General features: G+C 40.8%; 2 protein-coding genes and 1 non-coding gene across 5 annotated transcripts; 2 read left to right on the forward strand and 1 right to left on the reverse strand.

Annotated features, from left to right (window-relative positions):
• Nucleotides 1-1,153: 1,153 nt before the first annotated feature.
• Nucleotides 1,154-19,819, reverse strand: LOC136114655 (activated RNA polymerase II transcriptional coactivator p15-like). 3 transcript variants are annotated; one of them, XM_065860086.1, is made up of 5 exons: nucleotides 19,785-19,819; nucleotides 17,866-17,938; nucleotides 16,229-16,348; nucleotides 5,613-5,721; nucleotides 1,154-3,191 (listed from the first exon to the last, which is right to left on the reverse strand). In XM_065860086.1, the coding sequence occupies exons 2-5, from the start codon at nucleotides 17,935-17,937 to the stop codon at nucleotides 3,112-3,114; spliced, it is 381 nt and encodes a 126-aa protein (XP_065716158.1). In that variant the 5' UTR covers nucleotide 17,938; nucleotides 19,785-19,819; the 3' UTR covers nucleotides 1,154-3,111. The 3 variants fall into 3 exon arrangements, with proteins under 3 accessions (XP_065716158.1, XP_065716161.1, XP_065716162.1); XM_065860089.2 differs by lacking the exon at nucleotides 19,785-19,819 and adding an exon at nucleotides 19,650-19,726; XM_065860090.2 differs by lacking the exon at nucleotides 19,785-19,819 and adding an exon at nucleotides 18,492-19,620.
• Nucleotides 19,820-43,454: 23,635 nt separating this feature from the next.
• LOC136114599 (zinc finger RNA-binding protein-like) lies at nucleotides 43,455-114,370 on the forward strand. Its single transcript, XM_065859984.2, has 20 exons — nucleotides 43,455-43,653; nucleotides 47,719-47,803; nucleotides 64,973-65,255; nucleotides 67,691-67,835; nucleotides 74,297-74,515; nucleotides 75,808-76,052; nucleotides 77,026-77,217; nucleotides 78,534-78,834; nucleotides 80,701-80,888; nucleotides 83,316-83,435; nucleotides 91,128-91,273; nucleotides 91,666-91,828; nucleotides 93,447-93,652; nucleotides 93,895-94,045; nucleotides 95,534-95,675; nucleotides 101,864-101,961; nucleotides 102,772-102,867; nucleotides 110,949-111,060; nucleotides 111,172-111,269; nucleotides 112,038-114,370. Exons 1-20 carry the CDS (start codon nucleotides 43,617-43,619, stop codon nucleotides 112,215-112,217), a joined length of 3,207 nt encoding a protein of 1,068 aa, XP_065716056.1. The 5' UTR covers nucleotides 43,455-43,616; the 3' UTR covers nucleotides 112,218-114,370.
• Nucleotides 62,199-62,335, forward strand: LOC136114693 (small nucleolar RNA SNORA66). Its single transcript, XR_010653136.1, has one exon. It is a non-coding gene; the product is annotated as a small nucleolar RNA SNORA66 (small nucleolar RNA).
• Nucleotides 114,371-144,179: the final 29,809 nt, after the last annotated feature.

Consider the following 144,179-nt stretch of genomic DNA (forward strand, 5'->3'; position numbering starts at 1 on the left):
CTGCTTTTTTTTAACTTCAACATTAACATTTCTACATAAGAGCAACATTGTACATGGCAATTTGATTTGGCACACATATGGTACTTTGGCAGCTCTAACTGATGTATTTTTCCTCCTTAGCTCCATAGTAGGTTTAATTTATAAAACATATTGCTAATATGCCCGGCATAAAAATCAAGAATCAAATGCATTTCTTTTGCCACTTCAGTGAGAGAGGGAAGAGTGGTTTTATCTCATATTATACAGCCTTTTCATACATGCAGTTTTCTTCCATGGACACTTCTACATGTACCCTAAGTACCATTTTGTCTGCAAGAAAATAATCTTTATTCGAGAAATATCTGAATTTTCTTCTCAAATTAGAAAGACCACACCCATAGACAATTACATGACAAATCACTACCAACTATTTCTTTCAATATAACATTGAATGTATCAATTTTTTTATCAAGTAACCAGCAGAGTCATCTGAGATGCAATGAATTCCCTCACAATTAAACATGTCCCATTTTGAGTTCATTTGTGAAACTACTTTACTAGTCTGTAGGACAGTCATGTAAACATTAAGACTGGCTCAGGTAAAATATATATTTTATCATTATTACAGTCATTAATATAACTGGCAGATGGAAAACTATTTTTAAACACAAGTAAAATCAAACTGCCCCAAGTTTTCTCAAGTAAAATGGGATAAACAGTTCCAATAATTATCACCACAAATTCAGCAAGGGTGTTATCTATCTATAAGAGGAACTAATAGTTCTTGATTAACAAATACTAATTTATTTAAACATCTCTACCACCTGTTTCCACAAGAGAACTAATCACTATATTAAAACTTTTTCACTTACTCCCCCAAAATGAATGAATTTGATTTTCTACTTTCCTGAACACAATTATATTGTACTCTGATACACAACTGCCATCCAATGACCTACTATCACAGTGGTCTAAGTGAGGACAATGTTCCTTATATTATGATGACTTTAAAGTAGCCACATGAAAGTTTTGAGGTCAAGTGGGTAAAATCTGGTTGCAAAATTTCAGATTTAAAGAAAAAAAATCATATATACATACTGAGAAAAAAAAAAAGCAAAATCACACAACAAAAAACAACACATAACACATCTGAAAGCTGTTGATAGTGATCGGAAGCAATTTATTTCATTCATTTATTTCATTTGTTCAAATATCCCTACATGCCATTAAGAGTCACTCAAAAAAGAATGTTGTACCCCAAAATGAAGCTGCTACCACAAAACATCTTCACCTTTTTATCACCTTCATCAGTTCTTAAAAACTCAGATTTCCTGAGCTATACAAAACCAGATCTTTATTTGTAATATCAACAATGAATAAATTAAAAAGCAGGTGGAGGTATCTGACATAATACCTAAATTAAATAATATATATTTAATTTTATGAAGTCACCCTTCCTCATCTTTCAACATCCATTTGTATTCAATTATAAACTCTGCAGCACAGGAACAGCCTGTGTATGGCACTTAGTAGAACAGGACTTCAATGCATGTCTGTGATAAAAAGAATTCTATTAAGATATTCCAAAATTAAACAAATAGTAAATCGTGTTTATGTATACAAAATTTAAAAAATATATTAAATTTAACATCAAAGGGGAAAATTACAGCCAAACCAATAAGTTGTACATTCACTACATAGTCTTGAAATGTCAATTTTCATTAAGTTAATTCAGTTAATCAAAGGAAGAAGATGAAACAAGTCAGAAAAATACTCAGTTCTCTAGTTCCACAAACATACATTTCTTCGCTGTAGTTATTATGTGTCAGCTAACTTTCTGTACTGGTGTGCCCCTTATCTCTTCAAGTTCTACTCAAACATATTCTCCCTTCTTCATTCCATAGTTTGTGACACCTACCAAGAAGCCCTTCAACTAGGGCACATCTAAAATAGCTTCCACTGGACAGAAGCTTCTCTTATCAGAGTAGTACACTGTTAGACAAGTGAAGTGCACTAGAGTCATGATCCAATATGTACCAGTGCTCCATTGTAAGCACTAAGTATCTTCTGTACAAAAGATGGAACAGTTGTGTGCATGTAAGCCACACAAGGCAAGCCAAGCTAAATGGTTTGGGCAGGCAGTGTGGATAGGGCAGAAGCATGATAGCCAGATGTTTTGGCTGAAACAATTTTAACCCTGTTTGACTGTTTAACCTGTGTTACAGCCTAGTTTAAGCATCATTGTTTACACAATACTCTCAAACGAACAAAAGCCCTACAAAAACAGGTTGCCTGTTCTTTTATGTAGACTAACAGTATGTGTTCTAGAACAAATTTAATGCAAAGCTTGAAAAGGGTACCTAACCAATAACCACATTTGGAACTTTTAAATACTATCTTACCCTGAGGTATGTCTATTACTGTAGAAGTTTATGTATCACATTCTAGAGTCCAAGAATAAAGGCTACTTGTATTTTCTAAGTCAAGCAAGCTATAGAAAAACATGAAAAAATACTGCAGCTTGTGTTCAAGTGTTATTGTTTAGCATAACACCATGCAAATAATGCAAAAAAAATTCTGTATACTCAGGACTGTTTACATCTGAATAAATATGGTAAATTAGCAAATACAGTATTTAAAATTAACTACAAAAATGTGTTTTACTAGGTATTCACTGTTTGTATCAAGTCTTAAAAGTAGAAAGATGTCAGAGCAATACCAAAGAGTATGATATAAAAGAAAAAAAAAAAAGACACATTCTAATAAATCTCCTCAGAAAACAAATTCATATTAATGGTTAACTAAACTGAAACTAAAACAAAGACTAAAGTTATTAGGCAGCCTTATCAGCAAACACTTTCAATCAAAAGACCATAAACACCTATGCTTTACATATTATTTATTTTATACCATGAGGTGAAAGCAGCACATTTCCTTTTAGTAAAGTATAAACAAATAGCCTCAACTCAGAATACACTTTTAATGCACATTAAAAAAAGTATTAATATTACAAATAGTTTTGCAACCCAAATACATAATAGCTTGGAAATCAATATTTTAGAAAACAAAAGCCAATGTAAAAAGACCACTTAAAACAACTAAAATGATAAAGGTTTCTGTGTGGCTATGTATTTACAGTTTTCTTACTGCATCATCAATATCAGAAATCTGTTCCTTCAGCTGGTTCCACTGTTCTGGATTTAAAGAAATACCTGAAACACATTGAAAATAAATACTTAGGACAATAAGAAAATTGCTGTGCAGGATCTTGCATAATTACTGTCAAGGCTGGTTTCATACACAAAGTCTATGTCACAACTATTAATGCTTAGTCTACCTCAAGTGCAACAACCATCTCTGTTACAAAGTTCAACTACTCATTTGGAACACTTCAGTTTAACTTTAGACCTTAGCTTATATCTGGACAAGTTAAATTTACAAAGAAAACAAGTGCAGTATAAAAAATACATTCACGAGTGTTAAGCTAAACACAGGAAGTGAAATATAACTCTGGTCTTGATAGAAGGCATCACAAAAGAAATGTAGGAAATCAATCACATTCCTGTTGGCTCCTAAAAGCCATACCTCTGTGGACTGAACTTCTATGCACTTTTAAAGTACAATAATTCTGTTTTTTTTTTTTTCCTCTTCTTTAATAAAGCACTGTGAATAATATATACCATAAATAACATTTTAAAGAAACTCTATTCCACTCCCTAGCACTCACAAAACCAACATGGAAGTTCTTTCTTCACGTCAAGTTCACTATAGCTTCTAGTGACATTCAATCAATAATTATTCAGTGCCTCACAACCCATCTCCTCAGTTCTAAATTTGTACTTCCTCAAGTCTAGGCACATGTTTCCTTTGTGCTTTAGTCTTCTTATTCTTCCCCTAAAATCTCTATGCCAACTCTATGCAAGTACAGACTCACAGGCCTACCTCATACTCTCTCCAGCAAGGCTCTTCTACTATTTACCCCCACTCTCCCCCCTCAGTGATCAGGCTTCCTTCATTGCTTTCTCCCTGTAGGTAGACTGGGACCTGAAAACAGGTGAAATTTTCAATTCTATTTTTGGGGCTCATCACTTTTTTCCTTCTACCATTACTGTCCTATCAGAGCACCACTTATCAGAGCAGTGAGCAGTCTGCACAGAGCTATTCTAAGCAGTTTTCCACCAGTCTTTATAGGGCAGGTTTCTTTTGAAAAGAGACCAGGTGTTATGACCATTATTAGGGGACTCAATATCAAGATACCCCTGAACAATATATCAGATAAACTGCATGCAATTCAGACCTGCTGTTGGAAACAATCTGACACAACAATTCTAAATGGTTGAATTTTTTTCATATATATTTCATTACACAATTTCAACAGTTCATACTGGTTTTAGGATAGCTACATAATGGGTTCATAAGTGCATTGATGGAACATTAGACTCACATGCTCACTCAGATTATTATTAATTTTATCCTAATAAAATTCAGATCCCTTTTGCCACATTGATAAACATTTCTATCTACATCATGTAATTTTTGTCACTTAGCATACCCATCAAGTTTCATTGTAGTTTACCATTTAAACTGCATATACTTTTGATTTCTACCTCAAAATACAGCAGTTTAAAAGTCCTCAGAACTTGGAACAATCTTTTTTGTTAAGTAGCAGCAACACATCCAAACCAAGAAATCTTCCTGTACAGTACCAGTACACCTGTTCTTACAAACCTATTCTCAATGGTTAACAGTTTTTGAAAACATTTCTCAAGCTTTCCAAACATCTATTTGCTCCTGGACACACTAGGACAACATAACAAACCTTATGCTGATCCTACATTAAATGTCTTCAATCTCCAGGACAGGATATTTCATACTTAACTCTTTCCTTGGCACAATATAAATGAAAAAATGATAAGCTAGCTTTTCTAACAGAAGCAACATGAAATTAAAGAAAGTACTATTACTGAAACTATCCTCACATCCTCATCTTGCAGATGGCAAAGTTCTGAAAATGGTTCAGTGAAGGTATGTCATAAAAAGTAGGCATGGGAGTAGCAATTAAAGGTACAATGGCTTATGCTGTGTTGCAATTAGAAGCACAGTACCAAAACTTGAACACCTGAGGTATTTTCACCTGAACTAAAGTCTTGAAATATTGTTTACAAAAGTAGTCACATTAAATATTTTAATTATTTAATCTAAAAATTGACAGAAATTGATCATTGTTTTAAAGAAATTAACATCTTATTACAAATGAATAACAAATCTTTTCAGTGACTTTTTAAGTAAAAAGTCCAGTTTTAATAAAAGCAAAAAAAAGGAGTTGATTAAGTTAATCAATGCATGGTTATGTATATAACTCTCATACCAAATTTGCTTGTATTTGATGCCTTGTTTTCCATAAATCATGGGGGAGCTATTTAGGAAAACAGACTCGACCAACGAAATCACTTTGCTTTTGTTTATAATCCACAGATAAGACTAATCATTTGTTAAAATATAAATTATTAAAAAAAGTAAAAATATTACTCAAAATACCATGTAGTAAGAAAGTATAAAAATCTAATACACAAAGTTCTCCAGCAAACTGCAGACAATGTTTTAATACAAAATAACATGAAGCAGAACAATACCTTTTCTGCCAGGCTTCATTTCACCTTCTTGATCCATCCAATATTCTCGAATATCAATTAAGACTTTCCCTTTAAAGTCACGAACACTTACATACCTCATTTTGCCAATCTGTCAAAACACATAAGGATATCTTTTAGTATTTTACATATTACTGCATTCACTTTTCCCAGCAGTATCAGACTTGGACATGTGACACTGCACACTGCAGCTTATTTTAGACACCAGAGAAACAACTAGATCAAGACCTTAATCCAGAGTAGTCAGCAGGCAAATAAGTAATGACAATATAAACAGATGAACTTAAAAAACAGTTGAGCATTCAATGCTCAATGCAAAAGTGGCTCTCCTAGAATAAAAATACCTATATTCTTAATAATCTTATCTCTTACAAAACCCACTAATTTACTGTATTCTGAAATTAAATTTTGCCTTTATTATAATCATCTTTGTTAGTAGCAGTTGTAAACAGGGAAGGGGGAGCTCTACTCCCAAATCTTAGTCCATTCCATATGTACAGATATCAAATTACATATTCACATGAGATAAGCACAATTTCAAGAGGTTGTTGTTTTTCTCTCCCCCCTCTTTTTCTTTTTTTAAACACAGATGGAAATGAAAGTAAGCTACCAACTGTCCCATGCCTGCTCCCAAATTCTCATGACACTTCATTGGAACTGTGGTTAAAAGACTATCACACTGTACCAGATGTTCCAAAAAAAACACATCCAAATCCCTTAAGTTTACCAGCATGTAGCACAGTATGAAATTACTTTAGAATTTCATAATTTCACACCACAGTGGCTTAACTTTTTTCTTAGGACAAGAAAAAAAAAAAGGGGGGTGGGAAGAAGGGAAGAGAGACAACAGGCACACTGACAATTACACATTGCACTACATATTTAGGTTTTATTATTTTTTTCCAAATTTGATAAACTATTCATTCACATAAGTTCAAAGTCAAATGTGATTTTGAGAATCAGAAATTAGATAATAAAACCACAATCAAATACAATTCATGTAAGAAATTATTAATATTCTATATGCACCTTCTGGATACATTTTATGAAGAAAGAACACATTATAAAGTAAGCAATTTTAAAAAGAGTATTCCTTCCTGAGAAAACATTAGTTTTAGTTTTCAACTTGCATAATTTATGCATCTTGCACATAATTTAACAGAGGGCCAAACACATCTTACCAGCATTAAGTATGAACGGAAAGCATGAACAACTCTCCAATCAACTAAAATCATACACATAAGTTCGAGTTATAAAAGTTATTTCACAATATATATATATACAAGTACGCTTTATGATTGCTTAAAGTAATTTTTCTTCTTATGCAGATCATGCTAAGTTAACTCTAAAATTTATTTTATAACAATTAGAACATCTTTAGATACCATAAGCCTGAAGCAGTTGTTTTTCTACTTCAAAGCATCCTTTAAAATGAACAAGTTTATAAGATTGATTTGTGATCGATTTACTAAATATTTTTACAGCACTACAAATTTAACATTCAAAAATAAGGTAGATGAGTTCTTTCAGACTGAACTTGGTACCACACCCAAGTTCATTAGCACTGCTGGCAAAGGATACCATAAAAAGACTATACGAACATTTATTGGTTTTACCCTGCAACACTTCAGTGACTTTTAAGATCACCTCTAAAGCCAGATCCAAATAGTAGTACTCCATAACATTTTTTTCAAGGTCTATCAAAGAATATTAGCGCATTGCCAAGCAATTCCAGATTTGCTCTAAGAAATAAAATCTGATACAATTATAACAGATTATAGCTGCAAATGCAGTTTAAAGGGTTTAGAATTTCACTATTAAAGACTACTGTCCTGGTTTTATTAAAAACAAGACCAGTTTGTCTTTTAGTGAATTTTCCTTTCAGCTAAGTTCTTAGTAACTGCACTTTTCTGATTTTGGCTACATGTTTTGGTAGACATAGCAATGGAATGCAAGGTCGCTCATAAGAATGCACATCCCGTATTTGCAAGGAGGGGCGAAAAGAACAGGTGACCGAAACTGACCAACTAAGTATTCTATCCCATCCACATCATACATCATATAAAGGTGGGAGATCACGAGGGTCTCGCTCTCTTCGACTATGGCCAGCACCTGGGGAGGACCCTGCCTGCCGTCCCTGCAATCTGAGGCCTAGTGACAGACCCTGCATCCCTGAATCCAGTTCCGGTTTGCTGCAGAGTCCAACTCAGGACTTCTGGGTGCCTGCCCTGCAGCTGCTGGAGTAGTGCTGAGCTGCGCCAGGAAATTGAAGATTTGTTTTGTATATTTTGTATTATTTTCTCTATTTTATTAGTAGCATTAGTAAAACATTTTAACTTTTTCCTACTTGCTAGTCCTCTCTCTCTCTTTGCCCTCCTTTTGCCTTTCCTTAGTGTGGAGGGGGGAGATGGGGGGGGGGGAAGGGGAGGGGGTTAACAAAGCATCTGCCACAGTTTATTGTCACCCTGCATTAAACAGTGACAACTACATGTCCTATAGGGTTGGTGCAAAAGTAATTGCAGTTTAGGACCATGAATTTCAAATCATCATATCTAGGCTCAAACACATCTTTATTAATCAAAATCAGGACCATTACAGTCAACACAGTTTTGCCAATGAAAAAAAAGTTTGTTTATTCCTGTACCGTAAAAATCTGTGCTTTGGGATTCAATGAACTCTTAGAAAGCATTTTCTGCATCCTGCTGATTGTGGAAGCATTTTCCCTACAAAAAGTTGTCGAGATGCTTGAAGAAGTAGTAGTCGGTTGGCGAGAGGTCAGGTGAATATGGCAGATGAGGCCAGATGAGTAGTTACATTTATACAGTCCTAAAATTCCATTCGGCTCTTTGAAGGCAACCGTGAGGCTGATGTGGTCCCCGGTGAAAATGAGTTTGACATCCCTGCTGTAGTGGATCAGAGTGGCAGCAGACCACCAAACAGTAACTGTGACCTTTTTTTGGTGCAAATTTGGCTTTGGGAAGTGCTTTGGAGGTTTTTCTTGGTCCAACCACTGAGCTGCTCATCATCGGTTGTCGTATAAAATCCACTTCTCATCACACGTCACAATCCGATTGAGAAATGGTTCATTGTTGTTGCGTAGAATAAGAGAAGACAACACTTCAAAACAATGAATTTTTTAAAAATTTTCAGTCAGCTCCTGAGGCACCCACTTATCGAACTTTTTCACCTTTCCAATTTGCTTCAAACGCCAGACAACCCTTCTTCGGCAACTTCTCGTAGTTATAAGAGGATCAGCTTCAACAATGATTGCTCTCAATTGGTCGTTGTCAAATCCAATGACTGGCCACTACACTCCTCTCATCTTCAAGGCTCTTGTCTCCTTTGCAAAACTTCTTAAACCACCACTGCACTGTATGTTTGTTAGCAGTTCCTGGGCCAAATGCGTTGTTGATATTGCACATTGTCTCCACTGCTTTACGACTTATTTTGAACTCAAATAAGAAAAATCGCTCAAATTTGCTTTTTGTCTAACATAATTTCCATAGTCTTAAATAAATATAAAATAAACAGCAAGTAATAAGTCAGTAGCAAAACAAAAAACAAAAAACCAAAACACACACACACAAAAAAAAAAAACAACACAAAAAAAGCGAGAAAAGCACATTAAAATGATGTATAACATAACCACATTTCGTTAAGAATATATTCCAGTAAATGGCAAATTTCAAAAATGCAAAAACTGCAGTTCCTTTTGCACCAACCTAATAGTTTAACTACAGTAAGGCAAGAGGCAATAATACAAAGTACACATAATTTACTCAGTAAGTCTACCTTAAATGTAAACAGTTCCATATGAAAATACTGAAATTAAGTTACACCACTGTCTAGATTTCAGCTGAATGCTCACATTAAATTTCAAATGTTTAGTTGAACTCTGTGCAGCAAAACAGTTGCCACTGCTAAAAGCTTTAAATAGGCTTCTAAAGTACAGTTTAAAATCCTCAAGAAAAACCTAGATTTATTTAAGTAAATTGATGTTTCTTGAGGTTCAGTTACCTGCAATTCTGGTATTGAGTCATTTCTGAACAATTCTTTGTTCAGGCAGCAGCTGATAGTCCTAGGACAATTTCACTGATATAAGACACCTTTGTATCTCTGTAACCACATTAGTGTTCCAAGGGCTGTATTGATTTATAGCAGTATATTTACTGTAGTTCAAGCTTCAAAGACAAGTTCATATGCTTTTTATTAAATGTCACAGCTCCTAAGATATACTATTCTATTGAATTAAATAAATCAGAAAACATTAAAAACATTATTTCCAGAGTTCCATTTTTTAGAATAAAATGCACTGAACTGTGTCTAGGTTTATTTCACAGTTATGCAACTGACTTCCTGTAAGAGTTTCAGCAACCAACTTCTTCACCATTTTCCCTCTTATTTCCAGTTTGCCTTGATTAAACTGTACACAGCATTAGAAAAAGCACAATAAGCTAATATAAACTCCTAGAATACAGAGTCCTGCAAACAGCTGAGATCTGCAACACAGCAAATTGGTTTAGCATATTAATTCTGAAACTCAGATGGTCACCGATGCATTTCACAATTAATCACCTTCCAGAACATCACAAACTTAAATATTTATCTACTTTCAGGAGCCTATGATAGGTAAAGATGTTACACTGGGAAACTGAAGAACTTATTTCTCACAAGTCAAAAAACATTTGACTGGAAAACGGGAAAGGGAAAATCAGGAAAGGGGAGGTACAACAGGCAAACTGCTTTTGAAGTAACAATTTCTGTGAAATGCCCGATTACAACATGTGGTTGCTCTTTGGACAGTCATTAATGCTGTATCCTGACAGCATTAACAAACCTTACTCAAATCAGGCATAGATACATGACAGGATTTGTCAAACCTACCAAAGCACGTGATGCAGAACTCACGTTGGCTGGAAGTGACAGAAATCAAATCTATCAACATTAAACCCTTCCACATTAACATGAATAATGCTTGTCCTTAGGGCCTTTAGTAATACATGACAAATGGGAGCAAGATAAATTTCTGCACCTGAACCCAAATCCTTTAACAAATTCCAAAGTATACTAGGCTACCTATAAAACCTAAAAAGACCAAGACACGTAAATAAATAAAATACACTTTGTCTCTTATACTGAATTAATTCCCTTCTATTTATAAGTATCCTGTTCTTCATAATTAGTTTTTTTTTTTAAATAATAAAAATAAGACAGCAGTCACAATGAACTCAATATTAAGGGAAGCTGTATACTTTATGAACACAGCCAGAAGGTGTAGAACATCAAACCACCAAGTTTCACATCATTTGCTGCCACTCCCACACACAATATGGATGTCACAGGACTTCTAACTATCCTATGAATGCTTTACAGCCTGATTTCCATCAATTGAAACCACACTTGTAAGTTAAACTGCAAAGTCACTTGCACAGAGATCATTTTACTCCCATGGGGAAGCAGAAAGTAGTTTCCAGAATTACTAATAGTTCTAGAACAAACAAAACCATACATCAAAAATTAACACACAAATAGATCTTCTAGCATGCTCTCCTGGGTAGGGGGGAGAGAGGGGAAATATCCTCAGACCTACAGTGCTATTTCTACACTGAAACAGCTGCATCTTAGTTAACATACATAAGCTGATGTAGCATGAAAAAAAAGCTTTCCATAACACAATAAGCAATCTAAAAATAACGTTTGTTGTCAAGTAAATAAAAGGCAGGCAGAGACTGAAGAACACTGATAGTTTATGTCAAGGTGATATCAGAATATTTTTTCTCTATTATAATCAACACTGGAAGAATCCTGCTCTTATCAAACACAGTCAACACTCTCAAGGGCAGAGACCCTGCAGAGGGATCTGGACAAATTGGAGAACTGGGCAACCACCAACTGCATGAAGTTCAACAAGGGCAAGTGCCAGATTTTGCACCTGGGACATGGCAACCCTGGCTATACAGACAAACTGGGGGACAAGATGCTGGAAAGCAGCTCTGCAGAGATGGATCTGGGGCTTCTGGTCAATGTCAAGTCGAACATGAGCCAACAGTGTGCCCTGGTAGCCAAGAGGGCCAACTATGTCCTGGGGTGCAGCAAGTACAGTATTGCCAGCCGCTTGAAGGAGGTGATTGTCCCACTCTGCTCTGCAGTGGTGCAGCCTCACCTGGAGCATTGTGTGCAGTTCTGGGTGCCACAATATAAAAAAGATATTAAGCTACTGGAGAGTGTCCAGAAGAGGGCTACAAAATTGGTTAAGGGTTTGGAGAAGCAGCCACATGAGGAGCAGCTTAAATCACTTGGTTTGTTCAGCCTGGAGCAGACTAAGAGGAGACCTCATCACAGTTACAGCTTCCTCACAAGGGGAGGAGTAAGGGTAAGCACCAAACTCTTCTCTTTAGTGACCAATGACAGAACCTGAGGGAATGGCAGGAAGATGTGCCAGGGGAGGATCAGGTTGGACATTAGGAAAAGGTTCTTCACCCAGAGGGTGCTGGAGCACTAGAACAGGCTCCCCAGGGAGATGTCACAGCCCCAAGCCTGACAGCGTTCAAGAAGAGACTGGACCACACCATCAGACACATGGTGTGAACTATGAGAGTTGTCATATGCAGGGACAGGAGTTGGACTGCAAATTTGACTTTTGCTTTTATTCAAAAGGTGGGGGTTTTTTTATTTTTTGGGTGTGTTTTTGCTTTGTTGGGGGGGGGGGGGGGGGGCAGGGGGGGTGTTGGGTTTCAGGTGGCTTTTTCGTTGTTTTTGTTTCAGGAAAACATTACAAATTTAAACCATTTTCCCCAAGGCTGGAATTTCTGAACCTATTACAAACACCGCATAAAGCCTATATGCAAGTTTTTTCAGTTCTAACTGCAGTTCACTTCATTAGGTGTAGAAGATACTATCTCATTTTTCCTACATGGATCAAAGCATGCCTCAACAAAACTAAAAATATTCTTCCTTCAATTGGCCAGGCATTGATGCCCAGCATCTTAAACTGAAGCTCTCCCTCCAACTATACACAAGAGAAAGTTGCAGGAGCGCATGCACACACACCCCATCCAACCAAGTCTGGAGCTTTCAATAGGGCAGTTGATGGCTCTTCAGTACCTTTTGTGCTCCTTGTGCACCTTGGTCCTAGTGCAAGACAGTCACATCCCCCCAGGCAAAGTGACTCCTCACATTCACCTCCCCCTGACTAAGGGAGCAAGAGGTGAACTGACCCTCAGTCAATAGACAGGGTCATCAGCTAAAGAGGTGCTCAGGTACAGAGAAGCTGAGAAGCTTCTGGACCATGCTCATAATGACCACAGCTCAGATTCAACTAGGGCATAAATGGAGCCTGCTGGAAACCCCTTTTGAGTTGGTCTTCCTCAGAGCAGTGGGTATGCAGTCAAAGACTCTCCTCCTTAGACTGGCCATCTAAGGAACACTCCTTGGAGACTGAGACATCTTGCTGACCTGGTAAGCAGTCTGGATACCCTTAAGAGTCCTCACTTTGACACAGAGTAGGAAGATGTGCATTTTGAATCATCACTCTAGAGTTTCGGGATCTGATACCCTTGAGTTTGAGTCAGCTGTGTAGTAACTAACTCCTAACCAGTATCCAAACACCTGTTTTCTAATGTTGTTGGAACACTGAATAATTTTGGATAAACCCTGTTTCTAGTTGCTTTTCTGCTGAACAGCTCTGGAAAGAACAAAGTCTGTTTGGAGCTTATTGTCTGCCTAAATGGACTTTTGGTGGTGCCTCCATGACAATACCTTAAAAATAACTATCAGTGAAGCAGGTCTTTTTTCCTCTAGTGTTTTTTTTGTTTTGGTTTTTTTTCTTTTTTTTTTTTTTTTTTAGCATATTACATTGCACAGCTACAGCCCTAAACCATTCATTTTGCCTTACTCACTGTTGGGACCATCTTATTAGGTATCTCTCCCATACCCTTTCACACAGAATCAACATTACATATCAGAAAAGGCTTTCAGTTACAGAACTACAGAATGGTTTGAGTTGGAAGGGTCCTCTGGAGATCATCTAGTCCAACCCACCTGCTAAAGCAGGTTCACCTAGAGCAGATTGCACAGGAATGCATCCAGGCGGGTCTTGAACATCTCCAGAGAAGGAGACTCCACAACCTCTCTGGGCAGCCTGCTCCAGTGCTCTGTCATCCTCAAAGTTTCTCCTCATAGTCAGATGGAACCTCCTATGCTTGAGTCACAGTATCACAGTATGTTTGGGATTGGAAGGGTGTGCCTGTTATCCCTCAGCCTATCATTGAGCACCACTGAAAAGAGTCTGGTCCCGTCCTCTTGACACCCACCCTTGAGATATTTATAAGCATAAATAAGAAGCCCTCTCAAGCCTTCTCTTCTCCAGGCCGAACAGACACAGCTCTCTGTCTCTCTTCATAAGAAAGGTGCTCTAGGCCCCTAATCATCTTTATAGCCCACCACTAGACTCCCTTTGGTAATTCCTTGTCCTTCTTAAACTGGGCAGCCTAGAACTGGACACAGTACTCCAGATGTGGCCTCACCAGGGCAGAGTAGAGGGGGAAGATAACCTGCCTTGACCTGCTGGCCACACTTTTCCTGATGCACCACAGGATTCCATTTGCCTTCTTGGCCATAAGGGCATATGTCTGGTTCATGGTCAACCTGTTGTCCACCAGAACTCCCAAGTTTCAAGCAGGTCCACCCCTAACCTGTACTGGTGCCTGGGGTTATTCCTACCCAGAGGCAGGACCCTACACTTGCCCTTATTGAATTCCATCAGGTTCTTCTCTGCCCAGTCCTCCAGCCTGTCCAGGTCTCGCTGAATGGCAGCACAGCCTTCTGGTGTGTCAGCCCTTGCTCCCTGTTTTGCATCATCAGCAAACTTGCTGAGGGTGCACTCAGTCTCTTCATCCAGGTCGTTGATGATCAGGTTGAACATGACTTGACCTAGTACTGACCCCTGAGGAACCCCACTAACTACAGGCCTCCAACCAGACTCCGCACCATTGATCCCAACCCTCTGAGCTCTGCCATCCAGCCAGTTCTCAATGCATCTCACTGTGCATTCATCCAGCCCACACTTCTTGAGCTGATCTATGAGGATGTTATGAGAGACAGTGTCAAAAGCTTTGCTGAAGGTAGACAATGTCCACCGCTCTCCCCTTGCCTACCCATCTAGTCATACCATCTTAGAAGGCTATCAGGTTGGTCAAACATTATTTCCCTTTGGTGAACCCATGCTGACTACTCCTGATAACCTTCTATTTCCTCCACATGCTTGGAGATGATGTCCAGAATGAGCTGTTGCATCATCTTTCCAGGGATGGAGGTGAGGCTGACTGGCCTGTAGTGTTCTGAGTCGTTCTTCTTGCCCTTTTTGAAGACTGGAGTGATGTTGACTTTCCTCCAGTCCTCAGGCACCTCTCCTGTTCTCCAAGACCTTTCAAAGATGACAGAGAGTGACTTCGCAATAACATCTGCCAACTCTCTCAGCACTCGTGGGTGCATCCCATCGGGGCCCATGGATTTGTGGATGTCCAGTTTGTGTAAACAATCTCTAGCCTGATTCTCCTCAACCAAGGGAAAGTCTTCCTTTCTCCAGACTTTATCTTCTGTCTCTAGGGTCTGGGATTCCTGAGGGCCAGTCTTAGCAGTAAAGACAGAAGCAAAGAAGGCATTCGGTAACTCTGCCTCGTCTGTATCCTCTGTCACCAGGACACCCTCCTCATTCAGCTGCAGACCTACATTTTCTCTAACCTTCCTTTTGCTGTTGATATACTTGAAGAAGCCCTTCTTATTGCCTTTGACATCCCTGGCCAGATTTGCTTTAACAAACTTAAGAATAAAAATCTCTAAGAATTTAAATTCCTTTCCTATCCCCTGCCCCTTTCAAGCCAGCTAGTCACAGATATAAGTCTTGATCCATGCTTCCAAAATAGGTAATTCCAAGCTATGTATGGTCTTGTACAGCTTTTAGCACACATTGCTACTGCCTCTGCTAACCCCAGGAACTGCAGTACCCTGAACTCATAAATGTTTCTTGCTACTGAAAAAATGTAAATTCATCCCATCTTAAGAATAAGGACAATATCAAAACTGCACTTTTTTGGATGTTTCCCAAGAAAAACCTGCATCATAAAGGAACAAACAAAATTTATTCCAAGACACTGTCTTATAAGACAAAAGCCAAGATACCCTTGACCTAGTTAAATAGGAACGAAGAGACCATAATTTGGTTTCCAAGAACCTTTATTTCAAGAGCCCTGTTTAAAAAAGACATTTCCATGTAGAGACTGTCCTAATCTAACATTTATAGTATACTCATGGCAAGTGTTGTATTTATAGACAAAATGACTACTCAGAGAATTACCATGTGCAAAGACACAAGGGTTAGAATCAATTGCTACAACTCAGATTCTTTTACTCTAGTGAAATTTGAAAACACATTTTCTGAACAACTCACCTGCATATTAGCATCGTAATCCCCTTCAGCCAAGGCCTTCAGGAGACCAAGCACAATGCTATCAAGATATTCAGATCGCCTCATAAAATTTATACTGAATATGATGTAAATGGTTACCCTAACCAGACTATAATAACATTATCAATTTTACCTGAAACATATTCTCATCTCTGTTACCGCTTTGCTTAGACGAAGCTGCACCTTTTGAACTTTCACCAGTCTTTTGTTTCTTTACAGGCTTTTCTGGAGCTGCTTGCTTTTTCCGCTTTGCCTGAGAGCAAGATTAAAAAAAGAAATGCATGAATTACAAGTTACAAAACGTTTACGTTAGAGGTCACAAAATACTACTATGCGATACACATTATCACCTTCCTTCTGTAAGGCAAGAATACAATACTGTACATTTAGACTGGAATTTAAAAAAAAATATATATTTTCAAATAAGCCTATTTCTGTTCCTAGCAAAGTTTACCATAATACATTGTCTTTAAAAAGAACCTAATTAGATCAAAATACATTTCAAAAAGACTACTCTTTTTGCACAGTAATATTGTCAGTTCAGTAGTTTTAATTAAAATTTTAAGTCTGATGGAAGTTTCACCTTCCTTTCCACTGAGTACAATGAAAAATGCAGGACAGCTAACAACTCTTCTAAAAAAGAAAAAAATATAGATGAGAGAATGAAGGATCTGGAAATCAAATCCAACAGAGGAGGCTTTGGGGGTTTTTTGTTTGCTTTGCTGTTTAGCCTCATCCGTTAGAACTATATCGTAGATAACCTCTTTTTTTAAATACAAACAACTCCAACAAATAAGGGAGGCTGCCACGGGGAGGGTGGGGAGGAAGGGGGTGTCTTTTCAGGAATACATTTCCCTAACAACAAGAATAAATAAAGTAAAATAAAAAAAAAAAAAAAAAAAATCAACTGACTATTTTCTCTTATATAAAGATTTGACAAAAACACCTAATTTGTTAAGTGAAATCAAGTCACATTTGAACCAATTCAGTCAAGTAAATCAAGTCTCTTCACATACTGCACTCAGAGACCTGATATCTACATTACCACCTACCATTTCTTAAAAAAAATAAATTCACTACTGTTTTCAGTTTGTTCATAATGACTAGTACATTTATACAAAATTATAAATTAAATAAATATTAAAAATGAGAACACTAGTTTTACACATTTAACACAGTTAACATTAAAATTATAACTTCAAAGACATTCAAGTTGGTTCAGTTTTTAAGTGAGAAACTAGCAGATGGTATTACAGTAAATATAAGTATGTGAAACAGAGAAAAAGAACAGGTGAACAATATAAGCAAGAGGCACATGGATGACAGAGCAATAGGAGGTTTTTGTTTTGGACTTGCAAGTAATCCAGATACCAAAATGAAGGGAGGCTGGGGGGAGTGTCCTTAAAATTAGTCCAAATTCTTGCCAGCATGGGCAGCTTATAAAGAAGCCTTCTATCACTTGCCACAAAGCAGCAAAGAATCCCAGGAAGCTTGTGGCTAGATATATCATACAGAAAATCCCGAAGAAAGCAAAATGCAATTTAAGAAAAAGGTTTACTGCAAAGCTAAAAACATCCACCCAAATCCTAATCTTGGGTGGTTGGGGAGAGCGTTTTGTTTTCTTGCTTTGGGGTTGGGGGGGGGGGGTAAATGTCTGATAAATCATATGAAATGACATGGATTTTGTGACATAATGTTCACCTAATTCCTTAATCCCAGCGTGAAATATAAGAGTTAATAGAGTAGTTATAAACTACATATCATGTTCACCTTTTTGTCAACTTCACTATCTGAATCACTGGCAGATGAGCTTGAAGACACAAGTTCCTTTGATTTAGGCATTCTAGGAAGACAAATATAACATAAGAACACTACACAATGGATATGTCCCATTATGGCTAGAAATACATCTTCAAACCTGTTTGTAAAGTCTCATTCAAAACGCTGCCTTTCCATATAAGCTTTATTTCATGTTGTAGATGTGATCTCAAACACCCTTCACTCTTATATCCCTTCCCCTTTTTGTTGGAACTGCCTTATATGTGTTTTAGATTCTGAACTGTTTACAAAGGAACAATTTTTCACCAGTTTCACATACCCCTGGGTATGGCAGAAACCATAATGTAAAAAATACAATACAATACTGTCCTCCAGTTGAATTCTCAATATTATATTAGTAAATATAGATAATTCTGGAGCCTTAATCTTTTATATTCATGCAAATTCAACTAGGTGAAATGCCTATGTAAGCAACAGCTGCATAATTGTCATATATGTAGCTAAAGTTCCCATCAATAATACAGAAGTCTGAAAAAGCATCTCACCATGAACTACAGTATTGCAATTAATATTTCCACTACAGCTTTACCACATCAGTCACTAGTCTATTTATTTACCATGCAAGTGGATATTCAACTTTCCTTGAATGCATGCTGCCAGGTGTGCTTCCACATCTTTAGTATGCAAACATGTGCAGCTGTACATCTTGCCTGCTACTAGAAACTCCTTGTAACAAATAAATAGCTTATTTCTGCTTTCAGAATAAAAATAAGCACCAGAGGGAGAAACTATAAAATAAACTACAGCTAATAAAGGTTAATAAAAGATTAAAGAAGCATACTACAGGAAAGAAAAAACAACAATTTTTAAACTGGCAAAGGAAAAAACAGAGTCTGAATAATGCTAATGGATCAATGTGGTTCTAAAGCAGGGCAAATTCTGTCGTAATTGTTTGGAGCACAACGACAGAAGCTGTAGTACTGAAAATGAAACAGGGTCTGGGAAGCACACAAGCCATACTGCAAGATGGAGGCAGAGGTGAGCTGGAACAGGACAATGCAAAAATAAACACAGCAATAACATGAAATCGGGAAGCCAAACAAGAAAAGTCTGATATACGGGGCACGTAGGCACCAGCAGAGAATAACCCCAGAGCCCGCATCAGAATGAGGGAATAACAATATGGAGGAAGGTGGGGGCGGACACCAGAAAAAATTAAAAAAAATAAAAAAAAAATAGGGGGTGGTGGGTGCTCCTCAGGAGAAGATGGCAAGCAAAGTATAAGGAGATACTGAAACACCAGGGAGAGCGAGGGCGGAACGAGACTGGCCAAGCGATGACAAGGGAAAGGAAAATGAGAAAGACAAGCGAGTACAAGCTAGAAACGCCAGGTAGGCGGATCCCAGCCGCCATTTTCTTCCCCTCTTCCTCTTTTCTACGGCTCGCGTTGCCCCCCAAGAGAAAAGAACAAGAACCCGATAGGGGGATGCGGGCAAGGACGCCCAGGTTCTCCTGGAACAACAAGAGGGGTGCAGGTCACTAACAACGAAGAGAAAAGGCAACACACACACACACACAAAGGGTCGGGGGTCGTCAGCGAGCAGGGTTAGATCCCGGCGTGCGGGGAACAGAGCTTGGCGGTTCCATTTTCTCCCTCGCTCAAATCCTTTTCCCCCCCGTGGCAGTGGCTCTTCCTCCCACTCCAGGCCCCTTTCACAGCGGAGCGTTCCTCCCACAGGGCACAGCGGGCACTCGAGGAAAACGGAAAGCCTCACCACACGGTTAGCCAGTGCGCCTCTCCTGCACCAGGCTGGGAGGTGCGGAGCCCTAGACAACTAGGAAGTAGATTGAGAGCATGAAGAAAATGACAGCGACCCCCACAGGACACAAGGGGAAACCCAAATACTCACATCCTCCCCTGCACGCGGCTCCTTTACACTACGAGAGGAAACAGAAGTGACGCATCGCAGAATCCGCGCCCTTACCCTGCAACACGTGGGAGGGGGCGGGGGAGATGTTTAAAGAGGACGCGTCCTTTTTTTACTCATTCCTACCTCCTCAGTCCCGGCTGGGGTGCCAGAAAAAAAAAAAAAAAAAAGGGGGGGCTAGTCTCCGCATCACGCCAATCGAGGCAATCGAGGAAAGGTTGTCAGCAACACCTGGAACGGTCCATTCCACTTTTCTTCCAGGAGTTGACCTGAAAAAGCTTTAACATAAACCCAATCTCCTGTCTTAAAAGAGTGAATTGGTTGGTCTAACCCTCTGGCTCTAGTTTCAAGCACTTGCTTGGATATTTTATTTAACTGTCTACTTAAAGCTATCATGTACTGACATAAATATGTTTCTCCTAGTTGATTTAAATCTTCTCCCTGGTATTTAGCATAATAGGGCCTACCATAAATAATTTCAAAAGAACTTAAATTTTCCTTGGCCCGAGGCTTGACTCTAATTCTGAGTAATGCTAAATATAATGCCTGATTCCACTTCAAATTCGTTTCTTGACAGATTTTACTTAATTGCTGTTTAATCATATGATTCATTTTCTCTACCTGCCCACTTGCTTGAGGCCAGTAGGGAATATGCAATTGCCAATCAATCCCTAATGCTTTACTGACTTGCTGCATTACTTGTGCAACAAAATGTGGCCCTCTATCCGAGGACATCACAGCAGGCACCCCAAATCAAGGTATGATTTCATTTAATGAGGCTTTAGTTACTTCTCTGGCTTTATTAGTTCAGCAGGGGAATGCTTCTGGCCAACCTGAGAAGGGATCTGTTAATACCAGCAAATACCAATACCCCCCCTTTCTAGGGAGTTCAGAAAAATCTATTTGCCAGTGTTGTCCTGGCACATTTCCCTTCCCAATTGTTCCTATCTGTGCCCTATTCACAGTATTTGGATTATTTTTCAGACATATCTGACATTGCTGGGTCACTTGTTTCACAGTAGTATGCAAATTTACTCCCACAATTCTTTTAATCAAATCTTGGTAAAGAACATCACCTCCCCAATGAGTTTTGTTGTGTTCTCCTAATACCACTCCCCATAACACATTGCGAGGTACCACTATTCTCCCATCAGCGGTGACAGCCTGTTTGGACCCTGGTTCTAATTTGGCTTGTAAATCTTCTATTAATTTCTTATCCTCTTTCTTGTAGTTTACTGATGTTGGTTCAAGGAGACAGCCATCTGGGATCAGAGACATCACTTTTGTATCTGTCTCTGTCCTTTCGGCTGCTTGTTTTGCAGTAGCAGGAAAACACAAAGTTAATCCCAGAAATTAAAAGTTCACTCTTTTAATTAGTTCTTGGAAATAGCCTGTTTCATGTTATTATCTTGCTAAACAAAAAGAAAAATAGAAAAATATGCAATTCTGGCTACATGCCTGGCCTTTGAAAAATAAAACTATGGTTATTTACACAGAATCAAAGCCCAGTAAATCACATGTATGTAAATATAGTAATCACCAGCACTGTGCAAATATCAAACTTGTCAAGCCACATAATTGTGGAAGATGAACAGATGATGTTTTAATACTTAATGCTTAACTAAAAAACAAAACAAAACACCACTATTCCACACTATATAGTCACCACATATAGAATATTAATTAGAGAAAACATAGCTGTTTTCTTCAAGACTTGTACTAACTTTTCATATTAGAACAGTAATGGCAGTTCAGGTCTTTGTAATCCCTATCCGCTTTGCTTTTTTATAGGTCAATACCTGGTACACAAAGAATGCTAATATTTTAGGAGCATCACATTCAAATCAACAATTTTTAATGCATTTTTAATAAAATCCTTCAGCCTTGAAAAATAATCAAAATCATTAAAAGAGAATTTTCTAATAGATCTTAATGAGTTAATCTCTCCCACTGGAAGTGTTTCCTCCAAAGTAAGCACCAAGTTTATTTTTACAGCTGAATTACCAAATAACAGGTTAGTGGGGGAAGGGAGTGTTTACTAGGAGTGGGGATGTCATGTTATGTTTTTCTGTAATGATGAGTTTCTTTTAAGAATTATTCTCGTAGTTGAGTTTGAAAAGAAGAAAGAAGATACTAAGAAAAGATGTTGGCTTTAGAAACGTGGGGAAGAAGCCTTAATTTTCCAAGGTAAATTTCTTATGTTACCTTCTGAGTGAGTCATCTATTCACCCAAAGGTTATAGTTCACTTTCTGAGCTCTTATATAGATTTTTGTAATGGGTTTGTTCCCTCATCAGACACTTTCCTTCTGTAGCTGCCTTCTGGTTACATTAGTAATAGTTTGCATTAACACTTGCATAATTTTGCATTATGCTTGAGTGTTGGGGCATTGGATTTTGTTATTTCATGGTTTGTTTGTTTTGGGGGAGTTTATTGTGGTGGGTTTTTTTTCCTGCTGCAATTTGGTATTATAAACACTGATAACTTCTATATATGATTAAATAAATTATTTTATTAACACTTCTGTTGATATGGTCACTGCTCACTCTAAACTCCATTGTTAAAGGGTAACACTTTTTTGCTTTAATCACTTAAAACCTTTGTGAAAACATCTGGTCTTTTTATTCACTGCTTAAAAATGTAATTTCACTTTAAAATAAGAAGGTTATAAGTGAATGGATGTCTTGTCTCTGTGTAGCTATGTGAAATAATTTCCAGGTGAGAAGACAGCATCAGATTCCTTATACTGATTTTTAAAAACTCTTCCTATCTAGGGCTTTTACAAAGAGAGCATTAAGTATTAAACTACTATTTCAGGAAACAAAAGTGCAGCTTTTGTTAAGGTGTTCTGTACTTACTGTGTAGGAAACTGTTAATTCCCTGGTGCTCACACAAAGGTCAACTGAGAGTCAGGTTTTTAAATAAACTGGAAGGTTGCCTCTAAGAAATCTTGTCTACAGCTACAAGCTATGTTTGCTCAGTTTTAGTGATTGATAGACAAGGTACAAAAGATTTAGAGTTTTCCTCATGTTTTCAACTACAGTCCTGCAGTCCTGTAGTAGCAGCTGAGATGGGCATCTTGGACATAAAAGTAAAGTATTAGGATTGATGACACTACATCTTCTTTGGTGCTTTCCTCTTCTCACCATATTTTGGAGATCTCAGTTCATACTCATAAAATGAAGGTCAAGGATCTGTTTCTCTGAATGCTAGCTTGCCATTTTTGTCTGTAATAATTTAATGAACATTTCTCTAAAGCTTTTCTACCTTTTCTCTCTACCACATGATTTGCACTTCATCACTCCATATATTTTCACAGAATCACAGAATGGTTGGGGTTGGAAGGGTCCTCTGGAGATCATCTAGTCCAACCCACCTGCCAAAGCAGGTTCACCTAGAGCAGATCGCACAGGAGTGTGTCCAGGTGAGTTCTGAATGTCTCCAGAGAAGGAGAATCCACAACCTCTCTGGGCAGCCTGCTCCAGTCCTTTGTCACCCTCACTGAGAAGAAGTTTCTCCTCATATTCAGATGGAACCTCCATAAAGCCTATATGCAAGATTTTTCAGTTCTAACTGCAGTTCACTTCATTAGGTGTAGAAGATACTATCTCATTTTTCCTACATGGATCAAAGCATGCCTCAACAAAACTAAAAATATTCTTCCTTCAATTGGCCAGGCATTGATGCCCAGCATCTTAAACTGAAGCTCTCCCTCCAACTATACACAAGAGAAAGTTGCAGGAGCGCATGCACACACACCCCATCCAACCAAGTCTGGAGCTTTCAATAGGGCAGTTGATGGCTCTTCAGTACCTTTTGTGCTCCTTGTGCACCTTGGTCCTAGTGCAAGACAGTCACATCCCCCCAGGCAAAGTGACTCCTCACATTCACCTCTCCCTGACTAAGGGAGCAAGAGGTGAACTGACCCTCAGTCAATAGACAGGGTCATCAGCTAAAGAGGTGCTCAGGTACAGAGAAGCTGAGAAGCTTCTGGACCATGCTCATAATGACCACAGCTCAGATTCAACTAGGGCATAAATGGAGCCTGCTGGAAACCCCTTTTGAGTTGGTCTTCCTCAGAGCAGTGGGTATGCAGTCAAAGACTCTCCTCCTTAGACTGGCCATCTAAGGAACACTCCTTGGAGACTGAGACATCTTGCTGACCTGGTAAGCAGTCTGGATACCCTTAAGAGTCCTCACTTTGACACAGAGTAGGAAGATGTGCATTTTGAATCATCACTCTAGAGTTTCGGGATCTGATACCCTTGAGTTTGAGTCAGCTGTGTAGTAACTAACTCCTAACCAGTATCCAAACACCTGTTTTCTAATGTTGTTGGAACACTGAATAATTTTGGATAAACCCTGTTTCTAGTTGCTTTTCTGCTGAACAGCTCTGGAAAGAACAAAGTCTGTTTGGAGCTTATTGTCTGCCTAAATGGACTTTTGGTGGTGCCTCCATGACAATACCTTAAAAATAACTATCAGTGAAGCAGGTCTTTTTTCCTCTAGTGTTTTTTTTGTTTTGGTTTTTTTTCTTTTTTTTTTTTTTTTTTAGCATATTACATTGCACAGCTACAGCCCTAAACCATTCATTTTGCCTTACTCACTGTTGGGACCATCTTATTAGGTATCTCTCCCATACCCTTTCACACAGAATCAACATTACATATCAGAAAAGGCTTTCAGTTACAGAACTACAGAATGGTTTGAGTTGGAAGGGTCCTCTGGAGATCATCTAGTCCAACCCACCTGCTAAAGCAGGTTCACCTAGAGCAGATTGCACAGGAATGCATCCAGGCGGGTCTTGAACATCTCCAGAGAAGGAGACTCCACAACCTCTCTGGGCAGCCTGCTCCAGTGCTCTGTCATCCTCAAAGTTTCTCCTCATAGTCAGATGGAACCTCCTATGCTTGAGTCACAGTATCACAGTATGTTTGGGATTGGAAGGGTGTGCCTGTTATCCCTCAGCCTATCATTGAGCACCACTGAAAAGAGTCTGGTCCCGTCCTCTTGACACCCACCCTTGAGATATTTATAAGCATAAATAAGAAGCCCTCTCAAGCCTTCTCTTCTCCAGGCCGAACAGACACAGCTCTCTGTCTCTCTTCATAAGAAAGGTGCTCTAGGCCCCTAATCATCTTTATAGCCCACCACTAGACTCCCTTTGGTAATTCCTTGTCCTTCTTAAACTGGGCAGCCTAGAACTGGACACAGTACTCCAGATGTGGCCTCACCAGGGCAGAGTAGAGGGGGAAGATAACCTGCCTTGACCTGCTGGCCACACTTTTCCTGATGCACCACAGGATTCCATTTGCCTTCTTGGCCATAAGGGCATATGTCTGGTTCATGGTCAACCTGTTGTCCACCAGAACTCCCAAGTTTCAAGCAGGTCCACCCCTAACCTGTACTGGTGCCTGGGGTTATTCCTACCCAGAGGCAGGACCCTACACTTGCCCTTATTGAATTCCATCAGGTTCTTCTCTGCCCAGTCCTCCAGCCTGTCCAGGTCTCGCTGAATGGCAGCACAGCCTTCTGGTGTGTCAGCCCTTGCTCCCTGTTTTGCATCATCAGCAAACTTGCTGAGGGTGCACTCAGTCTCTTCATCCAGGTCGTTGATGATCAGGTTGAACATGACTTGACCTAGTACTGACCCCTGAGGAACCCCACTAACTACAGGCCTCCAACCAGACTCCGCACCATTGATCCCAACCCTCTGAGCTCTGCCATCCAGCCAGTTCTCAATGCATCTCACTGTGCATTCATCCAGCCCACACTTCTTGAGCTGATCTATGAGGATGTTATGAGAGACAGTGTCAAAAGCTTTGCTGAAGGTAGACAATGTCCACCGCTCTCCCCTTGCCTACCCATCTAGTCATACCATCTTAGAAGGCTATCAGGTTGGTCAAACATTATTTCCCTTTGGTGAACCCATGCTGACTACTCCTGATAACCTTCTATTTCCTCCACATGCTTGGAGATGATGTCCAGAATGAGCTGTTGCATCATCTTTCCAGGGATGGAGGTGAGGCTGACTGGCCTGTAGTGTTCTGAGTCGTTCTTCTTGCCCTTTTTGAAGACTGGAGTGATGTTGACTTTCCTCCAGTCCTCAGGCACCTCTCCTGTTCTCCAAGACCTTTCAAAGATGACAGAGAGTGACTTCGCAATAACATCTGCCAACTCTCTCAGCACTCGTGGGTGCATCCCATCAGGGCCCATGGATTTGTGGATGTCCAGTTTGTGTAAACAATCTCTAGCCTGATTCTCCTCAACCAAGGGAAAGTCTTCCTTTCTCCAGACTTTATCTTCTGTCTCTAGGGTCTGGGATTCCTGAGGGCCAGTCTTAGCAGTAAAGACAGAAGCAAAGAAGGCATTCGGTAACTCTGCCTTGTCTGTATCCTCTGTCACCAGGGCACCCACCTCATTCACCAGGAGACCTACTGTCGTGGAGGCACCCCGAAGTTAGTTTAGACGGACAACAGGGTCCAAAACAAACTTTTATTTGGTAAAGAAAGTGCAGCAGATTAACTGGTGGAAGATGGGGTTTTAGTTCCCCAATAGTGACATAAATACAGGTTCGAGTATCAGTCGAGGTAATTATTAAAGGTGCAGCAAATAATAACAATGGAGAGGCAAGTTTTAAAGTACGTATTATGTGTTTCTGTGTATTGCCTCTGAAAATCAAGGAGCTTGTCAGGAATGTGAGTTAATTGTTTTACTGGTTGTTGTTTGAATTGTTTCTTTGTGGTATAAGTACACCATAAAACTTTCTCCCCACTTTTCCCACTCGCACTGCAAGCAGCCCTGTGCTTCCTCTCCCTCCCTCTTCTCATGGTTTTTACTTACGAGATGGGGTCGGAAATGACTGTTTTCAGTTGTGTTCCTAAGAAATCGGTATTGGGAGGTGTTTTAAAACATAGGACAGTACTTGGAAATATGAGGAAGGAAGATCTTGTGAAATATTATGATCAGTGGTGGCTGCTGTGTAAGTTAGATGAATGGGAAAAGTGGCTGGAGGATAGAACCTTGAAGTATTGCAATTAATTAATTAATTACTTGTTGCAATTAATGTTGTTTTTAAGGCGAGAAGAGCAGGGCAAAATAAATGTCTACAAGAGATGATTAGATCATTACAGACAGTTTTACAGGTGGAAGGGTTTGAACTTCAACAAGCTGACAGAGAATTAACTGATAACACACAGGTCATAGAAAACTTGCTGAAGTCTGCAAGATGTTTTCCTCATTAACGTGTTTTCTTTGTGGGTATCTGTTTAAGCATGTTGCAGTTTTAGTAAGTCTTTGTCGTGCGGTACATTAAGTTCACAGACTGTTAAATAATGAGAATCCATGGACTCAAAATGTACATTTTATGATAATACAGAAGACCATGAGTAATTTAGTTCTTTACTGTGTGAATGTGATGGTAAAATTGTGTGTAGTATCTGTTATTTTTCTTTCTAGCATGCTAGCTTTATTCCGGCATTCAGACTTGCGCAACTCTGTGATAGGCTGTGTCTCATCTTGGTGTACTAAATTTGGCTCTTTTGTATGCACACCAAGTAAAGAATCCTGGTTTTGGGATAACAGTTGTAGCACGCCAGATGAGACACTAATAAAAGCCTTGCACAGTCCAGCTTGCTGCGGTGGCGGGGGGGCAGGTGCCGATTGGGCTTCAGCACGCACTGACCTGTTTTGTCAGGGAGACCCAGCGGTGCCTCCACCTGGCTGAGCCGTAAGCAGTTCAAAGGTACAATGCAAAAATCGAGATATTGTCTTGAATAAGTGTAATTGTGATCCATTTGCATATTTGAACTTGGTATTTGGTTTTCATATCTGATCTTAGTATTTTAGTTTGCATATTTATATATTTGGTACCAAAATAATTTTATTTGGGGAGATAACTGCAAAATGGGAACCAGTTCCGCTGCTAAAATACCACCTTGCTCCCCCTTAGGATGCATCCTTACACATTAGAGTAACATTTGGGGAAATATTCTGATAAAGAAAGCTTGAAATGATACTGTACTCGAATGTGGCTTAAATGTGGAATTCTGGGTTTTAGTGCTGTATTGCAATTAATGTTCTGCAGAACTTTGGAAAAAATTGTGTGAAGTATGGTACTGTAAGTTAATTTGCTAATTTTGAGACTACAAAAGAATTTAAATTGTTAAACTCTGATTCACATTGGAAAAACAAAGAAACAAACAAGCAAAGAAAACAGACACACACACAAAAAACAAACAAACAAACAAAAAAAAAAAACCAAAAAACCAAAACCAGAAACAAAACAAACCATAAATGCTATGATGGATGTGAACTTGGTATTGTATGAGGTTGTATTTAAAAGTTGCTAGAATATGAACTGATTTGGATCTAGGAAAATGGAATAATGTATTGATGTGTAATATGCTGTTTTTTGACATCTGTACATTGCAAAAGGTAAATGGAGCTAAGGAATGTAACTATTGCTGAGCTTCTTGGAATTGCATATAAAGTGTATTATGGTTGGAATGAAATGGGAAAACAAAAAAGCAAAATAACCCAGGCCTGTGTTGTACAGTTTGAATATAAATTTCAGGACTGTGTCAAGCTGCAAGATAAACTTAGCTCATTGTAACCGAGGAGTTTGCCAGAGCCTCACGCTTCGTACCAGCAGCTACGCCACCTGCGTGGCCTTGGCTATAACTAAACTGCAGCAAGAAGACAAAAAAAAAAAAAAAAAAAACGGAAAAAACCTGTTTTCCTGCTGCTAAGCGGAGAAAGGGGGGCTTTATTCCCCCTGCTCTGTCTTTTTTTTTTTTCCTGAAGTGTTGTCATCCATCCTTGTTGTGACACTGCGTTGCTTCTTGGCTTTGAATTAGGGGTTGTAGGTGCTGTTTCTTTTTGCTTCCGTCTTGTTTCCTAGGTTTTGGCACATCTGGGGAGAGAGCTCATAATTGTACCTCCTTGCTGAAGTCAGTCTTTTCACACTGGTCAGCTTTGGGGAAGTCAGAGTGCTGAGTGCTTCTCTGGGTCAGACTGGTACTAATTTGGGTGTGGAGTGGAGCCACGTTGGTTTGATGTGGAGTTCGAAATAATTTGTTTTCATGCTGAGCTGGAGATCCTGCCATCTCAGATGGGGGCGAGAGGGAGGTTTTATTGCCCCTCGCACCCCCCACCCCCCACCCAGCAAAGTTACGGCTAAAGAACTGTAATACTGCATGAAGGAGTCTGAGGGTGAAATTTAAAGGCATCACCAGTGGATCCATAGTTCTAATGAAGCTGGGAAATTAAAGCAAAAATGTTTATTAATAGACTTATTCTGTGGTAACTGGTTGTAAGAGACTTCTTAGTAAATTCACCATGCTAGTTTTTGAGGTAATGGGAAATAAATAAAGAAAGAAAGGCCATTTTCTGAAACCAATGGAATGCCAAATTTGGACCAAATTTTAACAGATGAATTCTTGTAGTTGCCAGAAAGCCCTATACCTCTCTTGGGTCAAAGTTTATTAAGTAAATTGTAAGCTCAAATAATGTTTTCTGAGAATTCTGTTTAGTTGCATGTCCTACAAGAAGCTGCTTGGATGGTGCAGATCTGCTTGCAATGAGGAACCTCCAAGGAAATTTCGAATGCTGTATTATCACTAGTATTAACAGTCAATGTTTTGATAAAGCAAACACTACACGGATAGAACTGAAACAGGACTTCGATCCGGTAAAGGAAAACAATATATATATATATATATATATGTATATATGTATTTGGTACCAAATATAAATATGCAAAATAAAATACTGAGCTCAGATATGGAAACCAAATACCAAGTTCAAATATGCAGACAGATCAGAGTTACACTTATTCAAGACAATATCTAGATTTTAGCATTGCACTTCTGAACCACTTACTGCTCAGCCAGGTAGCGGTGCTGCTGGGTCTCCCTGACAAAACAGGTCAGTGCGCACTGGAGCCCAATCGGCGCCCACCCCCCCGCTGCAGCAGCAAGCTGGACCGGGCAAGGCTTTCAATAGTGTCTCATCTGGTGTGCTACAACTGTTATCCCAAAACCAGGGTTCTTTAATTGGTGTGCATACACAAGAGCCAAATTTAGTACATAGTGATGAAACACAGCCCATCACAGAGTTGTGCAAGTCTGAATGCCGGAATAAAGCTAGCATGCTAGAAGGAAAAATAACAGCTGCTACACACAAAATTTTACCATCACATTCACGCAGTAAAGAACTAAATTACTCATGATCTTCTGTATTATCACAAAACGCACATTTTGAGTCTCATTCTCATTATTTAACAGTCTGTGAAATCACTGGACCACACAACAAAGGCCTACTAAAACTGCAACTTGCTTAAACAGATACCCACAAAGAAAACAGGTTAATGAAGAAAGCATCTTGCAGACTTCAGCAAGTTTACTGTGACCTGTGTGTTATCAGTTAACTCTCTCCCAGCTTGTTGAAGTGCAAACCGTTCTGCCTGTAAAACTGTCTGAAATGATTTAATGATCTCTTGTAGGGATTTATTTTTGTCCTGCTCTTCTCGCTTTAGAAACAACAAAGAGTTATACTTCAAGGTTCTATTCTCCGGACACTTTTCCCAATCATCAAACTTACACAGCAGTCACCATTGATCGTAATATTTCACAAGATCTTCCTTCCTCATATTTCCAAGTGCTTTCCTATGTTCTAAAACACCTCCCAGTACCGATTTCTTAGGAACACAACTGAAAACAGTCATTTCTGACCCCATCTCGTAAGTAGAAACCATGAGAAGAGGGAGGGAGGGAGGGGGGGAAAGCACAGGGCTGCTTGCAGTGCGAGTGGGAAAAGTGGGGAGAAGGTTTTACGGTGTACTTATACCACAAAGAAACAATTCTAACAACAACCAGTAAAACAATTAACTCACAGTCCTGACAAGGTGCTTGATTTTCAGAGAGGCAACACACAGAAACACATAATATGTACTGTAAAACTCGCAGATAACATGTTGATAGCAAACATTAGCATTCTCTACTGCGAATTTCAACACTAGTGCTTCCTTAGCTTCTAAGTTTTCAACCTGCTTATTGATGGCCTCTTGAAGATGGTCAATAAATTGCATTGGGACCCTGATTAATAGTTGCAAATGATTTGGCTGCTTTGTCGGTTTCAGGCACCTTTATCATAGCTTGATATGTGAGGTCTCTTGACTGCCTCAGGATTTCAGGAATTTATTGTGCCTGTAGTTGTGGTATGCCAATTAGTGTCTGTTCCAAGAGTTGGGGGGTAAATCCCAGCTTTTTGGTAAGTTCGGTTTACGCTCTGAAACTCTACCCCCACCCTCAGGAATTTGCTCTGCAGCAGCGTGGGAGGGGGGCGGGGGCAGGCTGGGGGGGACCCAAATTTATAGAAATTATGTTATTTGGCTCAGTCTGGCTCACCAAGGGAGGATCCTCCCCACCTAAATCTCCAGGCAAGGGGGGACAGGAAAAAAAAAAAGAGTCCACTTTTTCCTTCTGCGACTGATAGTGGCGGGGCAGAAGGTTGAACTGTGATTAATGGCGGTGATGCAGACGGCGGAACCGCGACTGATGATGGTGGAGCAGACGTTTGAGCCGTGATTGATGACAGCGGAGCAGTCGGTTGAACGCACTGCTCTGACCGGTGCTCCGGGGGCCCCCCCCGAGATCGTATATAACCCAACGCTGTTTTTTCATGTGAGTCTTTCATAGCTTTTATCTGATCTTGGGGCCACACATATGTATACGACTCTTTCATAATTTTTGTCTGATCTCGGGGCCACACGTACGCTCCTCCTCTATTCCTTTTAACTTTCCAAGAAAGTGTCGCGGATCCTTATCCGTATCAGGTAATATGGACTTGGGCGGTGTTGACGAATCTTTAGTAACAGGGGAGGTTGGAGTAGTACTTAATCTCGCCTTTTCCTCTGAATCTGGCCCAGGAGAGCCAGGAAGACCATCCCTCCCCGCTGTCTCTGCATGTTCCCGTTGCTCTTTTCATCCTCTCAAAGTCTCTAGCAACAAGTGACATGTTGTTAACAGTTCAGTTGTTTCTTTGCATCTTTCACTAGTGCTTTGCCCCATAGTAACACAGTCCTTCCTTCATAAAGTCAGTTCCAGAGGACTAATACCCTGCTTCTTCAGAAGCAACTTTCATGTAGATAATATAATACCCTTTTCTTTAGATAAGTTCCACCCCCCCTGTTCCCGGTAGCTCACCAACTCTTAGTGTGGTGTCTTTTCAACGATCCGGATCTTCGGCAGCTCTCCTCGGCTGCTCTATCAGCTGTACCGGGCTCCGTCTCCACAGCTCTTCTTTGGCTGTCACAGCTTCACGCTGTCTCCTCTTCATGCGAGATCCTCTTCAGGCAGGATCACGTCGGGGTCACCATATGTCTTGGTTGAGACGGACAAATGACATGGACCAAGTTCTTCCAGGATGAAAGTAGTAGATGTCATTTATTGCCACAAGTGCATTTTTATACAGTTTTACCAATTCATGTGTCTCTTCACTATTGGTTACAAGTTACAGCAGTAACATCTCATTGGCTAATTTTGCTATCATCAGTGTTACTCTTCTACTCCCTTCTCTCTCACGGGTACATCCTAAACATCTCCGGATACTCCTTTACTCACGGGTAGGCCTTCATATCTTCAAGGCTAATTTCTGTTCCCATGCCCTCCGTCAGGGAATCCACGGACCCACCATAGTCCCCCACAATAGGCCATGATCCTTTTGTTATATATGTACCATTTGTGAAATTTAATTTTGATTTTTTATTTGCAATCTATGTCCTTGTAAATTGCACTAGCCAATTTTCTTAACAGCACAGCTTTTGGCATGCATAAATGTAAATTGCTGCAGAACTTGCAAGTCTTTAACATCAGGTCGCAGACCATACTTGTATCTGGTCTGATCCTACATACTTGCACAGTTTTTGTTGATGGTTCTGGGAAGTCTCATAAAGCTGTAGTGGTCTGACATGAAGATAACAATTGGCATCATTCTGTAAAAAATTATTGAAGGTTCAAGCCAATTAGCAGAACTTGGCGCAGCTTTACATTACTCTAGAACTTTTTAAGGAGGAACCTCTAAATTTGATTTGTGATTCTGAGTACGTAGTCAAGGTCCAATGCACACATCTGATTCTGAAATGTTTTTTGCAAAAATAAAAACAGGGAGAAGTAGGGGAAACACCACAAAACTCATTGTCAAAAGCATTTTAAGTGATGAATCACTTATATCTAAGTGGTGCAGCCCAAATTCCCCCTGTGGTGAAACACTTTACAAGTATGACCCAAAACATGCTAAATCAGAAAGAACCTACATTAATTATGGTCAAATCACTAGTTAATGGTCAATGGGAAGGGCCACATCAATTGATAACCTGGGGGAGAGGTTATGCTCGTGTTGTTATAGAACAAGGTTCGCAGTGGGTGTCTGCATGTTGTGTCAGACCGTTCCTGAAGAAGGTCAAAACAACAGTTGAAGAAGCAGAAGCGGCACTTGGTGGTGACACCGATTTGCTACCTAACATTCAGCTAGACAACAACAACGAGGGATAATCCACAATTGAGTAGTCCCAACCCTTTGGGACAACGTAACATAGCCTCTCTGATCATCTGTACAGCGTGTCAATGATGTTGTGGGTATTACTTTGTGTAGTAAGCATCGTTGGACATAAGCAATGCTTTTTGGCTTCCCTCTCAACCAAAGACTAATATTTGAATTGCTTTAGCCAACATGAAAGGTCTATGGCTAGTTGAAAAACAAAAAGGGGGAATTGAGGAGTATCTTACAAACAATCATCCTGAGTTACTGGAATGACCTTGACCAAAATACAATGAGAAACCAGAATGTTTTGTACAAGAAAAGATATTTACAATGTGTTACCAAACTGCCAGAGTGCGTGAAAGATTAAGTAGACCAATCGTAAGATAACTTAGAGCATGTGAACAGCTGGCATAAACCAATTAAAACAGAAAGTTAAACACACGTACAACAGCTACTAACTGTAAATGTAAGTGCCTTGCGGAAATAAAAGGACTCTTGGTTCACCCACACTGAGAGTCTGTGCCGTTAATTCCTCATACCTCCAATGCAAATCAGAGCTTAACTGAAATTCTTTTCTGGTCTCAAAATGATTAGATAACAATAAGAGCAAATTAACGTACAGTACCATACTTCATCCTATTTTTTCCAAAGTTCTGCAGAACAACATTAATTGCAATACAACACTATAACTCAGACCACAAAGTTACTCTAATGTGTAAGGATGCATCCTAAGGGGAAGCAAGGTGGCATTTTAGAAGCGGAACTGGTTCCCATTTTATAATTATCTCCCCAAACAAAATTCTTTTGGTACCAAATATAAATATGCAAACTAAAATACTGAGATCAGATATGAAAACCAAATACCAAGTTCAAATATGCAAATGGATCACAATTACACTTATTCAAGACAATATCTCGATTTTTGCATTGCACCTTTGAACTGCTTACGGCTCAGCCAGGTGGAGGCACCGCTGGGTCTCCCTGACAAAACAGGTCAGTGCGTGCTGAAGCCCAATCAGCACCTGTCCCCCCCACTGCCCTAGCAAGTTGGACTGGACAAGGCTTTTATTAGTGTCTCATCTGGTGTGCTACAACTGTTATCCCAAAACCAGGATTCTTTACTTGGTGTGCATACAAAAGAGCCAAATTTAGTACACCAAGATGAGACACAGCCTATCACAGAGTTGCGCAAGTCTGAATGCCGGAGTAAAGCTAGCATGCTAGAAAGAAAAGTAACAGCTATTACACAAAAAAATTTATCATCACATTCACACAGTAAAGAACTAAATTACTCATGGTCTTCTGTATTATCACAAAATGTACATTTTGAGTCCCTGGATTCTCATTATTTAAGAGTCTGTGAACTTACTGTACCATATAACAGGCAAAGACTTATTAAAACTGTAATATGCTTAAACAGATACCTGCAAAGAAAACACGTTAACAAGGAAAACATCTATGACTGCTGTGTTATCAGTTACTTTTTTTTTGCTCTTTTCGCTTTTAAAACAACATTAATTGTAACAAAGTGTTATACTTCAAGGTTCTGTTCTCCAGCTCATATTTTCAAGTGCTTTCCTATATTCTAGAACACCTCCCATTACCGATTCCTTAGGAACATGACTGAAAACAGTCATTTCCAACCCCATCTCATAAGTAAAAACCTTGAGAAGAGGGAGGGGGGGGGGAAGCAGAGAGCTGCTTGCAGCACAATTGGGAAAAGTAGGGAGAAGGTTTACAGTGCACTTACACAATCAATACCACAAAGAAACAACTGTAACAACAACCAGGAAAACAATTAACTCACATTCCTGACAAGCTGCTTGATTTTCAGAGAGGCAATACACAGCAACACATAATATGCACTATAAAACTCACAGATAACACGTTGATAGTAAACATTAGCATTCTCTACTGCTAATTTCAACACCAGTGCTTCCTTAGCTTCTAAGTTTTCAACCTGCTTATTGATGGTCTCTTGAAGACGGTCAATAAACTGCATGTAATTCTCATTGGGACCCTGTTTAATAGTCGTAAATGATTTGGCTGCTCTATCGGTTTCAGGCACCTTTATCATAGCCTGATATGCAAGGTCTGCTGACTGCCTCAGGATTTCAGGAGCTAACTGCAGATGTAATTTTGGTGTGACGATTAGTGTCTCTTCCAAGAGTTGGGGGATACCCGCCCCTTTCAACAAATCCCCATCGTTTCATAATAAATGATCTAGAGCTGTTGCATTGCATAGGTCTAATTTTGCTTGAGTCTTCCATTGTTTTTATCTGATCTAGGGGCAACACGTACACATACTCCTTTTCCTTTTAACTTTTTCAGAGAATGCTGCGGACCCGCATCCTCATTCAAGTCATCAGATAACACAAACTTGAACGGTGCTGGATAAACATTAGTAACAGGGGGGTTTGGAACAGTGCACATTTTCATTTTTTCTTCCAAAACTAGCACAGGGAAGCCATCCCCCTCCACTGTCTTTGCCTGTTCCTGTTGCTCTCTTAATCTTCCTAAAGTCTCTAGCAACATGTGGCATGTCGTTAAAAGTTCAGTTGTTTCTTTGGATCCTTGGGTAGTGCTATGCCCCATAGTAACATCTTTTGTAAAGTCAAATTCAGAAGGCTAATGCCTCTCTTCTTGAGAAGCATCTTCCATATAAATAATATAATACCCTCTTCTTTAGAGAGGTTCCCTCCCATGTTCCCGGTGGCTCACCTAACACTCAGGTGTCGGTGACTCTTCAGTGATCCGGATCTATGGCAGCTCTCCCCACTGCTCTCTCAGCTACACTGGGCTCTGTCTCCACGGCTCAACAACAGCCATCACAGCTCTTCTGCTGTCCTCTTTTTCATGCAATATCACGTTAGCGTGTTCGAATCTGTCCTGGTTTTGTTAAAAACAAGTTTCTCTTTTAGTGAATTTGCCTGTCAGCTAAAGCCTTCATGTTAGCTGCATTTTCCTGGAGAACCCAACACATGTTTTGGTTAAACCTAGCAATGGAATGCAAACTTATTGATAAGCACGGATGGACATCTCGCGAGAGGGGCAACGAGAAAACTGATGACCGAGAGACTGACCAATGGTGTATAACATTCCATTCACGTGAATACTTCATATAAAAGTGGGAGATCACGAGGATCTCGGCCCTTTTTTCCCTTTTTTTCCCTTTTTTCCTCATGGCTGACATTAGGAGAGGACCTTGCTGGTCGTCCCTGCGAACTGAGGCCTAGTGAGAGACTGAATCCAGCTCCGGTTGGCTACAGAGTCTAATCCAGGACTTTGGGTGCTGACTCTGCAGTTGCTGAGACTTACAAGATTGGTTTTGTATATTTTGTATTATTTTCTCTATTCTTATTAGTAGCATTAGTAAAACATATTTAACTTTTCCAACTCTCTTCTCTCTGTCCTTCTTTCCCTCCCGATCGCCTGTCCTGAGTGGGAAGCAGGGAGAGGGAGGGGCAAAAGGGGGAAGTGGGGGGGAGAGGAGGTTAACAATACATCTGCCAGGGTTTGATTGTCACCCCGCAATCTTAACCCTCGACAGAATCACATCGGGGTCACCATATGTTGCGATTGAGACGGACAAACGACATAGATCAAGTTCTTCTTATGTACAAACAGCAGTCTCCATTTATTGCCACAAACACTTTTTTATATATTCTTTATCAGCTCATGTGTCTTTTTGCTTTGGTTACAGGCTGCAATAGTTACATATCATTGGCTAATTTTGCTGTCGTCAATGTTACTCTTTTACTCCCTTCTTTCTCATGGGTACACCTTAATATCTCTGGATACGCTTTTATTCCCTTCTTTCTCACGGGTGTGCCTTAATATCTTCAAGTTCAATCTCTGTTCCCTCTGTCAGGGAATCCACGTGCGAGGGCGAAAACTTATGGACTCCACACAATTCAATATGAATTCAAGCGAAGCCATTTGTTACAGAGACAAGCCTCCTTATATATGCAGTTATTTCCTGATCACGCGTCCACGCTCCAAGCGTGCATTAGCTGATTGGATATTGTCCATGTTCTTGGGCTGTCCACGCGCCCGAGTCTCACTGCTAATAGGTCCGTTGATTTACACCACATTGGGGCCTTGTTATTTCGGAGTTGCTTCTCTCCCACGGCAGGTCCTGTTCCCAGGCTTGAAATTCCGGGCTGGTTCAGTAACAAATCTCCATCTAACAGCAACCCCTCCACAACCCAGCCGCAAGAAAATCCCTCAAATCTCGCACACCCAATAGCTGCTTTCTTCACAGAAAGGCACTTTGACAACTTCTTTGCCTCAGTCTTCACTGGCAAGCTCTCTTCCCACACTCCTCAAGTGGAAAATGAACTGCAAGACAGAGACTGGGGGAGCAAAGTCCCTCCTACTGTGAGGATCAGGTTTGTGACCACTTGAAGAACCTGAACATGCATAAGTCTATGGGACCTGATGAGATGCATCCCAGAGTCCTGAGGGAATTGCCTGATGTAGTTGCTATGACACTCTCCATGATATTTGAGAAATCAGATGAAGACCCTGGTGACTGCAGGACCTGGACAGGCTGGAGAGTTGGGCGGGGAATAACCTGATGAAAATTAACAAGGGCAAGTGTAGAGTCCTGCATCTGGGCAGGAACAACCCCAGGTTCCAGTATAAGTTGGGAAATTACATATTAGAGAGCAGTGTAGGGGAAAGGGACCTGGGGGTCCTGGTGGACAGCAGGATGACCATGAGCCAGCACTGTGCCCTTGTGGCCAGGAAGGCCAATGGCATCCTCGGGTGTATTACAAGGGGGGTGGTTAGTAGATCGAGAGAGGTTCTCCTTCCCCTCTACTCCACCCTGGTGAGACCCCATCTGGAATATTGTGTCCAGTTCTGGGCCCCTCAGTTCAAGAAGGACAGGGAACTGCTGGAGAGGGTCCAGCATAGGGCAACAAAGATGATTAAGGGAGTGGAGCATCTCCCTTATGAAGAAAGGCTGAGGGAGCTGGGTCTCTTTAGTTTGGAGAAGAGGAGACTGAGGGGTGACCTTATTAATGTTTATAAGTATATAAAGGGTGAGTGCCACGAGGATGGAGCCAGGCTCTTCTCAGTGGTAAACAATGATAGGACAAGGAGTAATGGGATCAAGCTGGAACACAAGAGGTTCCACTTAAATTTGAGAAGAAACTTCTTCTCAGTGAGGGTGACAGAGCACTGGAACAGGCTGCCCAGGGAGGTTGTGGAGTCTCCTTCCCTGGAGACATTCAAAGCCCGCCTGGACATGTTCCTGTGCGACCTCACCTAGGCGTTCCTGCTCCAGCAGGGGGATTGGACTAGATGATCTTTCGAGGTCCCTTCCAATCCCAAAAATACTGTGATACTGTGATACTGTGATACTGTGATACTGTGATACTGTGACTGGCGAAAGGGAAACACCCATTGTTAAAAAACATAGAAAGAAGGACCCTGGGAACTACCGACCTGTCAGCCTCACCTCTGTTCCTGGGAAGACCATGGAACAGAATCTCCTAGAAGCTATGCTAAGGCACATGGAGGACAGAGGGGTGACTTAAGAACAGCCAGCATGGCTTCACCAAGGGCAAGTCCTGCCTGACCAACCTAGTGGCCTTCTACAATGGAGTATCTACATCAGTGGACAAAGGAAGGACTATGGATTTCATCTATCTGGACTTCTGTAAAGCCTTTGATGTGGTCTCCCACAACATCCTTCTTTCTGTAAACTGGAGAGATATGGATTTGATGAGTAGTGGTCAATGGCATGTCTGGATGGACACCAGTGACAAGTGGTGTCCCTCAGGGCTCTGTATTTGGACCAGTACTATTTAATATCTTCATCAATTACATAGGGGGATCGAGTGCACCCTCATCAAGTTTGCAGATGACACCAAGCTGAGTGGTGAAGTTGACACACCTGAGGGACAGGATGCCATCCAGAGGGACCTGGATAAACCCGAGAAGGGGTCCCATGCGATCCTCATGAGGTTCAACAAGGCCAAGTGCAAGGTCTTGCACCTGGGTTGGGGCAACCCCTGGTATCAATACACTCTGGGGGATGAAGGGATTGAGAGCAGCCCTGCCGAGAAGGACTCTGGGGGTACTGGTGAATGAGAGATTGAACATGAGCCAGCAATGTGCACTTGCAGCCCAGAAGGCAAATCATATATTGGGCTGCACCAAAAGGAGCATGACCAGCAGGTCAAGGGAGATGATTCTGCCCCTCTGCTCTGGTGAGACCCCCACCTGGAGTACTGCATTCAGCTCTGGAACCCTCAGTACAGGAAAGACATGGACGTGTTGGAGAGGGTCCAGAGGAGGCTACCAAGATGATCAGAGGGCTGGAACACCTCTCCTGTGAGGACAGGCTGAGAGAGTTGGGGTTGTTCAGCCTAGAGAAGAGAAGGCTCTGGGGAGACCTTATTGTGGCCGTTCAGTACTTAAAAGGGGCCTGTAAGAAAGATGGCGACAGACTTTTTAGCAGGGCATGTTATGACAGGACAAGGGGTAATGGTTTTTAACTACAATAGGGAAGATTCAGGCTAGACATGAGAAATATTTTTTTTTTATGATGAGGGTGGTAAAATACTGGAACACACTGCCCAGAGATGTGGTAGATGCCCCATCCCTGGAAACATTTAAGGCCAGGCTGGAAGAGGCTCTGAGCAACCTGCTCTAGTTGAAGATGTCCCTGCTCATTGCAGGGCGGTTGGACTAGTTGACCTTTGAAGGTCCCTTCCAACCCAAACTATTCTATGATTCTATGACTGAAAGTGCACCAAAGAACTTGGAAACATTCCTTTTCCAATGCAGGATCCTTTTCCTATTGTGTTTGATTAGGATAAGAAAGAACAAGAGGTACAGTACTATTTAGTTCCTATGCAAAGCTAATAATAATCACCAATAAATTATGTTCAGGGAATTGGCAAGGATGTTTGACCTCTTAAGTTCTTATACTTCATATGCAGCTGTGTGATGGGTTTGACCTTGGCTGGCCACCAGGTGCCCACCAAGCCACTCTATCACTTCCCTTACTCACCTGGACAGGGGAGAGACAATAATGACAAAAAACTTGTGAGATAAGGACAGGGAGATCAGTAAGCAATTGCCATCACAGGTAAAACAGACTTGACTTGGGGAAATTAATTTATTACCAGTTAATAATAGAGGAGGGTAATGAGAAATAAGAACAAATTGTAAAACACCTTCCCCCACCCCTCCCTTCTTCCTGGGCTCAACTTCACTCACAATTTTTCTCCCACTCAGTGGCACAGGATGATGGGGAATGGGGGTTGCATTTGTTTTGTCACATGTTGTCTCTGCTGCTCCTTCCTTCTCATGCCAGCTGGCACTGGCTCTGTTGGACATGGGGTAGCATCTGGCATTGTCTCACAGAAGCCTCCACTGCAGTGCCTCCCCTACCAAAACCTTGTCACATAAATCCGATACAAGCTGCAATAATGTAAGCTTTAGATGATAAATGACTTTCCTCTTCTTGTTTGTTTTATAGGCAAAAGTATCTTTGTTGAAGTCATATTGACTAATATGTTTGCTTATACTGTGAGATAAGGGAAACCCTTGCTTTTGTGAGGACTGTGGGAGATCCCAAGCCAGGGAGGTTTTGAATAGGTGTGGCTTATGGAAAACAAATACTTCTAAAATTATCACTTTTTAATTCATCCAGAAGGAATTTTTATGAGTTTAGACTATTAGAAAAGTGCACATCATAGTGAGGACAAAGTACACAAATGAGATGCAAGTATTTAAGGATTTAAGTTTTGATTTTTTTTCCAGAGCTTTGAGAAGCATCTGCTGCTCAGAGGGAAAGTAGAACAGGGTCACTGGGAACAGATGCAAATTCAGTCACTTTGAACGGAAGGTTACTGCACTGACTGTAATATACTGCCCAACAGTTTTTAGGAGCAATCTGATGGACTGCTAGTTCCTAGAAACTTCAGATAAATGGGCCCTGTACGGGTGAGGCTTTATCTCACATGTATAATAAACACATAGGAACTATTGCACAATTTTTGGACAAATGTCAGCTGTGGTGCCTTGGGGACAGGTCAGACAATGTGCACGTGGCTTTAGCTAGACAACAGCTGCATTGCTCTTCAGATGTGTGGTGGCGGTGGTGTACTCTGGGGCCCAGGTAAATCAAAACTTCTTGTAAGGTTAAACAAGTCATAGATCTTGCTGTGAACTCTGCACATGTGCACTAGCTGCAGGTGCTACCTTCTAGCTCTGTGGCCTTGCAAGAGTGCTAAGTACCTGCTGCATATGTCAGTTGTGTGGGAAAGCTGGTAAATATTGACATGTGCAGTACCTACATGGGGACAAACACCAGTATGTGGCAAGGGCAGTAGTGACCTATTTAACGTAGATTTCTGTTACTTGAGCTACCTACTGTGGTGCTTTGTGCCTTTGCAGGCAAGAATGAGAAACAGACCCTATCTTTGCAATATGAGTCTATGGTTACAGGTGTGGTATGACTGTAGGTGTAGAATATGGGATAATGGAAGGAAGAAGTGATGTCTTGATTCTTAAAAAAATTGACTTCTTATTTAGACTTTAAGGATTTGTATTGTGTAGAAATACTTGCTATGCATGCATAAGTAAAGTGCAACTTCCCTTACAAAGATAACAGGAAGACAAATGAGAAACTTAAGGATTTAGTGACCAATAAATCCTTCAAGAGGAACAGAAAAGACTGATGAGAGAGGACTATTCTGCCCCAGAAAGAATTAACAAGCAGGATGATGACTAAGAAGTATGAAGTCAGCAGAAATTGGCAATAACTAGGGTAAAGATGGAAGGGGGATATCACAACCTCTGACTCAAAAAGACACCCCCTACTCAGAAGAGCCCACTACTCACTGAGCATGTGTGGAAGAATAAAAGCAGACTGTACTTCTAAATCAAAGCAAGAAAAGTTTAGACTAATGAATACTGAGTAGGCATAAATATATATAAGATGTTAGGAGCAGCTAAAAGTTGAAGTGTATAAATATGTTATGCAGCTTACCTCTGGTGTGCTAGCTTTGTGAAGGATTGCCTAGCACCCTTTCCTGCATAGAACTGTAAATAAAGCAAATACCTGAACCCTAAGAATGAATGTGAAATAAATAACTTAAGCTATTTCTATAGATAAACAACGTTTAATCCAATTCCTTGTATTCCTTAAACACGTGTTCATTAGAGCATAAGCAAAACAGCGCTGGGTGCACGGGGGATTCGCTCCGCCCAACACGCACACCTTCTAACAATAAGAGGTGTGCTTAAATACAGTAAGGTATTACATATTCATAATAACCCCAGGAACTCCTATACATATTCATAACCTTTCCCTGCTTCTTATTAAAATGAGTCTCAGATAACCATTTCCATAGTCTCCTCCTTGACCCTTCCCTGTTGCGCCTGCGCAGTGTCACTTGGTGATTTTGAAGAGGGATCTTTGAGGGTCTTTGGATGAAGGCTCCTTCTGCTTCATCACAGTGAACTTTTTACCTTTGGCTCATTATGATGAATTGGCTGGAACCCAAGCTGCCAAGTCGACCGAAATCACACTGGTGCCCCCTTTTTGCTGTAAATCTTGGCTATCTTGTCTCCTCAAGGTTACAGATGGTGCTCTAAAACTTCTTATCTTGGCATTCAAGGAGGTTCTGTTTTTTTCTTAACACAACTGGTTACATACAGCTCTAAACTAGATATTCATTATGTGGCTTAAAGTGTTAGTTTGTTAGTAGGCCCTTATTATGTGGTTGGTTAACCCTTAACCACCTTTTAACTTAACCACCTTTTCCTTTTTCCAGGTTCAGAACCAGTGCCTCATTTGGTTATATCTGTAAACATTAAACATTTCAGCACAAATCACAACTGCATTTCTCACAAATGAGTCTGTATACTAAGTAACAATCCCACCTTTAGGACAACAGAAGGGGGCAGGCAGACAGCATGTGCAGTAATCCTACGAAAACAGCTCTCCCCCACACCTAGGCCTCAGAAAGGGAGACTACATCCCGCACATAAAGATTCGTGTATCAAGGGTAACTACAGTTCCCGCAGCACTAAACGCGCTCTTTTGTGGGCGTGGGGGAAGGGGCGTAGTCATGGGGCAGACTACAACTCCCGGCGGTCGCTCAAATGTCGTGCGTGTGTGCACAGCCCTGGCCCGGCCGTATTTCACTGTAGTTGCCGTAGGTGTGTGTACGGAAGGGAGCGAGCGCACACGGCGGAGAGAAAAGGGTGAAAATTCAGCTGCTGTTATTGCTGTCAGCTTGGCCTCATGATTCCTATATGCCCGGTAGTTTCGTTCACCTATGGTAAGTAATAGTGCTCAGCGTTTGTGTGTGTCTGTGCGTGCGAAGAGAAGAGAAGAGAAGAGAAGAGAAGAGAAGAGAAGAGAAGAGAAGAGAAGAGAAGAGAAGAGAAGAGAAGAGAAGAGAAGAGGGAAGGGGGAGAGAAGAGAAGAGGGAAGGGGGAGAGAAGAGGGAAGGGAGAGAGGCAGGAAGGAGAGAGGGAGAGAGAGAGAGAGAGAGGCAGGAAGGGGGGGGGAGAGAGAGAGGGAGGAGGAGGGGGGGAGAGAGAGAGAGGGAGGAGGGAGGGGGAGAGAGAGAGAGGGAGGAGGAGGGGGGAGAGAGAGAGAGGGGGAGGAGGAGGGGGGAGAGAGAGAGAGGGAGGAGGAGGGAGGGGAGGGGGGAGAGAGAGAGGGGAAGGGGGGGAGAGGGGAAGGGGGGGAGGGGGGGGAGAGGGGGAGAGGGAGGGGGGAGGAAGGGAGGGGGGAGAGAGGGAGGAGGAAGGGGGGGGAGAGAGGGAGGAGGAAGGGGGGGGAGAGAGGGAGGAGGAAGGGGGGGGAGAGAGGGAGGAGGAGGGGGGGAGAGAGGGAGGAAGAGGGAGGGGGAGGGAGGAAGGGGGGGGGAGAGGGGGAGGAGGAAGGGGGGGAGAGGGGGAGGAGGAAGGGGGGGAGGAGGGAGGGGGGGGGAGAGGGGGAGGAGGAAGGGGGGGAGAGGGGGAGGAGGAAGGGGGGGGAGAGGGGGAGGAGGAAGGGGGGGGGAGAGGGGGAGGAGGAAGGGGGGGGAGAGGGGGAGGAGGAAGGGGGGGGAGAGGGGGAGGAGGAAGGGGGGAGAGGGGGAGGAGGAAGGGGGGGGGAGAGAGAGAGGGGGAGGAGGAGAGGGGGGAGAGAGAGAGAGGGGGAGGAGGAAGGGGGGGGAGAGAGAGAGAGGGGGAGGAGGAAGGGGGGGGGAGAGAGAGAGAGGGGGGGAGGAGGAAGGGGGGGGAGAGAGAGAGAGGGGGAGGAGGAAGGGGGGGAGAGAGGGGGAGGAGGAAGGGGGGGAGAGGGGGAGGAGGAAGGGGGGAAGAGGGGGAGGAGGAAGGGGGGGGAGAGAGAGAGGGGAGGAGGAAGGGGGGGAGAGAGAGAGAGGGGGAGGAGGAAGGGGGGGAGAGAGAGAGAGGGGGAGGAGGAAGGGGGGGGAGAGAGAGAGGGGGGGGAGGAAGGGGGGGGGGGAGAGAGAGAGGGGGAGGAGGAAGGGGGGAGAGAGAGAGAGAGGGGGAGGAGGAAAGGGGGGGAGAGAGAGAGAGGGGGAGGAGGAAGGGGGGGGAGAGAGGGAGGAGGAAGGGGGGGAGAGAGAGGGAGGAGGAAGGGGGGGAGAGAGAGGGAGGAGGAAGGGGGGGGAGAGAGAGGGAGGAGGAGGGGGGGAGGGGGAGAGGAGGAGGAAGGGGGGGGAGAGAGAGGGAGGAGGAAGGGGGGGAGAGAGAGGGAGGAGGAAGGGGGGGGGGAGAGAGGGAGGAGGAAGGGGGGGGGAGAGAGGGAGGAGGAAGGGGGGGGAGAGAGAGGGAGGAGGAAGGGGGGGGAGAGAGGGGGGGGGAGAGGGAGAGGGGGAGAGGGAGAGGGGGAGAGAGAGAGAGGGGGAGGAGGAAGGGGGGAGAGAGAGAGGAGGGGGAGGAGGAAGGGGGGGAGAGAGAGAGAGGGGGAGGAGGAAGGGGGGGGAGAGAGAGAGAGGGGGAGGAGGAGAAGGGGGGGAGAGAGAGAGAGGGGGAGGAGGAAGGGGGGGGAGAGAGAGAGGGGGAGGAGGAGGGGGGGGGAGAGAGAGAGAGGGGGAGGAGGAAGGGGGGGAGAGAGAGAGAGGGGGAGGAGGAAGGGGGGGGAGAGAGAGAGAGGGGGAGGAGGAAGGGGGGGGAGAGAGAGAGAGGGGGAGGAGGAGGGGGGGGGAGAGAGAGGGGGAGGAGGAAGGGGGGGGGAGAGAGAGAGGGGGAGGAGGAAGGGGGGGGAGAGAGAGAGGGGGAGGAGGAGGAGGGGGGGGGAGAGAGAGAGGGGGAGGAGGAAGGGGGGGAGAGAGGAGAGGGGGAGGAGGAGGGGGGGGAGAGAGGGAGGAGGAAGGGGGGGGAGAGAGAGAGGAGGAGGAGGGGGGGGGAGAGAGGGAGGAGGAAGGGGGGGGAGAGGGGGAGGAGGAAGGGGGGGGGAGAGGGGGAGGAGGAAGGGGGGGGAGAGGGGGAGGAGGAAGGGGGGGAGAGGGGGAGGAGGAGGGGGGGGAGAGGGGAGAGGGGAGGAGGGGGGGGGAGAGAGGGGGGGAGAGGGAGAGGGGGGAGAGGGAGAGGGGGGAGAGAGAGAGAGGGGGAGGAGGAAGGGGGGGGAGAGAGAGAGAGGGGGAGGAAGGGAGGGGGGGAGAGAGAGAGGGGGAGGAGGAAGGGGGGGGGGGAGAGAGAGAGGGGGAGGAGGAAGGGGGGGAGAGAGGAGAGAGGGGGAGGAGGAAGGGGGGAGAGAGAGAGAGGGGGAGGAGGGAGGGGGGGAGAGAGAGAGAGGGGGAGGAGGAAGGGGGGGGAGAGAGAGAGGGGGAGGAGGAAGGGGGGGGAGAGAGAGAGAGGGGGAGGAGGAAGGGGGGGGGGAGAGAGAGAGAGGGGGAGGAGGGAAGGGGGGGAGAGAGAGAGAGGGGGAGGAGGAAGGGGGGGAGAGAGAGAGAGGGGGAGGAGGGGAGGGGAGAGAGAGAGAGGGGGAGGAGGAAGGGGGGGGAGAGAGAGAGAGGGGGAGGAGGAAGGGGGGGAGAGAGGGAGGAGGAAGGGGGGGGAGAGAGGGAGGAGGAGGAAGGGGGGAGAGAGGGAGGAGGAAGGGGGGGGGGAGAGGGGGAGGAGGAAGGGGGGGGGAGAGGGGGAGGAGGAAGGGGGGGGAGAGGGGGAGGAGGAAGGGGGGAGAGGGGGAGGAGGAAGGGGGGGAGAGGGGGAGGAGGAAGGGGGGAGAGGGGGAGGAGGAGGAAGGGGGGAGAGGGGGAGGAGGAAGGGGGGGAGAGGGGGAGGAGGAACGGGGGGAGAGGGGGAGGAGGAAGGGGGGAGAGGGGGAGGAGGAAGGGGGGGGAGAGGGGGAGGAGGAAAGGGGGGGGAGCGGGGGAGGAGGAAGGGGGGAGCGGGGGAGGAGGAAGGGGGGGAGCGGGGGAGGAGGAAGGGGGGGGAGCGGGGGAGGAGGAAGGGGGGGAGAGGGGGAGGAGGAAGGGGGGGAGAGGGGGAGGAGGAAGGGGGGGAGAGGGGGAGGAGGAAGGGGGGGGAGAGGGGGAGGAGGAAGGGGGGGAGAGAGAGAGAGGGGGAGGAGGAAGGGGGGGGAGAGAGAGAGAGGGGGAGGAGGAAGGGGGGGAGAGAGAGAGAGGGGGAGGAGGAAGGGGGGGAGAGAGAGAGAGGGGGAGGAGGAAGGGGGGAGAGAGAGAGAGGGGGAGGAGGAAGGGGGGGAGAGAGAGAGGGGGAGGAGGAAGGGGGGGGAGAGAGAGAGAGGGGGAGGAGGAAGGGGGGAGAGAGAGAGAGAGAGAGAGGGGGAGGAGGAAGTGGGGGAGAGAGAGAGAGGGGGAGGAGGAAGGGGGGGAGAGAGAGAGGGGGAGGAGGAAGGGGGGGAGAGAGAGAGAGGGGGAGGAGGAAGGGGGGGGAGAGAGAGAGAGAGAGGGAGGAGGAAGGGGGGGGAGAGAGAGAGAGGAGGAAGGGGGGGGAGAGAGTGGGAGGAGGAAGGGGGGGAGAGAGAGGGAGGAGGAAGGGGGGAGAGAGAGGGAGGAGGAAGGGGGGAGAGAGAGGGAGGAGGAAGGGGGGAGAGAGAGGGAGGAGGAAGGGGGGGGGAGAGAGAGGGAGGAGGAAGGGGGGGGGAGAGGGGGGCTGGGGAGAGAGATCGTTTAGAGGGGAGGGTGGAGGAGGGGAGGGGGGAAATGGGATGCGATGCGACGCGACCCGACCCACGCGCGGGGCGGGGAAATGGGAAGGGGTGTCCTGAGGCGGCGTGTCTGACTTGGTGCTCGCGGTCTTTCTGTCTCTTGTCTGTCTGTTTCCTTCTTTTTGTCCTTTTTCCTCCTCCTGCTGGGCCTTCTGTTATGGCCCCGACTACCGCTGCTGCCGCCGTCGCCTCTTGGTTATCATCGCCACAGTACCCAGCCGGCTGGGAGAAGATGCCAAAATGGCCACCGGCAACTACTTTGGTTTCACCCATAGTGGGGCTGCTGCCCAGTATAGGTAACCGCTGCGACCCTTCCCTGCTCTGCCCCGCCCCTCCTCTCCCTCTGTCCGGGCCCGGAGCCACCTCTCCCCTCTTCGTCTCCGGTCCTGTGTCCCTGACTGGGATCTTCCCACCCCCTCGGGGGTAAGTGCTGAGGACTGCTCCCATCCCTCGCCCCGTGTGGGGGCCTCTTCTGCACCCAGCTCCTCTGGGACGGTTGTGCTTGGGACCCTCCTGCTTGTCTGCCCTGCTGTGTTTTCATATTCTCCTGGTTGGGGTCTCCCTGTATCCCCAGTGGTGTGAGGGTGGGGAGGTGGAGCTGAGCACCACGGAGGAGGAGGAGAATCAGCGGCAGCATCAGGTCCTGAGGCCCTTAAATTAAAATGGTCACTTGCCGTCAACAACATCAGTGAGTTACTGTCCCCGGGCCCTTCAGCTTCGGGGACGATGGGGCTTGCTCCTCAAGTCTTTGCCCTACTCCTGTGTGTGTGAGAGGACAGAATGCTTTTTAACATAGGTTAAAATAATACCAACCCAACCTATGGGAGATTGGATGGATAAAATACAGGAAGACTGTCTCATACATATGGGGGAAAATATAGGGGACTGTCTAATTCCACTGAAGCAATGTTATAATTAATGTCTCTCAGAAATTAGTAAAAGTACTTTCAGGGCCAAGCAACTTTTTAAGAGATTTCCTACTTGGATATTTAAGACCAGGAGCAGGTGTTATAGTGGAGCTCAGGTATCTGTAACTGTACATCTTGTATAGACATACTCCCTTAAATCTTTGTATCTTTGTACTCGTTGTGCATCCAAATTGTGTATCAGAGTGTTAAAAAGTAATTGGTAGCATCTATTATCTCCCTTTTACTTAATTTGGCAGAAAACTGATATAGTTGGAAACATCTTAACATTTTTGGCTTGTATTGGAGTAGCACCTTGAAGCCCACATTTTAATCTACATTATTAGTTTCATAAATCTGTAATAAAGACTTTCCTTGACTCCGGAGTCCTTGGTTAATGGGAAAAACAGAAGAATAAAGCAAATATATGAGGGGTTATTAAGAAATGAATTCAGGTCTGTGCTACTGTTAACTAGCTAATCAAAACTGCATACCTGACAGTTCTAGGAATGTACAGTTTTATGGGGATCTTGGAATGACTCCAAATCTATTATTTCTATTTGTTCTTTCCTAGAAATGGACGTAAAGTGCATTAATTTTAAAGTATAATAGTTTAAGGAGAGAATTAACTTTAGCCTGTCGTCTTGTTATTTTAAGATTAGGTGCTCACAGTATGTTTGTTTTATTTGACAGTTATAGTGAAATTTGAAACTGGGTCATCATGGGAGATAAAGGAGTTTCTAAGTAGCATAAAGGAATATTTTATTTTGTAAGTAAATAGTCTTTAATAATAAACTGAGATACATGTATCTGCAATTTTGAATGGGAGATGATTTTTTTTTTTTAATTAGTATTCCTTTTATCGTAGAGCTGAGGTGGTCTATAGACTTAAGAACCTGAAAGCTCATTTGAAATTTCCTTTTGCATTGAGATAGAAAAATGTATAATTGGAATAAAGTTCAAGCTCAAAACTGTTTTCATAGTTAATCCTGAGTGTGTTCTTGAGAACATGGAAAAACTGAAAGAAGCTTTTTATTTTGCGATCACAAGTGCAAGATGCTATTCCATTTGTGAATCAGTAAAAGACTCTGCATCCTATAAATGGTTTGTACATTTATCACATCTGAAAGTGAAGAGATGCAGCAATCAGTGTTAAAGCAGTCCTTTCATAAGAATGAAATTTATATTTTGAGCAGAAAACACAGGATTTGCTTAAAATGTCTAAAAATGAGCTTACCTTTATGAAGCAGATTTGGCAGGTCCTTAGTAGCTTGTTTATTGAGTACTACAAAATGTATATTCTAGTCCAGTATATTTGAGAAAGAGATGGTGGTGGCAGGGAAAGATAATAAAAGATTTAATATTGCAACAAGTCCTCCAAGATTGTTACCAGTATTCAAAGTAACAGTTTGTAAAATAACAAAATTCCTGTGTCATTAGAAACTAGGATAATAGAGAATACAAATGTATGTTTATCTGCATAGTTAATACATAGGTGAGTCTCATAAGTCTATAAAAAATAAAAATCCATGAATTAGTCCTGTGGACAGATTTTAAAAGTTACTGAAAATAGCAAATTGTTTTAGGAGGGCAAATCAGACACTTGAAACTGAAGACATTAGTTTTTTGATATATGCCATTTAGAAGTCCCAATGCTGTAGTTTTTATAGCAAATAACAGAAACTTTCATAATGAACACATTATTAGTCATATCTTTTGGGGTTTTCTCTTGACAAAATGGCTGTCAAAAATTCTGATGCACTGGGAGAACTTTAGGCTTCAACTTTAAAGGAATCTCAGTCAGTGCTCCTTAATAATAAAATATAGACTCCTGTTGATTTCAGCACTTCAGCTAAGTGCAAAAAATCTGTGCAATTCTTTTTAGGATATATGTCTTTATTGGAATATCTCAAAGTATGAAACTTAAACCTTTAGCTGGAGACATGCAGAAGAAAAAAAAATAAATACAACTTCGCATCAGAAAGAAGAGAGCCTAAATATTTCCTGATAAATATTTGAAAGATGTGTGTAGTGAAGGTTTTCTGTATTAAATTCTAGACTTGTTGTAGACCAGTATAAACCCTGTTGGAATTCCAGTTTCTCAAAATGACAGTATTCTAATTTGCATTAATAGTAGTTGTGAACACAGGCACAGGCAGGTCGCAAGAAGAGCCAGAGGCCACGAATGCAATTGCAAAGAGCAAGTTTTATTTTAGTTACCTCTCTACCAGGGGATCTCCAAAGAAGCACCTAAGCTCCTGGGCAGAGGTGGGGATGCAGTTGCTGCAGAATTCAGCCCTGGTAGAAGATCACTGGGCCTACTGCGCTTGCCTGTATTTCAAGGCTTCAAGCAGGCACAGCCTTTCGCTTTCTCGCAGCAAAGCAGGAATCTCAGGCATAGTGATAAGGTGCCTTAGAGTTTCTCACAGACCTATGTTATCTAACACAGAGGTTCTACTTGTCAAGCATACAAGGTCAGTAAAACAATTAGTGTGATGTGCTTTTTCTACACCACGGCTGCAGCTGCTTGAGTGTATTTACAATGAGCCTCCTCACCGTTCTTGTGCAATACCCATACAGTAGTGAAGGGACTATGTATTCGATCTATTGGATTCAAGGAAATAGCTTCTTAAAATCAACAATTGAAAAGATTATGAAGTTATTATTGGCATAGAAATCACTGTGATTCTATTTTATGTGTGGCCATGCTGAATCACTTAAATATTCCCTCATCTTTCATATAAAGGATAAATTAAAATTTATCCAAGGAATATAGTCTTAACATTAAATACTGATATTTGAAGCAGTTATAAAGGCCAGATTAGTAGCTGCTCAGATGTTAGGTCCTGGATTTGGGAAATTCATGGGTAGTGGGTGCAGGAGTCAATAATGTATTTAGTGTTGTAACAATGTAAGCAGTATAGTTCCCTGAATTGACTGGATGAGAAAGGGAATAGATGTCTCTCTTTATTAGTTCATAAATACTAGTTTTCATAAAATACATTTGAAATCTTAACTCATTTCATACTTAATCAAAAGGCAGCAAAAGAGCTAAGTGGCCTTTAAACCTGTAAATAATGGATTAGAAGCATTCTTTTTCCTTTTAGTGTTGTCACTGCATAAAATTTCCTGTTGCCCTGCTCATTCAGAATTTTGTGTGTGCACTGCCTAGTAATAACATCATGACTTAATGAGAGAAGCATTAGATTTATGAAAATACCAATACAGGAAATGTCTCTGAATATTGCAGTACCTTTGTATTTTGTGGTAGTGGTTGTATTGGGGCCTAAGGTTATAAACCTGCAAGCAATGGAAAACTCATCTGTTACTTATTTAAGTAACTGTATTAATCCATCTGTTTAGGAGCCTGAAAGAAATGTGGAATTTGGTGATACTAGTCCTCTTTACTTTGTATGTGTGTGCTCTGTAGGCCACCTGAACCACTGTGTGTTTGTTAAATTTGAAATGAGCAAGCTAATGTTGGCTTGTCTTTCATGTGTAAAAAAATATTAGAGTTCTTGGTTCAGGGCTGGAGAAGAGGCATAGTTATGCTTTTATTTTAAAGTTGGCTGCCTGAAATGTAGGGATGCTGGTGGAACAGTAGAGATGTTGATAAATGTTTGGACAGAGAAGTATGCAAATGTGGTAGCCTCATTTAATTAACCTTGTGTTAAGATTTTGGTTTCTGTTAAGAAGATAAAGAATCTTTGAGTGTCTGAGTTTCATCGTAGTGATGTTCATACTGTGTCCTTGCTCTAATGAGATGGGTCACAGATGGGAGATTCTTGGGTAGTTAGGAGTGACTTATTAACTTTGAATTGCTATCAAGTAGTGTGAATATTACTAAGTGTGGTGAGCCTTCACAGATAAAGGCAATTGTCAGCAAGGGTCAGAGCCAATCACAGTACCTGTGAGTTTAGGTTAAGATGCAGTCTTCTAGGCAGGTATACAGAAGTGAACTCTTGCAGTTATAGCTAGTTTGGCATTCAAGTGCATTGTGTGACGTTACAGGATATTAGAGACTGGTGCAGAAGAGTAAAGGAAGGTGAAATGCTGTGGATGGATAAGTTGGCTACTGAGAATTGTTTGGGGGTGGAGTGTTGTTTCACATTTGCTAGTACTTCTAATTAACTTTTGTCTTCAGTGTCTGTCCCAGTTACCAATTCTTTAACTAGATACCGGTTTCAAAAGTATTCAGTCTTTCAGACATGTTAGGGCTGTAATCCACATAGGCCTTCTAGCCCAAGCTTAAAGTATCACTAAACATAATTCAGACTTGTACTGGTGGACAACAGGAAGACAGGGACAATACCAAGTGGGACTTAAAGCTTCTGAAGTGAAAATGTGCCACTAGACTTAAACTGAAGGAAAACATTTATTCATCTTACCGTATTGTGTTATATGCACCCCATTCTAAAATGCATGGGGAATGAAAGTCATTAAAATTTTATTGTAGAATGGATGTACATATATCATAATGTAAAAAAAACTCCATATGCTTTCCTTCTGTGAATTTTATGCCCATGCTATCTTGAGTTGCATTGCATCTTAAAGGATATGCATTTTTAGCAGAAGGGACTTCACTGAATATGATTGAGATGCATGGTGTTGATTCCCCTTAGTTCAATCTATGTTAGTCTTAAGTGCCATCTTAAATAAGCTAGAACAGCATGTTTAATGTACACAAGAAACCTTCAGTAAGTTACTGCTGTTTTAAAAAAATTTTGATAGACTTATTTTAAAATCAGTGAGGTCCCACTCTCAAAGGAGATACGTCAACATTAGAAAGGCAGCAAGGGGCTCTGGGTTTGTTAACAGGGGCTGTATGCCAGTATTGCAGTTGACTAATGATGGGGAGACAGAGGAAGTAGTGGTAACTGGGGAGGAAAGGTGCCTCACTAATCAGAGGAGTCTTTGTCATTTTCAGGAGGGAAGTCTGCCAACTAGTTTAAATATGCTACAGGCTGATGTCTTTACTTAACTGAGCACTTGGGGAAGCTTTTCTGTTAAAGGTATAGTTATGTCCTTTGTAGTTGTAACCTCAAAATGGATTGATGGTTGTAGGCTTAACTCTGGGGTGTTAAATTATGTGTAAAATTTTGTCTACTGCTTGAATGGAACAATGGTAGGTTAAAGTGTAGTTACATTATTGGTACCTAGAAAAGCAAAGTAGTAACTTAATGCAGAAAACATAGACTGTTTAAAGGATTTAATACAATTTTCCATATTAGTGAAGTTTATTTCCTTTTATAGAGAACTTGCCAATATTAGCATTTTTTCTGTTTAGCATCTTCATTAATGATCTGGATGATGGGGCAGAGTTTACCATCAGCAAGTTTGCTGATGATGCAAAACTGGGAGCAGTGGCTGATGTGCCAGGGGGTTGCACTGCCATCCAGAGAAAGATCTTAATGGGCTGGAGAAATGAGCTGACAGAAACCTCATTAAATTTAACAGGGGGAAGTGCAAAGTCCTGCACCTGGGGAGGAACAGCCCCATGCACCAGTATATGCTGGGGGCCATAAAGCTGGAAAGCAGCTTGGCAGAAAAGGACCTGGGGGGTCCTGGTGAACACCAAGTTGAACTTGCATCAACACTGTGCCCTTGCAGCAAAGGCAGCAGATGACATCCTGGGCTGCATTAGACAAAGTATTGCCAGCAGGTCAAGGGAGCTAATCCTTCCTCTTTAACCCAGCACTGGTGAGGCCACACCTGGAGTCCTGTGTCCAGTTCTGGGCTCCCCAGAAAGACATGGACATACTGTAGAGAGTCCAATAAAGGGCCACAAAGATGATGAAGGGACTGGAGCCTCTCTCCTATGAGGAAAGGCTGAGAGAGCTGAGACTCTTTAGCCTAGAGATAAGGCTCAGGGTGGATCTTATTTATGTACATAAATACTTGAAGGAAGGGTGCAAAGAGGACAGAGCCATGCTCTTTTCAGTGGTGACCAGAGACAATGGGCACAAACCAAAACACAGGAGGTTCCTTCTGAACATCAGGAAACATTTGTGACTGAGCACTGGCACAGGTTGCCCAGGGAACTTGTGGAGTCTCCCTCCTTGGAGATATTCAAAAGCTGTCTGGACATGGTCCTGGGCAACTGGCTATAGGTGGCCGTGCTTGAGTGGGATTGGAGCCCCAGATGATGTCCAGAGGTCCCTTTCAACCTCAACCATTCTTTGATTCTGTGATTTTTGTCAGGAAAATGTTAGTAGCTGATGCTTTTTCAGGCAGATGTAACATCTCAAGCTCAGTTATTTTTGTTTTGTGTTATTGTGAACATGGTTGTTAACTAGGCTTGAATAAAATAAATGTTTTGATAACAAAGGAAGCATTGAGCTATCCATTGTGTGCAACTGAGTAAAGAGAGGTAGACACAGAGCATATATTTGCATCAGTTACAGACACTGGCAGTTATGTTGTGAGGAGGACATTACAGAATTTGACTGGATTTCAATCAATTAGCGAGACTAAATGTGAAGATGAACAAAATAGTAAGGGTGTATTGAAAACATGATATCAATCTTTGAGTTAAGTTCTTGATAGTATATTGTTTAGCTATCCATTTGCAATTGGTATTTTTTGTTTTTAATGGAGTGATGCAAGGATGTCTTTAGAAACAAGGAAGAGGAAGGAAAACTCAAAATTAGTACAGAGAACTGTCTTTTTTAGGCCGTGTGTAGTTAAACCATAAAATATGTTACCAGGAACTGCTAAAATTTAACTGAATTCAGGAGAGGATTGCACATGTGCATGCCTTCAGGTCTAGTGAATTGCATTACAAACAATGTTCTGTTCACAAAGTTGTAATAATAGAAAATAAAAATTTTCATTAGACTTCTAAAATGATAAATTCAGTCTTCAAAATTTTATACCTATAGTGAGTTACAGGCTCTAGAAAAACAGAAGTCTATAAGTCTCTTCTAAAATACAACTTACTGTAGTATGATATTTCACTTCACCTTTTTATGCTGTTTATTGTCAAGTGTGTTTAGGAGAAAGAAGCTTTTCAAAAAAATAAGTTTTCATTTTAATCTACCCAGGTTCCATAAACACACCTGAAATTTCATCTGACCAGTTATTTATTCAGTAGTGCCTCTTCCTAGGTTAGGAACTGGAGAAACAGCAGATTGTAGTGTTTTTTTTTTTTCATTTTAAGTCATACTTGTTTCAGCCTTCATATCCATGAAAGAAAAACTGCAGGATTGTATTTTTTGTTATTCTGATTTGCTTTCCTGGGGAAAGAGAGAAAAAGGCAGAAAGGCCTGGAGGCCCACTGCAAAATGATAGAATGGCAAAAAGCCGAACTAAAGGAAACTCCCAAATGGAACTCAACTGAAATGGAGCAGAACTGGAATGGTTTTTCCTAGCTGGAAAACCTGAATCTGCTGAAATATGAAGCATGGTGCTAATGGCATGGAATATTATCCTTGATCAGTCTGGGTATCAGTCAAGGTCTGCCCCATCTATGCTCCCTTCTTAGCTGCCTCACACCAGCAGGCAGAGAGCTCAGAAACATCATGGTTTCCAGACAACAGTGAAGACTAACAGTAAGTTCTTACATTCTTGTTGTTCCAACTCAAAAGCACTGGAAAGTGTCTCAAGGTGTTATCTTTTTGTTGTCAAACTAAATCGAAACAACAGCCGTGCTAGCTACGGAAAAGTTTCTAACTTGTTAGAGAAGTTCCTTCTCATGAGGTTTCCTGTAGCAGGGACTCAGGCATGGATTCCAGAAATTCTTCTAAAATAATTTATTTGCAAGGTACAGCATAGAGCAGCTCGAGCTAGGTGCCTCCTGAAGAGGGACCTTCAGCAGAAAAGGAAACTTAAGCAATTATCCCCCCTGCAATCTAAGCCCTCACCCCCTGTGTGTCACTCCAGGCCAATTGCAAAATTAGAGTCTGGGGTTTCCCTGTTCTTCATTTTTGTCAGGCAGGCTGTCAATTAAAATTCTGACCCTCAGTTGCTATTCTGCACCTATGGCTGAAGAAAATAAGTTCTTGACAACAGTTAAAACATTGTTCTGTTTTGTCTTCTGTTAGGTGCAGTTCTGTTCTTTTACTTATCTCCAGGGACACAGCTCCCCTTGTAGCTTGAAGATTCTCAGGCCTTTTTTTCACTTTTAGAAGCAGAAAGTTTCAAAGGTTCACAGCTTGCAGAAGCTAAGCAAACTTACTTATGCTAAGTGAAATCTATATTAGCAGTTTCTAACCAAGTTCTACATAAAGCAGTATAACCAATAATTCAATAAGCAAAGGCAGTCTATTCTCTAACAAACTGCATGAACAAAATTAACTCATTTTCAGTCAAACCTGTGCAATCAGTGTGATGAAAAGCAAGGCTTATAGTGAATCTTTTATGTATTTTCTGCTATATATACCTTTTAGGTGCTATATATCTTATATGGAAATATACTGTGTTTTTCTGAAAGTGTATTCCTCTGACAATAATTGCTATGGATACCTTATTTAGTTTCTTAATCCATTATTTGCTCCACAAATATCCTAATGTGGAAAATAAATATCTTGTAGTCTTAAGTCATGTGAAGTTACTACCTGGCAAAATCAATAGCATTATATCAGTGTTGCATTTTCTTGGTATTGTTGATGTGTAATAAATAAAGCTTTCTACCTTCAATTTATTTTAAAAAACAAAACACAAAACCAACCAAACAAAAAAAACACACACACAAAAAAAACCAAACAAAAAACACCACACCAAAACCAAATCTTAACACATTTTTACTAGAAAAGGACAATAGCTGGAAATGAAAAAGGACAAGAGCAAAGTGTTCTCCAGAAGATAATTTAGTATTTGTTTCTTAAATTTAAATGCTCTTAATTCTCTGTCATTCTTAGGCTGAAATAATCACAAGAAATCCAGACCTTGCTATTAGGTTGGTGCAAGAGTAATTGCATTTTTTGCTTTGAAATTTACTTTTTGATATTGGAATACATTCTTAAAGAAATGTGGTTATGTCATACATCATTTTAATGTGCTTTTCTCACCTTATGTTTTTTTGCTACTGACTCTTTACTTGCTGTTTATTTTATATTTACTTTAGACTATGGAAATGATGTTAGACAAAAAGCAAATTCAAGCTATTTTTCTTATTTGAGTTCAAAATGGGTCGTAAAGCAGTGGAAACAATGTACAACATCAACAACACATTTGGCCCAACAACTGCTAACGAACAAACATACAGAGCAGTGGTGGTTCAAGAAGTTTTGCAGAGGAGACGAGAGCCTCGAAGATGAGAGGACCATAGTGGCCAGTCATTGGAATTTGACAATGACCAATTAAGAGCAATTGTTGTCAAAGCTGATCCTCTTACAACTACACAAGAAGTTGTCAAGTTGTCGAAGAACTCAGCATCGACCATGTTGACTGTTTTTATGGTCATCTGGTGTTTGTAGCAAATTGGAAAGATGAAAAAGTTTGATAAGTGGGTGCTTCAGGAGCTGACCGAAAATAAAATAAAATAAAAAAAAAAAAAAGAAATAAAAAATTTGTTCTTTTCAAGTGTAATCTTCTCTTATTCTACGCAACAACAATGAACTGTTTCTCAATTAGATTGTCATGTGGGATGAAAAGTGGATTTTATATGGCAACTGGTGACGACCAGCTCAGTGGTTGGACTGAGAAGAACCTCCAAAGCACTTCCCAAAGCCAAACTTGCACCAAAAAAAGGCCATGGTCTCTGCTGCTGCTCTGATCCACTCCAGCTCTCTGAATCCCGGCGAAACCATTCTATCTGAGAAGTATGCTCAGCAAATGGATGAGATGCACCGAAAACTCCAATGCCTGCAGCCCGCATCAGTCAACAGGAAGGACCCTGTTCTTCACCATGACAATGCCCAACCACACGTCACACAACCAATGCTTCAAAAGTTGAACAAATTGGGCTATGAAGTTTTGCCTCATCCGCCACATTCACTTGACCTCTCACCAACTGGTTACCATGTATTCGAGCATCTCAACAACTTTTTGGAGGAAAAACGCTTCCACAACCAGCAGGATGCAGAAAATGCTTTCCAAGAGTTCATTGAATCCCGAAGCACAGATTTTTACACTACAGGAATAAACAAACTTATTTCTCATTGGCAAAACTGTGTTGACTGTAATGGTTCCTATTTTGATTAATAAAGATGTGTTTGAGCCTAGTTATAATTATTTCAAATTCACAGTCCAAAACTGCGATTATTTTTGCACCAACCTAATAGAAAAAAGTAACTAACAAGTGAGGATTCTCTATTTTAGATCTAATTATAGTACAAGTTCTCATCTAAGCTCTTTTTTTGTGTGTGAAAAAATGTTGCTCTTCTGTGAACTTAGATTAAATATCTATTTAAATTAGAAACACCTGTGTGTTTTAGAAGTGGAGAACAATGTTTTGGTAAGTGGACACCAATAATTTGTTAATTGCTATTGATCTGCACTTTCTGCCTCCTAGCCAGCTTCTGACTTAAAATTGTTTTAGGTGTGGTGCCATCTTTTTTCACTTTGGAAGCCCTATTTATTTTTCCGTATAAACAACACTGCTAGTTTCCTTGTTTAAGATCTTTGTGCAGTTCAGAAAAGATTTTTAATTGCTTCTTGAATATTTAGTTTTTTGAAAAGGGGAATAAAAATATTAAGAGAAATATGAAATAATTAATCTAGTTATGTTAATAACTAATGTAATGATGGCTAACACCATTTTGAGATCTTGTTCTCAGGGCATGGAGTTTTTGTTGCTGGTGCTTTAATACCACTTAGCCAAATGTAAGTATTCAGGTGGGACTTTTCCAGGCTAATTATCTATCTGTAATACTTTTTGTTAAGCTATACTACAGTTTAGTTGATTTTATAAGTTATACTATAGCTTAATTCATGGTGTAGAATTGGGCAAAATTGATGCCTTAGTGTTTTGGAATGAGGACTTAAAAGTTGCAAATGGAAAATAGATTTTTACGTGTGATGCTGTTTCAGATTCACAGTTCTGAGTGTACACAGTAATATTAAACATTGATGCCATCAAAGTAACTGCAGTGTTACTCTTATGTCCAGCTTGCAAAGTATTAAAGCAAAATATGCACCTGTCTGCAGGTGAAAGGAGTTTCATACATCAGACAGCAATGTGGACAAGGCTAATTTTTGCTGTGGCCTTTGCTCTGGGATGAATTCTGCACTCCCCAGAAAATCAGATTGACATGGAATTGGAGATTAGTGTGGAGAAAGCTCACTGCAGTCAGTCTTATCTAGGAGGTTTAATATCATAGTGGTATTTCATATGTGGAACTTTTTTGATACTAATGCATCAGAAAGATTAATATTTTCCATCTCTAATGTCAGTAGAAATTAGTATAGTTGTTATTCAGAGATTTGAGTCAAAGATGTTTTACAAAAAATACTTTTCTCATGCACTGTAGTACAATAACTGTGTGTAAAGAATTCTTTTGAGGTTTCTTAGGTAAGATGTGTAACATGAGTGCAAGCTAGGTATACACTGGGGTGTAAAACTTTTGAATAGAAGCAAGCTTATTTGGGAGGAAGAAGCAAAGAGCATGGGAAAATAGGGATATGCATGTAGCAGTTCAAGGCAGATAGGGAAAGACAAAAAAACATTAGGTAAGGTGCTGGAAATGACCTGTAGTTGACTGAAACATACATCTACAGAACCTGGAGCAGAACAATTGAGTGCAACATGTAGACTGTAAACTGGATGTGAAAACACAGTGAAATAGAAATCTGAGCTGGAATATGAGTATGAAGAATGTGGGTTATTCCTAGAAAATCAAGTGAGCTCGATGGGAAAGCACTGTTACTATTGTGATCAGCTAAAGAAATAGGTGTGATACGAATTAAATATATTCTTTTTCAATGAAAATCTCTGGCAAAAGAGGTATTATTAGAGCAATACAGCAAAATAAGATTGGAAGTCCTTTGCCTGTAACTACTTAAAGAATGGTGTTTAATTTTGATAGTAAGTTAAAACACTGTAAGAATTGTAATATGAAGTTACCTTGAACTGAATGTTCGCAAACTGGGTTTGCTTTAAGTAAATGTTGGTCTAGAACTCATTTGCTTTTGAAACTCAATCATTTATAAACTAAGGAAAAATTTCTTGACAGTGAGGGTGTTCAGATACTGGAACAGATTGTCTAGAACAGTCTTGCAGTCTCCATTCTTGGAGATGATTGGAACCTAGTTGGACACAAAGCCCTGAAAAACCTAATATAACTTTGAAATTAGCTGTGCTTTGAGCACGGGGTTAGAACAGATGACTTCCAAATCTTTGTTTCAGCCTAAATTATTCTGTGATTTTTAAGCTCTGCCTAGTTAGTAAAGCCGGTTGGACTATGTATCTTTTCATATGAAGAACACTAGTATTCCTTGAATTCAAATATGATCATAAGGATATTAGAATTTATTTGGAGGAAGAGAAGAATTGACCTACAAAGAAAACTCACTAAGTTATAAGGTCAATCAGCTTCTCTATCTGCTTGTAATTTGGTTCAATTTTTTCCCACTGTGTTGGGGATTAAGCTAAACTGAACTACTTTCTTTGATGAAGAACATTCATGTGGTTTGTTACTATAGCTCAGCTGCCATACTGTATTTCATTGTTGCTCTAATAACTTGATCAGGTGCCTGAGTCTTTTGGAGCCGTCTTTATTGGGACTGAGTCTAAATACCTGATGTGGTGCAGTATGGAAAATTGTTACTTAAGGTAGAGATTAGTAAAAGAATTGTAGAGAAGGAACTGGTAGAAGTAGTTAGTAGAACTAGAAGAGTGATTATCAATTAAGAATAATTGCAGTGGAGTACCCTAGGGGTTAGTCTTGAGTCTTACTTAGTATTTGTATTAGTATGGTGTATCCTGATATTTGATGCCAGGGCAATATTGTCAAACACAGGTAACTTTACAGGAAGCTGCTCTGAGGAAGCTAGACTGGAAAGAAAGCAGCCTGGAGCAGAGTGGGTAGCAACAGCTGAAACTTCATCTGAAATGATGCATACAGTTCTTGCCATCTGTAGCCAAGAAAGAAGAATACATAATACTAGGATAGGTGCAAAGAACAACTGCATTAAATATCAGAGGAATAGGGAGTCTGGCAAAATAGTCTGGCAGGAGGTAAGTTCATCTCAGCAAATGTGATGAGGCACTGTTTGGAAATTTGCTTTGCTAGAGGTAAATGTTTAGAAAAGGAGACAGAGGAGCAAAACAAACAAACGAACAAACAAACAAAAGCTTTATTCAAATAAAGGGGAAGAGTCCATCAGGCATATCCCTGTGTGGTCTCTTCCAAAAACCAGGGAGGACACAGCCCCTTATTTATCCCAAATTCTCCAACTGCAAGTGATCCCCCTCCTTTCCCCATTGGCTGAGGTACTCAGAGGGCTGATACACTTTTTTATTTCCCCAGCAACACCCCCTGTATGTCTCCCCGCCAATGCTCCCTGTTAGCTGATTGGTTAAACCTAGCTTCTCTCCTTTTATCATAAGTCTGTTGCACTCCATTTTGTAAAGACACGGGATAGCTGTTCCTATCAGCACTAATCACCAAACAAGGTTTAAAAACTCTTGTAAGTTAAATGATGTTGGCACAAAAGTATTTGATATGAATTAATTACATGAAAGTGTCTGATCATCTTAATGTTAAAAGGGTCTCGGTAAGACCATGGGGAGAAAAAGAAACATCATAAATTTATAAAAGGTGTCACCATGTATTTCTGTAACATAGCGTAATATTACTTTTTAAAAGGAAGAAGCAGTCAATTCTAGAAAATTTTTCTTGTAGTCTTGCAAACTTGATAACTAGCTCTGAATGATGTTGCGGAAGCAAGGGCAACAGGTTTGCTAAAGTAAACATGGTCATAAAACTATTTTAGCCTTAGAAATCAAATGATTTTGGCTGTTAATTCTATACCATGATAAGGAAGTTTGATATAAAAATAGTACAGAGGAAATGAAACTGTAGTGGAATCTTGTTAATAGTCTTGCTCATAATGATCACAATCTCTTTACAATTGATATACAGTTTAGTAGAAATTTACTGCGTAGATGGCAATGTACTGTGTAACTCCATAACAAGTTAAGAATGTATACAATGGGATCAGCTTAACTAACAGATAACAGGAGCCTGCATCCTTGGTGGATGAGATAACAGGAGCCTCCAGCACATAAGGAGAAGACAATCCAGTTGTAACCAGGTCATAGAGTTTATTCCACACGTCACAATATTAAATACTGAAAATTGTCAGGCAACTTTAATTATATATATTCTGAAAACAAAGCATTTTCTTTGATAAACTAATACTGTTACCTCAGTGTGTTGTGAAGACTGTATTGTATTTTTAATAGTAACTTAAGTAACTTGAAGAGCAAAAATTAACGCTTCCTGGACAGGTCCCTGTTCTTTTGCTTCCATTTTTTCCCCCTGCTTCTGTATGTATAACTTAGGTGGGTTCTGGCACTCAGCAGACTGTTTTGTGGGCTCCAATGTTTCTAACATTTCTACCATGTTAGAAAATGAGCCCAGCAAAAAAAAAAATTCTCATACTTTCTTGCTAGATTAATTATTTTAATCAGTGCACTGAATAGCTTGGAAAGTAGCAGAACTAGCACTAGGGATGGAATAGGATGGCATAGCCAGGTTTGGTATGTGGGAGGAGGGAAGAAGTGGGGATAGGATGGACCAAGACGTTTCCTCATTGGCAGTATTAGACTGTTGATGTGTTCAAGTGCAGTCTGAGTTAAATAGTTTGTGTTCTCTTTTTTTTTTTTTTTTTAGTAGATGCATGTGATAATGTGACGTATCTCAGAACTTTTGAGTATTTTACACTTCTGTGCTTTTATATATGTAGATAATGCAGCCTAATTTTAGAGATTGTCATTCACTTTTACCATCATAAAACAGTCTTCCTGAATTTTCTGATGGAGTCTGATTTCTCAAACGAATAAAACACAGAAACTACCTATATACATCAAGTAGGAGGAATTATTTCAAGCAGTAGTGGGAGCTACACCAGAGTGGTTCAGGTCTTTTCCTTCTACTGTTACGTTAAGAAGCTGAAAATAAAATGAAACATAATTGTGAGTACAACTCAATTCAGTTTGGATGGAATGCAAGTGGTCTTTTAAGCAATCAGGGGACTAAGATGGGAAGAAGGTGGAGTCCAGGCATGTAAGTCCAATAATAACATTTTCTCTGTGTGTTTCTGCTGTAATTAAAATGACAATATCAGTTTTTCTTCAAAAAAATACTAAACACAAGTGAGTTATAGAAATGTCTTTTGCAAAAGTAATAGTTTCTGGTAGTTATATCAGAGAATATTGCAGTCTTTAGGAAAAAAAATACTGTAACTTCTTGTTCTTTTTGGTTTTGAGCATAACCATGCTGCAGTTCCACTTTACCACTGAGTATGTTTGCTTCAAGTGAGATTTCAGTTTTCTATTTTATTCTGAAAAATAGGAGGTACTACCTAGGTATGGAATTTGTTTTGAATTATCTTTTAGTAGTGCTATGGAGATATGAAACCCTGTAGAGATTCTTAAATATTATTGAAAAGCAGTGCAGGAAGTATATTAAAAAATTCAGAATAATCACTCAATTCCCATTTCATATCATTGTTCCAGATAGTGATATTTTGCCCTGTTCACTTTATTTGTTGAAAAATAACTACTGTAGGCTTTAAATCATAATGCACTGTTACAGATCAGTATAGGACAATAATACTAGTTTCAGTTCAAATAATTAAGCCTTTGAAGCCATCATTTTTTATTTCTACTGTTAATATTTATTCATTCTTAGTAAATAGCCTCATATTAATGTCCTATCTGCAAATTTAAGAGAAGCAGATTAGTCTCAGCATGTGCCTGAAGATTGCCAGACCTCTAGTAGAAGTCTTCTTGCTCAGTCTATCTGTTCTTTTGATGTATCATGTTGTGAGGCAGTGGACTTCTGTATGAGTGAGTGGGGCCAGCTTTTATAACTCTGAATTTTTGTGGGAAAAGTCCCTTATCAGAGGTATGTATTTAAAGTGCCTCTGCCTTAAATTTAAGAGTTCTGAGCTAATTTTTGTGAAAGTCTTCAAAATCTTATTACTTTAATATGGTTTACTGAAAAACATCATGCAAGTGCAAGTCAGTAATGAGCTCTCACAGAAAATTAGTATTTTTCTAAATTTGACAGGTATGTCAACTTTATTGAAGAACTACTAAAGCACTTAGAAACTTATTGGTTGTGAAAAGATAACAGTGTAAGACTTCTGTGTTATTTTGAATTAAAAACTTGGGTTCTTTTCAAGCAATGGAACACAACAACCCCCTCTTGCTAAGAAGAAAGTAATCACCTGCGTGATACGTCTATATCCACAGAAACTTCAAAATTATAGAGCCTTTTTAATGGGAGCGGAAGAGAGGTAATAAAAGCCATTAAAGTGTATGATAGCTGCTCCAGGTCTGTTTGTAGAACAGACAAGTATTAATCAAATCTGGGATATTGAAATGTTTAGGCATTAGCTTAGTATGTTGAATTAATCTAATTATTTACTTATTGTCTTTTTCCAATATAGCCAGCAGCCAGCTTCAGGTGTAGCTTATTCCCATCCAACTACAGTTGCTAGCTACACTGTCCACCAGGCACCAGTTGCTGCGCACACCGTTACTGCGGCCTATGCTCCAGCAGCAGCTACAGTTGCAGTAGCCAGGCCTGCTCCAGTAGCTGTTGCAGCTGCTGCAACAGCTGGTGCTTATGGAGGCTATCCTGCAGCGCACACAGCTACAGATTATGGCTATACACAGAGGCAACAAGAAGCACCACCACCACCACCTCCTGTTACTACGCAGAATTACCAGGTGTGTTAAAAAAATTACTTAAAAAAAAACAAAACACCAAAACTTTTTTTTTTTTTTTTAATATGCTAAAAGGAGGAGGCCTGTTTGGATAAGAGAATGTGTTTATATCTTCTGTGAATCAAAGTCTGAATGCACCTCAAATTACTTAGTAGCTAAAACTGACAGAATGTGAAGTGACTGCAGTCACATATGGCACGTATAGAGGATAATCAGCAGTAATACTGCAGGAGCTAAGATTTAGACAGTCACACAATAAACAATGAATTGACATTTATCTCCAAATGATTTTGTGAACTACTGCTGAAATATTTGTCTCAGCTAGCCTAAATATTCAAGTGGCATGTGGTAAACTGGATCACGGAACTGATTTAGATGGAAAAAACTATTCCAATAAAAATTTTTAGAGGGAGATGGAAATAGTTCACTTGTAAGATTCCTGGGTGCCACAGGAGCTCTGATACCAAATGTAAGAGGATAGAAGATTACCCTAGGAGAGGAACTACCCTTTGGGTAGGTTTGGGGTACCTTTTGTGAGACCACTGCCTAACCTTGTGTGGCTACAGGCTTCTACAAAAGAGAAGTGTTGTCTGTTTTCATCTTGCCCCGACCTGTGCTGACACTTCCTTGCATTGATTCTAGCAGTTGTCAGTATTTGGGTGGGTCAGTTCAGGATAAGGATCCCACAGAAAACTAACCAACCAAAAAAGTAGTAGCAGGTTTCCATGGGATTGACAGACTTCTGCAGAATTTCCTTGGTTCGGCACAGTTGTGGTACCAATGCAAGAGATGAAGGTGGTATTGTGTAGAGCTGTGAGGAGAAATGTGATGGTACCTCAGACAACTTCTCATTGTTAAGCTGGCTTAAATGTCATATGAAACAACATCCTGTCAGTGTCTTGTATTCCTCTTCAGTTCAGGAATAAAGAAACTTAGCAGTACAAATCCGAGTGCTGCATCAGTTTTGCAGTTGGAAGAATTCAGTCTATACAGGTTTTCTTGGGACTTATCTAACATAAGTGTTTACTCCTGTTCAGTTTTTAAGAGTGCGAAGTTGCAGTTTTTCCTGTCTGTCTAGATTCACAGAATGCAAGTATATATGCACATCAGTAACCCTAGCCCACTGGGTTGAATCAAACAGCTTAGATGCAGAAAGATGAGGTATTTTACATGGCCAGGTTATTTCCCATTGGAAATGTGAGCTTTATTTGTATTTTTATTTTTTGCTACATTAGCATTTATTAGTCAGTCTTCAGTGGATATTTCTAGGCTAGTGTGTTTATGCACAAGAGTTCTCAAACTCTTATGGCATGGCTCATAGTTAAAGTGTGCATTTACTATGAGACAGAGGACATTGAAATAGTATGTCCCTCGCAACAGTTCTTTAACTTTTTAGTCCTAAACTTAACAGGGCATTATCTAGATTCTAATTAGCATTTTTGTTTGTTTAAAAGAACTATACTGTTGCTGTATAAATTAATTTGTATGGCTTTTGTAATTTGTTACATATGATAATGAATTGAAACGTAGGAGTCTTTCCAGTAGCGTGTTTACTCATAGTTACGAGGTTATTAAACTAGTCAGTTATTAGATGCATTCAGACAGAAAAGAGTCCCTTGAACTTAAGAAAAATAATTCTACTTAGACGGGTTGGATGGAAAAGAGATTTTATTGTTATAATTCTTAGAAATAAAAAGAAATTGTGTACATTACTACAGTTTGGCTAATGTAGTTCATGCCTTACTACCCCTCAGTTGATCAACTCTTTATGCTTTACCGTAAATATGGTATAGATTGGAGTATATGTGTACATGCATATGGTGTCTTCCAGTCCCTTCCCTTTGAAGCTTACTAACCATTTCCTGAGTTCTGGAAGTTTTGAATGGGCTACTTGCCTTGCCCTTATAAACTAGATATGGTTCCCCAGTGGAACAGTTGATATACCAAAAAGAAGGATTTAAAAGTATCACTTTCATACTCTAAAAACTATAACCAAGAAAAGTATTGCTGATGATAGGATTTTTAAAGCCAATAAAGGGTCATGTTTGTGAACTTGTGAATTTATTGTGGTTTATGGAGATCTGTGGTGTTTTTTTCCTTCATATTTTACAGGAATGTAATCTGATAGTCATCATGAAAAAATAGTGAGAATAGTTGCTTTTTGGTAACAAAAAATAATTTGGAAGGCAAAGTGATTTAATAGCACGAGTTTAATTCCGATATTAAGTCTGAAGAAGGCCACCAGAGTTGTCTTCAGGCCTGAAGTATCTATAAACATGAATTTAATTTCTTTAATGTATATATTAGTATATACTGTTTCTGTAATTTTTTTTTTAATCTACTGTAGTAGAATGGAAGAAAATTCTTTGACTCTACTAATGATTTTTATTATTCCAGATGTATACTTAAGGAGAAATTTGCTTTTTTTTAATTTTTAGGATTCGTATTCTTATGTTAGATCTACTGCCCCAGCTGTAGCTTATGACAGCAAGCAATACTATCAACAACCGACAGGGACTGCTGCAGCTGTGGCTGCTGCTGGCCAGCCTCAACCTTCAGTAGCTGAAACATACTACCAGACAGGTGGGTGACATGATTTAAACACCAGTCATTATACACAGTCTGTGTACTACTTTAATGACTTAAAAATACGTCTCCTGAATATTTCACATTATCCATTTTTTTTTTCTTATTGACATATAACTCATGTCAAGGTGTAGAAAAACCCTATGCACCAGTAAAGGTTAGGGGATGATCCACTGGAAAGCAGCTGTTCCTGGGAGTCCTGGTGGACAATAGGCTGACCATGAGTCAGCAATGTGCACTTCTGGCCAAGAAGGCCAATGGTATCCTGGGGTGCATTAAGAAAAGTGTGACCAGCAGGTCAAGGGAGGTTATTCTCCCCCTCTACTGTGCCCTGGGGAGGCCGCATCTGGAGTACTGTGTTGAGTTTTGGGCTCTCCAGTTTAAGAATCATAGAATCATTTCAGTTGGAAGAGACCCTCAGGACTGAGTCCAAACATGACCTAATCTAACTCTAGCACTAAACCATGTCCCTAAGAACCTCGTCTATATGCCTTTTAAATACCTCCAGGGATGGTGAATCCACCACTTCCCTGAGCAACCTGTTCCAATGCCTGACAACCCGACAACCCTTTCAGTGAAGAATTTTTTTTCCTAATATCCGAACTAAACCTCCCCTGGTGCAACTTGAGGCCGTTTCCTCTTGTCCTATCACTTGCTACTTGGTGAAGAGACCAACACCCTCCATGCTACAACCTCCTTTCAGGTAGTTGTAGACAGCAACAAGGTCTCCCCTCAGCCTTCTGTTCTCCAGGCTAAACAGCCCCAGTTCCCTCAACTGCTCCTCATCAGACTTGTGTTCCAGGCCCCTCACCAGCTTCATTGCCTCCTCTGCACTCTCTTTAGTACTTCAGTGTCCTTCTTATAATGAGGAGCCCAAAACTGAACACAGCATTCAAGGTGGGGCCTCACCAGCGCCAAGTACAGTGGCACAATTGCTTCTCCAGTCCTACTGGCCACGCTATTCCTGATACAAGCCAAGATGCTGTTGGCTTTCTTGGCCACCTGGGCACACTGCTGGCTCATATTCAGCTGGCTGTCAATCAACATCCCCAGATCCCTTTCTACCAGGCAGCTTTCCAGCCACTCTTCCCTGAGCCTGTAGCACTGCCTGGACTTGTTATGATCCAACTGCAGGACCCAGCCCTTGGCCTCCTTAAACCTCATACAATTGGCTTCAGCCCAATGATGCAACTGGTCCAGATCCCTCTGTGTGGTCTTCCTACCCTCAAGCAGGTCAACACTCCCACCCAATTATGTGTCATCTGCAAACTTACTAAGGGTCCACTCAATCCCCTCATCCAGATCATTGATAAAGAGATTAAACAGAACTGGCCCCAATACTGAGCCCTGGGGAACACTGCTCATGACCGGCCACTAACTGGATTTGGCTCTGTTCACCGCAGCTCTTTGGGCCTGGCCCTCCAGCCAGTTCTTTATCCATTGCACAGTACACCCATCCAGGCCATGAGCTGCCAACTTCTCCGGTAGAATTCTGTGGGATACAGTGTCAAAGGCCTTGCTGAAGTCTAAGTACACAACATCCACAGCCTTTCCCTCATCTACTAGTTGGGTCACCTTGTCATAGAAGGAGACCAGGTTGGTCAAACAGAACCTGCCTTTCATAACCCCATGTTGACTGGACCTGATCATATGGTTCTCGTGGATGTGCCGTGTGATGTTACTCAAGATGATCTGCTCTGTGACTTTGCCCAGCACCGAGGTCAGACTCACAGGGCTGTAGTTCCCTGGATTGTCCTTCCGGCCCTTCTTGTAGATGGGTGTCACATGAGCCAACTTCTAGTCAACTGGGACCTTCCCAGTTAGCCAAGATTGCTGACAGATGATGGAAAGTGGCTCAGTGATCACCTCTGCCAGCTCCCTCAGCACCCTTGGGTATATCCCATCTGGCCCCATAGACGTGTGGGTCTCCAAGTGGCATAGCAGGTCGCTAACCATTTCCCCTTGGATTATTTGGGCTTCATTCTGCTCCCCATCCCTGTCTTCTGGCTCAGGGAGCTGGGTACCTGGAGCATAACTGTTCTGACTATTAAAGATTGAGGCAAAGAAGGCATTTAGTACCTCAGCCTTTCCCTCATCTTCTCTCACTATGTTTCCCTCCGCATACATCAGGGGATGAAGATTCTCCTTTACCCTCATCTTGTTGCTAATATATTTATAGAAACGTTTCTTGTTGCCTTTCATAGCAGTAATCAGGCTCAGCTCTAGTTGGGCTTTGGCCCTTCTAATTCTCTCCCTGCGTAACCTCACAAAATTCTTGTATTCCTCTTGAGTGGCCTCCCCTTCCTTCTAAAGGTTATAAATTCTCTTTTTATTCCTAAGTTCCAGCTGCAGCTTTTTATTCAGCCAGGCTGGCTTTCTTCCCTGCCAGCTTGCCTTCTGGCACATGGGGACAGCTTGCTCCTGTGACTCTAAGATAACCTTCTTGAAGAGAGACCAGCCTTCCTGGACTCCTTTGTCTTTCAGGAATGCCTCCCAAGGGACTCTGCCAACCAGCCTTCTGAACAGGCCTAAGTCTGCCCTTGGGAAGTCTGAAGTAGCAGTTCTGCTGATCACCCTTCTAACTTCTCCAAGGATAGTAAACTCAATTATTTCATGATTGCTATACCCAAGGCGACCTCCAGCTGACACGTTGCCCATGACTCCTTCTCTATTTACAAACAACAGCTCCAGTGGGGCTCCTTCCTTGATAGGCTCACTAACCAGCTGTGTTAGGAAGCTGTCTTCCATGCACTCCTAGCCTGCTTCCTGTCTGCTGTGTTGTATTTCCAGCAGACATCTGGTAGGTTGGAGTCCCCCATAAGAACAAGGGCTAGCAATCAGGAGACTTCTCCCAGCTGCTTGCAAAATATTTCATCTGCCTCTTCATCCTGGTTGGGTGGTCTGTAGCAGTCCCCAACCAGGATGTCTGCCTTGTTGCCCTTCCCCTTGATTCTCACCCATAGACACTCAGCCCTATCATCACCCTCCTCAAGTTCCAGACAATCAAAACCCTCCCTAACATACATGGCTACCCCATCTCCTCTCCTTCCTCGCTTATTCCTTCTGAAGAGTTTATAACCATCCATTGCAGCACTTCAGTTATGGGAGTCATCCCATCATGTTTCTGAGATGGCAGTTAAATCATAGTTTCTCTGCTGCACAAGGGCTTCCAGCTCCTCCTGTTTGTTGCCCATGCTGCGTGCAGAGGGTCCTGAAATTACAGCCCCAATTCCGCTCAAGGCATTTGTTGGAGTGCCTGCATTACCTATAGCACTTGTCACTGCTACCCTGTCCGAATCGGATCCCATAATCAATGCATACACCACCCCCATCTGCTGCACTAAATCAATACTTTCCTCCAATGTGCACCAATTTCCACGGGACAACACAGATTCAAGAGGTTCAGTATATGCCGTTAAAACTGCTGCACACAAACATTGATACAGCACAGGTGCAATAATATCTTGCCTGTCCGGACCTCTGACAGTTTGCAGCTGAGCATATTGTTGTTGTATCTGATCATCATAGGCTATAGGGCTTAAGAAAACTTTTTCATCTGCTAATAAATGGATAGACACAGCTCCACTATCCCAAGCTGGCAAAATCTGTGCCGGAATTCCTTCCCCACTCGTTTGCTGAGAGATCTCTGAAAATGCCATTAACTCCTTCGGAGAGTGAGTATGTGCTATCTGCCCCCCCTCATCTGCTTGTTCCTGCTGCAGCACCATTTGTATGGGGGGTTGTGCTCCCACCACTTCCCTGCCATTTAAGTCAGGGTCAAATTCAGACTCAATATTGGAGTCTGAGGATTCACTCCAAATATTTCCATCCCATTCCTTGGGATTCCAAGAGTGTTTTGTGGTAAGAGTACAAACCTGAGAACACAAAAACTCACTTTTGGCATGTTTTTCCTTTTGTTCCTTAGCAATACATGCTAGCAACCGGTCTACATTATCTTGCAGCTCATAGCACCGCTCTGCTTGAACAGTAATTACTTCTTGTGCGATCGCCTTTGCATCCTGTAAAATCTCAGCCTCCTTTTCCAATTCTCTTATTTTACTCTTCAACGCAACAACATCACGATCAAGAGCATTAAGACCGGTAACAAATAACCATCCCAATCTTCCCGCTAATTTGCAAGAAGAAGTTGATGCTGCTCTCCATGGAAGCTTAAGCATAGCTGCTTGAATTACCTGGGGGGTAATCACCGCCCCATCATCAAACCGAGGCCATGACTCCGGTGGAGCGAATTCAGACAGGAGAGCAGCCACGGGAGCCCAGCGCTCCGTACTGGGCCATCCCGGAATTTGGGGAGTCACCCTCAAGGCCTCCCCTGTCCCCGTTTTTTTTGCAAACCACAGCATGGCTGGTTCTAGCGACTGCCGACTACGCCAAATGTGTGCACATACGCAGGCACATCGCAAGAAAAGCCAGAGGCCACGGATGCATTTGCAAAGAGCAAGTTTTATTTTAGTTACCTCTCTACTGGGGGATCTCCGAAGCCACACCTGAGCTCCCAGGCAGAGGTGACACAAACGGGGACGCAGGCGCTGGTCAGTTCAGCCCTGCTGGAAGATCGCTGGGCCTGTTGAGCTCGCCTGTATTTCAAGGCTTCAGGCAGGCGCAGCCTCCTGCTCTTTCTCACAACAAAGCAGAAATCTCAGGCACAGTGATAAGGTGCCCAGAGTTTCTCCCAGGCCTGTGTTATCTAACACAGAGCTTCTACTCATCAAGCACACAAGGTCAGTAAGACAATTAGTGTGATGTGTGTGCTTTTTCTACAGACAGGTGCAAGTCACTTGAGCGTATTTACATTTAACTAACCTCCTCGCCAAATCTTCCGCTATATTCTCAGAGGCATCTGAGAAGGTGGGGTGGATGGGGGGGTGTTTCTCCTGCCACCCCGAGTGTGGACTTGCTTCCATTCATTCCTCTCCCTTGACCTGCTTTTTTCAGTCAGGAAAGGGGAAGAGACAGGACTCCCTCGGTCTTTGTTTCTTTTTGCTGGCCTTACTTGCCCCTGGGCGACCAGAGCTTGAACCCACGGGTCAGTTTCCTTTTCCAACTCCCTGATGCTTTTCAACTTTTCCACCTCCTCTCTCAGCTCTTCTACCAGGCTGAGCAGGTCATCCACCTGCTCACACCTCACACAACTGTTTTCTCTATTACCACTCCATACCAGTGAAAGGCTCTGACATGCTCTGCAGCCTGAGGTCTGGGTGGCTGCATGTTCCCATGGCAGCTCTGTCTGGGTTGCTACCTCTGTGCTGTTGAGTGCAAAGTATTTACCTTTGCCCTGAGTGGATACCATGGTCGGATCCTTTTGCGAGGGTGACAACAACCAAGTGAGGTAAATTACTTGAGCTTCCCTGCCTACTTAAACTGCCTGTGCAAACTGCTGCACTAATTGCTTCAACCCTGTTTGCTGGCCCTGGTCGCCTGCGCTCCCTGGGAGGGCATTTAAATCTCCCCTGGTTGCTCCTGGCAACACATCTTCCGCATCAGCCTTTCTTGCGAGATCAACCGCTTTCATGGCAACAAAGAATTACTGGAGGGAGTCTAGTGGTGGACTGTGAAGATGATCAGGGGTCTGGAGCATCTTTCTTGTGAGGAAATACTCAGAGAGCTGGAGAAGAGAAGGCTGAGAGGGGATCTTATCAGTGCTTATAAATATCTCAAGGGTGGGTGTCAAGAGGATGGGACCAGACTCCTTTCAGTGATGCCCAACAATAGAATGAGGGACAACAGGCACAGACTGAAGCATAGGAGGTTCCATCTGAATATGAGGAGAAACTACTTTGAGGGTGCCAGAGTACTGGAACAGGCTGTCCAGAGAAGTTGTGGAGTCTCCTTCTCTGGAGACTTTCAGAACTCACCTGGACGCGTTCCTGTGCGATCTACTCTAGGTGAACCTGCTTTGGCAGGTGGGTTGGACTAGATGATCTCCAGAGGTCCCTTCCAAACCCAACCATTCTGTGATTCTGTGAAAATTTACTTTGCCTATAACTTGAATATTATTCTGACATTGCTATAAATAATAACAATCTAAACTTCAAAGATAGTTAAATACACTCAAAATGTACTTCTAGGTTCAAAAAGTCAGTGGTGGGTTTTTTATGTTAATTAGAAGTAATAGGAAAGTTTACATGTAGTTTGGTTTAGTGTACTCTGGTAAAACCATTCCAAGAGAAGGTTATTTAAAAACATGGCAGCACATTTAAAAATATATAAATAAGTTTGAGGCATACTTGTGTGATGTACGGTTGGTGATGCATAACCATTACTGTAAAAAAAATAAAAAGGGGGGGGGGTGGGCAAAACCCAACCAAACTAAAACAAAAAACCCTTGTTATTTGTTTATTCCCCAGCATATCATTAAGTATCTCTTACTATGTTTTGCATTTCATTCAACTAAAACATATCAATGTTTGTACATTTCTATTTTCTATCCTAATTAGCTCCGAAAGCAGGATATAGCCAAGGGGCAACTCAGTATACCCAAGCCCAGCAAACACGACAAGTGACAGCTATAAAACCTGCAACCCCAAGTCCAGCAACAACTACATTTTCTATATATCCGGTATCCTCTACTGTGCAGCCAGTGGCAGCTGCAGCTACTGTTGTTCCATCCTATACTCAAAGTGCAACATACAGCGCAACAGCGGTTACTTACTCTGGTAAGAATTTTGCATATTATGTTGCTGGGATCTTTGCAGTTTTTATGAGAGAGGATTTAAATATTCAGAATTTGAGCAGTTTGTGTGCAATTACATCATAGTCTACTGAGAAGTATCAACCAGTTAAATCATTATAATGGCAAAATATTTTGATGTATCTTTAAAAGTAGTTTGTTTGTATATGTCTATTTTGTTACATGTGAGAATATACTAAGTGTCTGCATTGCTCTGTGTGCACAATGTTTTGTGGCTTACTGTAAGGTCTGGAGAGAAAGGATGGGGATAGAAAAAATAAGGAAACACATCCACGTAAATATAACCCAGGGAAACTGGGAACATCCTGCCATCGAGCAGCAGTTACAGAGACAAGTAGGAGCAGTCTAATATAAATCTTCTAAGTTTGGGTTGTCTTGACCCAAAATGGGAGGAGAATAAGTGCTAAAAAAAGACTTTCCTTCAAACATGAGAAATTCAAAAAGCAGTTTAAGATGAAAAGATATTAATATTATGGCCAGATGGTAATCAACTGGCATATTATAGGTACCTTGACTGTTTTTTGTTTGTTTTACGTTTAAAAAGGGATTTTAAGACTTCCTTGAAACAGAGCCTGATCAGAGGGTTAAAATAGTTGAACCAGTAGATGTAGAAAGTTTATGGGAAAACTGGCTCAAAGATATGAAAGCCCAGTTTCCTTGATTTATTAAACTTTGATAGTTGAAATCAAGGAGTGTATAGACAGGGTGTGCTGCAGAGGTTTTAGTGGGTAAGCAGCTTCTCTGTACTAAAACAATTTAAATCACTGAAATAGAATCTAATAGCACTAGCCATTCTGTCTTTTATCTTCATTTTTTTTTTTCCCCTTTTCCTCTGCATAATATCTGTCCTCCTTTTCATTTTGGGACTTTAACAGTAAATCTGGTTCTGTAAGACTGCTTACTTTAAGTGGCTTTTGATAAATCTGTTATTAAAATTCTTGTTACATCATATGCGGTCTTACCAGATATACCAGGAAATTTCACATATGCTTTAGGGATGCTTTGATGTATCTAACATAACTGTGTGTCTGCAAAGATTTATCTGAAATCAAATATATTCCTGATACAAGTGGGTATGCTATGTATTTGTGTACTGTGAAACATCAAGAAAAATTCAGACTGCCTAACTCAATAAATTGTTTATATCCTGCCTTGCACCCCCCCAACTCTATTATGCAACATGCTTGGAATTAGTGTATTATGTAATTGATACACGATGTACAGTGATGTAACATTTATTTTATTTTGATCTTTGAGGTACGTCTTATTCAGGCTATGAAGCTGCAGTGTATTCAGCTGCATCGTCCTATTACCAGCAGCAGCAGCAACAGAAACAGGCAGCGGCAGCAGCTGCTGCAGCTGCTGCAACCGCTGCTTGGACAGGGACTACCTTTACTAAAAAGGCACCATTCCAAAATAAGCAACCGAAACCAAAGCAACCTCCCAAACCACCCCAGATCCACTACTGTGATGTATGTAAGATCAGCTGTGCTGGACCACAGGTACCTGTATTATGTAATATTCTGCTACATGCTTTAGTCATAATTTTTTCAGCTAAAAAAACAACCCCTTTAAGAATATTAACTTTAAATACCTGATTCTATACTTTTACTAAAGGAATAATTAAATGAAAATGTGTGCTATTATAGAACAGGGTCGTATGAGAAGACAAAAAGATGCATCCCCTTAACTTGTACAGAGAATCTTCAGCTGTGCTTTGGAGTCCAGAAGTATCCTAAGCTTTGAATTTGAATTGCTTTTTTAGCATAGCAAACTTCCTAGAAAATACTTTTTTTAAAAAAAAACTTTGTGAATGGTAAGCCTGAAAATTTATTCTTCATTGTATTCCAGCATCACAGTTTAGTTTCACAGTGGGTACAAGTGCATAAAAAGTAGATGCAGAGTGTTTGTGTGTTTGGCAAAACAGTTCTTACTCTTTAGGTAAGCTTGTCATTATTTCCCACCCTATCTGCACTATAGATTGCCAGTATTGGCATAGGAACAAATAGCAACTTCTGCATTTCATTTTCAGCACAGCTTTATGCGCTACCACCTTTTGAATTTATTGTTTTAGTTCTCTGGATACATTTAATAACTGTGGTCTTGCATTTTGAGGAAAATTCAAAATCAATAATAATTCAATGCAGTGCAGGAAACTGCAACTGAGACAGAGTTTTCTGATCTTTTATCAAGCTTTCAATGGTAATATCCGTTGACCAGTACTTGATTAAAGAAGTGAAAAGGTAGAGACCATATTGTATTACCTAAAAGTGGAATCCTGGTGGTGAAGAAAATTTCTTGGTCTTAAAAGTGGCTTGCTTATGCCTTAGAGTATGTCATATAGAAATGTTCAGTGTAGGAAGTATTTATCATACAAAGCATGTGTTTTGTTATGTTCTGTATTGCATGTATTCACAAGTGATGAATGAACAGTACAAAGACAGCTTATTGTGTGTGTATTGTTAATTTAAACAGACTTATAAAGAACACTTAGAAGGTCAGAAACACAAAAAGAAAGAAGCAGCATTAAAAGCTTCCCAGAACACCAATAACAGCAGCACTTCTGCTCGTGGAACTCAGAATCAGTTGCGCTGTGAGCTTTGTGATGTGTCTTGTACAGGAGCAGATGCTTATGCTGCCCATATCCGTGGAGCCAAGCATCAGAAAGTAAGAACTTTCTCTTGTCCTTATTATACAAGTCAGTCATATATTTCTTTCCATCATTTTATCTCATCTTGGAGAGGAGAAAATACGTGGAAACAATATAATTTGAATTATTTTGTTTAAAGATGTTTAGTTCTGGTTTTCGATTCAAACTTATTTTTAAGCTCACTATTACAAGGACCTCATTGGGAGAAAGGGGGGAAAATATTGCCATGGCCTCAATGAGAAGAGGATGTATTGGGCAAAGTATGTAAATTGTAGGAAGATGGTGTAGAGTAAGATGGGGAAAAGCATCAATGAGGACATGCAATAGCATGCTTGTGCCCCCTAACTCTTTTCAAGACTTTTCTTCTTATTTGTCTGGTGCTGTGAAGCTCTCAGTGTGCTTTGAAACTCTAAGCTGAGTCAGTGCTAAGGGACAGGACTATTATGCATCACTTTTTGGTATATCTTGCAAAGAAAATTGGCATATGGGAGCAAGGAACGATGTCCTGTAGTAGACTTTGTAATGAGTACGTTTGGAAGAGTTTTGTTAAGCATGTTTTCCCTACTGTCTGGGTGCAGTTAGGTGGGCATTGTGGAATAAAGACTGTGGGCTGCACTGTGAACCCTGTGACCTGTGCTTTAAATTTGGCCATACAATAGTAAATGGCATGGCAATGTAGAATGCGTGTTTAGATATTACAGATTTTCCTCATAACTCTGGAAAGATTAGTGTCAATAAAAGATAGAATATTATATTATACAGAGAAAAGAAAACCTTTGTCTAAGGAATATCTTCAGCTTTGCTAGGTAACCTGGAAAAACTTTCAATATAGATACTTTTAAAATGCAGTGATCAAAAGAGACAGTGTTGTTGAATCTGAATTAAATAACTCTTATTTTAAAATATGATTTGGAACCAAAATGTTCAATATGCTACACTTTCTGGAGGGAGAATAAAAAGCAACCAGGCAACAAAATAGTCACATTGAAACAGTTTGAGCAGAACATTTCCCTGAGTTTTACTGGCTTGTGAGTTTATTGGCTTTCTGTTCTTGTCTACATAGCTTTTGGAGTAAATGTCTAAATTTCTAACAGAAATAAGTAATTTGACATAACTATTTCCTGTTACGGATGACAAGAACTTTTACATGTCCTTTTTTCTTGTCTCAGATTTATTGCTTCTTTACAAAAAACACTTATTAGTTATATTGATTTTTTTTTTAAATTTTTTAGTGATATTGATGTTTCTGTTAAAACTTTCATAACCTATAACAAGTTCATTTTTATAATTATTCCAGGGAAATCATAATATTAATTTCTCTTTATTCTTATAGGTAGTAAAGTTGCACACAAAACTTGGCAAACCTATTCCTTCAACTGAACCAAATGTGGTTACCCAAGCTACTTCCTCAACATCCACATCTGCTTCCAAACCAACTGCCTCTGCTTCAAATGTAGCAATTAGCAGCAGTACTGTGAACTCCTCTGTTGTATCCTCTGCAGTGAAAATTCTTACTCCCACGGCAAATGCACCACTTAACATGGTGTCCAACAACAAAACATCAGCAACTGCTGCTAATATAGCTGTAAAGAAAATATCTACACCAAAAATAAACTTTGTTGGCAAGTACAGAAGTCAGTCTTTATTTTGAAACCTAACCTATTCTATTTTGTTTTTAAATCTCGATGCAACAAATACAGACATATTTAATTAACTCACTGCATGCGCAGCTGTTGTGTTTAAGAAAATTCTGATAGGTGAAAAAAAGACTATGTAAAAGTTTTGCTTCACAATTTATAGTGTTTTCTGCCCTTTTGTCTCCACCTGACCTCTCTTGGAAGCTTCTCCCATCTTCATAAGAAGCCTCCGAGCTTTGATTTCTTATGTATTAGGTTGATGCAAAAGTAATTGCGTGTTTTGCTTTGTTGGAATTTGCTGTTTGATATTGGAATACATTCTTAAAGAAATGTGGTTATATCATACATCATTTTAATGCACCTTTCTCGCTTTGTTTTTTTTGCTACTGACTTCTTACTTGCTGTTTATTTTAGATTTACTTTAGACTATGGAAATGATGTTAGACAAAAAGCAAATTCAAGCCATTTTTCTTATTTGAGTTCAAAATAGGTCATAAAGCGGTGGAGACAATGCACAACATCAACAACGCATTTGGCCCAACAACTGCTAACGAACAAACATACAGTGCAGTGGTGGTTCAAGAAGTTTTGCAAAGGAGACGAGAGCCTTGAAGATGAGAGGAGCGTAGTGGCCAGTCATTGGAATTTGACAATGACCAATTAAGAACAATCATTGTCGAAGCTGATCCTCTTACAACTACACGAGAAGTTGCTGAAGGACGCAGTGTCGACCATTCCATGGTCATCTGACATTTGAAGCAAATTAGAAAGGTGAAAAAGTTTTAAGTGGGTGCTTCAGGAGCTGACTGAAAAATAAAAAAAATTGTCATTTTGAAGTGTTACTGTGTTGTGCATGTTGCACAACCAACACTTCAAAAGTTGAATGAATTGGGCTACGAAGTTTTGCCTCATCCACCACATTCACTTGACCTCTCGCCAACTGGTTACCATGTATTCAAGCATCTCAACAAGTTTTTGCAGGGAAAACGCTTCCACAACCAGCAGGATGCAGAAAATGCTTTCCAAGAGTTCATTGAATCCCGAAGCACAGATTTTTACACTACAGGAATAAACAAACCTATTTCTCATTGGCAAAACTGTGTTGACTGTAATGGTTCCTATTTTGATTAATAAAGATGTGTTTGAGCCTAATTATAATGATTTCAAATTCACAGTCCAGAACCGCAATTACTTTTGCACCAACCTAATAGTAGCTGTTGGAATATTGCAGTTTATAGTCCAGTTGGTCCTAATTTCAGTTTACAGACTGGACTGTTAAGGCAACCTGCAGTAGGTTAGCAGTTGATAACTGGGCAACTGAAACATCCTTGTTAACACTGGAAATCTTAACAATGGAAACTTTTGAAATAAGCATGACAGACTTTAGAGGTAGGAAGCAGTTGTTCAACAGTAAGCTATCAGAGTAGGAAAGACCTATGCAGTTGCAACACTGAGAATATACTATCTTTCTTAATACAAATATTATAAAGTTTTGAAATACTTTTTAAGATCCATTTATAAAAATAATTTGATGACAAAAAAAGATATGATGGAAGTATGTTTGCTGATTGGTTCCCATTCAGTCCTATCTCTTTTGAAAAAGCATAAAAATGAATGATGAAAATTGCAGCTATATAAAGCAAAAGTTTTTATTGCTAAAATAAAAAAAACCTGATTAACTTTTTGTTAAACTTTAAAAAAAACCTTTTTAAGTGTATTTTTAAAATGTTTTAACTAATTTTAAGACTGATAATGCTTTTGCCAGAACATTGATACTTGCAAATAAACTCTTCAGTTTGTGCATTATGTGCAATCATATTCTCATTTTATGAAAGTTAGAGTTTTAACTTTTTTGATTTGTAGGTGGTAATAAGCTTCAGGCAACAGGAAGTAAACTGGAAGAAATGAAATCAGCTGAAAGTGTTAAAACTGCTGCTACAGTACAAACACAAGAAGTAAAACCAGACACAGCAGCTGAACAAGTGACTCCTATGACTTTTGCTGCCTTGCAAAGTGATGTCCAGCCAGTGGGACATGACTATGTGGAGGAGGTATTGATATGAAAATGTGGATTATTTAACTGTTTTAGTCAAAATCTATTGAACATGAGAAAATTGCAGTAGGGTTGGGGTTGAAAGGGACCTCTGGAGGTCATCTGGGGCTCCAATCCTGCTGAAGCAGGGCCACCTAATCACTAAGCCACTTTGCATTATCTATCAGCAGTCTTGGCTAACTAGAGAGGTCCCAGTTGACTGGAAGTTGGCTAACACGATGCCCATCTACAAGAAGGGCTGGAAGGAGGATCTGGGGAACTAAAGACCTGTCAGTCTCACCTTGGTGGTGGGGAAGGTCATGGAGCAGATCATCCTGAGTAACATCACACGGCACATCCAAGAGAACCATATGATCAGGTCCAGTCAACATGGGGTTATGAAAGGCAGGTTCTGTTTGACCAACCTGGTCTCCTTCTATGACAAGGTGACCCAACTAGTAGATGAGGGAAAGGCTGTGGATGTTGTGTACTTAGACTTCAGCAAGGCCTTTGACACTGTATCCCACAGAATTCTACTGGACAAGTTGGCAGCTCATGGCCTGGATGGGTGTACTGTGCAATGGATAAAGAATTGGCTGGAGGGCCAGGCCCAAAGAGTAGTGGTGAACAGAGCCAAATCCAGTTGGCGGCTGGTCACGAGTGGTGTTCCCCAGGGCTCAGTATTGGGGCCAGTTCTGTTTAATCTCTTTATCAATGATCAGGATGAGGGGATTGAGTGGACCCTTAGTAAGTTTGCAGATGACACATAATTGGGTGGGAGTGTTGACCTGCTTGAGGGTAGGAAGGCTATATAGAACGGTCTGGACCACCTGCATCATTGGGCTGAAGCCAATTGCATGAGGTTTAAGAAGGCCAAGGGCTGGGTCCTGCAGTTGGATCATAACAAGTCCAGGCAGTGCTACAGGCTCAGGGAAGAGTGGCTGGAAAGCTGCCTGGTAGAAAGGGATCTGGGGATGTTGATTGACAACCAGCTGAATATGAGCCAGCAGTGTGCCCAGGTGGCCAAGAAAGCCAACAACATCTTGGCTTGTATCAGGAATAGCGTGGCCAGCAGGACTGGAGAAGCAATTGTGCCACTGTACTTGGCGCTGGTGAGGCCCCACCTTGAATGCTGTGTTCAGTTTTGGGCTCCTCATTATAAGAAGGACACTGAAGTACTAAAGAGAGTGCAGAGGAGGCAATGAAGCTGGTGAGGGGCTTGGAGCACAAGTCTGATGAGGAGCGGTTGAAGGAACTGGGGCTGTTTAGCCTGGAGAACAGAAGGCTGAGGGGAGACCTTGTTGCTGTCTACAACTACCTGAAAGGAGGTTGTAGCATGGAGGGTGTTGGTCTCTTCACCAAGTAGCAAGTGATAGGACAAGAGGAAACGGCCTCAAGTTGCACCAGGGGAGGTTTAGTTTGGATATTAGGAAAAAATTCTTCAGTGAAAGGGTTGTCAGGCATTGGAACAGGCTACCCAGGGAAGTGGTAGAGTCACCATTCCTAGAAATGTTTAAAAGGTGTTTAGATGAGGTTCTTAGGGACATGGTGTAGTGCTAAAGTTAGGTTAGGTTATGGTTGGACTCGATGATCCTGAGGGTCTCTTCTAACTGAAATAATTCTATGATTCTATTGAGCCCTAGAGTATACTGGTAGTTACTAGCCTCCAACTAGGTTTAATTCTACTGGTCACCATCCTGTGACTCTTGCCAGTCAGCCAGATTTCAGTCCACCTTCACTGCATGCTTATTCAGCTCATAAATCAATAGCTTGTCTATGAGAATATTATGGTGACAGTGTCAAAGGACTTAGTGAAGTCCAGGTAGAGAATATCACCTGCTCTCTTCTCATCTACCAGGCCAACCATTTCATTGCTGAAGTTGAACAAGTATGACTTCTCCTTGGTTTAAGTTGTGCTGATTACTGATGATGATTTTCTTGTCGTTAATGTACCTAGAAATGGTTTCCAGGATTAGCCTCTCCATCACCTTCCCAGGGATTGAGGTGAGGCTGACTGGCCTGTAATTCCAAGAGTGACAAGGCATTGAGCCTACAAAGGCTTGCAGAAATGTTTACATTTCTGTATTGTGCATTTTTTTTTGAGCTCAGTGGGGCATTTTTCATGTGGGTGGCGTAAGATACATGGATGAAGTTTGCTGTAAATTTTTCATCATTTGCAGGTTTGTAATTATTTAACTCAATATGCCCAGGCTCAAGTTTAATGCTGTGGACTGTTTGGAATGGAAGAACTTTATTCATTACCAGACACAATAGCATGTCTGTCAGAATTGTAAAAGTTCTATTTTGCCTTCTTTTAGTTAGTGTGTGAACTTTTTTGCATGTTTTCAGATGGATAGGCATCATCTAGTGTCACTGAATTAGATCAATTTTTACATCAGCTTTAAAAAAAAATAAAATCCAAATGTGTTATAACTTTATTTTCCAGGTAAGAAATGATGAAGGAAAGGTGATCCGCTTTCATTGTAAACTTTGTGAATGCAGTTTTAATGATCCTAATGCCAAGGAGATGCACTTAAAAGGGAGGCGGCACAGACTTCAGTATAAGGTTAGTAGAAATGCTGATGCTTCTATCTGAAAGTCTACCACGTCAGCTGACTGATTGTGGCGATGAGAATGATGCATACAGCAACGCATAGACAGAGATGCACAGACACAGAGTTCTTGTTAGCAGTGAGAGCAGAACCAGGCAGAGCTGAGCTGAGCTGAGCCCTCTTTAATTAGCAGTTCTCAGTTTATAGGTTTACATATATGGGCCTGGACCAAGAGGTTAGACAAGATGTTTTTTTCAATAATTGTTATTCCAAACACACCACACCCATCTTGTGACTGTTTTCAGTCACGTTTTCATGCATATCTTGTTCCAACCCACTTATTCACAGCCCAGGCCCAACAACATTCATACATCACACGTCCTTGGGGGGTGGTGTTCTGACCTGAGAGAACATTCATAGAATCATAGAATCGTTTTGGTTGGAAGAGACCCTCAGGATCATTGAGTCTAGCCATAACCTAATTCTAGCACCAAACCATGTCCCTAAGAACCTCGTCTTAATGCCTTTTAAACATTTCTAGGAATGGTGACTCTACCACTTCCCTGGGCAGCCTGTTCCAATTCCTGACAACCCTTTCAGTGAAGAATTTTTTCCTAATATCCAAACTAAACCTCCCCTGGTGCAACTTGAATCCATTTCCTCTTGTTCTATCACTTGCTACTTGGGAGAAGAGACCAACACCCTCCATGCTGCAACCTTCTGTCAAATAGTTGTAGACAATGACAAGGTCTCCCCTCAGCCTCCTTTTCTCCAGGCTAAACAGCCCAAGCTCCCTCAACCGCTCCTCATCGGACTTGTGTTCCAGGCCCTCCACCAGCTTCATTGCCCTCCTCTGCACTCTCTTTAGTACTTCAGTGTCCTTCTTATGATGAGGAGCCCAAAACTGAACACAGTATTCAAGGTGGGGCCTCATCAGTGTCGAGTACAGTGGCACAATCATTTCTCTAGTCCTGCTGGCCACACTATTCCTGATACAAGCCAGGATGTTGTTGATCTTTTTGGCCACCTGGGCACACTGCTGGCTCATATTCAGCTGGCTGTCAATCAACATCCCCAGATCCCTCTCTACCAGGCAGCTTTCCAGCCACTCTTCCCCGAACCTGTAGTGCACTGTCTGGACTTGTTATGACCCAACCAGCCTGGGCTATTGCTCCTTACAATCATGAAAAACGTACTTCTGTATAACCTGTCCAAGGCCCTTTATGTTTTAACTAATTGCTGTGATTTACGTTAGTATTCTTTCTTCTTTGACTGTCCAGATGGTCATGTTAGTATTAATCTCCCTTTATCATCCAACTGGCTGGAACCGCACGTCCTGATGTTCCCACATCTCCCTCTTTTTTGTTTTGGAACATCAAGTTCACAGTGAGCACAGCAAGGACCCTGGTTTCATTCTTCTTTATGTTCTGTATCATTCTCTGTATGATTCAGAGGACTACAAGAAAAAATATTACACAAGCACATTGGATTCCCACAAAAAACCATATATGTAGATTGAGGCCTGAAAACCATAGTTTTGTGTTTAACCACTTTACGCTATTAAAAAAATGTCATTGTTATGTTTTTCCGTGTTAATTCTTGTAAATCATGCAATTGTTTTTGCAGGGCACTGGCTAAATCCTGAACCAAGCCTTGCACATTAGCTGAAAATGTTGTCTGGAGATGTTGTTTTACTTCATTCCACTCACGAACACTATCTTTCTATTTTAATGGTGTTATGCATAAATTCTTTTGAATATGTTCCCAATTGAAATACAGTTTTATTCTGGTAGCCAAAGCTTTTTGTTCAACTCTTATCCACAACAGGGCTGCTTCACATATATTTATTGCTGAGGTGTGAAGAGATGAGTGCTCTCCAATTTCAGCAGAAGTTGTCTTCACAGAAAGAAGTTTGACTCCTTCTTTATCTGACTGGGCCTGTTCAATGGCTTTTTCTTGTCTCTCTGGAGTTTTCTTCTGGCACATTCTGTACAGTGAGAGTAATTACTATCAAGGTGATGACAATTGGCATAAACAGGGTTAGTCAACTTTACCACATAGATATAATTCTTCATTGATACTTGTACATTGGTAGCAACTGCCAGCTGTATCATTATGCCAGTGCGTGAGCTTTAGTGTGTATTGATTTTGATTTTTCTTATAATTTCCATGAGCCACGTGCCTCATAAAAAAAGGCAAGGCTAATCGCTGGATTTTTGAATGAAATAGACTGAAGCTATCATTTGTTTGTACCTGCAAAACCAGTCCTGATAACCCACCTTCTGACCACTTTAATGTCTCATGGCTTCATTGTGAAAAATTAAGAGGCTTAGATGAATTTGAAATCAAATGTCCTCTGGGTCCCCAGTCCCAATAATGTAGATCTGTACCATTCTGACATGCTGGTGCCTCTAATTTACAGGGGGGCCAGTACAAACTCAAAACATCTCCTGTGGTTCTTCTAGATACCTTGTATGTTGGAATGTCAGCAGGGGGTTTCAAAGTAGAATTGTGACTTACATCTCGGTGTTCAAGACCCAGAATGGAAATAAAAGTTAAATTGCCTTGAACTACCCCTCCATTCTCTTGTTGTTGATAAAACAAGTTGATAAAACTTCTCTGACATCATGAAACAATTGTTAATTGGTTTGTTAGAAACACATACAGGAGGCATCTCAACAAAATACTGTTGCGTTTGATTAAATTTAATCCAATCCAATCCTTGTTTTCCAGCAACTGACCTGCTGGTGGCATCCACACACCACCTATGCAGTGCGTGTCATTGTTGGAGAGAGGAACGTTAGGATCCCACCATGTAATAGGTCTAAAAAGCAGTGGATTCACGATGTAAGCCCAATATTCATGCTTTCCCTCTACAGTTGGAATCATGCCAAAACTCATGATCTCAAAACAACCTTACTGCACTGTTGCAGGAGATGATAGCCAAATAGGCTAAGAAGGTGTTAACTGGAGTGAGGGGGGCACTTGCTGCTGCCATCATAGTACTATGTTTTCTTGTAACTTCTTCAACTGCCCCCAGGTAACATCATTGGCCTCTTCCTTCAGTCTCTTCCATTTCTTTGTTGCCCTCTGCTGCAGGGACAGACGCTGCATCTCTGGCATTGGGTTGTGCGTCATGTTTTTCCAACTCATAATAAGGTTTAACATATTTCTCAGGAAGCCACCTCAGTCCTGTTGGAAGAAGAACACATGCATATCCCCTCCCCCAGGTGATTACAGACCCTTGCCATTGACTGTTGTGCAGGGGATCCCAATACAAACCTTTGGTCTCTGAGACAGTGAATCTGGAACACAGAAGTGTTTTTCCACTGTTGTGATAGAGGAGGGAGGCATAGTATGATTCAAAAAGTTTAAAGTATATGTTGCATTGTCTAATTGTTCTTGGGGCATCATATTCCCCCTTTTTTGTTTTAATAACATTTGTTTCAGTGTGGAATGTGCCCATTCAATAATAGCCTGCCCAGGGGGAGAATGTGGGATACCTGTGACATGTGACACACCCCATTGCTATTAAAAATATTACATGGATCTGGCAGTGCAGCCCGGACCGTTGTCAGTTTTAATCTGTTGTGGCACACCCAGCATAGCAAAGCGGTGGGTCCAGCGGCACTGAACATCCTTGCTTTTTTCACTAGTATGAGCAGATGCACAAAGCATACCTGAAAAAATATCAGTAGAAACATGTACATATTTCAAACGGCTGAAAGATGAGACATGTAACATGGTCTGTGAAATGGCATTAGCCATGAGCCCGTGAGGGTTATCTCCAAGGGAGAGTGAGCTTGTAATAAGGCCTTAACATTCCAGGCAAGAGCAAAGTGTGTGTTTGGCTTGTTCGAGTGTCAGATCAAACATCTTTTTTAAAGCAGCAGCGTTTTGATGGAAAAAAGTGTGTGATGTCCTGGCAGACTGGAAGCGGACTGTAGCTACAGTGTAAGAGTCTGCAACTGCATTTCCTTCTGTTATGGGACCTGGTAAAGTGGTATGAGAGTGTATATGAGTAACAAACAGTGGGTGTCTGCAATGCTGTAATGCAGTTTGCAATGATACAAACATTTGAAAGAACTGCTGTTGTGAGATTTCTATAAGAAAGGTGGAGGGGATGCACTGTAGGAGCTGAGTTTATCTCGCAGCTTGACACAGGCCTGAAATTTATGTTCAGGCTGTACAGCACAGGCCTGGGCTCTTTTTGCTTTTTTTTTTTTTTAATTTTTCCATTGCATTCCTGCTATTATACACTTCATATGCAATTCTAATTAGCTGAGCAATAGTTACGTTCCTCAGCCCCATTTACCTTTTGCAATTTCTTACAGATATCAATAAACAGCATATTAAACATCATTCTATTATTTTCCTTTTCCTAGATCCAAATCAGTTCATATTCTAGCAACCTTTAAATACAACCTCTTCCAAGTTCACATCCATCATAGCATTTAGTTTTCTTTCCCATATCTCCAACTAGCACATAAATTCAATGTGAATCAGAGTTTAACAACTTAAATTCATTTCTGGTCTTAAAATTATTAGATAACAATAAGAGCAAATTAACTTACAGTACTGTACTTCATCCCATTTTTTCCAAAGTTCTGCAGAACAACATTAATTGCAATACAGCACTATAACCCAGAATCCCACATTCAAGCCACAAGTGAATACAATATCATTTCAAACTTTCTTTTATCGGAGGATTCCCCCCCAAGTTACTCTAATGTGCATCCTAAGGGGGAGCAAGGTGGTATTTTAGTAGCGGAACCTGTTCCCATTTTGTAATTATCTCCATAACCAAATTCTTTTGGTACTAAATATAAATATGCAAACCAAATACTCAGTTCAAATATGCAAATGGATCACAATTACACTTATTCACGACAATATCTTGATTTTAACATTGCATCTTTGGGCCCCTTACTGCTCAGCCAGGTAGAGGTACTGCTGGGTCTCCCTGACAAAACAGGTCAGTGCGCGCTTGAGCCCAGTTGGCACCTGCCCCCCTGCCATTGTTTAGGTCAAGGCTTTTATTAGTGTCTCATCTGGGGTGTTACAGTTGTTATCCCAAAACCAGAATTCTTTATCCAGTATTCATACAAAAGAGACAAATTTAGTACACCAAGATGAGACACAGCCTATCACAGAGTTGCGTAAGTCTGAATGCTGGAATAAAGCTAGCATGCTAGAAAGAAAAGTAATGGCTATTACACACAAAATCTTATCATCACATTCATGCAGTAAAGAACTAAATTACTCATGGTCTTCTGCATCATCATAAAATGTACATTTTGGGCCCATGGATTATCATGATTTAACAGTCTGTGAGCTCACTGTACCATATAACAGGGAAAGACTCAATGAAACTGTAATATGTTTAAACAGATACCTAAAAGAAAACAAGTTAATAATGAAAAGCATCTTGCAGACTGTTTTGCAAGTTTTCTGTGACTTGTGTGTTATCAGTTAATTCTCTCTCAGCTTGTTGAAGTTCAAACCATTCCACCTGTAAAACTGTCTGCAGTGATCTAATGATCTCTTGTAGAGATTTATTTTATCCTGCTCTTCTCACTTTAAAAACAACATTAATTGCAACAAAGTATTATACTTCAAGGTTCTGTTCTCTGGCCACTTTTCCCAGTCACCTAACTTACACAGCTGCCACCATTGATTACAATATTTCACAAGATCCTCCTTCCTCATATTTTTAAGTGCTTTCCTATGTTTTAAAACACACCCTAATACTGTTTTCTTAGGAACACGACTGAAAACAGTTGTTCCTGACCCCATCTCTTAAGTAAAAACCATGAGAAGAGCGGGGGAGGAGGAAGAAGCACGGAGCGGCTTGCAGTGCAAGCGGGAGAAGTGGCGGAAAAGGCTTACAGTGCACTTACACAAATAATGCCACAAAGAAACAACTGTAACAACCACCAGTTAAATAGTTAACTCACATTCCTGATAAGCTGCTTGATTTTTAGAAAGGCAATACACAGAAGCACATAATATGTACTGTAAATCTCGCAGATATAGCTTATGTACAGGAGAAGCAGCTTGTTCTATTACTAATGCAATCCTGAAACTCACTCGTTCAATGAGGATTGCTGTCCCTGTTGCACCGAAGGATTTGTGGTCATAAAAAAAATTTACCCATTGGATTGCGTGGTCACCGTCACACACACCGCTTTATGAAGAGCCTCACAGGGGTCAGACACTCACACGAAGGGCACCATTTGCGGCGATGAGAACGATGCATACAGAGACACATAGAGACGCACAGATACAGAGTTCTTGTTAGCAGCGAGAGCAAAGCCAGGCAGAGCCAGGCTGAGCCCTCTTTAATTAACAGTTCTCAGTTTATAGGTTTACAGATGCAGGCCTGGACCAAGAGGTTAGACAGGATGTTTTTTTTTTCAATAATTGTTATTATTCCAAACACACCACACTCATCTTGTGACTGTTTTTAGTCATGTTCTCATGCATATCTTGTTCCAACCCACTCATTCACAGCCCAGGCCCAACAATGTTCATGCATCACACGTCCTTGGGGGCAGTATTCTGGCCCAAGATATCATTCTCACCAGCCTGGGCTATCACTCCTTACAGTCATGAAGAACATACTTCTGTACAACCTGTCCAAGGGCCTTCATGTTTTAACTAATTGCTGTGATTTAATCATGTTAGTATTATTTCTTCTTTGACTGTCCGGATGGTCATGTCAGTTTTGATCTCCCTTTATCGTCCAAGTGGCTGGAACCGCACGTCCTGCTGTTCCCACAAGTGATTATACATTTTACATTTAAAGACTAGTTAAAGGTAGGTACTCTTGAATAAACAGCATATTAAAAAAAGCTAGAGAAATATATTTCTTAGAGAGTATAGTTTTTAAAGTAGTAATGCAAACTGAAACTGCTTTTTGGTTTGTTTTTTTTTTAAACATTTTGAACATTGCTTTCAGGCAATCTTTGCAACATTAAAATATTGCACAATGCATGCAAGCAACAGTAGATGCTTTATGTTGATTACCATGAATTTCAAATTGTGTAAAATAGTAGCGCTCAATGTTTTTGGCAGGATAAACCACATAAACCCTTTGAGAAACAAGTGTTTTAGGCTTTTTATTCATGAATGGAAAGACCTATACTGGCTCATGGTGTGCGTTTTGATTATTATAAGATTATATTATATTATATATTATTATAAGAATCTACGTGTGGTCACAGGAGATACAATGGGCCTGCATAATCACAAAGGGCATGAAAGAAGATAAAAAATTACCAGAAGAATGTATTCAGTAACTCATGATTATGCCCTTGTATGAAGGACCCTTCAGGAACAGGGCATCAGGAAGCACACTATAGTTAAGATCTTTTTTTTTTTCCATACTATAGAGTTGTCATCCTGTTACGGAATGAACAGCAAATTACTTAGTATTTCATATAACGTTTTAATCTTAAATTGCTTTGTTCTCGTATAGTTGAAGAGAGAATTCATGCTATTTGTAATACGTTGCTATTTCTTTAAAACACTGGACACAGATTTTTCTTCTTCAGCTGTTCATTCAGTGCAGTTCTAAAACTGCATTTTACTCCCCTTGATTTTATTGTAGACCAGTAGTGTGTGTTAAACATGTTAGAAGAACTCTGTAACCTTGAGATGACAAGAGGCAAACCAATGTTTCATTCATTATTTTTCTGAACTAGAAAAAAGTAAACCCGGACTTACAAGTAGAAGTAAAGCCCAGTATTCGAGCAAGAAAAATTCAAGAAGAGAAGATGAGGAAACAGATGCAGAAAGAAGAATACTGGAGAAGGCGGGAAGAGGAAGAACGCTGGAGAATGGAAATGAGGTAATGCATTCTCTTTTATCAATGAATGAGGCAAAGTTTCAGTCAGATTATCTAAATCTAACTCTGCTTTGGTAGAGTTACTTATTTTGAATACTTGTTTTGGGAACTCTGTACTGTCTTGTTTTAAATTAGGTTGTCATTATTCCTCTGCATTTTTTATTTGGTTTTGTTTGTTACTGTTCAGTCCCTCTGAGGAATGTAGACTTAGTAGAATTATATGTTATAAATTCAGTCCCACTTTCAAAATAGCTATTCATTTTAGTTACCCTCTGGAGTTCACTGGTATTTGCTCATGACTACTAGAAATTAGTGAGGGCATCCAAGAACTTACTTAAAATGGTTGGAAGTATTAACTGCTATATAAAAAGAATACTTTGATTGATGCACTTCAGGCGATATGAAGAGGACATGTATTGGAGGAGAATGGAGGAAGAACAGCATCACTGGGATGACCGTCGCAGAATACCAGATGGAGGATATCCTCATGGTCCTCTGGGACCTCTAGGCCTGCTGGGAATTAGACCAGGAATGCCTCCTCAGCCCCAAGGACCAGCTGTGAGTTTCTTAACTTGAGGGAGAAAAAAAAAAAATCATATTTAACAGGAGGCACAGTTAAGAACTATAAATTATTCACTGCTACTTCAGTTGTTTCCAGTGTTTCTTAAATGATTTGGAAAAAGTGAAGAAAAAATTATATACTGATGAAACTGTGTAGATAAGCCCATCTTCCAAAATAAGTCCGCTTATATCATGAAAGGATGCCTTGAAGACAAATATTGTTTCTTCTGAAATACAAGTCACTCTGGATTTGTGTACTACTTTTTATTTTATTTAATTGCATTATACTTTATTTATCTAATTGTGGACAAGCATATGGATAAAAAGTGGTTGGATTGTCAGTCCCAGTGGATAATGGTTAGTGGTGGGTCGTACTCTACCTGGAGGTTAGTAACAAGTGCAGTACCGCATGGGTTTATCCTGGGTTTTGTCTCATCAGCACCTATCGGTGACCTGAAAGGTGATGGAGTAAGTACACACTCATCAGGCTTGCAGCTGACATGAAACTGAATTGGTTTGGGGTGGGGAGAACAGTTGATACCTTTGAGGGCAGGGCTGCCATCCAGAGGGACCTAGGAAGACTGGAAGAATGGACCAACAGGAACTTTACAGAATTCTGCAAGGACAAATGCCTAATGCTGCACTTGAGAAGGTATAACCCCTTGCACTGAGGGGCTGGGGAGTGATGGGTAGCAGCCCTGCTGAAAGGGACCTGGGATTTTTGGCAGGTGGCAAGCCGAATATGAGCCAACCATGTGCCCTGGCAGCAAGGAAAGCCAACAGCATCCTGGGTGATATTAACAGGAGCATAATCAGTAGATAAAGGGAAGTGATCAGCTTTCATTAGACCCAAACTACAATTCTGCATTTGGGTTTAGGCTTTCCAGTACAAGAAAGATACTGATAAACCATAGCAGGTTCAGTGTGGGGAGTCTGGACTGTGTGCCCTGTGAGGAGAGACTTGAGGGATCTGGGCTTGTTCAGCATGGAGAAGGCTATCACATTGCACTGAAGCTAATATCTGTGCATTATAAAGACAATGGAGCCAGGCTCTTTATGGTTGTGAGAGGGCAAAATACAACCAGCTTAAGCTGGGACAAAAGAGGTTCAGACTGAATACAGGATTTTTTTTTTCTTCACACAGACATTGCGCAGCTTCCGTCTTTGGCGGTTTTCAAGAACTGGCTGGAGAAAGCCCTGAGCAACATGATATGGTCTTATAGTTGACCATGGTTTGCGCAGGAGGTTGGACTAGAGGACCTCCTGAGGTCCCTTCCTGTTTGAATTCTTCTGTGATTCTATGAAAGCAATCATGAATACTTTATTTTGCTGCAGTACACAAGTATTTCCCAGTTAACAGAAAGATAGTAGATATTTATGTTGGGGAGGTTTCATAATTTGTTTATTTTTTATACATTTCATGTTTTTTTCAGACATGATTGATTGTGACCAGTGTAAGTTGTTAAGGACACTTCAGTTCATGTTTTGTTGCATGTCAATGATTTGAGGTTTGAATATTCTGTTGTTTAGCCACATGTTTGGTTTTTGGTCACATACCATCTGTGAACTTGGAAGTGTACCCAAATTTCAGAAATGTGCTTTTTCGTCTGTTTAGCCTCTACGCCGCCCTGACTCCTCTGATGACCGCTATGTGATGACCAAACATGCAGCTATATATCCAACAGAGGAGGAACTTCAAGCAGTCCAAAAAATTGTTTCTATTACTGAGCGTGCTTTGAAACTTGTTTCTGACAATATGACTGACTATGAAAAAAGCAAGAGCAAAGAGGGAGATGACAAAAGAGATGGCAGTAAAGACAGGTATTTTTTCTTATTATTATTTTTAAGAATTTAATCACTTGTTTCTGAAGTCATTTGATGGTTTTCCTTGCACTGTTATCAGTGCTTCCAGGGATTCTGTTCTCTTTGGGTTTTGATATGGCATATGTAACTATGGCATCAAGTATATGGAATACTCCTACTTTATTTCACTTTTATATCTTCAGGATTAGTTTTATGGCTTTTATATTATTTTAAATGCAACTTTTAACTATAATTCACAGAGCTTTGAAAGGAGTTTTACGAGTAGGCGTTTTGGCTAAAGGTTTGCTACTCCATGGAGACCGAAACGTCAATCTTGTTTTGTTATGCGCTGAGAAGCCTTCAAAGATGTTACTCAGTCATATTGCTGAAGGTCTTCCCAAACAACTTGCAGTAAGTAGAATTTAGATTTTTGGACTTGACTTTTTTTAAAGATACTGTAAAAATCTGTTCTCAAGTCAAATGCCTGCTGACTGTGCTGCATTTCATAGCCCAGATTCAGTTTCTTTTCATTTTCTGAGTGTTTCTTTCTGAATTCAGGGACTATGCTGCATGTTTTGCTTTCTGTATATTGTGTCTATTCAAGCGTCTAGGTGTTCATACTAGTGGTGCAATATCGATCATCATTTAATATATTTCATTTAACTGGGAAATAAAATGAGCAGAAGAAAGACTATTATCCAGTTACCAGCAGCAATAGAGGTAATTTGTGCAGCCTGAAGGTCAAAGTTCTCCATTAATGCCAGTCTGTTTGTACTTATGTCTTCTTTCCAATTTTTATGTCAGTGCTTTGTAGTCCCACAATTAGTTAAATAAGTCTTGTGGTTTTGTGGTTTCTTTTTGTGTATGTGATTTTTGTTTGGTTTGGTTTTGTTTTGTTTGTTTGTTGTTGTTGTTGTTTTTAATTTGGCACTTAAAAAGTATATGCAGTCTTAGACCATTCAGCAGAATTCATATAAACCGTTTGCTGTATTTCTACAAGAAATGAAAGTACAGAATAAAGTCTTTACCTCCAGTGCTCTCTACTGAACAAAGTCCATCCGCCATCATTATAGAATGCTTGTCATAGCATTAGTATTTCAGTGCAGTCTGGTAAAATGCTCAGCAGAATCAGTGGCATGCTAGAAGCATTAGCAGGATCAGATTAATTAGAAAATAATCCTGGGTTTGCTCTTGTTTGAAATAACTGAACAGAAAAAAAATTAAAAATGCACATCTCAGTCTGGTGTTGTGGAGAAGTCATTTGTCCTTCTAGTTTGTGGAAGAAGGTGATAGAGGTGCCTACAACTTCCTTTTGGGGGTATTAAGAATTATTAAATCTAGTTGCAAGAAGCCATTCTGAATAACCACCTTGTTATTCTTACATTTTTTTTCCCCGGTGTTGATCTTGCCCTTTGCTCTCATCAGAGGAGCTTGTGATAGCCAAGTATAGAATGTAGCTAGCAGTACCCATCCTGTAACTGTGAGCTCAAATAAGAACCACAGCATCTTTGTGCTTTTTAAATGCTCCTATGTTCCAATAAGAAACATATCCAACTGGCATTTTAAGTGGCACAGAGGCTTTTCTTTATCTCAAACACTGTTAAGGTTCTTGTTATGTAATTTACTTGGTATATTAATTTCCTTTATAGGTAGTTTTTTTTCTTTTGCATGCTTGGTGACTGCTGTGTATTTTCATTAATGCTTTGGAAACCATATGCAAGTCCGTATAGATATATCTTAATTGTATAGTGTTGTTTCTTTGAGTACAGAGGTATCTGCTTCATATAATTTATATTGTGTTTCTGTCTTTCTGTTAAAAAGACTATGTTGAAATCTGTTTTCTTCCCCATACTTTTCTTGGTCATCTGCTAATAGAAATTTCTGTTTCTCAATATTCAGGTAATAAGTCCTGAGAAATACGATATCAAATGTGCAGTCCCAGAAGCAGCAATAATTTTAAATTCATGTGTGGAACCCAAAATGCAAGTTACTATCACACTGACATCTCCAGTCATTCGGGAGGAGAACATGAGGGATGGAGGTTGGGAAGTTGTTAAAGATGTTACTTCTTTCTCACTTGTTTTTATATGTTTATCTATTCTGCTTAAGATAGCATTAAGGTCCTAGAAGGCAACCTGCTAGCACAACTAATGTATTTGATTTAAACTTTGTTTTTCAACAACCAATCTTGGTAGAGAACAGTTGGTTAAAATAAATGCTTCTGTGATGTGTTTATTTTTTTTTAAACTTTATGTCCAACCTCAGCTATCTGGAAAAGGTACAAACTTGACTCTTTTTTTTTTTTTCCCCTCTTATAAAATTATGTGGAAAACTCAGTATTTTATAGCAAGCGGTTATAAACTGGCTTTCTAGAGCAGTCTTCCCCTAAGAGAAAGATTGTATAGTTTTAGAAAAAATCACAGGTTTTGGGGTTTAAACTGGACTGGTATTACCATCACTTACACCAGGGGTGTCAAACTCATTTCCACCGGGGGCCACATGAGCTTCATAGTTACCTTCAAAGAGCCGAATGTAATTTTAGGACTGTATAAATGTAGGAGTAGTTACATTTATACAGTCCTAAAATTACATTCAGCCCTTTGAAGGCAACTGCGAGGCTGATGTGCCCCCCCCCCCCTCCCCCGCCCCGGTTTGACACCCCTGACTTACACATTCCAAATAGCAGCACCACTTAAAATGCCCTTTTATAATACTTTTGATCATAACAGTTAACAGTGCTTCTAAATTTAAAAGACTGGTTTTTGGGGGGTGTGGGGGTTTTGTTTGTTTGTTTGTTTGTTTTGTTTTTCCAGTTCTCTGAGGTTGCATTTTGGTCTGGAGTACTTTTTGAGGATATTTAGGCTCCTGGTATTACAGTCTTCTATCCAACTGGCAAGCCCAGACTAGTACAATTAGAAATGGCTTTGTCATTGAGCTGAAGCAGAAGGTGGAACTTGTAATTCAAATTATGTTTCTGAAGTTCACAGCTTCTCTGGTGCCAGCAGTGTTGCTTTTCTGTAACACTTTTCAAAGCTCCAAAAGCTTTTAAGACAACAAGCATGATTAATGTCTGCAGTACATTGGTTCTTTTTGTTTACGGGTCAGATAAAATTAACTTTTGTTTCCTTTTAATCTTGTATTTTCATAGTTGAAAGAGATCATGGTAAACAGGGTTCTGGTGTTTGACAGTGAACCTATAGATAGGAAATCTGGGGCTATCTTAACACTTCTCATATACAGGTTGAAAAAAAACTGTATGTGTGTATGTATACATGTGTTTGTGTATATATGTACTTATATAAGCCACAGAGCCCTTTTTATTTCATCTCATCTTACATGTCCTCTGAAATACTTCAGGCTTTTATATTGAATTAGTAAATGTTCTGTAGCTATAACTAGTGTACTGTAAGCAAGCTGTGTTAACAAAGTCATCCTACATAATCAGAAAGAAAAATTTCAAGATACATTCTCTAGTTTGGATGACTTCTGAAGAGTCTTTAGGAGTGCTTTGTACATGATTTTTAAGCTGCGCATATTATTCCTAGCTAAAAAGGCTTTGTACATGTACTGTCACACCCAACCAATTCTGCTTGGTTTTTTGACAATCTAAGTGTAAAATGACTCTTGTTTTGTCTGTGCTGAATCAGACTTCACATATTATTTACCTTCATAAAGAATACTTTAACTTAAAAGATTTGATTATTAAATTATGTTAACTATTAAATGAAGTTACCCTTAAACACCATGTTTATTTCTTAATGTACTGTGCAAAAGTGCAACATTGATTCCTACCATAATATTCAGTTTCAATTTTCTGGCCTAAAATTCTATGATGTAGACTAAAATGAAAACAAATTTAAAGTTACTACAAACAATCCCTTAATTTATGCCACCTAAAGGAAACAAATCTGTATTTTTGTCTGACCCACACTTGAGTTAAAATTATCATTGTGAGTTTATTCATTGCTGAATGCAGTACTGCCTCTAGGCATGCAAAGTCAAGTTAGATTTCTCCTCAAGACACTGAGCAGTATAAAATAGATGTGCAGAAAAGATCACTTTTGAAACTAAAGCAAATAGATTAATTGCAAATTATTGCAGCAAAGAAGGCCTTATTATGAAGACTGCTGCTTATTTGCTGTAGAGTAATAGTATGTGTGTGTTTTTTCTTGCTGCAGCTTCTCATGCTCTGTGTCTTACACTGGTTTAAAGTTTTCATTATTTTTTTTAGCCTGCTTGGGGAGATAGTTCAGGTGATAAGGCTTTATTGGGAGAAGCAGTTTGAGTAAAGATAAGACTGAGACTTACATGTGGAGTAGAATCATGTTTGATGTTTAATAATCCCATTACACGATAAAAGGCTAAAAAAAAATACAGCGTGAAATAAAATTGTTAACTGCATACCTACTGTTCCTTACAGTATCGTGCATTGGACAGTTTAACAAATCCAATCTAACCTCTACTGTTCTAACCTCTGCTGTGGAATCTTTCCTTTAGCAAACAAAGTGTACATACTTATAAACCCATATATGTGTGTGCATGTGTCTTTTTTTTTTAATCCTTAGCTAACAGCTGTGGTCCAAAGCCTTCTAGCAGAGGGACTTGATTCCTGTCAGGGGTTGCTGCTGAGACACTGGAAGGATTTTTGACCAAGGTTTTCTAAAGTTCAGTGTCACACCTGCCATGCTTTACAAAGGAGGGGGTTTGGATGCATAGTCCTAGCGTCTACTGTTATTTTATGTGTGTTTTTTTCTTTTTTGTCTTTGTCTCTCTCTTAGAATTAAACAGTGTTCACACTAGTCTTGAAATAGTTGACTGGGTAAAAAGTATTTCACATAATAAAACTTAACAAAATCAATATACCTGTTAACTTTTAATGATGAGGTAGTGTGGACACAGCATGTCTAACTGAAGATTAACCCCTTATATTTAGACTAGTAATAAATTAAATTATATAGTTATATTCATGCTTGTGTTTTGTAAATTAATTCATTTTTTTTTGTCTTAGCTTAACAGGGTGGTAGGTTAGGCATCTGAATTTAGTTATAGTCTTTAAGGGGTTAATCCTGAAATGTGAAACAGATGCAAAAATCCACAGATTAGTATTACAATAGTTTCCTTTATGATTTTTCAGTCAAAGTATTGTCAATGCAATAGGTGCCTTGCAACTTGTTAGCATTTTTAAATTTCAAGAGTATTCATATGATATCTATTAGTGGCACATTTTAGATTGACGTTTCCAGCACTAAGATTATTTTCTGTGCACTTAAACTGTAATTCTTTTTAGTAAAATTATTTTCTAAATTGAATTTTTTCAGAGCTAGAAGTAATTTGAGCTTCAAATATTGTAGTGAATTATTGTGATAAAAGTTTACACAGTGTCACCCACCTATTTGCATATTAGTTTTAGAAGAATGTAAAAAAATTGAATGATTGGACTACTAGACCCAACAGGCTCATATTTTTATTTCTCAATCTTACTTTGCCTCTTTTCTCCTGCTGTGGGTTTTCTTTAAATGTACTCCTTGTCTTTTATATCTTAATTGTACTTGTTTCATCAGTTATCTCACCTGGCACCTATCCTGTATAGGTTTGGGTTTTTTTGTTTTGTTTTAAATGTCTTCATTTGCTCTGCAAATGCCTTGCTAGTGCAGTTTTTCTTATTTCCACTTTAACATATAATCCATAAGTTTGAATATCTGTGTGAGAAGATATCTATGTCCTTCTCAGCTTTGTTCTTATTTTGAAATCCCTCCCCCTTTTAGTCCTATGTAGAGCAATGGGACTATCCTATTAAAAAAATACCCAAATCTGAATGTAGTACTTCAGATTAAGTTTAATGATTATATTGCAATGCTGTAGCACCATGTTCATTCATAGCTCTTTAGTTCTCTGTAAAGTGTCCTACTATTTATTTCAAATTTGTGTATGAATAGGTGGTTTCAGAGCTGTCCCTTTGCAGCATCCCTAGAAGCTTCTCCTTGCTGGCATGTTTCATGAGACTCAAAATATCTATTTATTTATTTTATTATCAGACTTACTGTGGGGGACGTCAGGGAATCCACGGATCCCCTGTAGTCCCCCACACTTACCTAAATTTATATCTTGCTGGAGTAAACTATATTGCTCCATACAGCCAGCTTCTGTGGAGTGCCATTGAGTGAGGGCTTTTTCTTTTGTCTTATCTGGTGTATCACCAGCTATGCTACCAATATACAGGGTGTTTCAAAAAGATGGACCCAATTTCAAAGCAGTGTATTTCATAATGGCAACATGTTACAATTACACAAAAATTTACAAACGTTTTAATGAGTTATCAACTTTTAGTTACCTTTTTATAAATGCTCTATGTTCCCTCCACTGAGGTCACTGCTGCTGTGATTGATTTTGAGGTCATCCAGATTAGTTGCTAATGGTGGCACAAAAACAGTCTTTGATGTATCCCCACAAGAAAAAGTTGCAGGGTGTAATGTCTGGGGATCTTGGGGATCAAGAGTGTAGGGCCAAATCTTGGGGTCCCATGCAACCTATCCAATGTTGAGACAGTGTGTCATTTACACATTACCCATTCAAATTTGGTCCATCTTTTTGAAACACCCTGTATTTTGTCACTAGTCACAGTAGCCATTTTCATAATTAGTAAAACAAAGAACTTTTAAAGCTGATTGTTGCATTATATCCCTACAATTTTTAAGTAACCTGAAGATACCATTTCATATTGTTCAGTGGTTCCAATTTCACTGATTAAACCACTTCCAAAAGGGCTTTGTGGTCTCTTCTTATTTGGTAACAAAGCAATCAGCTTGGAATTTTAATCAAGCCTTTTCTGAACATTTAGATACACAAGATTTACTATATTTTCTTTATCTTTCAGGCATACTGCTTTTTTTTTAAACTATTATTTGCTTTTCTTTTTCCTGCTGAATCTTAAGTAGTTCATTTTCAGATCCTTCCTTGCATCCTAAATGATATTGGAGAATGTATATCATGGACTAAAGACTTTATCTGAGTAAGAAAGAGGGTACTAGAAAGTAATGGAAATCTAATACTGAAGAGCATTTCACATTCAGTCAGATTTTTTTTAAAGCAAAATAATTTCCATTTTAAGGTATGATAAAAATAACATTGTCGCAGAGGCACCCCAAAAATCAATTTAAGCAGGCAATAAGCTCCAAACAGACTTTATTCTAACCAGAACTGTTTAGCAGAAAACCAACTAGAAACGGGGTTTATCCAAAATTATTCAGCGCTCTGACAACATTATAAAACAGATTCAAATACCAGTTAGGAGTTCAATTACTACACAACAGGTTCAGACTCAAGTGATCCCAAAACCGTAGAATGATGATTTAAAATGTCCATCTTCCCACTTCGTGAGGACTCTCAAGGGTACCCAGAAGATCGCTTACCAGTAAGGCAAGGTGTTTCAGTCCTTAAGGAATGTTCCTTAGATGGTGTCCCAGTCTAAGGAGGAGAGCCTTTGCAGACCCACTGCTCCAAGGAATACCCACTCAAAGTGGGTCTCTGGCAGGTTCCATTTATAACCTAGCTGAATCTGATCTGTGGTCATTTATGGGTAGTGGTCTAGAAACTTCTCTCAGCTGAGGTGTTTCATTGGTCAGAGGCCCTGTCTGTCAACCAAGGGATGTATACATGACCATAGTCATCTGTTGGTCTAGAAGTTTCTGGTGCTTGGGGGTGAGGGAGGGGCATGTGCACGTGCACCTGCCACACACATCATTACCAAACATCTAGTACTTTTAAGATTTTTTTCTTTTAAAGAGTAGATCCCAAATAACTTGGGACCATTAAAATTGTCAATAAACTATGTTTGACTGTTTCTACTTGGTTAAAGTGGATTTTTGTGTTCCTTCTGTCTTGTGTTCTCTGTGCTGGTGCACTGTGTCCAACCATCCTTCCTTCAGTATTTAATTTTAGGGGATATGTGTTTTTCCAGTGTTAGCTTCAATAAAGAAGTACTATGCATTGCATAATCTGCAATGCATTTGAAAATAATCTGAGAGCTAAAGTATAATATGCTCTTGATCTTTATACTGGGTTGATGCCCTGATCCTAATTGAATGGCTTTTATTGAACATTTACATTTGTCATTCAAGTGTTTAAACTTCAAATGGTATGTGTGACATTGAAGCTACTTTAAGGAAGTGTCTTGCTCACCTGGTCAAACACCCATTCCTCACTGCATTTTGCCAATTCAATCCATTTTAGATGTAACTTCGGGTATGGTGAAAGACCCACCGGACGTCTTGGACAGGCAAAAATGCCTTGACGCTCTGGCTGCTCTACGCCACGCTAAGTGGTTCCAGGTTCGGAACATCATTTTACTTTCTTCTTGTAGCCTTATGAGAGATTAGTTCAGTTGCAATATAAATGTTTAACTGTGCGAAAACACTCACCATTGTTCATGCTAATAATACTTAATATTTTTCTGGTCCCTAAATTTGAATATAGAATGTTGAGTATGGAGGAACTGCTTTGTGCAGTTGTTCTTGCTCATTTGACATGATTTTTTTTTTCCGGTCATCGAGAAGGCAATGTTAAAAGCTTGACTCACTTGGGGTGATCATATGTTGTATATTTGTTATATATTCCATAAGGCTGCAGAGTAACTTTGCTTTAAATAATGGAATGTGTGTTTAAAGCTTTCTGTTTAATTTTTTTCCCTATTTCTTAAAGTGTATTAAGTGTAGGGAATGAAAGGCGAGAAGCAACTGTTTGGTTTAGTGACTTTGCATTCTGGCAAAGGCACAATAAAGAAACCAAACAGATTCCCTTGACCTTTCAGTCTCTGTACCTATTCTATAGAACTTTATTCTTTTTGTTTCTAATATAGAAACATACTGTATTGATTGTTACAAGTGAACATGGGTCAAAGCCTACAGGGATCAAGAAATATTATTCTTGTATAACCTGTGCACTTTGACTTCCACCACCTTAAATTACTAACCCTGTATAAAATACTGCTGTAAATGGCAGCTCATGGAATAAATTTGTAGAATGATTTGTTTCAGTTATGTATCTGAGCTTCCATTGAACAGTGGTGTTTTAGTCTTTCAACAAGTCCTATTCACTGTAGGTGTTGGGATTAATTGTTTTGATTTTGTATTGCTCTCAAGGCTAGAGCTAATGGTCTGCAGTCCTGTGTGGTTATCATACGTATTCTTCGTGACCTCTGTCAACGGGTTCCAACTTGGTCTGATTTTCCAAGCTGGGTGAGTAATGTTGTTTTGAATTAGTCTTTTTAATGCACATGGTACTGCAAGTAAAGCATAGGAAAGTGTTACTACAGTTTTAAAATGTAGACTTTTTCAAGGAGTAATGCAGGGTTTTGTTTGTGGGTTGTGGTGATTTTTGTCTGTGGTGTTTTGTTTTTTGTTTTTTTGTTTTTTTTTGGGTTTTTTTTGTGGTTTGTTTTGGTTTTGTTTGTTTTGTTTTCCAACAAATGATCCAGATTCCTTCTAAAAATTTAATTTTCTGAGGTTTTGTCATTTAGTGCTGGAATTTTTTTCGAAAGCAATTTTCTTGTTCTTTTCAATTCTTTGTGGGTAGCATTCTTATTCTAGATTATAGCATTTTTTCCTTTACTCTGTAAAAAAGAATCTGTTTTTTTTTTTTAACCACCTCTTCTGAATTGCTTGGACTTAACTGAAACTGAAAATAATGTCAGCTGTGCCCAGATAGTTCTGTGGTAACAGAAAGGCTACTTGAAAGAAGAAATCGCAGTAATTCCTGCAATCATCAATATATCCTTTCTGCAAGATGAAATTCCACAGTACTAGTCTGCGGATGTGTCACCAGTGGCATTTTAATCAGTGTCACTTAGAAACAGATCTCTAGGTTGTACCCAGTTACCTCTATTAATTCTTGCAGCCAAGTCTTCTTGGAGCATTCTTTTTATATTGACTGGCTTAAATGATGCTCTCTAGGAGTGCAACTTGTGCTCCAAATATTAACAGATGTTCAATCTCCAGACTGGACAAAGTTAGTCTGAAACATATATATGTGTGGAGGTAAACTCAGCTCTGACTGTTTTGTTTCATAGACCAAATCCTGTTGCACTGTTCTACTTCCTAATGTAGACTTTTCAGTTTCAGCAGGAAGAGCACTAACATTGTCAAGACAGTTACAGTAGTTGGCATTATTTCAAATAGAAACGTTTTACAACTGTACTAAGCTTGCAGACAATTTTATTAAATTACTTCTGATAATATTTATTGCTTCTGGAAAAAACTGTAGAGCAGTTATTTCTGTTTTTTAAATATTTAAAGTAAAAAAAAAAAGTTCCAGTTTCCATGCTACACTTCATGAAAGATACACTGTACGAATACAGAGTGTTTCAAAAAGATGGACCCAATTTGAAATCGCTGTATCTCTGCAACTGTGAACTGCCCATGAATGAATCTCTTACCACTTGAAAGGGTGGGGCATAGAGTTTCAAATGATTACTGCTAGATGCCTCTCCCAGTGCATAAACAGCCCCTAGCCTCAGTCATTCGCAAGATGTAAATGTAACATGTTGCCATTGTGAAATATACTGCTTTGAAATTGGGTCCATCTTTTTGAAACACCCTTAAAAGAAGCTAAGAAGTGTGTAAGCACCCTCAGTATCACTATGATACTGAGTTTCCAAGGAATAAACCCTGGCACACTTTAGAAAAGCATCCTTAGAACTATTGCAACATACAGCAGGCACACAGATGAAGAACAAGGAATGTTGTTTCTTATTTTTCACAATATCTGTTTGAAGACACAGTCAGAAGGGAAGAGAGGTACGAAGCAGTGTGTCAGGCCTAGCTGTGTCTCAGTTCTTTCCAAAAGTATTTCCTGGCTTGCTCCTGGTACCTGGTGCATTGCCAGTGACATGAATCAACACTGAAGTAAGTCTGTGTAGTCAGTTGTTCTTTTGGCCTGTTGGTGATTTTAAATTAATGTGATTTCTGACAGTCACAGATGAAATTTCGTAGATGGAAAATATATTTTTCTGGATACAGAACTTCCCCTGACCTATATACTAGAAGCCTGTTAGAAGCCAAAGTGATGACAGAGCTTTTCCTAAAGAGCCTAAGTAGTTGTAGTAGTTGTCCGTCAGTGACGAGCGAGTGAGGAGCACAGCAGCAGTTACAGTAAGTTCTGCTGCAGAGCACGGATCAAGGAGAAAAGAGGGGCAGACCCAGGGCCAGGCAAATCCGCAGACAGGCAGAGGGACCACCTGGAAACCAGGTGATCTCGTGTGAGAGGCTGACGTGGTGGGGACGTTGCCAGGATATTTAAACGTCCCCTAGGGAGCTCAGGCAACCAGGAGCACAGCAAACAGGGGTGAGGCAGTTCGACTGGCAAGAGGGAGCGAGCGAGAGGGGAGGACACTGCTACTTCAAACAAAGGCTACGACCCACTAACAAGGAGCTAAGTACAGCAGGAGGCATGGTATCCACCCAGAGAAGAGCAGTACCTTCAGCGTCCCTCACGGTCCTTCGGTCCTTCTGGCTGCAAGAACTGATGCAGCCACCCAAACTGAGCTTAGGAGGGAAGATGCAGCTGTCCAGGTCCCAGGCTGCAGAGTGTGTCCGAGTTTCTGCTCGGGGACTGATGGCAGCAACAAGCTTACCTGTGGGTGATGTGCCCAAGTGAAGGAGCTGCTCAGCCTGATGACAGAGCTTCAAGAGGAGGTGACCAGGCTAAGAAGCATCAGAGAGTCAGAAAAGGAGACTGAGTGGTGGACTCACAGTCTGCCATCCCTGGCACAGGAGTAGAAACCAACCATGGCACCAGATACAAAAGACCCCCTACCCTCTCGCCACCAGGCTGTAAGGGGCAACCCAGAAGACTGGGGTGAATGAAAATGGGTTACATCTTGGGGTGGCAGGCAAACACACCCTCAGCCTGCCCCACCTTCCCAGGTGCCTGTATACAACAGGTATGAGGCCCTGGAACTTGATGGGCAAGCAGCTGAGGCTGCTGATGAAGACCCTTCTGGGAAGGAGGGGTCCTCTACGCAGCCCATGCCCCACATGAAACCCAGCAAACACATTAAAACCTCACATGTAAAGAGAAAAAGAAGGGTAATTGTCATAGGTCACTCCCTTCTGAAAGGAACAAAAGGCCTGGTATCCTGACCTGACCCAACCCATAGAGAAGTCTGCTGCCTCCCTGGGGCCAAAGTAAGAGATGTAGCTCAAAAACTCCTCAGGCTGGTAAGGTCCTCTGATTATTACCTGCTATTGGTTTTAATGTTGGCAGGGAAGAGATAGGCAAAAGTAGTATTAAGAAAATCAAAAAGGATTTCAGAGCTTTGGGGGAGCTGGTCAATGGCATAGGTGCTCAAGTGATTTTTTTTTTTGCCTCTGTCCTTTCAGTAGTGAGCAGGAATACAGAATCGAACAGGCAGGCCCAGCAAATCAGCACATGGCTAAGTGACTGGTGTCATCGATGGAACTTCGGGTTTTTCAACCATGGAAGAGTCAGTCCTTCACCAGGTCTCTTAATACCTGACGGAGTGCATCTCTCACAGAAGGGGAAAAGGGTGTTTGCTTAGGGGATAGCAGGGCTGATTGATAGGGCTTTAAACTAGATTGGAAGGGCGAAGGGGGCGGTAGCAGGCAGATCAGTGACAGGCAGTGGGATGGCACACCAAAGCTTGAGGAGATGCTTGGCAGTGAGATTCCTCAGACTGTGCCATGAGATGAAGGGCATAATCAACCACGCTTGAAGTGCTTCTACAGTAATTCACACAGCATGAGGAACAAGCAAGATGAACTAGAAGCCTTGGCCTGGTCCCAGGGATATGATATAATTGGCATTAGTGAAACTTGGTGGCATGAGTCCTGCAACTGGTATGCCATGATGGATGGCTACACGCTATTCAGAAGGGATAGGCAGGGTAGGAGAGGCGGAGGGTGGCATTGTATGTAGCGGAGGGGCTGGAGTGCATGGAAGTCTAAACACAGACATTACTATCAGCCTCTTCATATACCTAAAAATAAAAACTTAATTAGAAGAACTTTGACAAGTTCCTACAAGTTAAAAGGAACTAATATTCAGGGATGATTTTTTTTCCCCCTAAAATTGAAATCCAACCTTTCATGCACATAAACAGCAGGGCGTCATAATTCACATTTTCCTAGGATTAAGTTGTGGACTTTAGTGTATTGTATGAGCATCCAAAAGAAGTAGATTTTAATAAATGCAATAACATGATCTGCTCTTTTTGTTTCCTGCTATATTTAGCTTCATACTTGAAAACAACTCAGTTACTGTTGCTAAAACTCAAAAGCTTGATCTTATGTGATACAGTGGGAGCATGGAAATACCATGCTCAAGAACTGAAATTTGTTAGTTAATCGAGCTAAAATAGAAAGGAATGGGCACCCTTAGTGAAACATTGTAATCAACACTGCCTATAGTTACTTGCATGCTTTAGAATAGGCATTTACTCTTGACAAATAAAAATAAAAGGCAATATTTGAACAACTGTAAACTCAGGAGAGGAACCAAAAAAATGCAAACTCTAGAAAAACCCACCAAAAAACAAGAGACACACATTGTTTGAAAATGAAACTTGCCAAAGGGATGGTATTGAAACATTCATTTAATACTGAAAAAGCTAAGGAAAGCTATTCTTTACTTTTGCAAATATCTTTTATAGGTTTTTCTGAAAAAAAATAGTGTCTAATAAAAGTAAACAATATAAATATTCACAGAAAAAAAATCGACGTTTAAAATACAGCTCATCATTTAAACCATTTTAACTAATATCAAACCTGTTTATCACTGTGCTGGGTTGGCCGAGATAGGGTTAACTTCCACAGGTAGCTGGGGGGGATGACACAGCCAGAACAGCTGACCCCAAACTAGCCAAAGGGGTATTTGGGAGTGGGGCAGTCCAGGATGCTCTTGGTTCTCTTTGGTTCTCTCTGGATCTTTCGGTTCTCTCTGGACTGCATGGTCAGGGCTACTGAGTTTCCAGAGCAAGCTACTGTTCAGGACGGGGGGAGGTTTAGGCACATGCTGCAGTCGGGAATCCACTTGTGGCTTCGGAGGAAGTGAACTGCAGCGAGAGATGGTGAGATTGTGCTGTGTATCCATCAATTCGTATATTCTTTCATGGTTGTTGTTGTTATTGTCCGTGTTTGTTTGTTGGTTTGGTTTTTTTGTGTGTTTTGTTTGGTTTTATTTGGTTTGGGGTTTGGGGAGGGGGGGGGGTTGGTTGTTTGTGTTTTGTTTTGATTTTTTTTCTGTTTTTTCCCAACTCACAAGTTTGGCCTTTTGTTTCCTGATTCTCCTCCCCATCCCACTGGGGGCAAGGGAGGGGTGAGCAAGGCTGTGGGGGGAGATGGGGCTAAAGTACCACAATCATCAAAGTTTTTTTACACTTGTTTCACATCTGAGTTAGTGTTGTTAGCCTATATCCAGGAAAAAACTTGCTGTGAACTTCAGTTTTGCTAAACTGAAGAACTAGTAACCACTTAAATGTTAAAAGGTCATTACATTTTTGATGCTTTGAGTTTCTGTGTTCTTGTAGAAAAAAAAAATTCTCTGTAGCATCCTTTTCATTTCATTAGATGAATCAAATTCATTTCATACTGTGTGCTGTTTATTTATGTGGCTGACAGATTCTGGTGACCCACGATGTTTCATGCTCTCTCAAAAAATGGCTGGACAAGTTGTCTACCTGCATATGTAGGCTACAACTCTATACATTTCTACAAATCTTTTGGACAACTTGTGATGAGGAGCAGCACATCAGTATCAGTACTCAATGTTAATCTTGCAGAGCTTTCTTTTTATTCATCGTTATAAAATATCTGATTTTTTCCACATGCCTCACAATCACATGCCCTGGTTCTCATGGGAGACTTCAGTCACCCTACACATCTACTGGGTAGGCAACACAGCTAAGCACACACAGTCCAGGAGGTTCCTACAGATCATTGATGACAACTTTTTGACACAGATGGTGGAGGAGTCAACGAGGAGAGGCATGCTGCTGGACCTTGTCCTAACAAACCAAGAAGGACTGGTTGGAGATGTGAGGGTTGGGAGCAGCATTGGCTGCAGTGACCATGAGATGGTGGAGTTCAGGATCTTGTGTGGAGGAAGCAGGACAATAAGTAGGACTAAAACTATGGACTTCAGCAGAGTGAATTTTGTCCTCTTCAGGGTTCTGCTTGGAAGAGTAGGAGTAGGAGGCCAGCATGGATGAGTAAGGAGCTCTTGTCAAAACTCAGGTGGAAGAAGGATGTTTATGTAATGTGGAAAAAGGGACAGACCACCTGGGAGGAATATAAGGTGGCTGTTAGAGTATGCAGGGATGTGGTGAGGAAGGCCAAGCTCCACTTGGAATTAAATCTGGCCAGGGATGTCAAAGACAACAAGAAGGGCTTCTTCAAGTACATCAGCAGCAAAAGGGAAGGTTAGGGAAAATGTAGGTCTCCTAGTGAATGAAGTGGGTGCCCTGGTTACAAAGGATACAGACAAGGCAGAGTTACTGAATGCCTTCTTCACTTCCATCTTTACTGCTAAGACCAGCCCTCAAGAATCCCAGACCCTGGAGGTAGGAGAGAAAATCTGGCAAAAGGAAGACTTTCCTTTGGTTCAGGAGGGCCAGGTTAGAGATTGTTTAGGCAAACTGGACACCCACAAATCCATGGGCCCCAATGGGATGCACCCACTAGTGCTGAGAGACCTGGCAGGTGTTATTGCTAAGCTGCTCTCCATTAACTTTGAAAGGTCTTGGAGAACAGGAGAGGTGCCTGAGGACTGGAGGAAAGCTAATGTCCGTCCAAGTGAGTCTTCAAAAAGGGCAAGAAGGATGACCCAGGAAACTACAGGCCAGTCACCTGGAAAGGTGATGGAAAAGCTCATTCTGGATGTCATCTCCAAGCATGTGGAGAAAAAGAAGGTTATCAGGAGTAGTCAGCATGGGTTCACCAAAGGGAAATCATGTTTGACCAAACTGATACCCTTCTATGATGGTATGACTGGCTGGGTAGATGAGGGAAGAGCAGTGGACATTGTCTACCTTAACTTCAGCAAGGCCTTTGACACTGTCTCTCACAATCTCCTCATAGGCAAGCTCAGGAAGTGCGGACTGGGTGAATGCATGGTGAGATGGACCATGAACTGATTGGATGGCAGAGCTCAGAGGGTTGTGATCAACGGTGCAGAATCTGGTTGGAGACCTGTAGTTAGTGGGGTTCCCAAGGGGTCAGTGTTAGGTCCAGTCCTGTTCAACCTGATCATCAACAACCTGGATGAAGAGACTGAGTGCACCCTCAGCAAGTTTGCTGATGACACCAAACTGGGTGGAAGGGTTGATACAGAAGAAAGCTGTGCTGCCATTCAGAGAGACTTGGACAGGCTGGATGACTGGGCAGAGAATAACCTGATGAAATTCAACAAGGGCAACTGTAGGGTCCTGCATCTGGGGAGAAATAACCCCATGCGTCAGTACAGGTTAGGGGTGGACCTGCTGGAAAACAGCAGTACAGAGAAGCACTTGGGAGTTCTGGTGGACAACAGGCTGATCATGAGTCAACAGTGTGCCCTTGTGGCCAAGAAGGCCAATGGTGTCCTGGAGTGCATTAGGAAAAGTGTGGCCAGCAGGTCGAGAGAGATTATCCTCCGCCTTTACTCTGCCCTGGTGAGGCCACATGTGGAGTACTGTGTCCAGTTCTGGACTCCCCAGTTTAAGAAGGACAAGGAATTAGTGGAGGGAGTCCAGCGGAGGGCTGTGAAGATGATTAGGGGTCTGTAGTATCTTTCTTATGAGGAGAGACTGAGAGAGCTGGGTGTGTTCATCTTGGAGAAGAGAAGGTTGAGAGGGGAACTTATCAATGCTTATAAATATCTCAAGGGTGGGTGTCAAGAGGATGAGACCAGACTCTTTTCAGTGGTGCCCAACGATAGGATGAGGGGCAACAGGTACAGGCTGAAGCATAGGAGGTTCCATCTGAATATGAGGAGAAACTTGTTTACTTTGAGGGTGCCAGAGCACTGGAACAGACTGCCCAGAGAGGTTGTGGAGTCTCCTTCTCTGGAGACATTCAAAACCTGCCTGGATGCATTCCTGTGCAATCTGCTCTAGGTGAACCATGCTTTAGTAGGTGGGTTGGACTAGATGATCTCCAGAGGTCCCTTCCAACCCAAACCATTCTGTAATTCTGTAACTGAAAGCGTTTTGTGATGTTCTTCAAAATTCCAGTATCAAAAGTTCTGTATTGAACAACAGTTGTGGCTTTTTTGTTTGTTTTAATCAATCTTCTAAAATGGCCGGGTTTTCTTATTTTTGGTCTAGGCTATGGAGTTGCTTGTTGAAAAAGCAATTAGCAGCGCTACTGGACCACAGAGTCCTGGGGATGCACTGAGAAGAGTTTTTGAGTGTATATCTTCAGGAATCATCCTTAAAGGCAAGTTGCATTTTAACAGTGTGTGTATACTATAGACTTAACTCTTGTGAAATCTGTAGTCATATTTGAAATAAGGGAGAGATGTACTACTAATTTGCCTGACCGTTGTAGGTGGTCCTGGGCTTCTGGACCCTTGTGAGAAAGATCCTTTTGATACACTTGCTGTAATGACAGATCAGCAACGAGAGGATATTACTTCAAGTGCGCAGGTAAGGAAAATTATGTGTGAAGTAGCTAAATTTGATGGCTGGTTTTTTTTTGAGGTGGTTTTTTTTTTGTGTGTGTTTGTGTTTTTTCTTGTTGATTGTTGTTTTTGTAATGGAGCTATATGGTGGACATGAATTTTCCTTTCTTAGACTATTGTCTGGTCTTTCAGATGATCAGTTTTAAGCTAGGCAATGAAAATGTCACAACAGAGGATGTATAGTAGTGTTCATTTTTGAACTAAAATTAACGTATTTTCCTGAAAAGTTTGAAGCACTCCCATCTATATATATCTGTAAAGATGCTCACTCTACAGCAGTATGTTATTAGATTTAAAATTACATTGGCATTTAATATATTATAAATAAATCTGTGTAAGCTTAATTTTTAGTATATATTGTATCAGCTTGCAGTATTGACCATTCAAGCTTCAGCTTAAGAGGTTACTACCCCTACCTCTTAATTCAGTCCTTTTGCTAAAGACTACTGATGCATAATGGGACATGTGACAAGCCTTGGCTGCTTCAGTGCAAGTCCAGCAGCTAAAACACATGTATATTATTTTTAATCTAAGATTATGTACTTTGTACAGAAGCAGCAAATGTGACATATACATTTTATTGTGTTGACTTTGTTAGGAGAAGGAAGAGGAGATAATAAAGAGCTAAGGATAATATCATACACCACTAATGTTCTTCATTGATTGTTTGACAAAATACTCAAAATTGACATTTGTTTCTAACAGAAATATCTTCTTTCTACCCTTTTTCTAGTTTGCATTGAGACTCCTTGCATTCCGTCAAATACACAAAGTTTTAGGAATGGATCCATTACCACAGGTGAATCAACGCTTCAACATCCATAATAATCGTAAAAGGAGAAGGGACAGCGATGGGGTTGATGGATTTGAAGCAGAGGGAAAAAAAGACAAAAAAGATTATGATAACTATTAAAAATGTTTACCATCAGTGCTAATATTGAAGGTGATCCCAAGTCCATTTGTTGCCTTGCTTTTAAATGGACATAATGTCTGCTTAAAATGTCCAAAACCAACTCGGTAATTAGATTTGGAAGAGAATTATTAGCTTTTGTGTGAGATTCTGAATATTTTAATGGATGTACTCTATCAGACAAATTATGGATGGAAAAATTACAAATGGAAACTCTTGTCATTGGAAAAAATAATTTGAGTTTTTTTCCTCATTGCATTTTCTTTAAATGTGTTGCTAACTTCAGTAACTTTTCTTTTTTTTTGTCTTTTTTATTAACAAGTTCGTTGTCTTATCTTGACTGCATTTAATGGAGCATTTGCTTCTGTTGCTATGTGTATTTTGACTTTTTATTTAGAAGTTTTTTTGTTTGCTTTTGACACTAGTTCTATAAGTTACTCTGTGTTAGAAAGTATAAACTATTCTCCTTTCAATTAATATTTTACAGAACTTTATTTTGTAAAGTGAGACTGCAGGATTATGCGTTTTTTTTTTTCCTAAATGCGAAGATGTTACAACAGATAATTATCCTGCCATTTGAGTGCTCAGAATTAAATGTTTTTGCCAGTCTTGTGGCATTTGTATCCTTAGTGTGATATAATGGTGTAACTAAGACAAATTTGTGTTAATCTAATCAAGTTTGCTGTTAGTTGTGCATTAACAGTATAAAAGCTAATATATACAGTATGGTCTTGCAACAGTTTTAAAGCAGATGCATAATCAAAGTTTTGCATGATGTTTTTGTTTTTAATAGAAGGGCTTTTAAAACTATCATTTTAGGTTAAATGCATAGGTCTTTGTACAATTGACTTTGTGACATAGCAAGGCCAAAAAATAACTTTCTAAATTTTTTTTCTCAACATACAAGTGGGCATTTCCCATATAGACAAAGCTAGTAGTTCTTTTCAGTCAGCTTTTTCTATATGATATTAATGCCTCTCAGCCCTTAAAATAAATGTTTGTCATATCAGCGCCTGTGAGGTTATTGCTTATAGCTATTCCTGTATAAACTTTCTGTGATTTTTTTTTCAATAATTCAAATTTTAAGAAGTATTACTGAAAAAGTAAAGGTTATCAAAGGGAGAGAAAAACAAACAAAAAAACCCCAACAAAACACAACAGAAAATTATTTGACGTGGCCATAGTGTATGCTTACGTCTCTTTCAAAAAGCTAAATATAGCAGTGGTGTAGTAAAATTACATCCTACTGTTAATGTATGCTCTGGTACATAGGTGTGATTTGTTGTCACAGCACTACAGCTGAATACGCAAATAAAAATTAAAATGTATTAAATGACTAAAATTCATTATATGCTGGAGACTGAAGTTTAATTAATTCTGTTCAATGTGTATTATGCTTTGTTGCAAACTCATAAAATGCACAGATTAACACGACAGTCTGGTAACTACTTTATCGATGCTGTAGGAGAGTATCACAAATGACCAAGATAATTTGTTATTTCTGGTACAATTTATTGTAGAAAACCCTTTTGTTCCATTTTGAGGTTGAATTTATCTTTGACCTTTTTAATAAATAGCTCTTGGAGTCGGGGGAATTTTTGTTTGCAACACCTACTGCTAACAGCATGGCCCAATGGAATAAAAAGACAATATTTTAGAAAAATAGAGTCTTAAATAAAATATTTTAAAACAGTGTTCTTCAAGCATCAGAGTGTAATTTTCTTATTAGTGGTTAGCAAATAAAAGGAAAGCTTTCTCATTGTAGGAAAGATTTCTTACCAGTTTCAGCATCAAAAATACAATAATTAACATGTGCTTTAAAACTACTTCAAAAATATGCTAGTTTCTGTTGTCCAACCTTGATGTATAGCTTGTTCTTAGTCTTTTTTGAAGAGGATATCTTGCTGCCATGGTATGTCTTTAGCCCTTACTATTTATTTTGAAAGCTACAGGTGCTATTCATGTGGCTAGTTCAACTCCATACCAAAGTTTCTTTCCTCATAATGCAAACTTGTCTATTCAGGCATGTGAGCCTAAAATTTAGGATTTAAAAGGTCAAATATGTATTTTTGTTCTACTGGCTTTTAACTCTTAACCAGTTTCTGGATCTTTTGAACTATTGTATACTTAAAGTGATTCCACATTAAATATGAAGCTGTGACCATGACTTTTGTGCTGTGTGGTGAAGAGTGAATTCACAGTTTGTTTCTGGTTTTCCTGCCCATTTTAATGGACTATTTTAACTATGCAACTTCTGACTCTTGTTAAGCTAAGAAAAATGGAAAAACAAGGATTTAAAAAGAACAGAGCTAGCTTTGATTTAAAATATTACATTGTACGCTTAGGAAGACAAAACTAAGACAAAGAAATCAATTTACAAACAAGTAATCATTTGAATATCCTATACTTTGATAATGCTAGCAGTTTACTAATAAGTAGTGTTTGCCTTTTTTATTCAGCAACACTGTGTGTTAAATCTCAAAGTGCCAGACACTACAGTCATAATACACAAAAGAGAAATGTACAAAGCAAGAATTTTCCCCTCAGTACTCACTTTAGAGGAACAATTTGGTAAAATAAGAGCTGTTCTGTTTTAAATATTTTTTAAGTTTGACTCATCAGCCTAATTTTTAAGTATGTCCTGTCTGTGAGCAGTGTGGTTCCTGTATATAGACATTGGTAGAAATGCTATGTGAGCTGACACAGGCAGGTCACAGGAACAACCAAAAACCACGGATGAAATGCAAAGAGTCAGTTTATTTTCAGTACCTCGCAAACCAGGGAATCTCTGAAAAAGCACCCAAGCACCTGGGCAGAGGCATACAAGCAGGAACGCAGGCACTGCAGAGCTCAGTCCTTGCTAGAAAATATGTGAACCTGCCATTTTCACCTGTATTTCAAGGATTCAAGCAGGCATAGTTTTCTGCTGTGCTTTGATCTTTCTCACAACAAAACAGGAATCTCAGGCATATTTGATAAGGTACCTTTAAGTTTTTAACTTAAACATGGAGGTTCTACTTGTCAAGCACACAAGGCCAAACAACAATTAGTGTGAAATATGTGTTTTTCTACACCCCAGCTGCAGTCACTTGAGTGTGTTTACAATTCTCCTCGCCAGTCTCCTGTTATATTCCCACAAAAGCAAGTCTTTTGGACACAGTCCATCAACTTCTTTCCCTATTACAAAATTCTATATGAACTGATAATCTTATAGAACTATTGAATGTGATGGGTTCATTTGCTGCTTCTATTTTTAGACCTATTTCACTACTCAGAAGTGATTTAATAGTATTTAAGATTATTGTACCTAGCATCTTTCTGAGAGTTGGAATCAATTTAAATATTCCTACAACAATTTGTATGTATATTTAGCATTCTTGTTGCTTGTTGAATATCTGCTGATGATTAATCTGTTAAGTATTCACACAATGCCAAATTCATTTCTTTATTAAACAATCAAGACTTGTTTGGACTACCCAAAAAGATTTTATCAACATAGTAGCAGTAATAGGAAAAAAAAAAAAACACAAAAAAAAACCACGAAAAAAAAAAAAAAATGAGGAGGCATAATTTACAATCTGTATTTTTTCCACTTACATCATAGATTTACAAAGTACAGTGACAGATTCATCCAAATCATCTGTTTTCCTTTTGTTTTGTTTTTCTGCTCTGAAAGCTGTAAGCTTACAGCTTCCTAGCCAAAAAAAGCTAGCAAATTTGATTTCTTCTGAAAGATTCTTTTATAAATCTTCTCAAGAGTTCTGTTTTCTTGAGGTGTGGTATTTCAGCCTTTTTAAAAAGAAACAGACATCTAGCCTTTTGAGAAGGAAAAAAATCCCAAGGAGTTTCATCTACAAGTGTTATCACAATGGTTTTGATTTACATCCAAATAAAAATCAGGCTTAATTCTGTAAACATGTAAATTTGTATACTCCCATTTTATTCCATTTTCTCATTTGGCTTTATGAAAATGTGCAAATGTGTATATATATTCCTAGTACTGAGAAAATTTATAGTTATTGGTTCTGATATTTTAGAGTTTGCATTTTAAGAAATGCTACCATGTGGGGGACTACGGTGGGTCCGTGGATTCCCTGACGGAGGGCATGGGAACAGAAATTAGCCTTGAAGATATGAAGCCCTACCCGTGAGAAAGATGGGAGTAAAGGAGTATCTGGAGATGTTAAGGATGTACCCGTGAGAGAGAAGGGAGTAGAAGAGTAACAGTGATGATGGCAAAAATAGCCAATGAGATGTTACTGCTGTAACTTGTAACCAATAGTGAAGAGACACATGAATTGGTAAAACTGTATGAAAATGCACTTGTGGCAATAAATGGCATCTACTACTTTCATCCTGGAAGAACTTGGTCCATGTCATTTGTCCGTCTCAACCACAACATATGGTGACCCCGACGTGATCCTGCATGAAGAGGATCTCGCATGAAGAAGAGACAACGGTGAAACTGTGACAGCTGAAGACGAGCTGTGGAGACGGAGCCCGGTACAGCTGATAGAGCAGCAGGGGGGAGCTGCCGAAGATCCGGATCCTTGAAAAGACACCACACCAAGAGTTGGTGAGCTACCGGGAATGGGGTGGGGTGGAACTTATCTAAAGAAGAGGGTATTATATTATCTACATGAAAGTTGCTTCTGAAGAAGCAGGGTATTAGCCTTCTGGAACTGACTTTACGAAGGACTGTGTTACTATGGGGCAAAGCACTACTGAAAGATCCAAAGAAACAACTGAACTGTTAACGACATGACACTTGTTGCTAGAGACTTTGAGAGGATTACAAGAGCAACGGGAACATGCAGAGACAGTGGAAAGGGGTGGCTTCCCTGGACTAGATTTGGGAAAAAAAAAAAAAATGGCAAAAAGCACTGTTTCAAAGCTGGAACCCCCCAGTTACTAATGATTTTCCAGCACCATTCAAGTCCACGTTATCTGATGACTTGGATGAGGATGAGGGTCTGCAGCATTTGTTTGAAAAGTTAAAAGGAAAAGGAGTATGTGTACGTGTTGCCCTGAGATCAGATAAAAACCATGAAAGACTCAAAGCAAAATTAGACCTATGCAATGAAACAGCTATAGATCATTTAGGATGGAACGATGGGTATTCGTTGAAAGGGGCAAGTACCCCCCAACTCTTGGAAGAGACACTAACTGGCATAACACAATTACAGGCATGATAAAATCCTGAAATCCTGAGGCAGTCAACAGGCCTCGCATATCAAGTTATGATAGAGGTGCCTGAAACCGACAAAGCAGCCAAATCATTTGAAACTGTTAATCAGGGTCCCAATGAGAATTGCATGCAGTTTATTGACCATCTTCAAGAGGCCATCAATAAGCAGGTTGAAAACTTAGAAGCTAAGGAAGCACTAGTGTTGAAATTAGCAGTAGAGAATGCTAATGTTTGCTATCAACATGTTATCTGCGAGTTTTACAGTACATATTACGTGCTTCTGTGTATTGCCTTCTCCCACTCACGCTGCAAACAGCCCTGTGCTTCCCCTCCTCTCTCCCTCTTCTCAAGATTTTACTTGCAAGATGGGGTCAGGAATGATTATTTTCAGTTGTGTTCCTAAAAAATCAGCATTGGGAGGTGTTTTAAAACATAGGAAAGCACTCGGACAAAAAATCATTAAATCATTTCAGACAGTTTTATAGGCGGGGCGATTTGAACTTCGACAAGCTGAGAGAGAATTAATTGATAACATACAGGTCAGAAAACTTGCTGAAGTCTGCAAGATGCTTTCCTTATTAACCTGTTTTCTTTGTGGGTATCTGTTTAAGCATGTTGCAGTTTTGGTAGGTCTTTGTTATATGGTACAATAAGTTCACAGTACGTTAAATCATGAGAATCCGTTGACTCAAAATGTGCATTTTGTGATAATACAGAAGATCATGAGTAATTTACTTCTTTACTGCGTGAATGTGCTGGTAAAATTTTGTGTGTAGTAGCTGTTATTTTTCTTTCTAGCATGCTAGCTTTATTCTGGTATCCAGACTTGGGCAACTCTGTGATAGGCTGTGTCTCATCTCGATGTGCTGGATTTGGCTCTTTTGTCTGCACACCAAGTAAAGAATCCTGGTTTTGGGATAACAGTTGTAGCGCACCAGATGAGACACTAATAAAAGCCTTGCCCGGTCCAGCTTGCTGCAGTGGCGGGGAGGCAGGTGCCGATGGGGCTCCAGTGCGCACTGACCTGTTTTGTCAGGGAGACCCAGTGGTACCTCTGCCTGGCTGGGCAGTAAGCAGTTCAAAGGTGCAATTCAAAAACTGAGAGATTGTCTTAAATTAGTGTAACTGTGATCCATCTGCATATTTGAACCTGATATTTGGTTTTCATATCTGAGCTCGCTATTTTAATTTGCATATTTGTATTTGGTACCAAAACAATTTTGTTTGGGGAGATAATTACAAAATGGGAACCAGTTGCACTGTAATTTTGAGACCAGAAAAGAATTTAAATTGTTAAACTCTACTTTACATTGAAAAAAAAAAAACAAACAAAAAAACCCCAAACAAACAAAAAAAAAAAAAAAAAAACAAAAAACAAAACACCTAAATGCTATGCTGGAATGTGAACTGATTTGGATCTAGGGAAAATGGAATGCATTGATGTTTAATATACTGTATTTGACATCTGTAAATTGTAAAAGGTAAATGGGGCTGAGGAATGTAACAACTGCTGAGCTAATTGGAATGGTGTATAAAACTCAGCTCATTGTAACCGAGGAGTTTGCCAGAGCCTCCCACTTCGTACCAGCGATTATGCCAGCTGCGTGGCCTTGGCTACATCTGAACTGCAGCAAGAAGAGAAAGAAGGAAAAAAAAAAAGGAAAATCTGTTTGCCCGCTGCTAAGCAGAGAAAGGGGGGCTTTACTCCCCCTCGCTCTGTCTTTTTTCTCTCTCTGGAGTATTGTCATCCATCCTTGTTGTGGCACTGTGTTGCTTCTTGGCTTGATATCAGGGGTTGTTGGTGATGTTTCTTTTTGCTTCTGTCTTGTTTCCTAGGTTTTGGCACATCTGGGGAAAGAGCTCGTAATTTTACCTCCTTGCTGAAGTCAGTCTTTTCACACTGGTCAGCTCTGGGGAGGTCAGAGTGCTCAGTGCTTCTCTGGGTCAGACTGGAACTGATTTGGGTGCAGAGTGCAGCCAGGTTGGTTTGATGTGGAGTTCGGACTGATTTGTTTTCATGCTAGACTGAAGATCCTGCCATCCCAGATGAGGGCGGGAGGGAGGTTTTATTCCCCTCCCCCAGCAATGTTACTGCTAGAGAACTGTAATACTGCATCAAGGAGTCTGAGGGTTGAAATTTAAAGGCATTACCAGTGGGTCCATAGTTCTAATGAAGCTGGGAAATTAAACAAAAAAAATTTTTTTTAATAGACTTATTCTGTGGTAACTGGTTGTAAGAGACTTCTTAGTAAATTCACCATGCTAGTTTTTGAGGTCATGGGAGAGAACGAAAGAAAGGCTGTTTTTTGAGACCAATAGAATGCCAAATTTGGAACAAAGTTTTAATACATGAATTCTTGTAGTTGCCAGAAAGTCCTATACCTTTCTTGGGTCAGGATTTGTTAAGTAAATTGTAAGCTCTAAGAATGTTTTCTGAGAATTCTGTTTAGTTGCATGTCCTACAAGAAGCTGCTTGGATGGTGCAGATCTGCTTGCAATGAGGAACCTCCAAGGAAATTTCAAATGCTGTATTTCCACTAGTATTAACAGCCAATATTTCGATAAAGCAAATACTACACTGATAGATCTGAAACAGGACTTCGATCTGGTAAGGGAAAACAAAATCCAATAAATATGACAGCCAAAATGGAGTTAGAAACTTTGAGGAATAAATTTATGACAACCTTATAGGCTGACTGCATTCGATTGGACTTGCAGATTTGTCTATTTATAGCTACAACATAGAAACAACCTGTGGCTAGTATGAGACAGTATGATGAGATTGCTGACAGACTGATATATCAATTGTCACTCTGATCAAGAAAATGCAGGGAATGAATTTAAGTCTTAATAGGCCATGATCCTTTTGTCATATATGTACCATTTCTGAAATTTAATTCTGATTTTTTTTAATTTGTAATCTATGTCTTTGTAAATTGCACTAGCTGGTTTTCTCAACAGCACAGCTTTTGGCATGCATAAATGTAAATTGCTGCAGAACCTGCAAGTCTTTAACATCAGGTCACAGGCCATACTTGGTTTTGGTCTGATCCTACATACTTGCACAGTTTTTGTTAATGGTTCTGGGAAGTCTCATAAAGCTGTAGTGGTTTGGTGTGAAGATAACAATTGGCATCATTCTGTAAAAATTATTGAAGGTTCAACCCAATTAGCAGAACTTGGCGCAGCTTTACATTACTTAGAGCTTTTTAAGGAGGAACCTCTACATTTGATTTGTGATTTTGAGTACGTAGTCAAGATCCAACGCACATATCTGATTCCGAACTTTGTTTGTTTGTTTTTAAATAATAGTGGGAAGTAGGGGAAGCACCACAAAACCAGTTGTCAAAAGCATTGTATGTGATGAAATACTTTGCAAGTATGACCCAAAACCATGCTAAATCAGAAAGAACCTACATTAGTTATGATCAAATCACTAGTCAATGGAAAAGGCCACATCAATTGATAACCTGGGGAAAAGGTTATGTTTGTGTCATTACAAGCCAAGGATTGAAGTGGATTCCCGCGAAATGGGTCAAGCCATGACTGAATAAGGACAACAAAGATTCAATGGATGCAGATGGACAGGAGAGAGATAAGTTGTGAGGACTTTTTCAGATGTAAACCATGGATCCTAATTCAGTGTTATAGATGCTCACAGACCTGGTGGTCTAGAAGCCTATTAGCAAGCAGGTGGTGTACCTTCTGTGGAGAATGGCAATTTGAACAATCAGCAGGAGAGCCAAAAGGGTGATATTACACTTAGATAGTCAATGCAAAAATGAGGTAAAATTATGAGACATTCCTACAAAATCTACAAAATCACGCAATTATAAATGTTCTACTTTTAACATTAGGATTATGGTTGTGTTGTATTAACTTGTTTGGTTATTCTGAATCTATTAATAAGTGCTTTAGGCAAACTAGAACAGTACATTAATAAGATTGCCATAATAAAGTTAAGGTTTGACATATAGCTTATAAATTTTGGAATAAGTGGGTAGTTGTTTGATCTTAATTACATCATATGTAACTGTAATTATGTTGTTAATCACGTGTTCTATGTTGCAGTGTATTTCAAAGATGATTCAGCATGCTGTTTAAGGGGCCTGACTAATTCAAGAACAAAAAGGGGGAATTGTGGAGGGGTTTTGTTAGATGGAGATATGTTGTTGAATTAGTCAGGCCCAAAGGAATCTCAAAGCCACTTCGAGAAGCTGAGAACAAAATCTGCTGTGAGAAAGAGGGGCATTTCTTCATTAACAGGGCCTCAGCATGGCGTGAGTCATCGGACCTATCATTGGTGGGCTCCAGCGTGTGGACTGCCCGTGAGACTCATTTAGCGAATCCATGCTTGGAGCGTGGAATAGAGAATAGTTGCGTATATAAGGAGGTTTGTTTCTGTAATAAATGGCTTTGCGTGATTCACATTGAATCGGAATGCTGAGTCCTTTATCGCTCCAACAGTCCCCTACCTCTGCCTGACAGGGCAAGGGGTTCATCACCTTTTGGGGGATATCCCCCTGGAGCCTCCCTGAGTGGCACACCAGGGAGTTATTCCACCAGTCAATTTCCTTTTCACACTCCCTGATGGTCCTCAGCATCTCAATCTCCTCCTTAAGCTTTGCAACCATGTAGAGGAGATCTTGCAACTGCTCACACCTCACACAGGTGGGATGCTGGCCATCGTCATCTGGCAGCAGCAGGCTCGGGCACTCCCTGCAGCCAGAAACCTGAATAGCCACGGTTTGGGGCAGACAGTCTGTTTGAGTTGCTACAGTCTTCTTGAGACAAGCTTGCTTTCTGGTCTAGACCATGGTTGTCAACAGTATGAGACAGTGGCAATAGGTGAGAGAGTCTAACTAGCAAAATGTGACAATCTCTATACCCTAGTGCATGAGTTACCACACCTGCTGTTGCAGCACAGTGTGGGTGCTACTCACCCATATCACAAGCCGTTTGCCCGTTCCAGCACCTGGTGGGCAGCGATGCGTTGCTGCCCTCCCTGAGGCTTTTTGAAAATGAGGGGTAGGGGTGTGATCACCCTCCCTGCAGTAATGCCCACTCCACATCAGCTGTTCTCGCAAGGGCTGCTGGGAGCTTCTGGGTCTCTTGAGAACGAAAGTGCCCGATTGAGAGAAAAAAAAAAAAAAACCAAAAAAGGCTTCTCTGTACCTAGAAGATTTCACTTAATCAGGACCCACCAAGCTGCCTCCGATCAGCTGATCTCAGGACCTGAGTGCTGGTGTCGAGTTATGACGGCTTTTAAATCGCCCGCCCTCGCTGCGGTAACACCCACTCCACATCAGCTGCTCTCACAAGGGCTGCCGGGAGCATCTGGGTCTCTCAAGAACGAGTACTGATTTTGCAACAGGAAGCAGAAAAGGCAAAAATACATGTTTAGGCCCACGCTGCAGCCTTGACTGCAGCACTTAAGCCTGCCATGAAAGGCCGAAGCCCCTCTTCTTGCGGAAATTTTAGAGTTGCAAGTGGTGATAGCAGCATGATGAAAATGGCATAACTGCCCAATTAATCTGGTAGTAGATTCCCTTTATGTTGTGGGAGTTGTACTGAGAATACATAGAGCGCTTTTGCAGCGAGTTTCCAACCCCTTCTTGTTTGAGGCATTATTAGATTTGTGGAACGTGTTAGACTATAGGACAGCGCCAGTATTTACAATGCATATAAAAAGCCACTCTAACCTACCAGGTGAGCTAGTTGAGGGAAACAACATTATAGACAAACTTGTGGCAGTGACAGATGTATATCCTTTTGAACAAGCCAGACAAGCTCATGAGTTCTTTCATCAATCTTCAGCAGCGCTCCGAAAACAGTTTGCCCTTACCAAGGAACAAGCTTGATCCATTATCACAGCTTGCCCTGATTGTGCTCGCATAGTGCCTCTGCAACAAAAGGGAGTGAATCCTCGGGGCTTGCAGCCAGGTCAATTATGGCAGACTGATGTTACTGAGTTTGCACCGTTTGGCTGACAGAAGTGCATTCATGTGTCCGTAGATACCTGTTCAGGACTGTTGTGGCCTACAGCTTTGACCTCAGCAAATGCAAAAGCAATAAAGCATCATTTATTACAAGCTTTTGCTGTCATGGGAGTTCCTACACGGATCAAAACATATAATGGTCCTGCATACCGTTCTGATACACTTGCAACCTTCCTCGTCCAGTGGAAGGTACAACACCTGTTCGGAGTCCCTTATAATTCTACTGGCCAGGCAATTATTGAGCGTGCACACCGCACCTTGAAAAATCTTTTGTCTGTTTTGAAAAAACAAGGGGGAATTGGTGTGGTTCCAGAAAAGGTTTTGATGAGGGCATTGTATGAGCTGAACTGGCTTAATCCTAAAAGTGAAACTGAAATGGAACCGGTTGTTATGCACCATATCAAAAATGTCAAAGATTTTTCTGAAAATGTACCAAAGGTTAGTGTGTTTAATCCGATAACACAGCAATGGGAAGGTCCTATGTCATTAATAACCTGGGGAAGGGGATATGCTTGTGTTTCTACAGGTAACCATAAAAACTCGTGGATCCCCGCAAAGTGTGTGAGACCTTGGCTAGCTAACAAAGAAGAAACCGATTGCAATGATGATGACCCTTAATCTCAGACGTGTTTTTGATTTTAGCAATGGATGTAGCCAGTGTTGAGCATACCACTTTACAAAACAGAGCAGTGATAAATTTTTTGTTATTGCCCCATGGCCATGGTTGTGAAGAGTTTGATGGTATGTGTTGTTTGAACTTAAAAGACCATTCAGAATCTATACATAAAAAGATACAAGATTTGCAGAACATAAAAATAACAGAAGATGTTGGGTTTTTTGGGTTGGATGCTTTGTTTGGTTAAAAGGAATATTGAAAACAGGTCTGTTCTTGTTAACTGTAGTTGTATCAGCTTTAATATTCTTACCCTGTATTTTGCACTGTCTTCAAAGCATGATACGGTGTTGTTAACTGTGGACGGATGATGGCAGAGCGGTGGGCGTGGTCTACCTTGACTTTAGTAAGGCACTTGACGCAGTCTCCCACAGCATCCTCACAGCTAAATTGAGGGATGATCGGGTAGTGAGGTGGACTGCAAACTGGGTGACGGAAAGAAGCCAGAGAGTCGTGGTCAACGGGGCAGAGTCTAGTTGGAGGCCTGTATCTAGTGGAGTGCCTCAAGGGTCAGTACTGAGACAAGTACTATTCAATATATGCATCAACGACTTGGATGAGGGAATAGAGTGCACTGTCAGCAAGTTTGCTGATGACACAAAACTGGGAGGAGTGGCTGACACGCCAGAAGGCTGTGCTGCCATACAGCGAGGCCTGGACAGGCTGGAGAGTTGGGCAGGGAAAAATTTAATGAAATATAACAAGGGCAAGTGTAGAGTCTTGCATCTGGGTAGGAACAACCCCAGGTTCCAGTATAAGTTGGGGAATGACCTATTAGAGAACAGCGTAGGGTAAAGGGACCTGGGGGTCCTGGTGGACAGCAGGATGACCATGAGCCAGCACTGTGCCCAAGAAGGCCAATGGGATCCTGGGGTGTATTACAAGGGGGGTGGTTAGTAGGTGGAGAGAGGTTCTCCTTCCCCTCTACTCTGCCCTGGTGAGACCACATCTGGAATATTGTGTCCAGTTCTGGGCCCCTCAGTTCAAGAAGGACAGGGAACTGCTTGCGAGAGTCCAGCGCAGGGCAACAAAGATGATTAAGGGAGTGGAGCATCTCCCTTATGAGGAAAGGCAGAGGGAGCTGGGTCTCTTTAGTTTGGAGGAGACTGAGGGGTGACCTCATTAATATTTACAGATATATAAAGGGTGAGTGTCATGAGGATGGAACCAGGCTCTTCTTGGTGACAACCAATGATAGGACAAGGGGTAATGGGTACAAACTGGAACACAAAAGGTTCCACTTAAATTTGAGAAGAAACTTCTTCTCAGTGAGGGTGACAGAACACTGGAACAGGCTGCCCAGGGAGGTTGTGGAGTCTCCTACTCTGGAGGCATTCAAGACCTGCCTAAATGCCTTCCTGTGTAACCTCATCTAGGTGTTCCTGCTACAGCAGGGGGATTGGACTAGATGATCTTTCGAGGTCCCTTCCAATCCCTAAGATTCTGTGATTCTGTCATTCTGTGAAGCTGCATCAGGGGAGGTTTAGACTGGACATTGAGAAACATTTCTTTACCAAGAGAGCGGTCAAACACTGGAACAGTCTTCCTAGAGAGGTGGTTGATGCCCCAAGCCTGTCAGCGTTTCAGAGGCATTTGGACAATTCCCTTAATAACATGCTTTAACTTGGTCAGCCCCGAATTGGTCAGGCAGCTGGACTAGATGATCATTGGAGGTCCCTGTCAGCTGAAATATTCTAGTCTATTCTATTCTAACTCTATCCATCCCAGTCAGACCCAATACACCTTTATGGATGCCTCAGTATGCCTTAGGACATCTAAAATGGCATTGTTTAGGTAACTACCATGTATTTACATGTGTGAGAGAAAAGTGAGGGTATTTTTAACTTTTAAGAATTGCAGCCAGTGTGGTCCAGAATATTGCCAATATAATCATGTGAAACTACAGCTACAGGAAGGTGGGATAATCATGAAGGAATCATTGTGGTGTCAACAAAGGAGTGTGCTTGTTGCAGTAGAAGCTCAGTCCCTATGGTAATTAAATGTCATCTCAATTTCTCCCAGTAACTTCAATAATTTTTTTACTGTCTGTTTTGTAAGTGATTTGCACCTGTCCAAGGTTTTGAGAATAAGAAGTAGGAGGAATTTGCTTAATGTCTTTCTCTTCCAAACAGTTTTGGTAACTTTTTTTTGAAATATACAATGGCTGCCTTGGTCAAATTATGTCCTTACTGCTGAAATGGTATAAGAAATCTACTCAGTCAGCACATGAGGACTAATTATTTCTAATCATTTACAAAACACATTTATCACTGCTCTAAATATTTAACCCATTCAGATGTGTACATGAGTTTCCATTTATTTCTCATGTGGAGTAGCAAGGTTTTTGTGGCCATACGTGTCAAGAACAACACATTTTAATTCCCAAATGTATTGCTTCCGATAATGTATCCTGTTTGAAGTTATAAGTTATAATTTTGGTGCTCTTTTGCAGAACCAAGGGCACACATATTTTAGCAGGAAAACATCTACTCAGCCTTTTTTCCTCCAATGGTCGATCACCTCAATAGCTGCATTTTTCCAGTGGAGAAAAAAAAAAAAAGTAGTCTTTGAGTGAATTATAACTTTAAGGTGTGGGAAGGTGAACCTAAGAAAAATGGTATCAGCAAGAACATAACTGATTAAATGGGTCACAATGAAGAAATAAAATGAGGAAGGCTCTTTCTTAGAGAACTACAAAGCAAAGCTAAATTAAAAATGGAAGAAAAGTTATGTCAATTAGTAAAACAGTCGACTACAAATTACAAAAATAAATAGTGTGAGGAAAATAAAGAGTAGGGCTCTATTTCATGCTGAAGAAGACCCAGTACAGTATGTGATTTGCCACATGTGCAGCAACTGCAGTGCTCCACAAAAACATGGAAGGAAAAAGAAGTTCCAGGTGATTTAGGAGGCTGAGACTGAAATGTTTTAGGCCAGCGGACCTGTGGTGCTAATAAATGTTACATGAAATGTCACTGCAAAAGAGCTGGGAGGAAAGGTGAAGTGAAAGATGAAGAGAAGGGACTGACCTTTAATGCATCTATCCTACTTAACAGACAAAACTATATATTTAGTGTTCATGCCTTGCTCCGTTACATTTGAATGAAGAGGAAAACGTAGGAGAGTCTGTGAGCACACATTTCCAAGCACCTGGAAATCAAAAAGCTGCACAGCCAAAAAAATAAAAGGTACAGTTTTATGTAGCAAATCAACAGGCTTGGCTGGGCTAATATTTGAAATGGATCTGTCTGCTTACAACAGCAGAGAGCACTGTGTCACTAGCAGCAGCTTCTATTTGGAAGGCAGAGTTAATTTTCACATTGCTGTTACAAGCACGAAGTGAAAACGGTGATGTTTCGGCCATCAGCTACTCCAGCGTTCCTCTCTGTTGCCAAAGAATGCGCTTAAAAAACCCAAAACCAAAAGAACTACAACAAAAAAAAGCACCCCTGATGCAGTAAAGTTGCCATGGCAGCAAAATCGAATATAAAATCTCTGCTACTGCATAAGAAGAGAGCAGTGGTTAGAAACACAATTAGTATTATTTCATGAATAAATTAGAAGTAAATACTTTTTGAGGTAAAGAAATGAAACATTTCAGAGTGTAAGCATAGGAGAAGGGACAAGAGAGATTAATTTTGTCCAGAGTCACTTGGGGACTGCAAAGAAGAAATGAGCTATTGAAGTTCTCCCAAGTAACGATTCCTACTGAGGAAGGCAATCTGAGAAAGAGGTTATAAAGGAAGACGAGAAAATGTGTCAGAAGAGTATATCTGGCAAATCATTTGGAACAAGGAGAAGAAAGATAATTTCAGATATAATTCTTGTGTGAGGAGATAGTGTGCTTACTTTCTTGCATCCATTTCTTACAAAATTTCTTGCAGCTGTGTTGTCTGCCTTTCCTGCTGTCAGGGATGATTTCAGGGCAATAGATTAAGGATAAGCATTGCTCATATGGCAGTGGTAAATCGTAAACCAAGATAATAATAAACCATGTCCCCAGCATGTTCTACAGAATATTCAAAGGCATAAGATATACTAATTTACAAGCTGTGTGACCAATTCAGAGCTTGTACTACAAGAGAAGCCAAGGCTCAAGCGTTTCCCAAGGAGTAATGAAGCAGAGTGAGAGAAAACAGACCTGAAAGCTAAGGGCTTGGAACAAAGTCCACACAAGAAACTTCCACTAACTCTCTACTGTTTTATCTATTCTCTCTGTGGAACAGTCCCTCTACAAATGTCACCCATGCATCAGACAAAAACAGAAGATTTAAAATAATTTATTTCCCTAGAAAAAAGTTCTGGAGTTCTGGAAGTCCAGGTGGGTTCTGGAGTCCCCAAGACAAATGTTTCCAAAAACCCATCTGACATTCAGGTGTACCAAACTCCCATCCAGGCATCAGCATGAACATGTTTTAATTCTAGAAAGTTTGGACAAGAAACTTTCCAAAGACCCGGAGCCAAAAACCACAACAATTCTGGAGAAAATTATTCTATCAAATCAAAGACAGTTGCTAACAGGGAAGAATACATGGTTTTATAAGATTTCTTTTACAAGAATTGCTGCTTCTAGAAAGTTTGCTGCTTCAAAGATTTGTTTGTCTTAGCCAAATAAAGGTTTATCTTTCTTAGACAAAGGTCTTTTTGGAGTCAGGGACAAAAATGGGAAACTAGAGCCAGCCTCTAGACTCACATTTGTGTTTTACTATTAGTTTTGACTAAAGAACACGTAGCTTTCCTTAATGGGGGAGTTTGTGCCTCTTTCTTAAATTATCTGGGCTGGAATTTTTAGTTACAGCAACTGTATGGGAACTGGGGATGACAGCATGAGCATTTAGCTGGATGGCTTCTGTCAATACCCCAGATATGTGATTAGTGAGTCACACATGCATTTTTCATTAGAAAAGCCAAGAATATGTCAAGGGCCTGATAGACAAAGTAAAATAAACACATTTTACTTCAGTCATGCTAGATACAATTTTCACTGCTAAAGGAAGGAACAGAAGAGACAGAACATTGCTAGCAAAATCTTCAAGTCTCTATATTTATTTTACCAAGAGAAGAGGCTACTGTTTAGGCTTAATATCAAGTGTTTCTCCCTATGGATACACTGTAACCTGCCTGTCCTGTACCATGTGACTCAGATGCTTGATGGTTCTCACTGGCTTCTCTCCTCCCAGAGTGGGAGTCCTCATGGCCAGTAGGAAAAGTCCTATGAGGAACAGCTATTTAGATACTCAGACTAGATTCCCAGCTGGTGATGGATAGCTGGAAATCTTCCCCAGTGACTTTCCATCCACATTATGTTTGGAGAAGTTACTTGAGCAGAAATAATAGGGGCTGCTCAGTAACTCCAGCAAAGACCCCTTGGCAGCATTTTCCACCATCCAGTTCAGGGACTGGCATCCAAATTGGGAACTGAATGTTGATCTTTTCTTTCCTGAGGTTCATTCCAAAACAGAGGAGTCAATTCAAGCTCTTTGATGTTGGGAGGACCATATATTCATTTATCTTTCTTGTTTCTAAGAACTCATGATCATTAGCACCTCATGTTGGACTGCAGGATAAGAAGAACTGAGGATGAGAGGTGAGCCCTGATTTAACTTTGCCTCAAATCCAGATGTGGTGTAGGCTTACTCCTGATATGGATGGACTTTGGCTTACCCTTTGGGTTATGTTAAGAAGTCTCCAGCCTGAAGTAATTTGGATTCACAGACTTTTGGAGAATAAAAGGAAGAGGTTCGCCACACAACAAAGAAGTCTGTGTGTGCCAATGAACAAATAATTGTGTTTGCTTTCAAGAGAGCTAAAAAAAGCGGTGGGGTTTTTGTTTCTGATACTCATGCTTCCTTGGGTGACTAGAGTTATTAGTTACTTCCTCCTCTCCCACTTGTAGCTAAAAAAAGGAAGTGGTTTTGCTATTAGATGTGAGTTGCTCTGTTCCCTCAATTTTCACAGCTCTCATAGTAATACTTTGTTTTTCCATCAAGTTTAAAACATGGAATTTCCAGCTACATCTCTATGACTGAAGTAAATACTCTGTTTCAGGGTGTGTTCTCAGCAGTTAATGCCTCCATCCTACTCTTCATTATGTGCTTGAGAATTTAGTCTTGCACTCTTCTGCATTCATGTTTTGTCACTTTATGCCCCAAATGGCAGATGAACCTTCCTGGTAAGTGGTGAGATAACCCCTCTCTAGAGCCTTTTAATATCTAGATCACTTGACCAAGACTTAAAATTTCAGTTTGCTCATTAACTCTGGGAAGGTCCTTGTAAAACAAAACCATTCAGTAATTAGAAGATGGACAAAACTGCAATGGTCTGTATTGCTACAGCTGAAGGAACCCCTGTTTGCTGAGTCATGATGACTGGTCACGTGGGGCCCCCCCAGATGATGTTACACAGGAATCTAGGTGTTCCTGCTCCAGCAGGGGGATTGGACTAGATGACCTTTTGAGGACCCTTCCAATCCCTAACATTCTGTGATTCTGTGAAGAGGTTACACAGGAAGGCGTCCAGGCGGGTTTTGAATGTCTCCAGAGAAGGAGACTCCACAACTCCACAGGGCAGCCTGTTCCAGTGTTCTGTCACCCTCACTGTGAAGAAGTTCCTTCTCATATTTAAGTGGAACCTTTTGTGTTCCAGTTTGCACCCATTACCCCTTGTCCTATCATTGGTTGTCACCAAGAAGAGCCTGGCTCCATCCTCGTGACACTCACCTTTACATATTTATAAACATTAATGAGGTCACCCCTCAGTCTCCTCTTCTCCAAGCTAAAGAGACCCAGCTCCCTCTGCCTTTCCTCATAAGGGAGATGCTCCACTCCCTTAATCATCTTCATTGCCCTGCGCTGGACTCTCTCCAGCAGTTCCCTGTCCTTCTTGAACTGAGGGGCCCAGAACTGGACACAATATTCCAGATGCAATCTCACCAGGGCAGAGTAGAGGGGGAGGAGAACCTCTCTCCACCTACTAACCACCCCCCTTCTAACACACCCCAGGATCCCATTGGCCTTCTTGGGCACAGTGCTGGCTCATGGTCATCCTGCTGTCCACCAGGACCCCCAGGTCCCTTTACCCTACGCTGTTCTCTAATAGGTCATTCCCCAACTTATACTGGAACCTGGGGTTGTTCCTACCCAGATGCAAGACTCTACACTTGCCCTTGTTATATTTCATTAAATTTTTCCCCGCCCAACTCTCCAGCCTGTCCAGGCCTAACTGTATGGCAGCACAGCCTTCTGGCGTGTCAGCCACTCCTCCCAGTTTTGTGTCATCAGCAAACTTGCTGACAGTGCACTCTATTCCCTCATCCAAGTCGTTGATGCATATATTGAATAGTACTTGTCCCAGTACTGACCCTTGAGGCATTCCACTAGATACAGGCCTCCAACTAGACTTTGCCCCGTTGACCACGACTCTCTGGCTTCTTTCCGTCACCCAGTTTGCAGTCCACCTCACTACTTGATCGTCCAAACCACACTTCCTCAGTTTAGCAGCAAGGATGCTGATCCAAGTTTGGAAACTAACTCCCAAAGGACAACTGAAAATACCTGCAGATGAAAATGTCAATGAGAATCCAGTACTAAAAGCATCATCTTGGAGTAAAGCCCTTCTTTTATCTTCTTGTTTTTATAGAATTTTCTTAATATGCATAAAGTTAACATATATGACTTTTAGTAGGAAATTAACCTGTGTAAAGCAGAGACAACTGCTGACTGATAATAGGCAGACTTATTTGCTGACCTTTGCCCAAAGGACATCACAGTACATTCCTCATTTCCAATTTTGTCTTTGATAGTTTCCAGTAATCTGACTTCCAACTTAGTCTTAAGTTTTCCTTTTTTTTGCGTACTGATTACAGTTACTATAATGTGGTCTCATACTGTTTAATATATCAAGCCCCAAACTGAGTTGATTGAACAATACAAATAGGGAGTATTAGACCCAGCATACATGGCTGATCTCTGTGTAATCGGAGTAAATCCAACACTTTTGGAATACTTCCTACCTCCTGAGCATGTACAACCACCTGTGATACTCTGGGAAATGTCAGACTAATTATGCATATACTATAGAAATATCCAGATTTCTACACCCAAGGGCAATTGTTCTGGTAATGCCCAGGGAAGTGTTAAAAAGAAGAGAAAAATCTTCAAATTCTACCCAGGTAGCTTTTCTGGATAGAAAAAGAGGATCAGGAAACCTTGACAAATGGTAACTTCATCTTTGTGCGATTCTCTTTCCAGCTGCTACTTCAAAATCTTTACCTGTGTCACCATTGGAAGTGCATTTACTAAAAGCAATCTCCAGGCCTGGATCCAGCAGTGATGAGAGGTCAAAAGGGGAGCACAACTACAGAGTCCTGCTGGTGATTTACCACCTTGAACAGAAGCTCTGCATGTATCTATGCTTTTTCAGGTCTACGGCAGGGCAAAGCCTCCCTTTATTTTCTTCAAAATGAGGAAACAGGGAGTAGAAATTCAGATGTAGTCACTGAAGCTTGCTCAACACTCAGGAATGGTTTTTAACACTTTGTTACACCTGCGCAACCTACACCAAAGTGCCCACAATACACAGTGACCTGCACCCCTGCCCATCCAAGCATCCTTGGGACTCTCAAAGGCACCAAGGTTTACAAAGTCTAAGGGAAACATATGGGAGCAGAGAGGAAATCTGTGTCTCTGTGAATGTGTGTGAACAGCTGATCCTAAGTTGGGCTCAGCAGTAGACAATATCAGATTGGGCTCCTCTCTGAACCTCCTTCCTTGGAGTCCTGAAGAGTTGTGGGAAGGTATTTCTGCCATCACAAGCAATTGAATTAATAGATCTTTGTCTTCAGATCTTATTTGGCAAGAAACAAACATTGAGATCCTTCCTAACAAAGTCTGTGTCTCCCCAGCCGAAGTGTTGCCACAACACCAGTTTTAACAACCCAGGAGCTACTAACTCAGGCTGCAGATTGTCTCAGTTCGTTAATGGCCCCAGGCTCAGAAAAGCTGAAATGTGGTATAAAGCTGTATTCAGTGATATTTGCCAACTGTGCTCCAGATAGGATAATGCCTATGATATCCAGCCTAGTATAATGCCTTATCCAGGATACTCATTTCCCAGAGCCAAGACAACTCTGAAAAGAAAGACTGCCACAGAAGAAAATATGAGTTACAGCTTATAGTTAAGAGGATCACTGAAAGAAAACTGACAGAAAAGCTGCAAATGGCTCTTTTGTGGCTCCCCTCCATCAGCTGTTCCCACTGAGCCTGGGCACAGCTGAGAACTCAGCCCAAAGAATTACTCAAATTAATGGCATGTTTGTTTTTTAAACAAAGCAATCTCTGCTCAGGGGAAGAGCAGAGTTGGTCTATGAGTTTCCCTACTGCAGACAGCTTTAGAGGTAAATACTGTGATTATTTACTTTAGAAAGAATGCAAAATATCAGGATAAAATGGGGGCAGTAAGATGCCAGATGTTCTTCACCCACTACAAACAAACTAGATTTTGACTTTTAAAAAAGTTTTATTCTTCTTCATTTGCATGATTGTTATTGATGTACATCTCAAATTGAACAAAAGTAAATAACAGGATTTTATAAGCTCACTTTTTTTTTTTTAGTTAAAGGGACAGAAAGTCATTGGAAGCATGGAACAAGACTCCCCATTTGGAAGTAACACGGGAAGTGTGGCGGATACAATCAACACCCCCCCCACCCCAGCCAAACCAATAGCAGTTTGATCCAGACTCCAGAGGAGGTAAAGGCCTGAGCCACAGCCAGGCCAAGAACTCCTTCCAGGAGACCCACAGGGAAGCAGAACAGTGCACTGAACACTGGTGGCTTGTGGGCGCAGGGAGTCTCGTGCATACTTTTCCTACTGTATGCAATTTGATGTCATGGTTGAGACAGACAAACGACATAGACCAAGTTCTTCCAGGATGAAAGTAGTAGATGCCATTTATTGCCACAAGTGCATTTTTATACAGTTCTACCAGTTCATGTGTCTCTTCACTATTGATTACAAGTTACAGCAGTAACATCTCATTGGCTAATTTTGCTATCATCCATGTTACTCTTCTACTCCCTTCTCTCTCACAGGTATACCTTAACATCTCCGGATACTCCTTTACTCCCATCTTTCTCATGGATAGGCCTTAATATCTTCGAGGCTAATTTCTGTTCCCATGCCCTCTGTCAGGGAATCCACGGACCCACCATAGTCCCCCACAATTCCCCCTTTTTGTATTTGTGCTAAAAAAATTGCCTTCATTGTCCGCTGCAGGGCCCTTTGCAGCAGGGAAATCATGCATGGCAACATTAGTAACACATAACATAATCAAATGCATGTTGATGATGTTTAGTAACACAACCACAACAATCATCAGAACGATCAGTCCTGTTTTCACTACTGATAACAACCACCCTGAAAGCCCCCAACCACTAAACAATTTATTTAACCAATCCATCATCAACTTGTAACTTTTGTACTCCCTCTTTCAATAATTGTATACATTTATGAATTGACTCAGAATGATCTGACAAGTTCATACAGCACATACCATCAAAATCTTCACACCCATGTCCTTGAGCTAATAACAAAAAGTCTATTGCGGTTCTGTTCTGCAGTGTAGCATGTCTTACAGAATCTACATCTAACAAAAGTCCACTTAAAGCCTTAGAAGGTCTGTTAGTTTGCTTAGCTAGCCAGCATCCTAATTTTTCTGAAGTATTTAAAGATTTAGCTGCGCCAACACCAGGTACAAGAGATTCTAAAACCCTTAATCCCGATCCCCAAAGATCTACATTATCATCACATTTTGACTTATATATATATGCAAAAAGCGTTTTTTCCGTGTTGCTCTTCTGTGATCTAATATCATGGATACATTGGGCATTAAGAGAGTTAATGGTCCCAAACTACATGGTCCTCCAACAGCATTAGAAGGAATTTTTGCCAAGGCTCTATCTCCGCAGATCAAGAATACACCATACGGGAGTTTTCAGGGTCACTGTCCCACATCATTAACAACACCCCTTGGATTCTTCTGGGAGGCATTACACCATTGAGTTTCATTCCTATAGTCACCAAGGGCAGCATTAACATTTTGCAGTTTTATCCATTCATGCTCTTGTATATTGTTCTAACACTGTTCACAAACCAGCTGGATACAAGCATCCATGGGCATAGAACCCAGCAATTCCAGTTCCTGTGGTTCAATATCTCCTTCTGGGAGGCAATTAATCCAAAGTGCCATGTTGGTATTATTACAGTTTGTTGCAATGCCTCTTCACCGACCACTATTTTGAAAGAGTTGTGTGATGCTGCTGTAGTCATCAAGGGGATGCCAACCAAGCATGTATGGAACGGGTTTTCTGGAGATGCCATAGCCAGGCATATGGAATCCTGGCCAGTCATGTTGGCTAAAGTAATCCACATGTTAGTCTTTGTCTGTGCAGGTATCCAAAATGCAGCAGCTGCAGTAATCATTGTCAGGAAGATAACACAGGTTTCACATTTCATGCCGGCAACCATTGCAGCCCTTGATCTGTAATGACAAAAGCATAGTTTCTCAACCCAGGTTATCAATTGATGTGGCCTTTTCCATTGACCATTAACTAGTGATTTGACCATAACTAATGTAGGTTCTTTCTGATTTAGTATGTTTTTGGGTCATACTTGCAAAGTGTTTCATCACAGGGCAAATTCAGGCTGCATCACTTAGATATAAGTGATTCATCACATATAACGCTTTTGACAATGGGGTTTGTGGTGTTTTCCCTACTTCTTCTCACCCCTCCCCCTTTTTTTTTTTAATAAAATAAAAAACAAAAAACAAAAACAAACAAACAAAAAAAACCAGTTCAGAATCAGATATGTGCGTTGGACCTTGACTATGTACTCAAAATCACAAATCAAATGTAGAGGTTCCTCCTTAAAAAGCTCTAAGTAATGTAAAGCTGCGCCAAGTTCTGCTAATTGGGTTGAACCTTCAATAATTTTTACAGAATGATACCAATTGTTATCTTCACGCCAGACCACTACAGCTTTACGAGACTTCCCAGAACCATCAACAAAAACTGTGCAAGCATATGGGATCAGACCAAATACAACTGTAGTCTGTGACCTGATGTTAAAGACTTGCAGGTTCTACAGCAATTTACATTTAGGCATGCCAAAATCTATACTATTAAGAAAATCAGCTAGTGCATTTTACAAGGACATAGACTGCAAATAAAAAAAATCAAAATTAGATTTCACAAATGGTACATATACGACAAAAGGTCATGGCCTATTAAGACTTAAAATCATTCCCTGCATTTTTTTGATCAGAGTAACAATCAGTATATGAGTCTGTTAGCATTCTCATCATACTGTCCCATAATAGCCACAGGTTGTTTCTATGTTGTAGCTATAAACAGACAAATCTGCAAGTCTAACTGAATGCGATCAGCCTGTAAGGTTGTCATAAATTTATTCATCAAAGTCTCTAATTCCATTTTGGTTGTCATATTTATTGGATATCGTTTTTTTCTCTTACCAGATCGAAATCCTGTTTCAGATCTATCAGCGTAGGGTTTGCTTTATCAAAACATTGGCTCTTAATACTAGTGGAAATACAGCATCCAAAATTTCCTTGGAGATTTCTCACTTGCAGCAAGCAGATCTGCACCGTCCAAGCAGCTTCTTGTAGAACATGCAGAATTCTCAGAAAACGTTATTTGAGCTTACAATTTACTTAACAAATCTTGACCCAAGAGAGGTATAGGGCTTTCTGGCAAATACAGGAATTCATCTGTTAAAACTTTGTTCCAAATTTGTCATTCCACTGGTCTCAAAAAATGGTCATTCTTTCATTCTCTCCCACGACCTCAAAAACTAGCACGGTGAATTTACTAAGAAGTTACAACTAGTTGCCGCAGAAATAGTCTATTAAAAAAAATAATTTGATTTAATTTCCCAGCTTCATTAGGACTATGGATCCACTGGCGATGCCTTTAAATTTCAACCCTCAGACTCCTTGATGCAGTATTACAGTTCTCTAGCAGTAACATTGCTGGGGGGGAACTGGGGGGAATAAAACCTCCCTCTTGCCCCCATCTGAGATGGCAAGATCTCCAGCCCAGCATGAAAACAAATTATTTCGAACTCCACATCAAACTAGCCTGGCTCCACTCCGCATCCAAATTAGTACCAGTCTGACTCAGAGAAGCACTCAGCACTCTGACCCCCAAAAGCTGACCGGTGTGAAAAGACTGACTTAAGTAAGGAGGTAAAATGATGAGCTCTTTCCCCAGATGTGCCAGAACCTAAGAAACAAGAATGAAGCAAAAAGAAACAGCACCAACAACCCTTGATTCAAAGCCGAGAAGCAACGCAGTGCCACAACAAGGATGGATGACAACACTTCAAGAAAAAAAGGACAGGGGGCGGAAATAAAGCCCTTCTTTAACCACTTAGCAGCCGGCAAACAGTTTTTCAATTTTTTTTTTCCTTTCTCTTCTTGCTGCAGTTTAGACATAGCCAAGACCACACAGGTGGCGTAATCGCTGCAGCTAAGTGGGAGTTGGCCCTGGCAGACTCCTTGATTACAATGAGCTAAGTTTATCTTGCAGCTTGACACAGGCCTGAAATTTATGTTCAAGTTGTACAACACAGGCCTGGGACATTTAGCCTTTTTGTTTTCCCATTTCATTCCAAACATAAAACACCTTATACACAATTCCAATCAGCTCAACAGTTGTTACATTCCTCAGCCCAATTTACCTTTTACAGTTTACAGATGTCAAAAACCAGCATATTAAACATCAATCCATTATTCCATTTTCCTAGATCCAAATCAGTTCATATTCTAGCAGTTTTTAAATACAACCTCATACAATACCAAGTTCACATCCATCATAGCATTTAGTTGTTTTGTTTTGTTTTGTTTTGTTTTGCTTTGGTTTTTGTTTGTATTTTTTGTTTTTGTTTGTTTTCAAAGCGAATCAGAGTTTAACAATTTAAAAATTCTTTTCTGGTCTCAAAATTATTAGATAACAATAAGAGCATATTAACTTACAGTACCATATTTCATCCCTTTAAATGCAGTATAGCACTAAAACCCAGAATTCCGCATTTAAGCCACATTCGAGTAAAATACCATTTCAAGTTTTCTTTTATCAGAATATTTCCCCAGAAGTTACTTTAGTGTGAATGGGTTTCTGTTAGATGGAGATTTGTTACTGAACTGGCCAGGCCCAAAGGAATTTCAAGGCCACCTTGGAAAGCTGAAAACAGGATCTATTGTGGAAGTAAAACCGTTCAGCAGCTACAAGGCAGCAACACGACATAAATCAACAGACCTATCAGCAGTGAGACTCAGGCGTGTGGACAGTTTGCGAACATAGATGATATCCAATCAGTTAATGTATGCTTGGAGCGTGGACGCGTGATCAGGAAATAACTGCATATATAAAGAGACTTGTTTCTGTAATAAATTGGGTTTGCGTGACTCACATTGAATCAGAATGCTGAGTCCTTTATTCACTCCAACAACTCTACTGTGTAAGGATGCATCCTAAGGGGGAGCAAGGTGATATTATTTTAGCAGCGGAACCAGTTCTCATTTTGTATTTATCTCCCCCCAAAAAATTATTTTGGTACCAAATATATATATATGCAAACTAAAATACTGAACTCAGATATGAAAACCAAATACCAAGTTCAAATATGCAGATGGATCACAGTTACACTTATTCAAGACAATATCTCAATTTTAGCATTGCACCTTTGAACTGCTTACTGCTCAGCCTGGTAGAGGTGTCTCTGGGTCTCCCTGACAAAATAGGTCAGTGCACACTGGAGCGCAATCTACACCTGCCTCCCCACTGCCCTAGCAAGCTGGACTGGGCAAGGCTTTTATTAGCGTCTCATCTGGCGTGCTACAACTGTTACTCCAAAAACAGGATTCTTTACCCTGTGTGCATACAGAAGAGCCATATTTAGTACATCGAGATGAGACACAGCCTATCACAGAGTTGCACAAGTCTGGATGCTGGAATAAAGCTAGCATGCTAGAAAGAAAAGTAACAGCTACTACACACAAAATTTTACCATCACATTCACGCAGTAAAGAACTAAATTACTCATGATCTTCTGTATTATCACAAAATGCACATTTTGAGTCCATGGATTCTCATGATATAACAGTCTGTGAACTTACTGTACCACGTAACAGGCAAAGACTTATTAAAACTGTAATATGTTTAAACAGATACCTGCAAAGAAAACAGGTTAATAAGGAAAGCATCTTGCAGACTTCAGCAAGTTTTCTGTGACCTGTGTGTTATCAGTTAATTCTCTCTCAGCTTGTTCAAGTTCAAACCGTGCCACCTGTAAAACTGTCTGTAGTGATCTAATGATCACTTATAGAGATTTATTTTGTCCTGCTCTTCTCGTCTTAAAAACAACATTAAGTGCAACAAAATATTATACTGCAAGGTTCTATCCTCTGTTCACTTTTCCCATTCATCTAACTTACACAGCAGCCACCATTGATTATAATATTTCACAAGATCTTCCTTTCTCATATTTCCAAGTGTTTTCCTATGTTTTAAAACACCTCCCAATACTGATTTCTTAGGAACACGACTGAAAACAGTCATTCCTGACCCCATCTCGTAAGTAAAAACCATGAGAAGAGGGAGGGGGGAGGAGGGGAAGCACAGGGCTGCTTGCAGCACGAGTGGGAAAAGTGGGAAGTAGATTTTAGGGTGCACTTATACAATCAATACCAGAAAGAACTGTAACAACAACCAGTAAAACAATTAACTCACATTCCTGACAAGCTGCTTGATTTTCAGAGAGGCAATACACAGAAGCATGTAATATGTACTGTAAAACTCGCAGATAACACGTTGATAGCAAACATTAGCATTCTCTACTGCTAATTTCAACACCAGAGCTTCCTTAGCTTCTAAGTTTTCAACCTGCTTATTGATGGCCTCTTGAAGATGGTCAATAAATTGCATGTAATTCTAATTGGGACACTGATTAATAGTTGTAAATGATTAGGCTGCTTTGTCAGTTTCAGGCACCTTTATCATAGCTTGATATGCAAGGTCTGCTGACTACCTCAAGATTTTCAGAAACTAATAGCGCCTGTAATTGTGGTGTGCCAATTAGTGTCTCTTCCATGAGTCAGAGGATCCCTGCCCCTTTCAACGAATCCCCATCGTTTCATCCTAAATGATCTATAGCTGTTACATTGCATAGGTCTAATTTTGCTTGAGTCTTTCATGGTTTTTATCTGATCTCGGGGCAACATGTACACATACTCCTTTTCTTTTCCTTTTAACTTTTCAAGAGAATGCTGTGGACCCTCATCCTCATCCAAGTCATCAGATACCGCAGACTTGAACAGTGCTGGAGAATCATTAGTAGCAGGGGGGTTTGGAACAGTGCACACTTTCGTGGTGTTGGTTTTTTTTTTTTTTTTCAAATCTAGTCCAGGCAAGTCACCCCCTCCCCCACTGTCTCTGCCTCTTTCTGTTGCTCTTTTAGTCCTCTCAAAGTCTCTAGCAACAAGTGCCATGTCATTAGCAGTTCAGTTGTTTCTTTGAATCTTTGGGTAGTGCTTTGCCCCATAGTAATGTCCTTTGTAAAGTCAGTTCCAGAACGCTAATATCCTGCTTCTTCAGAAGCAACTTCCATGTAGATAATATAGTACCCTCTTCTTTAGATAAGTTCCACCTCCCCCATTCCCGGTAGCTCACCACCTCTTGTCGTGGTGTCTTTTCAAGGATCCGGATCTTTAGCAGCTCCCCCCTGCTGCTCTGTCAGCTGTACCAGGCTCCGTCTTCCAGCTCATCTTCAGCTGTCACAGATTCACCATTGTCACTTCTTCATGTGGCATCCTTCTTCATACAGGATCACATCGGGGTCACCATATGTCATGGTTGAGATGGACAAACGACACAGACCAAGTTCTTCCAGAATGAAAGTAGTAGATGCCATTTATTGCCACAAATGCATTTTTTTACAGTTTTACCAGTTCATGTGTCTCTTCACTATTGGTTACGAGTTACAGTAGTAACATCTCATTGGCTAATTTTGCTATCATCAATGTTACTCTTTTATTCCCTTCTTTCTCACGGCTACACCTTAATATCTCCGGATACTCCTTTACTCCCATCTTTCTCACAGATAGGCCTTAATATCTTCAAGGCTAATTTCTGTTCCCATGCCCTCTGTCAGGGAATCCACAGACCCACCGTAGTCCCCCACAATTTGACTTTTGCTATTCTACTCCATTAATTTTTTTATTTTCTGAGAATCTTGTCTCCTGAAAGTCTGCTCTGCAAATGGTCATAAGGCCTTGCCTGAATGTTTGCCGCTGAAGTTCTAAAATACAGACTCTAGAGTGAACGGTTATCAGGGGAAGAAGAACCCTGAACGTTTGCATCGTGATGGATATATTCATCGCCTGAGAGTTTGACTCCGGAGCTTCAAAACACAGCCCCTGGAGCAAACAGTCCTCAGGGAGGGAAGACACCTGAAGGTTTGCTTCGTGAACGAATACACACGCCTGGAAAGAAGGTAAGCAATATCTTGTTTGATATATCTCCCCCATGCAGTAAATAATAGTGCAAACCCGCCACCGAACTCTTTAAGGTCACGCTTCTCTTTAAGAAATCTAAACATTGTTCTGCAGCAAGCAGAACCCTAAATTACTCCCCCACGACAGGAAGACAGCTCATGTTATCCCAACCCACGAGTTTTGCCTTCATTTTCTGGTTCTCCCCTCCTTCCCACTGGGGGTGGGGGAGGGGTGAGCGAGCCACACGTGGTTTTAGCTGCCAGCTGGGGCTGGGGCTATGGCTAAACTACGACAGAGAATACACATGAATATAACAGAAAAGTTAACATGTAAGTACATAAATAAGAAGCAGTAGATGACTATAGAAGGAACATAAAGGCAAAAGGCAGGGAAGTGGGTTACTCAGAAAAGCCAACTTAAGCCTGGTCAAGCTGGTTTACCAAGGTGCTCTGAGCACCAGGCAGTCTGTTGAGGCTGTTTCTGAACAAAGAGTTTATTTGGTTACCCCAATTACTTTGAGAAGGGAATCTAAGGAGATGTATGTGATTTATGTGTTTTTCTACACCCCAGCTGCAGTTGCTTGAGTATATTTACAATTCTCTTCCTCACCATTCTTGTGCTATTCCCACACACCTCCCGACTTTTATCTAAGTTCAACAACTGAACTCAAGGACCACACACTGCCATTCGGTAAGCACCAGGTCCGTCTGTTCAAAACATCAAACCCCAAGATATTTTCGTGATGGTATTTGATTGCAAAGTGAGTAGAAAACATATGCTTCTCACCCAGAAGCCATAAATTAATCTTAGCAGTTTGACACACTACACTCCATTAACACTGGTAATCTTAACTCTTTGGCATCCAGATTGCACCCCCAGCCTTTCAGCATCTTGTGTAAGTGTTGAAATTTGTGCTCCCGTATCTATTAAGAATTTCACCAATTGTCCTTGAGAGCTAACTGGAATTAAAATGTATGAGTCATCATCATTTATCCATGGATAAGCCGTAGGTTATCAAGGAAGGTTTGACAAGGGCAAGTGTAGAGTCTTGCATCTGGGCAAGAACAACCCCAGATACCAGTATAAGTTGGGGAATGACCTGTTGGAGAGCAGTGTAGGGGAAAGGGACCTGGGGGTCCTGATGGACAGTAGGATGACCATGAGCCAGCACTGTGCCCTTGTGGTCAGGAAGGCCAATGGCATGCCGGGGTGTATTAGGAGTGTGGTTAGTAGGTCGAGAGAGGTTCTCCTCCCCCTCTACTCTGCCCTGGTGAGACCGCATCTGGAATATTGTGTCCAGTTCTGGTCCCCTCAGTTCAAGAAGGACAGGGAACTGCTGGAGAGAGTCCAGTGCAGAGCCATAATGATGATTGTATGGGAATGTAGCGCACGATTGGTGAGGAGATTAGTTAAATGTAAATACGCTCAAGTGACTTGCAGCTGTCTGTAGAAAAAGCACATACATCACACTAATTGTTTTACTGACCCTATGTGCTTGATGAGTAGAACCTCTGTGTTAGATAACATAAACCTGTGAGAAACTCTAGGCACCTTATCACTATGTCTGAGATTCCTGCTTTGTTGTGAGAAAGAGTGGGAGGCTGCGCATGCCTGAAGCCTTGAAATACAGGCGAACTCAGCAGGGGCCCACTGATCATCTTAACAGGGCTGAACTACTGCAGCACCTCTGTCCCCGCTTGTGTAACCTCTGCCTGGGAGCTTAGGTGTGACTTCATGGATCCTCCAGTAGAGAGGCCACTAAAATAAAACTTGCTCTTTGCAAATGAATTTGTGGCCCCTGGCTCTTCTTGAGATGTGCCTGCATTTGTTTATACAATGATTAGGGAAGTGGAGCATCTCCCTTATGAGGAAAGTCTGAGGGAGCTAGGTCTCTTTAGCTTGGATAAGACTGAGGGGTGACCTCATTAATGTGTATAAATATGTAAAGGGTGAGTGTCACGAGGATGGAGCCAGGCTCTTCTCGGCAACAACCCATGATAAGAGAAGGGGCAATGGGTGTAAAATGGAACATAGGGGGTTCCACTTAAATATAAGAAACTTCTTTATATCCCTCTGGGTTGCCTGCTTGTGTAATTTTTGGTCTTTTGTGGAGGTGTCATTGCGAAATACAGAAAAGTCGGGTAGGGGGGGCGGTGATTGCAAAAGATTGACTAGTCTTGGGCCATGTCGAAGGGTCTCAGCCATGAGCCCTTTGTGCCATGCTGGGCGTATCAGGAGATGGAGCTGTGTGCCCTCCGGCATGTCCCCCACTTCCTGTATCAGCTAGCCGACCTTTGGCCTTGCCTTCTGCCATGGCTCCTTAGCTTGTCGTTGATATGTAAATCGCAATTCACCTTATGCTGAATGTGGCTGGATGAACTGTTTTTGCCACTATGTTTGAGCCATTATCCTTATCAGTCTCTGACAGTTACACCACCTTCATGTCCTATAAGAATTAACATGAAGGATTTAGCTTTTAAGAATATACACAAAAAACGTAACATTAAGCTTCAAATCAAGTTTAACACCTAAAT

This window comes from Patagioenas fasciata, chromosome W (assembly GCF_037038585.1).
Source record: "Patagioenas fasciata isolate bPatFas1 chromosome W, bPatFas1.hap1, whole genome shotgun sequence".
Classification (NCBI taxonomy): Eukaryota; Metazoa; Chordata; class Aves; order Columbiformes; family Columbidae; genus Patagioenas; species Patagioenas fasciata.

What these genes read in the sequence shown, in the direction of transcription:
- LOC136114599 (XM_065859984.2), top strand. Translation starts at nt 43,617, where the DNA reads ATGATTCCTATATGCCCGGTAGTTTCGTTCACCTATG. An exon ending in GTGGAGCCAAGCATCAGAAA is followed by an intron (nt 77,218 to 78,533) that starts GTAAGAACTTTC and finishes TTATTCTTATAG; the next exon opens with GTAGTAAAGTTGCACACAAA. An exon ending in CTTTGTTGGCAAGTACAGAA is followed by an intron (nt 78,835 to 80,700) that starts GTCAGTCTTTAT and finishes TTTGATTTGTAG; the next exon opens with GTGGTAATAAGCTTCAGGCA.
- LOC136114655 (XM_065860086.1), bottom strand. Translation starts at nt 17,937, where the DNA reads ATGCCTAAATCAAAGGAACTTGTGTCTTCAAGCTCATCTGCCAGTGAT. An exon ending in ATAGTGAAGTTGACAAAAAG is followed by an intron (nt 16,349 to 17,865) that starts GTGAACATGATA and finishes TCTTGCTCTCAG; the next exon opens with GCAAAGCGGAAAAAGCAAGC. An exon ending in GAGATGAGAATATGTTTCAG is followed by an intron (nt 5,722 to 16,228) that starts GTAAAATTGATA and finishes GTGTTTTGACAG; the next exon opens with ATTGGCAAAATGAGGTATGT.